Consider the following 122,082-nt stretch of genomic DNA (forward strand, 5'->3'; position numbering starts at 1 on the left):
TTTTATATATGTTCGACATAAGGCTTATGGGTCTATAATTATTCATATTACTTTTGTCCCCTTTCTTGTGCAACAATATAATGGTGGATATAGTCCATTGTGTTGGTATTGACTCACTTCTTAATATGTCGTTAAACATATGTGTAAATATTGGTGTAAGAGTATCTTTATTGTTAATAAGAAATTCATTACTGATATTATCAGGACCTGGAGCTTTATCCTTCTTTAGAGATTTCATAACTCTTTCGACTTCTATGAGCAAGATCTCTGGAACATCCTTTTGCTTTGTCAAGTCTGTTTGCATAATAGAGCTCTTAGTAGAATATAAGTTTTGAAGTTTTGCTGATATACCTTTCTATAATTTCCACTTTGTTTTGTTCCCTATCTTTTCTCATGCTATCTTTGATTTCTTAATTTATCATGTTTCCAATTTTCCTTTAATTCTTGCAGTAATTGAAACTTGGCCTAGAAGAAAAAGAAACATCAACGTTTCTTTTTCTTCTAGGCCAAATACTATAATATTGTTCTTCTTCTCCCCTCTTTTCAGGAATTCTATTTCTTTTTCTAATTTTTACATTTTTATTTTTTTATTTTCTTCAACTAAAGGGATTAATTTCTCTTCCATTTTATTCATAATACTTTTTGTAATAGAATCCTTCAATTCAGCTGTTTGATTTTGCATCTCTATTTTCATGTTTTCGAATAATAATTGGAACTGACTTTCCATTGTATGGCTATGTCTGCGTATATTGAAACGTAATAGTAGAAAAGATAGAATTGATTTTCGTAGTTGGCAACACCGATTGACTGTTCTGTTAATGATAGCTTTGTTGACGTTTTAAAAAGTCGTTAAATCAAATAATGTGGGTATGCGTTCTTATCTCGAATTAATGATGATATTTTCTTTTAATTTACCGGCGATCTTCAACAATCTTGTGAAACTAATTATTTTAAACACTTCACAGATGTTTTACCAGTGTTTTTTTGTAACGAAATTATAACTAAAGAACACAATTAACTATTTTTGTTTGTTTGTTTTCTCTTGGAGCTTATCACTATAGTGTTGACAATTCGACTATCGGAAACGGAAAAAAAATACGAAACAAAATATATCACAAGTAGTACCTTTGTTATCCTTATTTAAAACAAAAGTAATTTTTTTTAAGTTTAACTATAAGACGTTTCAAGGTTATCCATTCATTACCGGACACCCTGTATATTACAAAAAAACCTTTATAAAATTTTCTTTAATATCCTCAAAATATTAACATCAATCAATACAAGCATACTGCTAAGCATGCTTTTTTATGGTTACCAAACAGTTTGCATATATATTTATTATGAGCTTCATAGACGGTCAAGCAACAGCACCATAAAGTTGAGTTCCTTCCTACTGCGGCTTGTAAGACAAAAAGTATGCAACAGAAAAGACATAAACAGTGACTCAGCCATTGTTCCTGTCCGACAAGCGGCAATGTGTGTTTGGTTCAAGTCAGTTTGCATTGCTCACCGTTATAATAGCCCCACCTTTATTAATTCAGATCAATTTTTAACTAACCTTTAAAAATCAAATATTTGAAGGATCTTGATGGTTCACTCTTTGCAATGTATTCGCACATTAGAAAACATATAGGTTAATTTACATGGCAATTATACACACCTGCACACACTGGTCTGGACATAGATAATTGATTCACAACACCATCATAAGTAACGGTTGAAATGCGTTTCACATTTTGCTGGGGCGACGCACACCTTACAACTAACGTGCGACGGTCCCGGGACCATTAGATTAACCAAAACTATCACATTTTTTTCAAAATACTATAAATGGCGGATATTCGACGCAGTCCCATATCGAATACACACGACTTACGGCTCTACTGAGATCTAAAGGATGAAGTTTATGGCATCGACACACGTGCTTCGTGTTACAGTTCTGTATTTACAGCGACATGTGCATGTACACGTCGTACCGCGGCTGAGGGCGCGGGGGCAGCGCGGGCCCCGGCGGCGGTGGCAGGGCCGGCGCTAGGGGCAAACTCGGGGGCGATGGCGCGGGTGCGTAGTCCGCGCTCGCCCACTCGGGTCACAACGAGTAAGACTCATCGCCCGCCGCCCCGCACGCCGCGTTCTATTGATGCGTATTATTGAAATTCATGCCCAAAATATTAAGAGATGAATTGTGGACGCTCTGCATCGGGAAGTCTAGCGGCCGTGAATCGATGAAGCCAACTGGCATGTGGTGCGGTATTAGAGTCATATGAGGTTGCTGGTCGGGTTGTTGCATGATGCCGCTTTCCACCTTCTGCTCGAGCGGCGGCGAGGCGCGTTCCCTTTTTATTCTATTTCTTATGCTGGGCCTATTGTTCGGGTAACCTCTCTTTTTGTATTCGAGCCAGAGCGTCCTGTTGTTAACACCGAACATCCGCGCCGCTTTGCAGAATCCGATGCCTCCGAAACGGACTGCTTCTAGTGCACGTTGGAAATTCTCCTCAGCTTGTGGATTGACGGTGCGCCGTCGCCTGATCACTGGTGTGTTTTGCGACATCTGTACGGGAGGTTGGTCGGGGGCAGAACTAGGGCCGGGCGTGGGGCCGCCCACCGGTAGCCCCTGGGTGTACGCATCCAGATTCACGTCCTGATTGGTTGGGATGACGTTATTTAGATACATATTCCCTCCCGACTCCTGCTGCAGCCCACCGACTCCGACGCACGCGTTATAGCGCGGGTATGCGTTTTCCAACATACTCCACTGCGATCCTGGGAAGAGAGATAAATGATTTTGTAAGAAATTTGTATTAGAAAAAACATACGGTTCTTGTCAGAATATACTAAAATGTTTCATTGATCTCCCTTCCCTGTAAATTAAAGTTAACCAAATATTTGGACCTACTTATTATCAATGCTTATCAGTCAACAGTAGATTAAGTTAGTATCGTTAATGCAAGTGAATACAGGCTTCAAGGGAAATCACTAGTTATAAAATAGTGGTACAATCAGTGGCACTGTACAATATCACACTTGTACTAAAACTGTACAGGCAAGCCATCTGCCCGTGGGTCTTGGCACAAGTGTAAATGTACAGAATGCACTTAGTACAAACAACAAATGACGTGAATTGCTTATAATTATATCTATATTATGATTCATTTTCAAAATGACTGGTTTTCTAACCTCGTTTACACACATACACACGCACACATACACACATAGACACACAAATTAATAAATTAGAATAAAATAGAGTTAATAATATTTAGACACTGCACTGCTACAACTGAAACCCGATTTTGGCTGGAAATTTACCATTTACAGAGATTAGTTTTAATAAACGGGACGTATGTCAACATTTAGTTGAGTTTAGTAGGCGTGGTACTGAAGGGCAAAATTGAAAGTACCAGCAATGGTAATCGACAATCAATAACTATTTAACCACGTCAAATGTCAAATAAATCCATACTAATAAGTATCTAACCGCGGTGTGGTCCCGGCATAGAATAGGCCACCCCTTCCTTACCCGTGGGTGTCTTAAGAGGCGACTAAGGGAACTAAATAGTCGACGGTTAGGCAGCAGCATCCCTCTTAAAATATGCTAAAAGTTTAACTGCTGTTACCAACCAGCCTGTCAAACGTGGCAACTATTGGCAAAACTCCTCTTATGAGGAAGACTTATGTTCAGCAATGGACAGTTAATGCCTGATATGATGAAAACAGTGACGTCCTTGGTAACCGTTTTGCGAACTGTTTTAACAAACAATGCATGAATTAAATTCACTTCTACTAACGCTATACGTTGAGGGGAAAGGGATTGTTAGTAATGGAGACTGAGACTCTGACTCCCATTGCTAGCAATATACCCAACCAGGTCCTCCTCGCGGTTCTCCGGAAACTATTATGGTTAATTCCTGATAAATTCATCATGATGGGCTAATTTCATTCTCATCTATCACCCTTCACTGGTGCTCCGTCAGCGTATCCCGTTAGCGCAAGTGGGGTTACCACACCATTTTCACCCAGCAAAAAAAAAAAAACGCTATACGTTACTAACTCGTACAGTATATTTAGTACTATTCAAATTCATAAACTTATACATTTACAATTTGACGTGGCACGACATGACACGATTATCGTAACGAATAATTGTAAATCTATCACTTGACTTGGTTCACTGCGACGCACATGGCGAAAAAATATTTTTATATTTTATCCTTTGTTTTATATTTAAAATAATGTAATTAATTTGATTGTGTAAACTCATTGTAAATTTATGTCATAAATACAATAATGTTTTCAAGTTGTTGTTACGGTTTCCACGTTTTTGTAGTGCATCTACAATAAATAAATTTACCAGAACAAAAAATAAATTTACCAGAGGGAGACTTTGTACAAAAGTCGATTGCTTGGGTACCTCTGTCCCATTCGTGTTTCAACCGTAAAGCAGTTGTGTTTGCATGGCTGTGTTTCGGTTTGAAGGGTGGGATATTGCGTGAATTTACTGGGTACAGAGGAATAACACTTGAGTCCTCAGGAATGGAAACGCATGGGGGGTATCATGGGCGAAACAGTATACTCTGTTATGTCCATGGTACTGCTCATATCTATAGGCGACGGTTACCACTTTCCATCAGGTGGGCCGTCAGCTTATTTGCCATTCTAAGTAGTATAAAAAAAACTAAGAGAATGAATACTCAACGGGTATTTATTGGCCAGTATTAATTCAGCATAACCCATCCTATCCCCGAGCACCGTTGCCAACCGCTATTTTTGTTCTACTTAAATTTTTTTTTTCATAATATTTTTTTACTTTTAACAAAACGCAAACATATCTGTATGACTTAACTGTATCCGCTACGATTTATCGTGATACCGAAGGATAAAAGTTCAATGTTAGTACACGAATGTAGGTGATACCGTAAATATGTAACTACACATCTAGACGCCATATTATTGTGAAATTACTAATATTTTCATAAGATTTCATGAGAAATAAACGAGTGCATAATTTAATTGAATCCTATTATCAGTGCCTAGTTTCTGATCGTCCATCTTGGGTTTTTTGTACAACAATGAAATAAATACACAATTTTGATGTAACGAATTGTTTAGAATGAGTTCGAGTTCGCATGCGCAACTTAAAAAAAAAAACTGATGGTATACTAGAACTTACCTTGCTGAGATAAGACACCTGTGTTATCCATTGCTATAGGGTCCATGTTCATATTTTGAGGTTCGTTTTGCTAGAAAAGAAAAAAAAAATATAAATTAATACGCATTAACACCAACAATAATATTCAATACAATTGGTACAATTTTATGTTTAATACTAACTTTTAACCGCGACTTCGTCCGCATGACCGAGATAATGATACCGGGATAAATAGCCTATATTCTTCTCTATCCATATTGTATGTGTAGATATACTAAATTTCATACTAATTGGTTCGATCATTCAGACACTAAGACGTAACAAACAAACAAACGAACAAACTCACTTTCACATTCATAACATTAGTAAGGTTTGAATAGAATAAATACGACGCAAAATCGCAGGCTAAAATTATCCACTGTGCTACAAGGATCCATTCCCATAACAGCCTCTACAATCATAAGAGATCACCATTTGAAATTTTTTTATGCAACTCAGAATGGCAAACAAGCTGACGGTCGGCATGGTACTGCTCATGTCTATAGGCGACGGTTACCACTTTACATCAGGTGGGCCGTCAGCTTGTTTGCCATTTTAAGTTGTATAAAAAAAAAAAAAAAAAAAATTCTGGCCATGAGAACGAAGTTAAAGCGGGTAAAACTCGCACCGTAATTAGTAAAAAATCTAGTAAGTAAATTAAAGAAAAAAAAAAAAAAGTAATTGTAAAGGAATCAAACCTGCACTGGTGCTAATCCGTCTAACCGTTCGTCCTGCTCATTAAATTCCATGCTGCGCCTCTGCTGCTGTGGTAACGTGCTTAACGTGAGCGACGGTTCGCCCTGAACCATTTCCATAGGCACACTCTCGTCCACCTTGTTCTCTTCTGGCAGCACGCTGACAGATGTGGAACCATTGGAGCTGCTTCGCCTAAAATAACATCGCTTATTTATTGGTAGCAGAGCATGGTCATAACCAGAGATACAAATTTAAATAGATGTCGCAATCGCAATGAATTTAAGCTTGACACATTCAACAAAATAAATAAAAAAGCAATTTCAAACGTGATCGTACACACACACACTCACACACACACACACACACAACAATAAACAACGAGATGTTTTATAAATATCCTATATACTTTATAAAATACATAGATTAGCGATGTATAATAGAAAAACATAATAAAATACGTGCTCATATCATGCGCAATATAAGCTCGAAGCTGATTTGCTGAAAATATAAATCATAAGCAGGGGGCATAATATTGCAAAGTTTTTACATAATTACGCTGTAAATATAATCTCTTAATATTCAATATTATAGAACAATTGGAAATACATATTTTGTATAAGAATCGATCCTAATTACATCGAAATTTAATTCTGATCGTCCACGAATTAATTAAATTAAAACGCACACAAATACGTGATTTCTGGCTATTTCTTCTATTCTATATAAACTCAGACCTGTCAACATGCACACATTTACAAAACACGCACACTAGTGTAACTAATTTGTTGTCAATCGTTTTTATTATTGCATTGCCAGTCTGTCAGTATGTAAGTTATACTACATCTATACCTACTACATACAAATTTAGTAGATACTTTGCGCTGTAAATATTTGATTACAAAATATGGATCTCGTGTATGTTAATAAAATGATATAGGCCGCAAATAAAACTGTCTGATTCGATACTCATAAATTGTATATGGTCTCATCATAGTAGGGGATAACCCACGATTATAAATTGTTCAAATAGTGCATAGAATTAGCGACGTATTTACGTAACGGAGACAAAATCCAGACGAATAGGGTGGCTTCTTTTGTTAATCGTTTTAAAAAATAAAACTTACTCGGAGATGGTCAGGTAGAAGAAGCCAGTGATCAAACTCTGATAGTCGTCTTCATTAACCTGAGGTGGATGGAACAGTTGATCAAGCACTGATTGCTTTAACCTGGTGTAAAACAAGAAAAATCTTCGTCGCCGCTTTTACAAGCAGCGTGTTTAACCACCATCAATGCTGCTACGCCCGTGACTGTCCCGCCGTGATGTTAACACTAACCACGTCTGATGAACATGAACCTACTAATACATGCAGAATGAAATGGAGAACTAGAGGCTGCTAGAAGACACGCGAATTGCGTGTCGACATATCTAACATCAATTTTTTTTTGTCACCAATAAAACAATCTAATGTTACACTAGGATAAACACTTTAGAAGGTGCACCAGTGTTACAGTGAGACGAGAACAAAATGTAGTAACCCTTTAATCTAATCAAGAAACGACATATTGATGTTATGCTAGTTTAAAATATACACTTGTATCACAGAACACACAGAAGGAAACTTACCAGGAAACATGCAGGGACAGGAGCACTACAACAAGCAAGAGTGAGGGTACTACCCATCTACTACGTCATGTATAAGCCATAATTGGCACAACCCAATTGATGCTGGTCCGTACCATCTTTTAACGCAAGACTGACACGACGCACGTTAAATTTGTTTGTGTAATAATATACTGTCCTGTCCAGTGTGTAAAAATAATAATAATAAAAATAAAATATAGGTAGTATTACTATAATATATAATTTTAATCGAACGTAATATTACAACATATTTATTACAACATATTTATTACAAATAGGTAGGTAACGCTTATACGCTTACGTGTATATAGTTCATATCTAGCTTCTTTACTAAAGTATTTATTAGTTTTATTAATTACATAAATATATGTAGTCAAATATATTCTAAACTGGGTAACTCGTTCTAAACTGTGTAGGCAATTTTTTACTTATATATTAATTAAATATATAATATATATCCACCTATTTAATAATAAACGGTAAAAGAACTTAAAATATTTTCATTGCTTTAGAAAATATTGGAAATTTTTTGAAAAAAAAAAAAACGATACAGGGATCTGTTGCCTATGCCAAGGGACTGTATATATAAATAAAAAATACCATTGAATTGAAAAATAAATAGTTTTTATTTTAATAAAAATAAATAAGTAATTAACAATGTTTTTATAATATATAATAAAATATAACCTTTATATGTAATTATTATCAATTAAAATCACATTCATTGAAAAAAGTTTTTTTTTTTTTATTTAAAATATTAGGTATTACTGAAATGTGGCACAGAGATAAAAAAAAAAATAGCACCAGTTTTGGATTTATTGTTATCCAAAATAACTAATGGCGGGACATCTCTGTTCAAATACTTCTACAAACGTGTTCAGATTTTCTGTAGCTTTTTCTTTAGGCTCTGTATTTGCTTTCTTATTTAATTGCAATAGGCGGTTCTTGTACTTAAATAATCTCTTTTTCAGGACTCTAATTTCTTAAAATTTTTTTTCTTTATTATCTTAACATTTTCTATAATTTTGTTTTTTAAGTATGTCTTATTAATTTTTTTCACTTTTTTCCCAATGTATTTAAGGTGTTCTAAGTAATTTTCTCTGCGGACTGTTATGTTCATATTTCTTTCACTGGCGCCTCTTTTTCTTCTTAAAATCTATTCCTTGGAATTTTTTCTACCTTGTCGCCATTCTCAAAACACACGTATACCTAAAACAAAGGCAAACATGATATAAACATAGTCCTCTGGTAGTGGAAACATTCCCTTGTTGAGGGACAGGGGACTGTTGCCAGGGGACTAATTGATTTCATTGATAAATAACACAAAATTTAATTAAATCAAATTATTTTGTTGTATACAGGGATAATTTATCTATTCTAGCAATATAAAGTCTCTAAGGTATCAATATAGTATATAAAAAATAAAATAATCCTTACCAGTGGACTGTCGGCTATTAGGTTTCAACGTGACTTTCACGTAGAGATTCTTGTTCAGCGCTAAATTTAAAACGGTGTCCTGAAGCTAATGGAAATAACATTGTATAATTTAATATAGAGTGAAATTGCTCTCAAAATGCGGAAACAATCTTTAATTCACTTTTTTAGTATTATAAAGATTTTTTTTTTTTTAAATTACCATGTATCATTAACAATAATACAATATTGTTTGAGTCATCAAACATTTCGATTTATAACTATAGTTTCATCATGATTTTATTTGTAGAGACCATACCGCTTTGTTAACACATCAGGGGACTGTTTTTTTTTTAGAACTACATTTTTACAATATTCATATGTTCCTCTGTTCAGTGTACTGTACACTTACAGGTAAATATTGTTCAGGTAAATTACATTATTATATTTTAGATTTATCTATGAAATACCAGTACTTTTTTCTATGAGTTGTCCAGTTTACAGAGAAACGTCCATATATATAAATATATAATCCCTTATTTATATAATTATTCTTTATTGACCACATTACAAAAAAAAAACGTGTTGTTTGAAAGGCGAACTTAATGCTTTATAACACTCAACCTTTGGAAAAACAAAAAGGTAATTATGCGGTGAAAAATATTGAAAATTGTTGTGAGTTATAGATGTATATGTATATTAACTTACAAACTATATAACATATACAATGGAGAACTACTACACATTATGATCACATAGATATACTTACATGAATACATTATATTTGTATATTTATTACATATTACATATATTACTTATACATCATAAAAACATATATACATACACGATAATACATTGTGTCAATAAAGTCAATAAAGTGGTTATAACGATGATGAATCTAATCTCACAGCTTCTTCGTAAGAGATTCGAGTTTCTTTTTAGTTAAAACAAACTTGTTAGACACTTATAACAATAGGTAGCGCATTCCAGGCGTAAGCCCTCATGAGTGAATTAGATAGAAACAAAAGAAAAGCGATGAATAGATGAATAGGGATAACAAGACACACACACACACACACACACACACACACACACACACAGAGAGAGAGAGAGAGAGAGAGAGAGAGAGAAAGAGAGCGAAGTTTGCGTGTGTGAGAATCACACGGGATAGTTAAATCTACTATTACTACTATTTCAAATATTCTACTAATGCGGGGTTAGTGAGGACAAAGCAGTTATTGCAAAGCAACCTTGACTGTCTACATTCAAATATAGGGAGCCATTTAATTTAATTTTCATATTTGGAATTAAAAAATATAATTTATTAAGAAGATCAGCCGATAAGATCAAATTTATAAAAACTAAAAATCTCTTATAAATCCATAATAAATAGGTATTAAATCGTTCTAACACTTTCTTACGAATCGAAATGAAAATAGAAGTAAGAGACGTTTGACGTTATTAAAATTTTTTTTTTTTATTAAATATAAACGAGATTTAAAAAATGGAATAATTAAAATCAGTACAGAACTGTGAAATGTACCGTGTAATATTACAAAAGGCAGTTATTGAAACTCTCTGCTTTTTGATATGAATATGATTTTTGACCAACACTTCCGAATCAAAAAGTAGCCTACTTATTTTATTTATTTAACTCTACCGTGGCAACCCTTCTGCATATGTTCTAAAATAGCTTTTTTTTCTGTGTATTATGTGCTCGTATGTCAAAACATAACCTTACATTTGCCATGTGGTCTTCGACAATGAATGGGCCACCCCTATCTATGCCGTGGCTGTAGTAGGAAGCGACTAAGGGAATTATTAAGGGATTGGTAGCTGCGTCCTTGACTAAAACATCACCAAAACGCTTGCCTGCCAAGCGCGGCAACTGGCAAGCCCCCTCCCCAGGTAGGGGGAGGCCTGTATTCAACAGTAGGCAGTTAACAACTGATATGATGATGATGATGATGATGATGATGATTATGATTATGATGATGGTAACCATAATGATGATGTTATAACATGTAACAATACATTCCTATAAATTCCAATAAACAGATCCCTGATACAAATTTGACCACAACTACAACAACAAAGACAACAATCAATTGACAACACAATCGAGACAAACAAACCAACACAGTACAACACAGTACCACACAGCCCAACAAAATTAAACACAACAAATATACAAATAATACAATCTACATATATTAGATATATCATGCCTTTAGTTAAATTTTTACACCACCCCATCGACAACTTACCTGCATCCCACATATAAATACAGATAAATCATAAGAATAGTGAATATTCACTATAATTATGATAAAACTACGAAAATATGACCCATTATAATTTTTTTTTTATAATTAAAAATAATAATATTACACACACCACAAGTGTCTAGGATCAAGTACATTTTTTAACTACTGTATAAACAATTATCCAATTAATATTTATCAAATCAAGTCTTCCAAACTGGCTTCTCATTTTAATCCCTATGTTTTGAGTAAATTAAGAAAAACTGCAATTCTCTTTTAAACTGTGGAAAGTTAATATCGTCAATAAATGGGCAAAAAAGGCAAGAATTGGGATTTTTTAAATGTTTATTGTAAAATAAAAAAAAAACTTTGTTTCCACCATTGACACAAATCACAAAATCACAGTTATTTGGCGCGCTTAAAATCACTTCATTAAAATCACTTTGAAGAATGGCCGTCCGTCCACGTTTTTGCTCACAAGTCAAAAATTGTCGTATACTATGCATGGCATCCATACTCGACAGAGCTCTTCTTTGGAGCATATCCCATGCGTGCTCAATTGGGTTGCTGGCGATAGAGCAGGCCACGGCAGAACGTTGATGCGAGCGTCGACAAAAATGCGTGTAAGGACATGAATCGTCGTGCATTAGTCGAAACGAATCACCCAACCGGCTTCGCAAAAGGATGACCACGTCTGAAACAATCTTCTCTGCATAATTCTGAGCATTAAGGTTGCTCCTAATCCGAATGAGATTGGTTCTTCTTTTCTTTCTTATTCTTTATTTTACGTAAACAATTTCATATAGTTTGGTCGCTTATCAGTAAACCTGTTTAGCGGTGGAGCCTCGTAGCCAACGTCATGGCGGTTATGGTACGATTCCGTCGACCAATATTTTGGATGTATCGATCCTGTCTACGAGCGGTGATGCTGGATCGCCTTTTTGATTTGAGCTTTTTTTTCAGTTCCGATGTAAAAATTGTTTTGATATTGTGAAAACACTATTACACTTTTACAGGACTGACAGTTGATTTTTTATTTTTAGTCAAAATTTTAAGCAAAATCTTTATTCAAATTAAATGAAATTCACCATAGAGAATCGATAACGATCCATTAAACATACTCGATCCATTGACACTTTTAATGCGTGTAATTTATTGGAACTGTAAAGACATGTAACAATTACACATTTTGTTTCCAAGAATTCACTCTCATAGAGAAATTCAAGAAATCAATTTCATGGGCTCTCTTTTGCTTACAAATTGTATTTTTATCATATAACTTATAATAAAATAAATTATATAACTTTGGTATCCATTTAGCTGATTATCTGATATATAATTTCTTCACGTCCGTTTAAAATAAAATACAAGTAAAAAAATAATATAGAAATTAAAACTTTTCTCAAGATCAATTTAGCAGAACGCAATGGAATTTATAAAAAATTGGACAATCTGCATTAGGTCTTAGTAGGAACTCTACGGAACGGAAAAATAATGTAAAACAACAACTAACTGTATAACTAACTATCGTTAAAATATTTGTTAAATGGGAATAAAGACTCTAGCCGTGTTTCCTTATGAAATCTGCACTGGCGTCTTTATGGCGAGCTTCCATATCGCTTTAGTTTTATTCAAATATCAATCATAATTTTGTAGAAAAATAATTTAAAAAATCGAGGTTGCAACTCTCATTATCCAAAAACGCTAGAGGTTTGATAATTGGTCAAAAATTATTTCTAACAACTAGCAATATATTAAAGGTAACAGTGTCAACAAAAACGCCAGTGCGGACTCCATAAGGAACCACACGAAGCCCTTTGTGACAACCCTCGCAACCCACGCGGGGTCTGAAGGGAAGTCTACATTGCAATAGAGTTAACGCATTAATATCAAGGTAAGTATGTGAATGTCGCTTCTGTCTAATCAAAGTTAATTTTATTAATGTAATAATAAAAATACAATAGAATAATAAAATAAACCTGATACGCTTCGGAGACGGCGAGGCGGGCGGTGATTCGTTGGAACCGCTCGGCGACTGCAAATCCGCGGGCGCCCCCTGTGACCTCGTGAGCGACGTGGCTTGAGACGTGTCCGTTTCAGTTAGACCTTTTATTTTCAGAGTCTTGGCTGTGTCTAATACCTGCAAATGTACAAAAACAATCATTAAGAACGCTCATGCCATGTTCATAGCGAGACGCAGCAATATACTCTGTCTAAAGTCGACCCCCACGCGGTCCCCTTGGATATCTATCATCGTGATTAATTCCTAGACAATTCCACAGGATTAATTAACATAGCTGCCTTAAACCTCACCTATCATCTCACGTTGGTAATTTGCCAGCCTGTGTCAAAACAACATGCGAGATTATGAATTAAAAAAAAAATTAAGACGGGCAAAAAGGAATTATTTACAAATCAACTTTATCAAATAAAAAAAAACCAAAACTAACTACTTTCAATATTTCCAATTAAATACAATAAAAAAAAATGCTGTGCGGTCTCGAAATACAATGAATCACCCCTTCCTTTTATCATGGATGTCGTAAGAGGCAGCAGCATCCCTTTTAAAACATCTCCAAAAGCCTAACTGCAGTTGCCAATTCGCCTGCCAAGCGTGGTAACTACTGGCCAAACCCTCCTTATGGGGGAGGTTTATATTCAGCAGTGGATAAATGTAAAAAAAAATTAATATATACTTGGAAAATATTTTACAACTATTACTGACTTAAATCCACTGCTATTTATTTTCTATATACCCCGTCTGTGTGTATTATTGGCATGGGCAATAAAGTGCTTAAATAAATAAATAATAAATTGCCGTGTAGGTCCCTGCATAGAATAGGCCACCCCTTCCTTTCCCATAGGTGTCGCAAAATGCGACTAAAGGAGGGCGAGGGATGGGCAACAGCGTCCCTCTTAAAACATCTTCAAAGCCTAACTGCGGTTGCCAACCCGCCTGCCAAGTGTGGCAACTACTGGCAAAATCCTCCAAAGAGGGTTATGATCAACAGTGGGCAATTAAAAGCTGATCTGATGATAATGAATATAAATAACATTACCTTTGGCAGTTGTTCCTGTGTGACGTTTACTTCACCAAAATACATGAAGTCGACCATTTTCAATAGATCGGCAAACGTAACATCCTTCAATATGACTATAGGGTGTTGATTTGGAGATTCGACAAATAGTGTCTGGAAATATATATTTTTTATTATATTAAACATATATAACCATACATAGTACTTCGTCCGATAAATAGTCATAAAAAAAGGTAAGAATTAAATTATTTAAATACAGTAGATAACTCTGTTTAACCACAACTCGTAACTCACGCGGTGTCTTCGACTATATTATTTTTTGAACAGATTTCCGAAACAAGGATACTCAATTACATAGTTTTTTTATTTTTTTATTTTGCTACTTCAACTATGCCACTTATAAACCGATTTGAATTTTTTTTTTTTATCTGAAAGGATATACTTACAAGATTAGTTATCAAAATCAATAAAGTAGTTTTAATTTTTAAATCAAAATAGCTGGTTTTTAAGTTAAATTTTTTTTTGGTGGAACACTTATTTGGAAACTTTATAAAATATAAAATTTATCATCAACCCTCTAGCAAAAACTTCTTCTATCTGAGTAATAAAACTATAGAAGTTTTTGGTAGAAGATTGAAATGAGAATAAAATTAAAATCTTGTATTAAAATTTATTAACGATGACATAATTTTATTATTTCGCGTCTGTGGTCTTTCAAAAATTATTTTCAATTATTTATTTTTATTTATACAATAAATTTATACATAATTATTATAGCTGCATATACAACGACCCGTTGCTTTTGTCGTTCGGGATCCCGGGATTGTATTCCCACTGACGGCCCACGTGATGGCAAGCGGTAACGGTCGCCTATAAACATGAACAGTACCTCAGGCATCGTAAAAAAACAATTTGATATCTATAGTACCTCATGCGTTGCTATTTCTGAGATATAAAATACAATTTCTTCTTCGCCATGTCCCACCTTTCAAACTGACAGCTAGCATAGCTAATTTACAGCAAACATGGGTGGAACACAGACATTCATATAGATTATTTTATAGTCTTTAAATATTGTGTGTTCATAAATAAACTGCTTAATAACAAAAAAAAAAAAAAACAGTTTTTAGGATGGCAAAAAATTGTTAACATTGTGTTTCACATTTCGATTCGATAGTGTCAAAATCGATTATTTCAATTTTAAAACTAAACTACTTTCCAAATCGGTTTACAACTGACGAAGTTATAAGGAAACAAATTTTAAAAAATACGCAACGAATTAACAACCACCTTCTTTTTGAAGTCGATTGAAAAGAAAAAAAGAAATCTTCAATATTCATAAAACTGAGATGCTATACTACACATGCGTTCAAAAGGGCGAGAAAAACGCATTATACAGCCACAAAAACGAATTAGGCAAATTGATAATCTGTCTCTTTCGTATTAACTGTGATACTCACGTGAAAATACGTGCTGCAAGCAGACAGCACAATCTTGTGTGCACGGAGGTGCCTCCCTTCAGCGGACAGAGTCACATCGACCAATGTCTGCGTGCGAAGGAGATTGCCGAAAACGGCAATGAAATTTGGTAAGTGGTTGTTCCACTTCAGACTGTACTGCTGTGACATTTTGCAAATGTTTCGCCGCCAAAATCTGTAACAATTTTCAAAATGGAATATCAAAATGTGTATTTTTTTTTTTATCAAATTTCATCCCCTGTTCCATAATATTTATGCTATGCTTTGTGCCCTCTACTTAGTTGGCGTGGATTTCAAAAATGTAATAGACCACTTATAAATTGTCGTCAAAATGAAACATACCAGATTAGGTTTCAGTCAAACTTTCAGATATACAGAAGTGAAAACCGTATACAATTTGATATAGCAGTTTATATGTGATATCAGATATAATTTCCAAGTATTATTGTTGTTTTGGCATCTATCGATCTTATTAAGACTTCTCATGTTAATTTTTCTTAAATATCTCCATGTAAAGACATTGTCTAGTTACAATATTATTAGATAAAAAAAATTTGGTTTCTAAATGTTTCGATTGTTATTTTTATTTTCTTTTTTATGTCACTTAGCAAACAAGCTGACGACCCACCTGATGGAAAGTGGTAACCGTTGCCTATAGATATGAGCAGTATCATGGACATAACAGAGTATACTATTTCGCCCATGACACTCCCTATGCGTTGTCATTCCTGAGGACTCAGGTGTCATTCTTCTGTACTCTATAAATTCACTACCATATCACACCCTTCAAACCGAAACACAACCATGCGAACACAACTACTTCGCGGTTGAAACATGAATGGGACAGAGGTGTCCAAGCAAACGACTTTTGTACAAAGTCTCCCTCTGGTGAAATGATTGTATTATATATGTGGTATAACGTTCATATTTGTAACAAACAATACACTTTTTTCTTAGCAGATGGCTACTGGCCAAAAACTAATTTAAAAAAAAGTTTCTGTTGCCTGGCAGAATTTGTAAACAACATTAGGATGTTTTTTTATCGTATTTAAATACAAAACACGTAAAGAAGTAATAATATAGAGTACAAAAATCTTTTTAATTAATCATTTGTTTATTTTGTCCATTGTTTCTTTAAGATTGTTTATACAGTGTCCCAAATATAGAAAAACAGAAACAAATAGCAAATTAAATCGACTAGAATTTGAGTTTTGTTTGATGTTCTTAATTTTATGCAATACTTGAATTAAAAACACCACTGTTGTTGAACGCAATTAGCATTAATAACTAGGACACCCGGCGAACTTCGTATCGACATACTTTTATTTTTCGTGAATATTTTTGAAAATATTTATGGTGAATTTTTCTTATAACAAACTTTGTTCTTACAACAATAAATACAAAAATAATAATTATTATTATTATTATCCAATTTAGTGTAATCGTTCGGAAGTTATACGAATCCATACATTTTGGGGATTGCCAGTAGTTATCATGCTTAACGGGCCGATTGGTAACCGCAGCTAAATTTTAAAGATATTTTAAGAGGGACGCTGCTGCATATCCCTAGCCCTCCCTTAGTCCCCTCTTACGATATCCACGGGAAAGGAAAGGGTGGCCTATTCTATGACGGGATGATACGACCATTTTATTAATATAGGCAAAGATAAATTAGTTAAACGGTCGAAACAATATAAACTGACATTAAAGCCGGCTACACGCTGTTATACCAATCTCGATTCGGAATATATGTAAATACATGTATGTAAGAAACAATGGGGCCAATTCTGAGATGCTATTTCTTTAAATTTATCTCTTAACGTAATTACCGTATTATGTGGCACCCGGCATACAATAAGCGACTAAGGGAGGGCGAAGGATGGGCAGCAGCGTCCCTCTTAAAACATCTCCTAAGCCTAACTGCGGTTGCCAATCCGCCTGACAAGCTTGGCAACTACTAGCAAAACTCTCCAAGGGGAGGCTTATGTTCAGCAGTGGACAGTTAAAGGCTGATATGATGATGACGACCACATAATTTAAATTACTTGCTAACAATGTAACTTTTTGTAGGTGAAAGAATTATTAAAATCGATTGAGTATTTTTTAAATTTATCCATTACAAACAAACAATAATCTATTCCATTTTTTTTTTATTTTAGTATAGAATTATAGATAATGGAATAGTAATCCGGCCTACACTATCGGTTTACACTGGCGGGGTACTAATGGCAGATAATAGGCGAACATGAAGCCAGAGGGCCTACCATGAAATGTTTTCCGAAATTTCGGGATCAAACGAACAAAAAGTTAATGTTAAAAGTAAATAATACAAACCGTTTAATAATATTAAAAATGTTAAAATATCGTTTCTTTGGACTTTTATAGTAAGATTTATGATAAACGAAATGGTTAGCTCCATTTACAGGATCATTTTCGGTATGAACAAAAACACGAAATTGAATTTAAAAATTCGGAATTTCATTTCATACTACAACCCAAGGTCAGTCGATCCATCGTGACGAATTTATCAGGCACTAACCACGATAGTTTCCAGGGAAAACCACGCGGAGGTCGACTTGATATATTACTAGCTATGATAGACTCTTAGACCCCATTATCTACTAAAAATACCTTTCCCCCGAACACAATATTCAAAGTCTATTGCAATTTCTCAAATTAATTAATATGAATTAATTAATTTCTAATAATATTTACTAATACTGTATACATGGGAGTAAAGCGATTGCCAGTAATGGGGTCCAACAGCCCTACTACTTAGAATATACCCTATCATGTTGACCTCCACGTGATTCCCCCTGGAAACCATCATGATTAATTCTTGTGATAAGCTGACTGACCTATTTTCATCCCCACCTATCATCTCTCACTTGTACCCCACTAGCATAAAGCGTATCAAAGGCAGGGTTACCATTCCATTATCATTCATTTAGGACAAATAACACTCGTAAATTTAAACAAAGGAATATATTTAGTGCGAGCAAACGATCGCCTCTTTAAGTGACGCCAGCAATCCAGTGTGCAAAAATTGATTTAAATATGTACATAAAAATGTCCTTATTTACAATTCCCTTGGTTAACTGGTAACAAAAACAGAAAGAAATACTTATAAAAGAGTCGCCTATCAAAATATATTGGTGACATTCATGGCCTCATATTAATGAAGACATGGGTTAGATAAAAAAAAAACATACCGAGGCAAAATAATTCTAAAGCTAGGGATGACCACCGTCAAAAATCATGGGTGTTAGTAATGGAGATTACGGGCCCTATTGCTAGCAATATACCCAACTACCCTCTGGAAACCATCGTGATGAATACACTTGGAATTCAGCTAATTGACCTGCTTTTTTCGTTCTCATCTATCATCCCTCACTGGTGCCCCACCAGCGTATACCGTTAGCGCGAACGGGGTTATTATTCCATTATCATCCATTAAAAAAACCGTCAATATTCGTCCTAAAATACAGTAAACAAAAATTTTATGTTAAATTGCTAAGAAAATGCTGTCAAAATCGTTAAAAAATCCCTTAGATGGATATCGTGGTAGTTTTTAAGACAAATAGATCATTCTTACATTATATAGATAGAGCCTCGAGTCTCAAAAACAGGTCAACTTTTTGTCAACTAATTGTCAAATTAGTTAACTAATTTTTTATGAGTGTTCACACTTATGCACATAATCTTATACACATAATATCTTAACGTATCTATATTTAATTATTTAATAAACAAAAACCAGTTTTTACTCCTTAAAAAAATGCAAAATGTATAAAACAAAATAAATATAGAAGTTATAAAAAAAAGATTCATAACTATTTATCACGCAAAATTGTATAAGAAAGTTGCCCCGTTTTTCTCGAAGCATTTGTATGGAGACGCTCTATCTATATAATCTATTTATTTATTTATAAATAAATAAATCTAAGAGATCATCATAGCACATTTACAGAATCCATTACACGTAGATAGATAGATAGATACTCTTTATTGTTTCCTCCAAAAGATTACAATAGTAAACTTATTATATTGTTTATATTAAACAATTACAAGAAATAATCACGAGAAAACAATGGGCGACTAATAGACTTATCGCTAAAAGCGATCTCTTCCAGGCAACCTTTGGATGGAGAGGAGTCATTATAGTTTGATCGAAGGCACAATGAAATTCTATTATTTCTTAATATAGAGATATGATACATGTAATAATGTAAAATATATATCCCTACTCATTACATACATATTTATTACTAATAATAAAAGAAATCAAAATTATATAAACTACATCTAGGTATTAAACGGCGACAGCGTTGCAAGGAGGTGAGGGGAAGGCGTCACAAAAACAACAACTCTTATTTCCTACAAATACGTCTGCCTGCTGGCATCAGCTAGTTTCGATAAGCTATGCAGGTCACATACGTCACAGCTGTTATTACAAAGAGGAAACATTTTACTTTTTATACATTGCAATTGATCAACTCAAAAACTATTCAACTGATTTCCAAAATCCTGTTCATCTGTTGAATACTATATTTTTAGTGAATAACATGGGCTATATTTTATTAAAAAAAAAAAAAAATAATAACGATAGCTACGGAAATTACAATAGTATTTTTTTCTTTGTTTTCAAATCTACTGCAAGTTTCGAAAATTTGTTATTTGTTGAGAAGAGTCCGCAAGAAACTCAACAGTTACTCTTTTAAATATCTGTTAACATTATGTGTATTTATTTAAATGTACTATGTCTATATCTATAATCCATGCTCTCAAAATTTTGCCTTTATAAGTCTCTTATTGTTAAATCACAATAATCGTTTTTGTTGTAACAATATATCTTTGTATAATACTTTTTTTCCTCCCATTGCAGCAGTGTTTCACATGTCAAAAGACGCTAATCGATGTCTGTTAGTTTCAATTCATATGGGACCCAATGTCCCTCCTGGATTATACCTAATATTTTGGGACGTTTTCCTACCGTTGATAAGTGAACTTACAATGATGTAGATTGTTCTTGAAGTGTTTCAGATGAGTCTTCATTGAGCAATAACTTCATCTCTTTATCTACAACGTTTATTGACTGGGCAGCTCGTCTTCCAACTCGAACCCATCAGTTTTAAAACGTGCAAACCACTTCCGACATGGTTGCTTAACTAGAACATGGTCACTATACACTTCCACTAAAATACGATGAACTTCAGCAGCTCACTTTTTTTTTCATAATAAAATAAACAAGTAAAACTCCCCGCAAAAACACTTTATTCCGCACAAATGTTGGCATGTTTAATAAATTATAAAGTATTGTTAATGACGATTCAAAGAAATATTATGTACAGCAAATGACGTTCAATGATAGCTGTTTGAAGATAAATACATTACGTTCGGTAACTCTTGTAAAACGCTACGAATTAATTCATTCGCCTAATATAATATAAATGTGGAAGTGAGTTTGCTTGTTACTTTTAACAGCTTATAACTAATCGAAATCAAAAAGTGATAGAGAAGAATATAGGCTACTTTTTATCGCGGTCAGTAAACATATTCCTGTTACGCAAACGAAGTTGCGGCTATAGGCTAGTATTACATAACAAGTAGTTAGTAACCAACAAAATTACCACTAATTATTATGACACACAGAGCAGACGATGCCTAAAGTGCGATATGCAGTAGTAAAAAAAGTACTAAAATGCAAATATATACTGTCACAGTGAAGTGTTCACACTACAATGCACATTGCAATCGAGTTACACTAAATATATCAATATTGGAATATAATCGATTGCAGTCGATACAAACATGAAATACAATTGAGATATTTTGTCGTAGTAGGAGTATATTTTGTCTTCAAAAAAAAAAGGTACAGTAAATAATGCAAATTTATTACGCAAGTTTAATCTGAGACACTGACACTATAACACTTGAGGTGGCTCCATCTGGTAGCCAACAGGCGGCCTGTTCTCATTTCAGCTTCTTAATTCTTCAGGCTATATCCCTTGGGTCTTTTGTAGACCTCCTCCTTACATATTATTTTTTAAGAGATGATAATGTAATAATAACCCTGCCTGCGCTATTGGTATATGCTGGCAGAGCACCAGTGAAGGATGATAAGTAAAGATGAAGCAGGTCAGTTAGACCATCGAAATAAAACAATCATGATGGTTTCCAGAGGGAACCGCGAAGAGGTCGACCTGACAGGGTTTATTACTAGCAATGGAGATACTAATGCTCTCGCCTCCATTAAATATTAATTAATTATAAAAACTATTTTTATGAAAAAAATAACCAACGAACTGATATGACAAACGTCGTGTTGCCCCTATCGCCACCTACCGGGCTCGTTATTTCTTATGGAGATTAAAACATATCTTATCTCCAAGTTGCAGCAAACAATACACATTTATAGAATTTCATTGAAATTAGTTGAGCGCTTTTGAAGATTAGCGTAATCAAATATCATGGTACGAGACATATATCTATTAAGACAATAACATAAATTACTTACCTTAAATTTTATGCCTTCTGGAGTGCCACACTTCTGTGTTGCCGATGAATGGGCTCCTTACTGTAATAGATTTTTTAATGTTAATATTATAATGATATTTAAAAGCAAAGCAACATTTATAAATATACACGGGAAAATGCGAGTCGACGTTGAAGGCCACGTGGGTAAGAGCAAAAGACCAATCCACATATGCAAGTGGCAAATGTGTGGCATAACAGAAACGATAGACTCATTTCTGTTAGCTCTCGCATGAAGAACAGGACACCGGTCGCCGTGGTCTCATTCTTTCTCAAGCAACCGCTAGCGGTAACGAGTAGATAGATTCTTTTGCAGTGGCAAGTCGTCTACCATGTAGTCCCGGCATAGAAAGGCACCCCTTCCTTTCCGTAGGCATCGTAAGTGGCAACTAAGGCTCAATTGTCGACGGATGGTCAGCAGCGTACCTCTTTAAACATCACCAAAGCCTAACTGTGGTAACCCGCCTGTTAAGCGTAGAAACTACTGGCAAACCTCGCCAATAGGGGAGAGACCTATTTTTAGCAATGCACAATTAACGGCTAACACGAATCTTACGAAAGGCAATCGAAGTTTACAGTGGTTGGCCCAAACAACGCATGTTTCGATACATACATTTTTGTACACACATGAGACAGAACAAGATGCCAGACATAGCTGTATCGTTCCATTTTTAAGCGTATGCGATAACGTATCCACCGTTAGATTAGTTTATCACTTGTCCAGAGGAACAGCGTACAGAAAGCAAGTTTTTTTTTCAGTGATTAATCCGAAAATGCAGTAAATGACCGTCACCTATGCATAGGAATAATAGAAAAAATAAATCCGAATATCCGCATTCCAAAATACGCACTCACGAATATTTGAAAATATGTTTTCAAGACTACCCATTTAACCCAATACTGCAATTTAGGGAGTCTTAAAATATACTAAGTTAAAAAATACGTTCCGACAGTATCCGGTAGGTACGAGCGATCGGGAGAGATTTTTAAACACAGTTTAAGATTACAAATGTTTGTACTTTGCAAGCATCGAACCCACACGATACAAATCAAGGCCGTCAAAACATTCGAGGTGGTCGAAAGGGTCCGTTCGACGAAGCCCTTCCTCTCGCTCTTTCAATAGCAACTTGCTAAAAATAAGTTGATTTTATAACATCATAATATGTACTAAGAATATGTATGCGTTTACTTTTCAAGTGAGTAAACTTTTCTGATTTTTTACGGGTACACTGTACAATTACGTCGATATTTCTGAGCCGATTTTAATAATTTATTTTGCTACAGTTTGCTCCCTTATCATCTTTACGGAGTACACATACTATATAACCAAATCTACATGTAATCACGCGAATCAGGTTTCTAAATTGATGTATTTATAATGTAACTTATCTACGATATAATGTAGTTCATTTTAGTAGAGCAATAAGTTAGTATATGTTACCATCATCAATTCAGATCACAAATAATCTCGATCCGCACAAAAGATCCCGATGGGTCGACGTGCAACGGCTTAGCTGACCCCATATGCGAATATAAGATCAGTAAAGCAGTTGTGTTTGCATGGCTGTGTTTTGGTTGGAAAGGTGGGATATGACAGTGAATTTACAGGGTACAAAGTAATAACACCCGAGTCCTCAGGAATGGCAACACATGTGGGGTATCATGGGTGAAACAGTGTACTCTGTTATGTACATGGTTCTGCTCATGTCTATAGGCGACGGTTACCACTTTCCATCAGGTGGGCCGTCAGCTTGTTTGCCATTCTAAGTTGTGTAAAAAAAAAATTTGCCATTTCTCTGTCCACTACTGAATATAGGCTTCCTAGATGCTGTCTAGATAAGAACATAATTATTTATTTAATCCGGTAATATATAAAACAAAGAATGTTTCCGTCAGTTGCCACTGACAATATTCACGAGATGGATACATATTGCATCATACATCATCATCACCAGCTCAGCCATTATCTGTCCAATGCTGAACATAAGCCTTGCCCATAGACTGCTATAAGGAATGGTCCTGAGCCACCTGCATCCGACATATTGCATACTAAACTTCAATAGAACGTATTAAAAAATAATAATAACTGAATTTTTTTGAAATTATCACAGAAAAACTGTAGTTTAAACCGATCCTTGATTCATGCAACTACTGGACATCAGCAGTCTGCCTTATGGTCAAGTAAATTATTTGTTTACATTTTCATTAAATTGTATTTCATTATTGTTACAAACTAATTCCGCTTTAAAAAAATTAGTGTGAGATAATAATTACAATAATCTCATAATAGATATAATCATCATTACAATAATAAAACGTCGGGGGAGGGGGGGGGTTGTTAGTAATGGAGACTAAAAATCCCATTGCTAGCAATATACCCAACCAGGTCAACCTCCTCATGGTTCTCCCTGGAAACTATCATGGTTAATTCCTGATGAATTCATCATGATGGGCTAACTGGCCTGTTTTCATTCTCATCTATCACCCTTCACTGGTGCTCCGTCATTGTATCCTGTTAGTGCAGACGGGGTTACCATTTCATTTCCATCCATAAAAAAAAACCATAAAACGTCCACTGTTGAACATAGCCTTTATCTATTGGGCAGTTTTGTCAATAGTTGCCATGTTTGGCAGACGGGTTGCCAACCACAGTTAAAATTTGATTATATTTCAAGAGGAACACTGCTGCCCATCCCTTGACAATAAAATTCCCTTAGTAGCCTTTTATGACACCCATAAGAAAGAAGGGGACATAATAAATATAATTTACATTCAATAATAGATTAAGTTGATTATTATCTTGGGCAATCAGATGACAGGTACAAGGAGACAATGCAGAAATATTTTAAAAACAACATTGTAAAATATAAAATTCGCTTTTGAGAATATTTGCATAGGAATTAGATTGATGCATAGCAATATAAATATACAAAATAAAACAAATAATCATCATATTCATCATCATCACCTCAGCCATTACCTGTTCACTGTTGAACATAGGCCTTCCCTATAGACTACCATAATATGTGCATCCAACAACGAATGCAATAATAATGATTAAATTTTAACATAACAGCAATTTCTAGCTAAATCATCATCATCACCATGATTTTAGGTAAGTGGACCACTTTGGGAATATTCACCTTTATAAATTAAAAAAAGGATGAAAAATTTATGATACTGTTAAAAAAAATATCATCATTGTTCTTTTTCAGTAATCAATTAATTAATTAATCTTGTTTAATTAATCAAATAAATTAATCCATTAATTTTGTTAATATTCCTAGATTTTTTTTTAATAAACCACCACATTTGTGTAATAATTGATACAGTCATCCTGAGTCATCCACTATGGTATCCCATGTGATCATTAGTTAAACTACCAAAAGGTAACAAACACACTTTCATATTTGTCATATTAGTGTAGGCCAAAACAAATCGAATAGCATATACATAAATATATAATATAAAAACATTCGCAACAATGCACATAGCTAATATATTTATGTTTTTATTTCTAAGTTAGTGTAGATTAAGAAATATATGACATATTTTTTTTTCTGTATTGGCAACATACACTTTTACTTCAGGTAGACTATAGATATTTCCATAAAAATATTATGTTTGTTTGACACCTCAGAGATATTGAAATATTATATCTTATCAATAAATCAATTACAAGTCAATGTAATAAATGTAAACAAAATATTTGTATTGAATAAATAAAACCTAGTTACATCCTTAGATTAGTATTTGACAAAAATAACCATTAAATTAATTCTATTACTACCACACTGAGCAAAAACTTAATTACATACTAAAAAGTGTTAAATAAAGCAGACAGCTTTAATTAACAAGCCACATAATTGATGAATTATACTTAAAATATTAAATATGTATATATCAATATACAATATTGATATTTTTTTAATCACATACCTGCTATTGCAATATAAATGTTCGCAGGAACAGATTGTTTTCGTAGTATACTCTCCACAAATATTTGTATCACAATCGCACTTTTGCACATAAATATTACCAAGTTAATTTTAACAACTATCGAATAATTTTTTTTTTTATGAATCTACCGCTTAAACCGGTAAACAGTTCCGAACCAGCAGTACAAACAAGGGAGTCGACCGTCTCTGAGAATGTACATAGCAGGTCTGACTTATCCCGCACTTTGTCTACGCGGTAATGCCGCGGGGGTCTACCAATATCAAACAACACATAAAATGAGATACCACATTATGCGAACGCATTCGCTGTGCCTCCAATACTTCGCTTACACTATTGAATGCAATATTTTTATTACCATTTAGTGGTGCAAATAACAAAAATATTGCTAACACTCCGAGGCCACCCCGGAGCAATGACATCAATCAATAAAAATGCAAACTCCGCGACGGGTTATTATGCAACTAATGAACTTTAACCTTACCCATACTGTGCTGATAAATCACGTTTCACGTATTTTCGTTTTGTACACTATATTGTATAAAATTTATGATATAAATTTTACAATCAACCCACGCCAGGATACATCCACAAAACCCACGCCGTCTGTGTTGCCATAAATTCCCGGCTCAAGAAATAAATAAATATGTTGACAAGATGCAATATTTTGTGTCATTTAATTTTTCACTATAAAAGGTTAATATTTCATAAACTAAATTTATTATTAATGCTCTAAAGATACTATATATAGTGCACTAACTTACTTTTAGTGCAACATATATTAGTTCATTAAGTCATTATAATAAAGGATATCTTTGTCTAACAAGCATTTGCGTGATACCTCACATGAATTACTATAGCATCACACCAAAGATATTCCTTCATACTTAAGCTTCATACATATAAAAAATATGTTAATTCTTTTTTGACATCGCAAATCAATTATGATATAGATTACCTACCTTTGTAGATAGATTATCAAATGTCAAAATAACTTCAAACTTGGCGTCAAATAAAACGCGCCATTTTTTCAGTGTTGTAAGTAATTGGTTTAAAAATTCCCAAATCAAATATTTTAATCAAATATCTACAAAAATTAATTTTAAATATATATATTTATATCTACGTGCTATAAATAATAAGAAAGAGTAATTAAAAATTTTAAAAATTATTTAACGATAAAAAATTTCCGTGAGATCCTTGCCAGCTGGTAGGGTGCCTAGGATACTTGCTGCATCAAATAGATATTTTAATTTTAATTGGTAACTATTTCTACTGACATTATTTATTATATATCTCTACCTATAATATATAAAGTTGCAATTCATTTCACTGATTGACAAAATTGTATATCCGAAGGGAGTTGAGATAAATCGAAAAGATGTAAGGACTTAAAGTGGACTTTTCAAGGTGCTTGACTACAGACTATGATATGTAATAGTAATTTTAGTTCCTAAATTGCTCTTCAAAGACATCACGAGCGGTTATTCACTTATCACTTAAATATTTAATGTCAATATAGAAAAGTTAAAGTGGGTTAATAATTAATTATTTATATCTGGCAACATTGAATATAATTATCAAATTCATCCATGACGTTCTGTGTTGCCAGATTACACGATTTTACCTTTTAGGTTATCTTGAAAAATATGAAGGCGATCAAAAGTTTATATATATATATATATATATATATATATATATATATATATATATATATATATATATATATATATATATATATATATATATATATATATATATATATATATATATGCAAGAACAATGTTAGCACATTATAACGAATTCATTGCCAATATTGGTTTCTAGGAAAATCGTTACTGTTAGCTGTGGCGCCATTCATCCTATTTAAAATAATAAATACGAAAGTATGCATTATAGCAATAGATATATAAATAAAAATTTATATATAAGAGATAAATTTAATAGAGATTATAATCCTAACTTAGCACGTAGAAATTTATGTATTGATTCACGTAGTCGCGAATACAATTAATTGCTAATAATAATTACTTATAATCCTTCCTCCCCTTCCAATCTTTGTTAATAAAAATATCAATATCTGTTGTTACGCGCTATCGGTATACGCTGGCGTAGCACCAGATCTTTCTCTGGTGCCCCGCTAGCTACCAGTGATGATAGGTGAGGATGAAAGTAAGTCAGTTAGCCTATTGTGACGAATTCCACTAGAATTAATAATCGTATCTCGTCCAGACAAACCTATTCAATTTTTATTTTTATATAAAATAATAAATTAATATGATGGTCGAAGATAAGGTTAAGCTGGCATCCAAAATACTCGATATGCTTAATAAAGTGAAGCGTTACTTCACGCTAGATTAACGACTAATGCTCTACAAATCGCAAATCCGGCCCCACATGGAGTATTGCTGTCACTTATGGACGGGAGCACCTAGATACCAGCTTGAACCTTAGACTTACCCTTCGACTTAGTGCAACGCCGAGCTGTGAGAATTGTTAATGATTCCAGGCTTACTTACTTACTTAAGCGGTATTAAACCCTTAAGTTTTAGGAGAAATTTTAACTCACTCTATGTGTTCTACCACTTGAACAACAGATTGTGCTCAGAGAAATTGTTCAATATGATGCCTACGGCCACTTTCTACCATCGTACGGTTCTCCATCGACGGAGAGTTCGCCCTCGTAGCGTACAGCCTGGATGGTCGCATACAACGAGGTTTCAGAGATGGTTACTCTCACGAACACTCAGGTTATGGAATGAGCTCCCTGCCGAGGTTTTTCCACGAAATTACAGCTTGGAGTTCTTCAAGAGAGGGGTAAAGAGAGATTTCTTCAGAGTCGGCCCCGCACGCGTAATACCTTTGATATTGCAAGCGTTCATAGCTACGGTAACCGTTTACTATCAGGTGGGCTGTATGTTTATTTGTCACTTTAGTGTTATATAAAAAAATGGTCTCATAAATAATTTATAAAAATCTGTTCAGTATTTAATTTTTAAACCAAATAACTAGTTTTGTTACAATTAAAATTGTTTTTTTGTAGAACATAATCTCAAGTTATTTACATGCGGCATGTTACAAGCGACGGTGGGGTAGAATTGGGCAATTTTAGTTTTTTTGTAGGTCAGTAAGCCCATCGAGACGAATTCAACAAGAATTGTTCACGATGGCTTCCAGGGGGAACCACGTGGAGCTCAACCTAATATTGCTAGCAATGGGGCTGTCAAACTCTATTGCTAACAATCCCTTTCCTCCCCGGCGATTTTAGGTTATATTGCAATAAAAATGTATGAAACTTTATGCCACTTGGACTTGGCACTTTTCGGTTAATTTAATATAGCAATACTGATGTCGTCTTGAAACATTGTGTTTTGTTCCTGCGAATGTAGTGGAATCAGACGCGCAAAATGCAATTTTTTTATTTTTTGCATTTTTTGTTTAAACATACATACTAAATTATTTTGGACATCTCAGGTGAGTAATTGTTACTTATATTTTTCTAGATTATTATTAATGTTTTGCTTTTTCTTATATAATTTTTTTATTTATTTATATAGATTACTAGCATACAGATTCATTTCTTTCATTGGTGTTAAATAATTATATAGAGTATTTACTTTTTTCGGGATTGTCGTACAATATCAATTGTGTGCCATGTGCTTGATTTGACCTTGGCAAAAAGGGAAGGTCAAAATTTGTGTTTATGTAACTTGGCGCTGCATCAGAGCATTGGATCAGTCGGTATTAGTGTGATCGGGTCGGTTGTCCTTTTCCCTTTTTTTCTGTAGTGGGAGAGCACGGCTACGATCTTATCATGTCTTGTTTACCACGCATGTTTACTATTGTAGGTACCTACCTACATTTAAAATACGAGTAACCATTAGTAAAGTTATTATTATTATAATTCTCGCGTCCGTGTGTCCGATACGTTTATTGCTCGCACAGTTCTCTTCAGTTATTTTGATTAAGTGCATTCAACATTTGTGCAGGTAAGTTTTTAATAAATTTTTCATTACACTTTCTTTCATACAATGATAAATATTAATGTGGGTACTTTTATATTTTGTTAATTAATTAAGTGAACCCGATGTTAACTTAATATTAACATGTTGTGAATTTATTAGATTTACATATCATGTTACATTTTGTAATATCATATTTTTAGGACATTACATATATATCTCAGCTTGACATTCACAAATATAACAAAAGAATTAGTCACATAGGTGCTGCCATTTTGAAGTGATTTGCTTACTTACATACCTTTAGCAATTAATTTTTACTTGTATAGAATTTTTTTTTTTTAATAATCTAAGAAACTTTACTGTTTTAATAAACATTTTAGTTTACACATTTAATGTACCCATAATGCTATAATATTTATAAAATAAATGTAAGTAAGCTTATTACTATAGAACTTATAATTTGCATAAATAAATATATAATAGGTATTATATTTTGTATTTATTATGCAAATGTTTTGATTTTGAATCGCAATGCAGTCCCAGTATAGAATAGGCCATCCTTTTCTTAACTGTGGATGTCATAAGAGATAGTTAATGGTTGAGGGATGGACAGCATCATCCCTCTTAAAACATCACCGAAAGCTTAAATGCAGTTGCCAGTTTACCTGCTTAACATAGTAACTACTGTCAACTCCCCCCCCCACTCCCCCCTATGTTCTGCAGTGGACAGTTAATAGTTATTATGATGTATGATAAACTATTTTGAGTATACCTCTTAAGTACTTTTATCTAGAGGTATTTCGAAATAATGTTATTAGAATAATTTAAAAGTAGGAGCCACTCGGTGGCCTCCTTGCTTATCTTAAAAGTACACTAATTTGAAGTGCTGAATTGACACATAATTTATTTATTAGTTTATATTTGGAAGTTTGATGCTATACTGAATGTGCATTTTTTAATATGGATAGCTGTAAGGACAGAGGAAGACATGAAAGGACATGGATGTAGTGTGAAAGATGAATTGCCAAGGGGAGAGTGAATACTGAATTTGAATAGAGAAGGATGGAAGAAAAACAAAAAAATGTTATGCCAACCACAGATAAATAATTGGGATGTGTGTAGGAATATTATGACTGAGTAATTATTTTTTCTGGTACAATATTACATACTTTTTCATAAAAATATTTGATTGATCTTTTCTTTAATTTGATAAACATCATTGGTATGTTTTTATTACAAAAATAATAGTTAAAAATGTGCAAATTGCTAGGAAAAAAGGTTTTGTTTTATTTTTTCTTGTAGGCTGTTTATTTTTAGTACTTTTTATTCTAAAATGAAAAGACATTTGATATTATCTTTTTATTTATGTTTTATGTAGTATGTTTTTCTATGTGTGAAGAATAACACAGAAAAACATGTCTTTTGCTCATCATTATAGTTATTAAAGTTACAGGTATTTACTGTTATGGTAAATACCACCATGACAGCATCAAAAGTTCCATTGTTTATTACCTACCCCCTATAAGTCTGCTAGTCTGTTTCAATATAAATTAATGAAAAGCAAGTAATAAATTGACTCAACCATAACACAGTCTTCTAATGTCCAATAGTTAGTACAAATAAAAATAATTGATTAATTTTTTAATGTTTCGATTAATTTGTGTTAATTTAAACAGAAGTCACCTTTTCATTAAGTTATACTGAAATGAACTAATAGGTAAGGGTCGAATGTGCATCACCTCAGCACAATGCGTTAGACAGTAGGTAATAATTACTACAATTACTTGGAAACTAATGGATTTATTATCTATAAAGTAAACAGTAGTATTATCAGTTATTTGGTTGTTCTATTGTAATATAAATTATTTCTATTCATTAACTAATATTACCTATTAATACACATTGAGTCACGTTGATCAATTTGTAAACATATACATTACGGAACTGATTAGAATTGATTTAAACATAATATATGCAATAAAGATAAAAAAGATACTTATTATACTTTTCTGTCTCTCATTCTCTCTTACACTCACATTCCCACACACCCACATTCTCTCAAACGCATACTTGCTCTCCCACACTCGAATTCTCTTTCTCACTCATAATATCTCTCACACTCATACTCTCTCTCTCTCATTCATACTCTCTCCCACACTCACACTCACATACTCACATTATCACGCTCACAGTTTTTACTCACAGTCTCTTACACTCACACACACACTTGCACTCTCACTCTCCCTCACACTTACACACTCTCACACACCCATTTTCTCTCACGCTCACATACTCTCACACACTTCCTCACACTTGCACATTTACACTCCCTTACACCTACTCACACTCTCTCCCTCACTCACACGTACACTCTCACACTCAACTTACATACTTACACGCTCACACTCTCATACTCACATTTTCTTTCACACTCCCTCACATTTCCACATTCACACTCTTACACTCACATTCATACTTTCTCTCACACTCACACTAATACAGTCACACTCTCACACACTCACACTCTCATACTCACACTTTCTCACATACACACTCTTTCATACTCTCTTATATTCACACCCTCACACTCACACTCCCTCACACTTAGGTACATGCTCACACTCTCACACTTCACACTCCCTCACACTTACATTTTCTCTCACGCTCACACACTTCTTCACACTTACACATTCACACTCCCTTACACCCACTCACACTCTCTCCCACACTCGCACTCTTACACGTACACTCTCACACATTTATACACTCTCACACAATCGCATACTCTCTCTCTCTCTCTCTCTCTATATGCGTGTGCACTTTTTTATGTCTGTTGCAAATCTACACCACCATACTAATCTTGTAGTTAACTTACGATTACCGTTTTTTGTTAATATTAGTCGATCAAAATACGGGTAGAATCGAAGTCGATGACAATCTTATTATAATATTATTTCTTTTATAATCAGGTTTGACTATGTACATGTAAATTTCTCTTTATATTATTCCAATCGGGCCTTTCGTAAGAAAAATGGTGCGGTGTGAGTGACCTAATACTTAGTATTATTGTTATCTTCTATTGGTCAAATACGATTCCAGTTTATAATACAAATTTATCTACACGTGAGAAGCCGGGTCGCTAGTGTTAAATATACTCTATGTCGAAATTCATTTCGACACTTCATATATCGAAATTGCTTATGTATATATACTTTTGGTACTTCGTTACAAATACATATATGTATATCATTCAGTGCGGTGATATAGTCCAGGTAATTTATTTTTTTGAAGCACACAACATGTATATAGCCTTTAACTGTATACTATTGAACATAAGCCTACACTTTAGGGGGTTTTGCCAGTAGTTTACCACGCTTGGCAGGCGGGTTGGCGGGCGCAGTTAGGCTTTGGAGATGTTTTAACAGGGACGCTGCTGCCCATCCCTCGCCCTCCCTTAGTGGCCTTTTAGGATACCTACGAAAAAGGAAGCGGTGGCCTATTCTATGCCGGGAACACACAGTATGCTGTTTGCAAACGCTGATTGAAGGAGTGTATTGTCGATGAGCTCCCTAAGTTATGGATCCTTGTATAATACACCCATAATAAAAAAAATCAGTGGACAGGTAACGGATGATGGGAAACGATGATTAATGCTGATCGATTTTGTATTTCGCTTTTTATCTGACATTAGGTTTGTTTTGTTGCAGTCAAAAATCAGACATGAGTAAGCTGTGCAGACAAGTATCTATCGAGTCTCCGGGTCCCACACTCAACGAATGCGTATTTAGTTTCGATGTTCCTGTTCCCGACGTGCCATTGTATGGCGCCAGGATCAGAGTAGCGTACGCTGGGGCCTGTTACCGCTCGAACAAGGCTCGCTCGGCCTCAATATGTAGCACGTCTTCGATTTCATCTATCGGCAGCTTATCGGCTGAGTTGGAAAGCGTCAGTTTCCAGGTATCGACGCCAGCGCACATCGGACTGCGGGATGGCGCTTTGTTCCCAGGGTACGAGGTCGCCGGCGTGGTAGACGCAATTGGTGCCGCCGCGGAACATGTCGACAACATCACCGTAGGTTCCAGAATAGTGATATATCCCTATGAGGGGGTGCCTCACGGGTATGCGGACTATATAGTCGTGCCGGATATTAAATACCTGGTACCCGTTCCGGAGCAATTGTTGTTGAGCGTGGCTGCCATGTTGCCGACTGGGGCCCTATTGGCTATGAATATAGCGCAGACGGCCAACGATTGCTTGGAGAGAATTTTGGAGGGCCCAAATCCTAAGCAGAAGGCGACGGTGTTGATTGTCGGCACTGGTGGACTTGCACTATGGGCGCTCCGCATCGCTACCCATTATTTCAAGGGCACTACGTACGAGCATCGCATAAACGTTTCCGTAGCAACATTGAAGGACGAGGGCTTCGTCCTGGCAAAGGAGTGGGACAAGTAAGTTTTAAAAATAATATTATTGTATTGATTTTTTTAAAGGTTCATTGGAAACAAGCTGAGAGTTTACCTGATGGAAAATGGTGGCCGCCTCTTATAGTCATCAACAGCGCTATAAATACTGAGATGCTTATGGTACTCCACATGCGTTGTCTTCCCTGAATATTAACATTATCATCTTGAATCGTCGGATTTAAATTAAATGTACCCGAATGATTTTCGACCCTGGAAAATGGAATGTTACTCCATTTTCAAACTTTGCTACTACACCAACTTTAATATTCACTTCACACACGTTATCATACAAAGTAATTGTAGTTCGAGCTATAAATACAGTTGATATTTGTAATGGATAGCCAATTTTCTAACATCAGCGAAATTTGGCATCTGTTTGGCAAATGAAATAGCGCATCGGCGAAATGAGATTTATGTCGAGTGCACATTCACAACGGAAACAATTGAATCATTCTCTTGTTACGTTATTAAACCTTGTGCTAATGACATAAAGTTTACTTTGATCTGACACTGTTTTGACATGTGTCTCCGCCACTTAGCGGCTGAGTTTGCATGGCTGTGTTCGATTTATAGAATGACAAATATTTAAATGACTGTGTTCGGGTACGTAGATATAATACAATGGTTTTTAAGAACTAAGTGTGCTTTTTTTTTTAAACGTATGTCAATGGAATGGTAATCCCGCCTGCGCTAACAGTGTAGGCAGGTGAGACACCAGTGAGGGATGATAGGTGAACAGTTAGCTCATCGTGACGAATTGGCCTGGAATTCAGCACGTTGGTTTCCAGGGGAGACGACATGGAGGTTGACCTGGTTGGGTATATTGCTATAGTAATGAAGCGTTATTCTCCATTACTAACAATCCCTTCCCCCCATCTCTCAATTAAGGGTGCTGTGAATGTCTATGTTCATTCGATTTTCATAGCACTGTTCAAGTTTATAGGCGTCATTCATCAAGTCGACCATCACTAGTTGCTTTTTTTTTAATGGATAATGGAATGGCAACTCCGCCTACGCTATGATGATGAAATGCATGATGAAAGCAGGTCAGTTAGCCGTGACGACTGCTACAAGTATGCGAGCTGACAGAGCTTGTTAGATATGGGGGCTTTAATCCCCATTACTACCAAACCCTTTTCCCCCCTACTAGTTGCTAGTTTCCATATAAAAAAAAACCAGTATCGTATGTCTTTATATACTAACACTACTGGATGGGCAGCGTGGCAACTCCTGGCAAGAGCTCCCTATTGTTCAACAATGGACAGTTCATGGCTTATGTAATACTAAAAATACAAATGTTTGCTTGCAATAAGTGCATCAATTTGCAAGCTTTTTTGAACTTTATGTCCTAACGTTTAAGTTCACTTTCGATAGCGTCAACGTGGTACAGTGGAGCGAGGATTTGTACGAGAAACAGCTGATTGAACGGACCATGGACGCGTGCGGCGGGCCCGTGGACATCGTGATGAACTTCGGGACCACCTCGCGTTCGCTGCACCGCTCTATGCAGTGCCTCGCACCGGTAAGTATTCTTTGATCATGTTTAGAATAATAATATTATTTATTTCTTATAAGCCATTCTTAGTTTAATGTAGTTATATATACTCTTTATTGTTTCTTCCAAAAGATTACAATAGTAGACTTATTATAAATACAAACAATTACAAGGACAATGGACGGCCATATCGCTAAGGGTGATTTCTTTCAGACGACCTTTGGATGGAGAGATGTAATTAAAAACAGTTTGACCTGAGGCACGAAACTCTGTTCGTGTTTTAAAATACTTACATAGATATGTAAACGTACAATAATGTGAATATATAAATGTATAATTTTAATTTACTGATACTGAAATAAATTCATATAAATATTTATACACACATGTATAAATATTGATTTATTTATAGATAGTTGGTCTTATATAACACAAATGTGGCAATAAAGTTACAGGGTGTGGAAGCATAACACCATAGTTCTCAAGAATGGCAACACGTGAGACCCCATGGTGTTTATGTATCACAGTGTATTTATGATATATAGCGCTCTTCATATCTATAGCTTACAGTTATAACTTGCTATTAGGTAGGCTGTCAGCTTGTTTGCCATTCTAAGTGTTAAAAAAATAATTGTCAAACAGGGTGGCATGGTGCTGGTCACTGAGAATATTGGTGATAAGCTGCTGCCGAAGTTTGCCAGGAAAGCCGAAGATCTTAAAGTGAGCATCGTCGTGGTACCAATCGGTTCCATTGAGCAACTCAGGAACCTCCTCGATTTGGTGGCGAATGTGCAAGTAAGTGCTTCATCTTTATTCATCTTTCGCCGTCGACAGGGAATTCATCCTCGCATGCTTGGACCTAAATGCTCGTGTGCAGTGCGGTTGCAAAATAGTTTCCATCCCCGAACGCTAAGGTTATGCGATGAGTTCCCTGCCGAGGGTTTCCTTAGACATTAGAATATGAGATATCAAAAAGAGGATAGATTTTTCAGGGTCAGCAAAGCGCACGTGATATCCTTAGTGTTGTAAGCGTCCATAGACTACCGTGATCGTTTACAAACAAACGGCCTGTATGTATGCTTGTCACCTTCGTAGTACAAGAAAAAGTTAATTAACAGGATCCATTCCTTAAAACTAGTGTTAGTTTTCATTAATAGGGTTACAGATTTTTTTCCTAGAATTTTTTTTTCTAGACAATTTTACTAGATTTATTTTTAAATTACCAAAAAATTAAAAAAAAAAGTAATTAAAATTCTTAAAAAAAAAAAAGAATAACCTGTGTCTGTTTCAATGGTACTATATTATAGTAGATGTATACATCTTGTATTATGTAGGCCCTTATAGGCCAAATAATGTATTTTCTTGGCTCCTATTTCATTAATTAATATAAAGAGAATCTGGGGTACAAGTTTGTATGGATGTGAGACGTGGACACTAAATCAGAAAGAAACATATATAATTAAAACCTTGGAAATATAGTGCTGGAAAAGGAAAGAATAGCTGGAAAGACCGAATTAGTAAAGAGGAGCTCCTACTTAGGGTTAAAGAAAAGAGACAAATTATAAAAACTGTTGAGATCAGAAGAGAGAAAATATTAAGACACTTGCTACGACACGACGAACTTATGAACATTATAATAGAAGGTAACATAGAAGGAAGGAGGGGAAGAGGGATACCCATCTAATATTAATTTTATTATGGAAGCACTTCCAGTATGTGGAATGTCTAGTGATCTTAAATCAGTGTAGTTATATATCTGTGTTTAGGTCGCTATGGTAACTACATGTTCGTATATAGTTGTTGATTGTTACATAAAATATATAATTCTTGGCTGATTCTCTTTATTCTCTTTAATATGGTAGCAGAGCGATCCCAACCTCGGTAAATAGATAGTTTGTAAAGAACAAAGGTTCGGAGAGAATGTAAACATGTCTACAAATGTAAAACTCGACATTCTACCGTTCGACGGAACTAACTGGACCACTTGGAAATTTCAAGTGTTGATGCTGTTGAGAACACACGCCGGAGCCTTGGAAACGGTTCAAGGGACACTCACAAAAGCAACACATCCAAGTACCACTGCCACACCGGGAGCTATATCGACTTATAAAGCAGAGTACGATACTTTTGAGCGAATCAATAGCACTGCATTTTTACTACTCACCACCAATATGACAGAGAAAATGCTCGCCAAAGTTACGTGTTTTACTACCGCTAAAGAAGCTTGGGATGAACTGAACCGGCTTTATGAAAGAGTATCACAAGATCGCTTTTATTATGTCTGCATACAATTCTTTGGATACAAGCTTGATCCTACTTACGATATGGGGACACACTTGACTACAGCAAAGAATTTATGGCATGAAGTAAATCTGATCTTAATGAAACAAGGCAAGACCGAACTACCAGAGATGTTATTGATATGTAAAATTATGGATTCACTTCCTGAGGAGTACTTCAATTTCAAATCTAGTTGGGCCTTGATGTCAGTGAATGATCATACGATAGAGAACTTGACTACTCAGCTGGGCGCATATGAAAGGTCTTTAAAGAAAAATATAGACGAAGGTGAAAGTAGCAATGAACTTCTTATGGTACGAGGTGAGAAACGTAATGAAAAGCAAAGTAAGAAGAAAAAGTTCAAATGCAACTATTGTGGAGAAGGGTTTCACAAAGTCAGGTCATGTCAAAAGTGGATTGCGGATGGTAGACCTCCAAAACCTCAAAAGCAATCTACGAATGCAGTAATGTCGACAGGTCTAGCTCTAGCTTGCAATGATAAAAATCTTCATAAAGAATCATGGTGCGTAGATAACGGCGCGACAAATCACGTAACTAATAGGAGAGATGTATTCCAGTCTTTCGAGTACTTTCATTATCCTCATACAATTACGACTACTAACGGGAACGGAATTGAAGCCATTGGCGAAGGTTCTATCCAACTTCAAGCTGATATAAATGGACAAAAACAGTTGATAACATTGACTAATGTATGGTATGTACCAAGTATACAACGAAACTTGTTCTCTGTACTAACTGCGCAAGATGTGCCTGAAAATAGTCTTTTGCAATCAACTGCTCGATCATGTCGTATGAAGAATAATGGTAAAGTTATTTTAGTTGTAAATCGTGAGGAGCATGGTAGTTTATATAAATTAAATGTAAAACTATTAATGCCTAAAAATGAAGCAAACCAGTTATCGACGCTACAGAATCTTCAGCTGTATCATGAACGCTTAGGGCACCAAAATTGTCGTCATGTAGCTAAATATATACAAAAAAAGCTTGGAATAAGGCTAGATTCCAGTTCTGCTGACATTTGTGAAGGCTGTATCTTCGGTAAGAGTCACAGAAAGAAGTTCGGAAAAAGACCTAAAGCTACCAAACCTGGAGAGCTAATTGTCACAGACGTATGTGGACCATTTTCTTATTCAATTTCACAATTTAAATATTATGTTCTGTTTAAAGATCATTACTCGAAATATAGTTGGATCTACTTTTTGAGACACAAGTCAAAAGTACACGCTCGCTTGAAGGAATTTCTAGCTGAGGTTAATACTTCTGGACACGTCACGTACGTAATACTTTGAAAGAATTTGGAATAAAGCAAATGTTGACAATGCCATATACTCCTGAACAAAATGATTCTGCTGAAAGAGAGAATCGTACAGTTGTGGAGATGACAAGAGCACTCATGCATGCTCATAATGGGATATCAAAAGGTTTATGGGCTGAAATATCTAAAGCTGCAGTTTATATACTCAATAGAATGGGACCAACTCCAGTAGATGGAAAGTCACCGCATAAACTATGGTATAATAAAAAGCCAAAAATAAATCATCTCAGAATTATAGGATGCAATTGCTATGTACATATTCCAAAACAGAAAAGATCGAAAAAGTTAGAGAGTAAAGTCGAGAAAGGAATACTTATTGGGTATGATGGAGATGAAGGATATCGAGTTTATGATGTAAAAAATCTGAAATTGATAAGATCACGTGATGTAGTATTGGATGAGAAATCTTTACTAGAAAAACGCAAGATTGACAAACCTCCAGAAAAACCTAATGTAGACCCTGTAGGAAATAAAACATATTTACTACCAATACCTTCTGCAAATTGTGGAACTGATGATGATTCTCATTTAAATTCACATATAGAGACAAATGGTAGGGATGAAAATATTGAATCGTTTAGAAAAGATAATGAAAAGGACGTAAATGAAATAGAAGCAACGATGGGGCGACAGCTTCGTGATCGTAGCCAGATTAAACCTCCTGAGAGATTCAATTTTGAGGAATTTATTAACGAAGCTATATCTGTTGATCTTGCTGAACCATCTTCATACCAAGAAGTCTTAAATAGTCCTGAAAAGGATAAGTGGATTGAGGCAATAAATAAAGAAATAAATTCATTGCATGAAAATCAGACATGGGAACTGACAAATTTGCCAAAGAATAGAAAAGCACTACAATGCAAATGGATATTTAAAATTAAAAGAAATCCTGGCGGTACTGTGGATAAGTACAAAGCACGTTTAGTTGTTGTTGGCTATACACAAAGGAAAGGAATAGACTACAATAACACATTTAGTTCTGTTGATAAAATGAGCACTATAAATATAATAGGACTCTACTATTAAGTATTGCCACAAACGAAGGATTAACGCTAAAACAGTTCGATGTCACTACAGCGTTTTTATATGGCACTGTAAAAGAGCAGCTGTTTATATATCAATCTGATGGCTACGATGATGGTACCGGTCGTAAATGCAAACTTAAAAGAAGCTTATATGGACTAAAACAGGCACCTAAATGCTGGAACGAGTGTATTCATGACTTTCTTATGGAGTCCGGTTTTATTCAGAGTGATGCAGATCCTTGTCTTTATGTAAGAGAACTTTTCCTTCAGGAAAGAAGATACTGCTCGGACTATATGTGGACGATGGATTAATAGCTGCATCAGATGAGATAGTAACAGAAAATTTCATTGAAAATGAATTAAAAAGACGTTTCAAAATAACAACTAAGGTGCCGTCCTATTTTCTTGGGTTAGAAATTGAGAGATACGGTGACAGTACTATAAAAATACACCAAGCTGCATTCACTAAAAAGCTATTAGAAAAATGTGGAATGAGTGATAGCAAGGTTGTTGGAACTCCCATAATTAAAGATTCTGAAAAAAGAATAGACGAAGAAGAAGACAATCAAATCAGTTTTCCTTACCGACAAATTTTTGAATCTCTGGCCTATTTGATGGTTGGCACTAAGCCGGATATTGCATATGCAGTTGGAGTAGTGTCGAGAAATTTAGATGGACATAAGAATAAGAGAAATATTCAACAAGTAAAAAGAATACTAAGGTATCTTAAGGGAACTATTGATGTTGGCTTACAATACAAGAAAAATGAAAAACGACTCATATGCTATAGCGATGCTGATCATGGTGGCGATAATACTAGTGGCTGCTCTACAAGCGGAATGCTGTGCTTGTTCGGCGGTATCCTGGCGAAGTACAAAGCAGACAATGATAGCTCTCTCATCCACTGAGGCAGAGGTAGTAGCTGCTAGTGAAGTATGCCGTGAGGTAGTTTGGCTCAAAAGATTATTAAAAATTAAAAATGAATCTTAATATGCCTACTCTACGCATTGAGTCTACAATCAAATTAGTACATAATCCATCATATGAACTACACCATAAAGCAAAACATATATTGAAAGAGAAGTCACTAGAACAAGTACCAACTGAAGAACATTTTGCCGATATTCTTACGAAGCCTGTTTACAAGCCAATGCTAATAAAGCTAGGTAATGAGTTTGGCTTGAAAAAGGAGAGGGAATGTTATGGAAGCACTTCCAGTATGTGGAATGTCTAGTGATCTTAAATCAGTGTAGTTATATATCTGTGTTTAGATTGCTATGGTAACTAGATGTTCATATATGGTTGTTGATTATTACATAAAATATATTATTCTTGGCTGATTCTCTTTATTCTCTTTAATAAATTTACACTTTCACCGCTGCACATACCGCAGTGTAAGGACTATCAGTGACGCAACCTCTTTGGAATGTCACAAACGATTACTTGACAATTCGGGGTGCATGGCTATTAAATAATTTCGTTGGACAACAAAAGAGCAAGTTTTTAATCTGTGATTATGTGTTCTACAACAAAATGGATATGAAAAAGTAATAGAAAGATTATGTAGTTGGGCAAAACTACCGACTAAATAAATCGCCGTGCTCGGCATCTATTTTTAGAGCTGGCAGTCTTCACTGGAACAGGAAATGCACTTTGGCATTCAAACATAGCGCACCTAGACCGTCATCATGTCTTGGGTTTAAAGGAAAATTATCTATTTTTAAGAGACTTAATAAGCGTGGTTCCTAAATTTAAATTTATTAATCCATCCTTCGCCTCTTACGACACCCACGGGAAAGCAAAGGATGGCCTATTCTATGCAGGGACCACACGGCCAGATATCAGATATGCTATTAGTTTGTTAGCTGTGTCCCACGGTTTCACACGTATAAATTAGCATATAAGTAATGCTATTATAGACGGATGAATGGATTTGAAATGAATTATTTTGTTAGCAAGTGTACCATTGTTCCACCCATAATTATATCAGCCCTTAACCGGCCACTGTTGAACATAAGCCTCCCCCGGTTGGGGTTGCCAGCAGTTGCCGAAAAAGTGTAGCCGTGTGTTACCGGTATAGATTAAACAACGAGAGGGAGGCGGCGAGGGATGATCAGCAGCGTTCTTTTTAAAATATCACCAAATCCTAACGACGGTTGCCAACCTGTCAAGCGTGGCAATTGCTGTTAAAGCTCACCCTTATGGGGAAGGTCTCTGTTCAGCAGTGGACAGTTAACATCTGATTTAATAGAATTTATATATGCTTGTACCCAGAAGAGTGTCAGTGAAAGGTCCGTACCTATCGAAAAGTACTTTCTATCTCTTCACCAGATTAAGCCGCCGCCATACTCTGTGTACTCTGCTGACGATGCCCAGGAAGTAATCAGGAAGCTGTGCAACTCTGAAATCAAGGGACGTGCCATATTAAAATTCTACAATGTCCTTTAAACGGATGCTAATTGATTTTCGATTTGACAAGAAATAAAGGTAATTTGGAAAGCCGTTGTAATCTTGTGATAACGTCTTGTCTATAAGTATTCATACTATCTGTCTATTTAGTTAAGTGGAAAACCAATCTTTTATATATACGTTTTCGTTACTGCACTGCAAAATATATCAAAATATATCATTAAAAAAATATTAGATATTTTAAGACAAATATAATTAGTTGTATAAGATAGTTAAGCATCTTTCAAGAGATCTCTAAATAAACATGTTTTTTGTGTAACCATTTTTTTGCTTTTTTTTTTAATATACTTAGTGTTTAAGAATAAAGTGTCGACTACAGGAAATGAACGTGAATTGCGTTCATATTGAAATTAAGACTTAATTTTGACGACTTCAGTATTTGAATAACTATGATGTTATTTGCATGCTCTGTCACTAAAAATTCTGTGACGAACCTTACTTCAAAATAATTGCCTAACGCTCACCTTAAAACATATGTTTAACAAGCAAGATACACACCACGGTCACAGATAATTTTTAGTTCGACAATTTTATAATTATAAATGTAATAAGTGATATTTAGTTTTTTTATAGTTAGTTTTTTTTTTTTTGTTTTTTCTTTTCTCTTAATATTTTTTAAAGACGTGATTAAAACATGTAAGATAGATTCGAATACATCAATCATTATTCAACATGTCATAATTACGTATTTTTTATTAATAAGTGTTATTAAACCGATGTTTGCTACTAAGATATTGTTTATTATTAAATTTTATGTTTTTTTTCTTTTCTCTTAATATTTTTTGAAGACGTAATTAAAACATGTAAGATAGATTCGAATACATCAATCATTATTCAACATTTCATAATTGCGTATTTTTTATTAATAAGTGATATTAAACCGATGTTTGCTACTAAGATATTGTTTATTATTAGTTTTTGTTTTTTTTTTTTCTTTTCTCTTAATATTTTTTAATACTTGATTAAAACATGTAAGATAGATTCGAATACATCAATCATTATTCAACATGTCATAATTACGTATTTTTTATTAATAAGTCTTATTAAACCGATGTTTGCTACTAAGATATTGTTTATTATTATTTTTTTTTTTTTTTTTTTTTTCTTTTCTCTTAATATTTTTTGAAGACGTAATTAAAACATGTAAGATAGATTCGAATACATCAATCATTATTCAACATTTCATAATTGCGTATTTTTTATTAATAAGTGATATTAAACCGATGTTTGCTACTAAGATATTGTTTATTATTAGTTTTTATGTTTTTTTTTTCTTTTCTCTTAATATTTTTTAATACTTGATTAAAACATGTAAGATAGATTCGAATACATCAATCATTATTCAACATGTCATAATCACGTATTTTTTATTAATAAGTGTTATTAAACCGATGTTTGCTACTAAGATATTGTTTATTATTAGTTTTTATGTTTTTTTTCTTTTCTTTTAATATTTTTAAGACGTGATTAAAACATGTAAGATAGATTCGAATACATCAATCATTATTCAACATGTCATAATCACGTATTTTTTATTAATAAGTGATATTAAACCGATGTTTGCTACTAAGATATTGTTTATTATTAGTTTTTATTTTTGTTTTTTCTTTTAATATTTTTAAGACGTGATTAAAACATGTAAGATAGATTGCTTGTTTGCTGCTAAGATATTGTTTATTATTAGTTTTATGTTCTTTTTTCTTAATATTTTTTAATACTTGATTAAAACATGTAAGATAGATTCGAATACATCAATCATTATTCAACATGTCATAATTACGTATTTTTTTATTAATAAGTGTTATTTAACTGATGTTTGCTGCTAAGTTACTCTCTTAAATGTGATTTTTTTTTTATATAATCTTTATGTTAAGTATACTTTAGTTATATGTTATTGCATGCGGGCAATGCCAAAATAAAATGTTGTATTTTATATTATAAGGTATAATGCGCAGATACAAAAGAGTCCTAGATTCAAATCGTAAAAATGTAATAAAATTTTTAAAAGCGTTTGATTTAAAAACATTAGATTTATTTTTTCGCGCTTTATTTTCAATGTCATTTTTAGTCTCCGATTGGGCATCTTGGACTTTTTTGTATATGAAAATTGTGTGAGTGGTGATGGACAAGCTAAAATTTTTCTATGCTCTATTTGGCTGTTTGATTAATAAAAGTGTAAGAGTTTATGCAATGTGATAAGGGTAAATTATTTAGTAATATTTACGTCTGTAGTATTTCGATGTTAAATAATTAACTTATGTAAGTTAATAAGGTAATCGGAAAATTGTACTTTCTTATATGATGTGTAATGCTAGAGGATGAATATTATATATATATAAAACTAAAAGTAATACAGGAGACTACGAATAGGGGTAAACTTATCAACACACCACATTCAATGGATAAAATATTCCATTAAAACTCAATCAGTAATCTGTCGTGTGCAATACGTGCGAAGTAAATAACTTGTAATAATATAGTATGTTTTTTTTTTTTTGCAAAAATATCCGACTTCTAAAATGAAGAAGAGTGCAATTTGATTTTCAGGTGATATTCTTTTTAACTCTGAACGGTTTACTTCTTTGTACGACAAGGTCAGTAATAGAAGGCGAACCTTATAACTTTTTGTGAAAAATTAAAAACTTTAAATCAATCTACGATATTGAATTGAACATATCTCCTTCAATTTTTGAAGTCGGTGAAAATTAATGAAAGGAGCCGCGAATGGAGACAAAATCTTTCATCTGTAAGAATCTATGAATGCCATCAATATCCAATGTTATTATAGGGTTTCGATTCATCTTTTACCTCTAACATTTAGTGACATGAATGTAGTATTTTCTCGTTTTAACGGTTTAGGCAATTGTCATTAAATCTATTATGCTCATACTATATTGGGGTCTGTATGAGTGTAATAAATTTGGTAAAAATTATCTAAATCGCCTACTGTATTAAAATTAATATTGGATAGCTTGTGACAATATCAAATATTTTGTTTTGCAAAAATTCAGTTTTGATACTGAATTTTTACTAGCTACATTTTATCAAAAATTATTACAAATTGGTTTGATACATTTTGATAAAATATAGCGGGGGCTCAATCTGAATGTATATATACTTTCAGATTAAAAAAAAAAACATCTGAAACGGTTTAGGCGTCTACGAGTAATCGGGGAACATACATAACAAAAATTAAAACTCTTGACGAATCGGAACCTCCTCCTACTTTAATTTGAAGTTGGATAAAAATGGCAATTTTAGAGAGGTTTAGAGAATGGTCCCTCAAAATCGACCGTATTAATTTTGATTTTAGAGGTTGTAGTTACTGCAGAATTAATCCCAATGTAAGCCATATTGAGGCTAGTCGTGAATCTTTATCTATAAGACCTGAAGATATGTCGCTCGACACAACAGTTTTGTATAGAGTCTAAGGTAACATATATTTGTATAGTTTTTAAGGAATCTCATATTTTTGTTAGCATATGGTTGTTATTATAGAATATAGTCACATTATTTTAATTTCTTGTGTTTTTTTTAATACCTTAAATTTTATGGTTTTACACTGCATCTCTATAACGCATTTTTATATTACATTATCCGTTAACTCCCCCATAAGGGGTGTTTTGCCAGTAGTTATCACGCTTGGTCAGGCGGATTGACAAACACTTAGGCTTTAGTAGGGTTGTCAACTTTTTTTTACAAGAAATAAAATATTTTTAGTTCTGAGGCGAATATTAAACTGTAATTTAAAAAAATGAACAGTAATTTATGTATTTAATGTTTTCAATACATATTTTTTAAAAACTTCATATGCCTCAACACAATTATAACAAAAAAAAATAAATGCGGAGCTCTGACTGATTGAAAAATCGTGTGAGCCTCTAACACTTATAGTGTAAAGCATTTTGAATCCTGAAACAGTATTTTGTAGACTTCATTTTTGTTCAACAGTAAAAAGTATAATGTGAAAATCAGTATAATACTGTTTTTAATAGTACAGTTGGCAACCCTAGGGTTTTTTTTTGATGGGTGAAAATGGAATGATAACCCCGCCTGTGCTAACGGGATACGCTGGCGGAGCACCAGTGAAGGGTGATAGATGAGAATGAAAACAGGCCAGTTAGCCCATCATGATGAATTTATCAGGAATTAACCATGATAGTTTCCAGTGGGAACCACGAGGAGGTAGACCTGTTTGGGTATATTGCTAGCAATGGGATTCTCAGTCTCCGTTACTAACAATCCCTTTCCCCCCGGCGACCCTAGGGTTTGGTGATGTTTTAAGAGAGCCGCTGCTGCTCCTCCCTTGATCATTAAGCTTTCTCAGTTGGACACTCACGGGTAAGGAAAGGCTGGCTCATTCTAATATTCAATAAGTAATTTTAGATTTGACATTAGGTACTGTTCATGTCTCATGGAAATGATTAACTGAATCGCTCTTGAGTAAGTGTAATAGGTGTATTATATTAGAAATAAACACAAAAAGACTCAAGTGGACAGCAATTCAAACAGATTGGTATGCTAGAATAGGCCAAAGTAGACAGCTAAGGCCATTGACACGATAGGTTAGATTAGCCTTTCCCAAAGTGGGCGATAACGCCCCCCTGTGGGCGCTGCAGGCCTAAAGGGGGGCGGTAAGAGAACCAGAAAAAAATGGCGTTGTGTAGAGGCTTGGGGGGTGATTTATAGATCTTAAGTATTAGTGGTTTTAAAGTAGGTGAAAAAATGGGGGCGCTAAAAATAATTTATTCTCAAAGTGGGCAGTAGACACCAGTTTGGGTTAGATATATAAGCAATAGCAGGTGTACCTTGGACAAGGATAGCCAAAGACAAAATAGAATGGAAGATTGGAGGAGGTCCTTGTCATCGGACAAGGGAGGTTACTGATTGAAAATTAATTTTATTAAATTGTTTATCATATTATTTAAAGAAATATAAAGACTTACACTGTATGAATGAATGAGTATACTTAATTTGAATTATACAATAAAGGAAATAAGCAAGACAATTAAAAAATAAATACAATTGTTAAGGCGGTCTAATTGGTGAGAGCAATCTTTTCAAGACAACTGGGTAATTGACTAATTGTTGTTCAAGTATGTATGACAGTATTCTATAATTAAGAATGTTACAGAGGCATAATAATAATATTTTCTTTATTATAAATTACAAAGATCCATTTTTGTTAGTAACAATTGACCTAAACTATGTTAGTAGAAAAAAAAATACAAAATTCATTTTATGGCCCCTATAATAATTTTGACCCAGTAAGGGCATAGCCTATCAGGAATGGCAACGCATGAGGGGGCACCATTTATTTATACTTTATACACAAAAAATTACGAACATACAATTTATATTAAATAAGTGCAACAGGTGTGTTCAACTGTGTAAGAGTTCTCTTCCAGCAAACCCTGAGTGGAAAGAAGCATTAATTGCCAACGGGCAGTATGCTTACAATAGGAGGTGGAAACAGTATAGTTGTTACAATTAAAAAACAATAAATATGTTAACATATATACAAAGTAACAGTATATATATATACAAGTATACAGATGTTTGTCTGTGTTCGTTATTTGTTCTGTTTTTTTTTTATACAACTTAGAATGGCAAACAAGCTGACGGCCCACCTGATGGAAAGTGGTAACCGTCGCCTATAGACATGAGCAGTACCATGGAGATAACAGAGTATACTGTTTCGTCCATGATACTCCTCATGCAAATTATAACCCCTCTGTTATAAATATCAGAAAAAATATGCTTTTTTTTTAATGGATGATAATGGAATGGTAACTCCACCCGCACTATTGGTATACACCGGCGGGACACCAGTGAAGGATGATAGGTGAGGATGAAGCAGGTCAGTTAGCCCATCGTGACGAATTCAACAAGAATTGTTTACGATGGTTTCCAGGGGGAACCACGTGGAGGTCGACCTAATAAGGTATATTGCTAGCAATGGGACTGTCAAACTCCATTGCTAACAATCCCTTTCCCCCCCGAAAAACATGGTTTAAATTTAAATATTGTTTTTTTTTTTATAATTCAGAATGAAACGTCTTTAAAATGATCTGTATTTTTCTAATGACAAAATTCGAGGAAAGCATACAATATATAATCCGGGGAGACTCAACAAAAGAAAAGGTAGGAAATCTTGTTCTATAAGGTCTAACTTGAAATCTGGTATATGTTTTATATTGACATGTCATAGAGAAGTAAGTATCTACTTTCAAAATCCACGCGTGCCAAGTTGCGGCCAAAAGCTGGTTAGTAATAAATATAATGTCTAAGATAATGGGACTGATACTGAGGCGCCATTGCTCTGAATTTATCTCTAAAAACAAAATTTCAAGGATCAATATAAACTAATGTTTCAATAGATTTAAGACAAGAATTATTAATCTACCCCCGTATATATAGAAACGTCAAACCTCTCAAACATTGAACTGTTTTGTTTCTTTATTTTGTACTAAATTCTTAATTTGAGAGAAAGTGAGAAAACTATAATAGTTAGAATAGGTTTGTGGGGGGAAAGGGATTGTTGGTAATGGAGACTGAGAATCCTATTGCTAGCAATATATCCAACCAGGTAGACCTCCATGCGGTTCTTCCTGGGAACTATCATGGTTAATTCCTGATGAATTCATCATGATGGGCTAACTGGCCTGTTTTCATTCTTATCTATCACCCTTTACTGGTGCTTCGCCAGCGTATCCCGTTAGCGCAGGCGGGTTTATCGTACCATTTTCATCCATCAAAAAAAAAAAAATTAGATTTGTTCGAGGTTTTACTTCTTAGGCATGAGGGGGTTAGTTTATGAAAGTTCACAGAACACTAATTTCGCGAAGGTATCTAATTAAGGCCCGTTTGGTCCCAGCATAGAATAGGTAACCTTCCTTTCCTTTCCAGTGGGTGTCATAAGAGGCGACTAAGGGATGGGCAGCGTCGTCCATCTTAAAATATCTGAAAAGCCTAACTGCCGTTACCAATCCGCCTGCGTGGCAACTACTGGTAACCCCCCCCCCCCCCTCCCCAGGGGGAGGCTTATGCCCAGCAGTAGACAGTTAAAGGCTGATATGATGATGATAATCAAATTAAAACAAGGTCAAGAGATAAATTTAGAAAACTGACGCCCCAATACCGACACCAATGTCGAAATTAATATAATAGGGGGGAAAGGGATTGTTAGCAATGGAGTTTGACAGCCCCATTGTCAGCAATATGCCCTATTAGGTCGACCTCCACGTGGTTCCCCCTAGAAACCATCGTGAACAATTCTTGTTGAATTTGTCACGATGGACCAACTGACCTGCTTATTCTCACCTATCATTCTTCACTGGTGCTCCGCCAGCGTATCGCGATAGCGCAGGCAGGGTTACCATTCCATTATCACCCATTAAAAAAATATTAATATAACAAAAAAAAAATACATTAATATCCTTTATTATGATGGACAACTCTTAAACCCTTAAATAGATATAGAGACTTCATATTTTTTATATTTGGGTCTACATCCACTTTGTGCTTCGGTTCATAATTCTTTATGCCCCAAATATCGATAACGGAACGGATCTCTTGATTGCTTTCTGCGTGTAAAACTATGAACACAGACGAGGATCCCACGCCGCCATTTTTTATTGTAGCACTAGCACCGCATGACTTCATGGCTAAATTATCTACATTCACATATCTAATCGTGTATCCTGGGAAATAGTTTTCGTACACGTAAATTTGTCCCTCGTTGATCGAAACAGGTCGGTTGTCAACTATAGCCGCGTCCATATGTTGCAGATCGTAACGCCACACGCCCTGTTCGAGAGGGATTTTCGACTTCTCGCAGAACATCCTAGCTTCAGTGTAAATTATTAACAACAGGAGTACAGTATGGTGCATTCTTGAAAGTTAAATGCCTCACCTGCGCCTATCTGCACCTGTAGCTATTGTGTTCGAACAATACGTGGAATAGTGATAAGTTTTTGTGGTTTTTACCGATAAGGCTGTTTGTATTTTATTTTTTCTTATTGGGCATACGTATTTAATGAATATTGCCATTAGCATCTTTCCCTTAAAATTGATCATTTAAAAATATTACTGCTATTGTTTCATGTAGTGTTATTTTGTAGAAAAGTACATATAGGTTTACTAAATATGGCAGGAAATCAATAATTAAATCATTTATCCCATAAAAAACCGACTTTGATTGTGAAAAAAGTCATTTATTTTCACCTAAAAACTAAACTATTGAACTGATAAAATTTGTATTCAGATAAAAAAAAGTATTTTCCAAATTAATTTAAAACTGACGGTGCGTAATGAGGTAACAAACATAAAAGAAAGAAATATATAACTAAATTCAAAACTCCTTTTTGAAGTCGTTTGAAAATTTGCTCAATAAATAAAAGGCCTATAAAAATAATAGACAATAGGTACATATTGGGGGGAAAGGGATTGTTAGTAATGGAGACTAAAAATCCCAATGCTAGTAATATACCCAACCAGGTCGACCTCCTCGTGGTTCCCCCTGGAAACCATCATGGTTAATTCCTGATGAATTCATCATGATGGGCTAACTGGCCTGTTTTCATTCTCATCTATCACCCTTCACTGGTGCTCCGCCAGCGTATCCTGTTAGCGCAGGCGGGGTTACCATACCATTTTCATCCACCAAAAAAAATAGGTACATACTTACTAGTATAAAAGTTTCTAAGAAAAATGAAGCTGTGTATTTTATGTAACATTCATTAAATATGATTGCTGTGCCCTTCCAGGGCTCATGTTGATACTGTACCTCTAATACTTAAGATTACAGAGAGCGACTGTACAAAAGTCGTTGGCTTGGGTACCTCTGTCCCATTCGTATTTCTACCGTGAAGCAGTTGTGTTTGCATGGCTGTTTCGGTTTGAAGGGTGAGATATGGCAGTGAATTTATAGAGTATAGAGGAATAACAGTTGAGTCCTCAGGAATAGCAACGTATTGGAGGTATCATGGGCGAAACAGTATACTTTGTTATGTCCATAGTACTGTTCATATCAATAGGCGACGATTACCACTTTCTATCAGGTGGGCCATCAGCTTGTTTGCCATTCTAAGTTGTATATAAAAAAAGATTATGAAAATGTAATAAATAATTTAATTGAATTAAATAAGTACATATTTAAAAATTTGGGAATTGTGTAAATAAAACAATACTTATATTTCAACGGCACAATTTATTGTAAATTCCATGCAAACTGGTCCCCTAAAGATAACATTTACACTTCCTTAAAACTTAACTACGAGTCCCGTGATCGATTGACGTTGGCAGGTAAAAAGAGTAGATACCATTATGATGTGACACAAACAATGTTCAGTGCGGAAGGAGGACAGTTAAAAAAAAATGATTTACTAAATTAATTCATAGATTTTCAAATCTTTGGTGTACACTTTACGTTTACAAAATTCATGAGACCGAAACAATAAGTACTAGACAGAAAAAAGGTTCCATACATTAGAACATTCCAAAAATGACAGATAAAATTAAAACGACGATAAAAAAAAAAAACACTTTTTATACATAATATCACTATAATATTCATATAAAATACATCTAAACTAGTCCAACCGTCGTCCGTACAGTAGAAACAAAGAATTTGGTCAATCGTACACTTGGTACGTTAAAATTCGAATGGTAAAGAGTTCCGTAAGACATTAAAATACATTTCAATTTATGAAAATACGTCGCGTGCAATACGCGAGTGCGTGCACACAGAGGACGTAAGAGCTATTATGTTAGACGAGCGTAAAGCACAGTTAGTATCAAGTATATATTAACCCTTCTTTGGAAAAATGGTTAAAAAAATAAATTACAGACTGCTATGTTTTTTTTCTGCAATGGACATTAAAAAGGTATCCATACACGATCAACTTAAAGTGAACTTGTTGTTTTGTATAATTTTGGGCATTCAATGTTATGATGGAAATTTCCACCATTACGCAAAGAAGGGTTAAGGCGACTGACTATACACACGCGTTGTAATATGGTGCGATTGACAGCTGACGATTTTATTACACTACTATTGACGTATTAAATAATCATTCAATTCTCAGATCTAATATAATAATATAATAAAAATATTAATACATACATAAACTGTGTGTTCTTAAATAAATAGTTTGTTCATACAGTATTATGGAGAATGAATAATTATATTAAATTAATGCCTATTATTTAAAATAATTATAATTTTATATAGGTCCATATTTTACTTTTAATTTATTATACATATCTGTTAACTATAAGCGCTTGCAACATCATAGTTGTTACAAGCACGTTGCCAACCTTTATTTTATAAATCACTATAAATAAAAAAAAAAAGTCGACAAGAAGCCTGAGCGGTTTAACGGCAAGAAACTCTGAATATAGAAAGCAAAGTCTCTTCTCAAATTAAGAGTCTCGATTCTAATTCTCATCACTGTTAAACATTTTGTCAGTTTTTATAAAAAAAAAACCACTTTTTCTATAATAAACAATCCTAAAATTCTCGTCATAAATTCAATAAAAAAAAATACTACTGTATTTTAATTAAAATTTTTAATTGTCATTGTATATTTTTATGTATTAGTTGTGTATAAAATTATTAAATGAATAAATTAACTTCAGTTTATAATTTTTTTTTATTGATAATTAACTGTATTATGGTGAGAATTTTAGCACTGTATTTATACATCAAATAATAGACAGTCTAACACAATAAAATGTTTGTTCGAAACAGTGAGTTGTTTTGGTAATGTTTTTCTAAATATGTACTTTTAGTAATATATCACTTGCACCATACCGCAACGCATCGTTTACAAATACCATCGAAAATTGAACATTGAGCGCCTCTAGTGGACAAATATTTCTGTATAGTAAAAGTACTTATCCGACAAATCTGTGTAACACTAATACTCGCATTACACATACAGCCTTACAAATGAAAAAAAATTGATCATAATTTTCTTGCAGAAACTGCAGTAGATTTAACAAAAATGCCAACAGTAAGGTTAAAATATACGATATTACTGTTTAAGGATGCTAATAAACTTAACAATTATCATCTAATTTAAGTAGATTACATTTCTGTTCGCGCCAATGTACCGTAGACGTAGACAATGAATTTTTGGCGGGAACAGAACTTTTGTCTATGGCCGCTGTTTACACTTCACTCAGTATTCAGAAGCTTGTTAAGATAAAACTAATAAGTGAATTTATTTTATTAACAGCCACCGTTACGACAGGTAAAAGAAATGCATCCATCTAATCAAGGCCACTTTATGATTTGAGGTTATACTACGAAAATATATTTAAACGAATAGATAACTTTAATCGAGTACAATTGATATCATTTTATCGAGCATGCAAAATCAGATGTTTATAATATATTTGTATAGTTAAATCAAATATCTTATTTAATTAATTATTGTTAAGTAACGTACCAGTAACCCATCATAATACCGAAGCTTATGAACAATTATTCGAGTTATAAAAAAATATCTTATGCTTACAATATAGGGACGGATATGTGCCCTACGGAACTCAAAAAGGCACTTAATGTAATTTACATAAAGTATATATTTAAACATCATAAAAGCAATTAAAAAATAATGCAGGCCATGTGCAGTCTGCCATATTTCGCATATTCTGTTATTGTTATTATGTGTAACAGTTATTTTGTATATATATATATTTTTTTAGGTTGAAAAACATCGAATAATTTGTACAGTTGGCATCACAACACTAGTGTAGTGTATGGGCGGTATTATAATCTATCGTAGGTATGGCAACACGATATTGTAGAAATTTACCGTTACGATATAATATCTCCTATTTTTTTTAAGGATTTTAATGGTATGGTAACACCGTCTGCGCTATCAGTATACACTGGCGGAGCACCAGTGATAGATTACTGATAAGGATGAAAGCAGGTCAGTTAGTTCATTCTGACGTATTCGATTAGAATTAGCCACGATGGTTGCCAGGGTAATATCTCCTATTATATCGCGACGATAAAAATAAATGATATGCAACTGTTGACGTTTTTGAATTTAAGTGAAATTGTCAAATGTAAATACTGACTCTGTGTGTGTGTGTGTATGGCTCTGTATGAGTTTTAGCTGTAAAAAATTATTCGATGTGCTTAACTATACTCGAGATTATTTTGCTTTCATCTATAATTATTTCACTAACATCTTGAGCGTATACAAGGAATGTTAATGTCGTACAAAATTTTATTTTTATGTTAAAATTGTAAAAGTATAAAATAGTTTACATACTTCGTACCAATAGGTCGATTATATGTTAATTCTCTCATTTCATTTTAAATTGATTATTAAATTTATAATAAGATATGAGTGAGTAATCATTACCATTTTGTATATTCTTTACGTATGTTTTTACATAAATGTTCCAAAATATAAATGTGTATAATATCATAAAATATTTATAGCTATTTAGCGAATTATTTACCTATTTATTGTATGGAAAATAAAAAGTAATAAACAATAATACATTTATAATAATCCAAATCATATTTGATTCACCAACAAAATATTAAATATTAAAAATCCATTGCATACGATAACTGAGAAACGGAACAGTACATCTCCCCTCGCAAAAAAAAAAACCTCCACTCTTCGATCGTAGAATTAGTAAAATCGGGTTTGACGTTTGACACTAAACGTCAATTTAGTTGAGTACAGAGTAATTAGATTTTTATCTCTATGGTGACCGAGTTAGTATACAATGTGTCACCTCTCCCTTTCATTCCCGAGTAGTCATAAGAGATGGCAACAGGAACAAAGTACAATAGACGTGTGCAACAGAAAAAAAAAACACTCGAAACCCTGTATCATTTCACGTAGTCAGCGTGGTAACTGTATATATATATATATATATATATATATATATATATATATATATATATATATATATAGAAGAAGACTCCCGTTGCCTAAATATAACGTGAACGGATAGTGAAGAGATTATTTTTAAGAGAGGGGGTATGTATAAGCCAGTAATAAGGGAAAATTCAGGATATTACCAACAATATGAAAACTTTAAGCACGACGGTAAAGTAGAAGGCGATCGGTGGCGAAGTGCGGTGATGGTGACGGCAGACTGCGTGGTAACGGCAGACGCCTGTTACATGTGGATGGTGGCTGCTGTGTAGCGCGCTTCGCCACGTCGCCAACTCCATTGCGACGGTCGGTACTGTTAAGAAGTTAAATAATTTCATAATTTAGTTATGCATTTACCACCATTTTTGGCTTAAATCCATCTTTGTAAGATGGAACGATGTTATGTGTCTTGACCCTGTAATTTCTTTCACCTGCCTTTCATCTATAAATATATATGTAGCATAAAAGCACGATTGTTTAATGGCAGAAACATGTATTTGATAAAAGTAACTCTGCAGTTACAGTGTGTGCTCCGGCGTAGAATGGGCCACTCCTTCCCTTTCTTTGAGTGTCGTAAGAGCAGACTAAAGGAGGGCGAGGAATGGGCAGCAGTGTCTCTCTTGAAACATCTTTAAAGTCTGATTGCGGTTGCCAACCCTATCACGCGGGCATAGTTGGCGTTAAAAGCTAGCACTATGTTTCGGTTTGATATCCCTGGTTTTTTTTTATGGGTTAAAATGGTACGGTAACCCCGCCTGCGCTAACGGTATACGCTTGCGAAGCACCAGTGAAGGGTGATAGATAAGAATGAAAACAGACCAGTTAGCCCATCATGATGAATTCATCGGGAATTAACCATGATAGTTTCCAGGGAGAACCGCGAGGAGGTCGACCTGGTTGGATATATTGCTAGCAATGGGATTCTCAGTCTCCATTACTAAAAATCCCTTTCCACCCTGATATCCTTGGTATTGCAGGCATTCATAGGCTACGGTAACCGCTTACCATCAGGCGGGCCGTTAACTTGTTTGCCATTCTGAGTTGCATTTGTATAAAAAAAAACTAAATAAACAATCACCTTAATGAGAAGTTGTCCGCTGCGCGTGTGCGGATTCTTGAACGCATAGATGGTCCATGCGGCGAGGGCGCACAGTAACGCTACTGTCAACAAAGCCGCCACCACGCCGCCGACCGGCGACCCGGTCTCTTGCAGCGGCTCATTCTTGCTTCTCCACAGCGTTCTACTTGGATACATATTGATCGATGTGGGCTGGTAGTCGACTGTGAACAGTGAGATTTCATAAGTAGCTTGGACAACTATGAAGCAGTGAGTTTACCTATATTTATAAACGACATACGGACATATATGGTAGTAGATACCGGTGTTGTCATATCGTGCGTAAGTGAAGCTACCTATCTAAAATATTTTTGGGAGAAAGGGATTCTTAGTAATGGGGTTTGATTGTTCCATTGCTAGCAATATACTCTAACAGGTCTACCTCCACGTGGTCTCGCCTGGAAACCATCGTGGTTAATTCTAGTGGAATTGTCACGATGGGCTAACTGACCTGCCTTTCATTCTCACCAGTCATCCCTCGCTGGTGTCTTGCTATTGTATACCGTTAGCGCGGGCAAGATTACCATTTCATTATCGTTTATTAAAAAAACGAAAACCTAAGATATTTTAAAGACAGGTGAAACTGTTCAATTTAACTATAATATTTTAAGAAAGTTCAACAATTAAACTGCTTGGATATACAAAAGATAATATTAAATATGGTGATAAAATAATATTATTATGGTATTTTACTAGGCAGACATTCGATCGTAGGATTAGGGATTGAATTTTGGAGTAGGGAGAATATACTATAACCAGAGGGAGACTTTGTACAAAAGTCGATTGCTTGGCTACCTCTGTCCCATTCGTATTTCTACCGTGAAGCAGTTGTGTTTGCATGGTTGTGTTTCGGTTTGAAGGGTGGGATATGGCGTGAATTTACTGGGTACAGAGGAATAACACCTGAGTCCTCAAGAATGGCAACGCATGGGCGAAACAGTATACTCTGTTATGTCCATAGTGCTGCTCGTGTCTATGGGCGACGGTTACCGCTTTCCATCAGGTGGGCCGTCAGCTTGTTTGCCATTCTAAGTTGTATAAAAAAAAAGCAATAATTAAAAAATCCTACAGACTAAAGCATTAACAATGTCTACATATATACATAAATCATACGAGAACAGACAACAAAACAAACAAGTAATTTTATACTTAACTAGTTGAAATTATAGTAGTTTAGTAAACGGGCATTATTTCATAGCACACTGATAGGTTAAACACCTTGGGTTTTGTAAATATAAACCAGAATATAAAAGGGATGAACTAATACTTAATAGGGATAGACCTCCGTTCCAGTAATACTCTCCAACTATCTATCCTCTCCCCCGTACTGATTTCGCTTTAAACTCTTTTCTCCTACATTCTTCACGACTCTGGAACGCGCTTTCTGATACTATAAAGAGACTATCGACTAAACCGTCTTTAAAAAAAAAAAGTTTATTGATCACTTTTTTACTTTATCCGAGCAGTAAGTACTTTATATTATTCTCAATTTCGTGTATAATATAGCATATGTTATATATGTGTAATTATATTTGTTATTTATATATATTTATTTGTTTATATATGTAATTTTAGTATGTATGTATATCAATAATTACTAGTACCACATGCAAGTATTCTGACACTTCCCTATGGTTGACTGGGAGAGAACGTTTTAAGCATTAAGTCCGCCATGTACACATATATGTACTAATAAATAAATAAATATATGTATGTATATAATATATACATATATAATAGTATATAAGTGTATATAATGAGTAGGGATATATATTTTACATTATTACATGTATCACATCTCTATATTAAGAAATAATAGAATTTCATCATGCCTGCGATCAAACTGTTTATAATTACTCCTCTCCATCCAAAGGTTGCCTGGAAGAGATCGCTTTTAGCGATAAGGTCGCCCATTGTTTTCTCATCGTGATTATTTTTTGTAATTGTTTATATTTATAATAGGTTTACTATTGTAATCTTTTGGAGGAAACAATAAAGAGTATCTATCTATCTATCTAACTATATAGTAGGGATTTTATGAAATGTATAGTATATGTAGTAGGGTTGGAACTGGATTTAGTAAGGATGAACCAGGGGGTGAAGAACCGAGGTGTGGTGGAGATGTACTTACTATGGATGACCGCATCTGTTGAGCCCGTGACGTACGCTGTACTGTCGCCGGAGGCGCCCGGTGCGGGTGGCGCCGGGCACGATGCTATATTTGTTACGGCCAACTTGTCACAATCTGTAAAAAAAAAATCAGGGACTTCATTAACCCTTCGTTGCATGATTTTTTTTTATCGGTGAAATAAATCAATGTGACATAATTAATTTTCAAAATTAAAACAAAAATTGTTAAAAAAAAAATTTGACAGCTATGTTTTTTTTTTCTGCAATGGACATTAAAAAGTTTCCAGACACGATCAACTTAAAGTGAACTTGTTCTTTTATATAATTTTTGGGCATTCAATGTTGTGATGGAAATTTTCACCATTATGCAAAGAAGGGTAAGGGGTAATACTCTCTTATATTATTTTAGTTTATTGTTTATTTAATGATGTAAAGGCAAGAATCGGAAAAGGAATATTGCTTTGGTTGGTCTATTAAGAGGATGAAAGAATGGATTAGACTAGACGTAAGAGATTTATCAAGCACGCACGAATGAATAGAGATGTCGGTAGGGGGCGCCCTAGGCGCACGTATGTATGTCGACCAAATAGGCGACGTGCTGAAGAAGGGCCAAATTAAAAGTACCCGTTACCGGCGAGCGTGTATGAAAAGATTGATGAATGTGGAAGAAGCGGAAAAGGTTTGTTTGAATCGATGCATTTGGCGTTCCATTGTTTCTGCCTACCCTAATGGGAGACAGGCGTGACAGATATATATGTATGTATGTATGTAAACATACATAAATATAAGCTGAAAATTAAATCACAAGCGTCTTCTTAAATATTAAAAGGGTCTCCTTTATTATGTGTAAAAATACATAGAACAATTGACGTCACTGTATATACAAGAACGCCCACAATGTCCTTCGTTTTAACGAACAAGCAGACGGTTCAATGGAGAATGATAAATCACAGCTTCGTGGATATGACTTCGTACATCACAGTATATACTGTGACGACCATGACCCATGAAAAATACTTAGTTATATACTTACGTCTTATGGTCCAATCCTGTTTGTTTTTATCAGTGCCACTGGAACATTTCTGCACTTGTGAACACCACGAACACTGAAACAATTTTATATATATTGCTTTATATTTCTTTTTAATACAACGTAATATGTCAAACAGGCTGACGGCCCACTTGATGGAAAATGGTAACAATCGCCTATAGACATGAGCAGTACCATGGATATAACAGAGTATGCTGTTTCGCCTATGATACCCCACATGCGTTAACATACACTGTAAATTCACTGCCATATCTCACCCTTCAAACCGAAACACAGTCATTCAAACACAACTGCTTCACGGTTGAAACACGAATGGGAAAGAGGTACCCAAGCAAACAACTTTTGTACAAAGTCTCCCTCTGGTAAAGTATAGGCTGCACGCCGTGTGGTCCCGGCATATATTTTTATGTATGAATATGGTTTGGTAACCCCGCCTGCGCTATCGGTATACGCTGGCGGGGCACCAGTGAAAGATGATAGGTGAGGATGAAAGCAGGTCAGTTAGCCTATTGTGACGAACTCCACTAGATTAAACACGATGGTTTTCAGGGGGAACCGCGTGGGGATCGACCTGATAAGGTGTATTGCTAGCAATGGGTCAGTTAAACTCCATTACTGACAATCCCTTCCCCCCCCCCTGGAATAGAGTGGGCCACCCCTTTCTTTACCGTGGGTGTCGTAAGAAATGAGTAAGGGAAGGCGAGGCGACTAAGGGAACTTGGTAAAGGGATGGGCAGCAGTGTACCTCCTTAAAACCACTCTAAAAGCCTAACAGCTGTTGTCAAGCGTGGCAACTACTGGCAAAACCCTCCAAAGAGGAGCCCTATGTTCAGCAGTGGACAGTTAACAACTAAAATGATGATGATGATGAGATTGTATAAAGCATGGAGTAAGGAACTTACATTGAACGCAGTGTCGTGGTTGATGCAATCTTGACAGTTGTTGTACTGCATGCAGGTGGGCAGGGCCGTCAGCCTCAGGATCGTGTTGTTTGTGATCAGGTAGTTCTTGAAATTGGCTCGGTGATACTCATAAATGGTCTTGCGGCGGACGTCTGGACATAATGTTATAATTCATTATTTTTATTATATTATTATTCATATTTATTTATTTATTTTAAACTAACGGTCGTAAAACTAAAAACCAAATCTTTTTGTAATATGGATAAAATTATATTACGCCGACCCCAAATGATTGGGATAAGGGTAGGAAGATGATGATGATGATGATTTATTTATTTTATTTATAATAATTTAATATAATTTCAATGTTTATCAAACACAAATCATGCTGTGGTTGCTTATATAAATGTAAAAACAGTGTATTTTTTTTTCTGATAGGTGAAAATGGTATGATAACTCTGCCTGCACTAACGGAATACGCTGGAGGAGCACCAGTGAAGGGTGATAGATGAGAATGAAAACAGGCCAGTTAGCCCATCATGATGAATTCATCAGGAATTAACCATGATAGTTTACAGGGGGAACCGCGAGGAGATCGACCTGGTTGGGTATATTGCTAGCAATGGGATTCTCAGTCTCCATTACTAACAATCCCTTTCCCCCCTCTACCAGTGTATTGTATTTAAATGTTTTGTTGTACCTTATATTGGTGATCTTATAAATAAATAAATTCATTAATAAAAAAAAATATATATTTCTTAACCTCACAATTGGGAATTTTAAATCTTATTAATCATTTAATTATGTATTTTATTATTTATTTAATTATATTATTATATTATAAATGATTATCAGTTACTAGAGGGAGATTTTGTACAAAAGTCGTTTGTTTGGTCACCTCTGTCCCATTCGTGTTTCAACCGGGAAGCAGTTGTTTGCATGGCTGTATTTCAAATTGAAGGGTGGGATATGGCGTGAATTTACAGGGTACAGAGGACTAACACCTGAGTCCTCAGGAATGGCAACGCATGAGGGGTATCATGGGCGAAACAGTATACTTGCTCTATCCACGGTACTGCTCATGTCTATAGGCGACGGTTACCACTTTCCATCAGGTGGGCCGTCGGCTGGTTAGCCCTTCTAAGTTGCATAGAAAAAAATGAGAAAAATTGTAAAGATATTTGTATGTTTATTACTAAATCACGTTTAAATGACTGAACCAATTTGAATGTAATTTGGTACATGTAACAGATATGTATGTATGAACTTACAGAATACAATTTTGTCAGTGATGTACGCGTCGCTAATGCCCACTTTGACTGGGTGCATGGTCTCGTTGATCTGCTGCACCGTAAGCGGTATGTTCTTGTAAGCGAACACTATGTCGCCGTTCTTATACAGTGTCGCCGCGAACGTGAATTTCAACGATGCGTTCTCTTGTAGCGACACGTTTTCCCAAAATGCCGTGAACTTCTCGCCTGGAAATAGAAAACATTAAGAGGAGAATAAAAAAAAAATAAAGAAAAAAAGTGAAATAAAAAATGTTTATTGCCAACCAATTGCATTTACAAAAGAAAATAGAGAAAAGACAATAATATTAATAAATATTACAAAAACTTAACAAAATGTATTAAAACATTAAAAACTCGACTTCAGGTTTTTCTTTTTTTATGCAATTCAAAATGGCGAACAAGTTGACGGGCCACCTGATGGAAAGTGGTAACCGTCACCTATAGACATGAACAGCACCATGGATATGACAGAGTATACTGTAAGTATTAAGTGGAGCAAACTACAACGCATTAGTGAAAAAAACCGCATTCAAATCGGTTAAGCTATTTCTGAGGTTAGCATGCAAAAACGTACAGACAGACAAAAATTCTAAAAAATATTTTTTGGTTTCTATTACGTTCATAAAGCCCCCCCCCATCCCCCATTGATTTGTAAGTCAATACAGATACGTCAGTTGTCCGTCAGTTACTTGACTACAATGACCGTGCCATATGAGGTTTTCTAGTCTACAATGGTTTTAAATCACTCGCCATCATCGCTCATCTTGATGACGCTGTCATTTGTGAGTGTGGTGTCGAAGTTGGCCATGAGTGGCGCTATATACTGTGTCGCCGCGAGCCAGCTGTGCACGTGTTCGCCAGTGTACATGAAGCCGCCAGTTGCCACTGTGATGTTGTTGATAATTTGTCCGTAGAACGGAAACGGAAACTTGAGAAGAACCGTCTGGTGGAGAAAACGAAGAAAGAGAGATTTATAATAGTTACTATATTATGTATTTATTCAGTCATATACAGGCATGAAAATTTATAACATTTTAACCGTCAAAGTTAATACAGTTATTAATAAAATAAAATTAAAAATAAATAATAATATAAATTATTATCTACGAATATATAATAAATTAGCAATAATTAATAAAAAAAAAATGAGAAAAAAATAAGTCTTTTAAAGATATCATTCTACCATTCCATTATAATTTTTTTTATGCAAATTAGAATGGAACGACAACGCCTAAAGACATGAGTAGTGGGCATAACATAGTACACTATGATTCCTATGGTTTCCCCACATGTTGCTATTCCTATGGACTATGGTGCTATACCTATGTACACTACAATTTCATAGCTATGTATGTATACTGTTACGCCCATGACACCTCCATTACCATCTATTAAAAAAAACAAACAAGTCCACACTGGATGTTACTCACGGTCGCTCTACGGTGCGAATTGCTAAGTACGGCGTGCGCGTCGGCTGGCGGCTTTGTGATGTTCGCCCAGTGCTCATTGAAGTAAGTCACGTTGCCGATGAACGAGCTGTTGTAGAACGCATGGTTGTCCTGTCACAGGCGAAACACTTCTTAATACGGGGTCTTCGATATGAGATGCCCGGGGTAAGAAGTTTAAGGGAAATAGGACCATAAAAACTACTAAAAAATGGTTAAATTTAATTGATTCAATTTAAAATTTCCTACAACAAAAGAGTATCTACTGTAATCGTGATAAAATCAGTTATTTTAAATTAAATTACCGAATCGATTTTGATAAAATATCTTTCGAGGTCAAACTGAAAGCATACAGTTTTATGTAGAAAAAAAAAAATATTTTGCAAATCGGTTTATAAATGACAAAGTTATGAGATTATATAAATAAAAAAAATACAATCGAATTTCGAAAACAGTTCTCACCTTTTTTGAAGTGGATTGACATTTATTTATTTTACAATTTAAATAAATAAAATAATATAATAATAAATCAAATAATTAATAAAATAATACAGTTAATTTTAACGAGAAGTGATATAAAAGGAGGCCTTATCGTATAATTTAATTCTTTTTTTCATTATTAGTATACCTACATATCTAGACAAGTGGTCAAGATGCCTATTAACAGAATCATGGTTGTTGACGCATCGCAGGATACCTCTTTAGTCATTATTTAAAAGACCCATGTTTTAGTCCCATAAGTATTGCCTAAATTACTTACATAAGTCAAGCTCGTTAGGTTGTGTTCAGACTTTATCATCTCCGGCGTCTCCTCGAGTATCTCCGTAACGTTTAGACCTGTAACAGTTGGAAATATTTTTTCCTTATTGTGTACTTAATTGTAAAAAGGAATTAGAATGGTTACTTTTTTTTTATAATTTAGCCGCCATCTCTAAAGGAAAAAAACGGAATGCTTAAAGGATCATCTCGTTGTCCGTCCGTCTGTTAAGACCCTTTTTCTTAGGAACGCGTGGAGGTATCAAGTTGAAATTAATATCATATACTTAAATCTGCGATTTCTTAAAGCAGTGAAAAAATCAAGCTTTTAAATCGACGCAATTAAAACATACGGCCGTATTTATGTTCCATTTATATTGCATATTTTGACATTCGCAAAGAGAATAAAACCTAAAGGGTACTTCCCGTTGACCTAGATACAAGAAATTTGGCAAGAAACAATGACATGTAGCACAAGTAGAGGAAAAAAAAATCCAAAAACCGTAAATTTGTAATTATTTCACAAAAAAAAAATTAAATTGATGATTTTGTAAGGAACCCTTGTTGCCTCACAAAAAAACTTTGATTTACACATATGGTATTTAGGATAAAATAAGATTATATTAATACGAAATTTCTGCTGTGAGAAGCTGGTGTCTGGAATAGGTTAAAACCTGTAGTACATTATTATTTCCAGAGGGAGACTTTGTACAAAAGTCGATTGCTTGGGTACCTCTGTCCGATTCGTGTTTCTACCGTGAAGCAGTTGTGTTTGCATGGCTGTGTTTCGGTTTCAAGGGTGGAATATGGCGTGAACTTACAGGGTACAGAGGAATAACACCTGAGTCCTCAGGAATGGTAACGCATGGGGGGTATCATGGGCGAAACAGAATACTCTGTTCTGTCCACGGTACTGCTCATGTCTATAGGCGACGGTTACCACTCTCCATCAAGTGGGCCGTCAGCTTGTTTGCCATTCTAAGTTGTATAAAAAAAAAGTACAGATTACTAGGCCCCCAACTGATATGTGTTTATATAACAATTAAACAAAATACTTTGCTTTCAGAGCAATTTTACTTGAATTTTACAAGTTAAAAAGGAAATCCTTAGATAACATGATTATTGTAAATTGCTATTAATACTCTTGTTATAGATTGCTATTTAACGAGCTTATTAATTAAGATAAGGCCAAATTAAGGCATAATTTCTAATGCTATTAAAGAATAATAAAAAATATAATATAATTAGAAAAACACTAGTACTCTTCCACAAAAGGGTTTTGTAATAAATACTTGACCCGATTTGCGGTTTAAGGATTTTATAGAGGTTCATTTTAAACAAGTTTTATTATGTGCAAATAATTGAAGGACGGCTGGAACTTAAATAAAAATGTGAGTGATTCTACACATTTTCCATTAATTAGTAAAAAAAAAAACAAAAACAAAAATACAAAAAAATCAAATAATTATCATGAGATAATTAAAAAAAAATTTTATGTTACCAACATAGATTAATTTTCTTTTACAATATATTCCCAATTTAAATGAAAGTAACCTAAAGTAATTTAAATTTAAGTGTAATAGTTAAAAAAAGGTTAGCAAAAAAAGTTTTAGTTTTTATGAATACCATTTTAGCTATTTAACTGTTTAATTTTTTCTTATTTTACACTAAATTCCAAATTTGAAAGAAAGTGACAAATCAGTGTAAAAATAGATTCGTCGAGGGTTTTAGTTTTTATGAATAAGAGCGTTAGTCTTTGATGGTCCATAAAAAAGTAATTTTGCGAATCTATAAAATTAAAAAATTAAATTAAGAGATACAGGTTTAAAGAAATGACGCTATAGTATTTTTTTTTGATGGGTGAAAATGGTATAGTAACCCCGCCTGCGCTAACGGGATACGCTGGCGGAGCACCATTGAAGGGTGACAGATGAGAATGAAAACAGGCCAGTTAGCCCATCATGATGAATTCATCAGGAATTAACCATGATAGTTTCCAGGGAGAACCGCGAGGAGGTCGACCTGGTTGGGTATATTGCTAGCAATAGGATTCTCAGTCTCCATTACTAACAATCCCTTTCCCCGATGCTATAGTATTGGCCCCGATATTTAGGTTGGAGATAGGCATAGGGAACTTTTTCTCTCGGTAAATCAGTATTCCTGGCACGCGGATGTTACGGGTTAGTGGTTATACATAATTAATTGCTTATTATTCATAATGGCCGCATAACTCGAATTATATACGGAGGATAATATTAGTGTTCAAGTATATATTACATAATATTCACAACGGTTAAGGCGTGGAAGGACTGAATATTAGAGATGAAACAGTTCACTTCTTAATTGCATATTAAGAACACACCAGTTTTTAAGTTAGACCTTCAGAATTGTAAAAATTGTATCCAATTTGGTGCAGTTATTATTGCATAACAGACATTGCTGGAACAGACATATTAATGGGCAGAGAAACAAATCTCTTAAATCCTCCTAATAGTAATAAAGACTTCTCATATAAATTTATCCTAAATATCTTCCATGCACTGAACCAAAGCAACCGACATAGCCCGAAGGTTCTTTATGTGTCTATCTATGGGGTCAGTCTATGGGGTAGACTTATATCCAGCAGTGGACGGACAATGGCTGAAATGAATTGATAACGATCTTCTATGCACAGACATCGTCTAGAATCCTTATCAATATTATAAATTAGAATTGTTTGTTACCTTATACCGCTTTAACTGTTTAAGCAATCACTATGAAATTAGATATATATTGGAATGAATTTAAATAGTATGTGAAACATAACAGGCAACTTTTATTTCGGTCTCACCGAGCAAATACCCCGACCGGACATTTCCCGGTCAAGCTTAAGTCAAGCAAGTCACGGATAATTTGTTTTTTTTTTTTTAATTTGTCAGATTCTGTTGGGGTTATAATACTGGCTGTTAACACTGAGGTTTTTTAGAACAATGTATTATTTTCAAATTTGTTCTGTGTCAGAATATCATAAAACGTGTCTTGTGTTTTTTTTTTTCACTAAATGTATTATTTTATATCGCAAATACGTATATGTTTTTTTTTTTATTGCATCCTGCTATTTACAACAGATTCAGTACAAACTTATTGTTGTCGGTGACAATAAATGTTTGTTTTTATACAACTTGAATGGCAAACAAAATGTGACGAAACTTTTCTTAACGCGGCCGAGGAAGTGGAAACGGCTAGTTTAAATAAAGAAAATTGGGTATCCACTGTTTAATAAGTTGCTGCAGCGTGAAATAAACTCTGTTACGATGATATAACAATAAATTTAGCTCGCACCATTTAAAATTTAAGTGTAACTAATTAAAGCCGAATCAAATTTCTAACCGCAGTGAAAGTGGAAACTTCGTTCTATAGATGTCAAGTATTGGGCTACCAAAAACTTGTCTGTCTCCCATCCGTTCACCATTAAGTTTCCTTAGTGGCCTCTTACGACACATTCAAGAAAGGGGTGATCCATTCTATCTGAACTGTCAAATCTTAAAATCATTAAACTAAATTTGTAATGTAAGTAGTATATTTATTTATTTTAACATTTATTATATAAGTAAGTATGTATTATATGTATTTATAGTGTATGTATTTATGTAATATTTTATTATATATTTTAATATTTTATTTAACTGTATATTTGTTTATGTATTAATAGTTGTAGCACTTCAGCTGCCCGCTAACGAAATGCATTCTCACTGTATTGAGGTGGGTTGACTGGAAGAGATCTCTGTCAGAGGTAAGTCCACCCTTGCTTACAACATTTATAAATACATTGTTTTATATGTAACTTACAAGTGCAATAAAGAATATATATGTAATTGGGTGGCACATTTATTCCGATATCGTCCATACCGGTTTGATATTGATATTAACTTCGATTTGATTCTCTATTTCGACGTTGTATATTGTATAACAGGTATTGGGCCAATACATAATTAAAATATATAGATTTTGCTATATATTTTGAACCCCTATTTTGAAGTTTATATAGGTCGTTAGAATTTTTAAGAGTGTTCTATTAATTAAATTGAACATTTTTACCATAGAAGCAAGGCATCCACACACGAGAACGACAAATAATTTTGCACTTTCCTACTAATTTAAAAGATGGACGGAGACGTGTGAAAACAATGCTAGTAGAGATATTTCCCACGCTGAGGGAAGGGGTAGTTAATAATGATTCATTATCATCCATTAAGGACGATGATGGTAATATAAAAAACTTGCGTGCGCTGTCCATTTATCCATACCATGGCAAAAAGTTACTTCTCAACTTAGAGCAGCTGGAGGGAAAGGGATTGTCAGTAATGGGGTCTAACAAGCCCATTGCTAGCAATACACCCTACTAGGTCGACCTCCACGTGGTTCCCACTTGAAACCATCATGGCTAATTATTGTTGAATTCGTCACGATGGGCTAACTAACCTGCTTCATCCTAATCTGTCATCGCTCACTGGTACCCCGCCAATGTAAACTGATAGCGCAAGCGGGGTTACCATTCCATTATCACCCATAAAAAAAAACTTAGAGCAGCTAAGAAGTATTTTGAATGTTCAAATCGTTATAAACAATTGATTTACTATTGAATATCAACAGACTTCTATTCTCTATCTGTAATAGAGAATAGAAGAGACAAAATGCTGGGCCACCTTATACGACATGACGATTTTTTTAATAGTAGAAGGAAAAATAGAGGGCAAAAGAGGAAGAGGAAAACCGAGGAATAACTACATGGGACAGATAAAGGAAACACTAGCTGTCATGTCGTATAGGGAGATCAAGGATATGGCCTGGAATAGAGCTGGCTGGAAGAAGATGCATGAATTAGTTGCACCGCCAAGAGGAAACTCTTAAATGAATAGAGATCAACAGACTGCCTTGTAATCGAGTCATTATTTATTTGCTTTTATTTTCATTAAGTTCTATTCAAACTAATTTAAAACTATAAAATACTCACCATCATCCGGCACGATGGGTTCGCTGACAGTAGTCGTCTTCTCCATGACGTCGTGACGGATGCCGGAGCCATTGACCCCCAGGAGTGGAGTCTGGGTCACCACAGCACCAGCGGTCGTCAGTTCTAAAAATAAGCGTTATGCGGTCAACAAAAACGTTTCTGTTGTTAATGACGATTTTAATGCTAATCAGAACAACCTTTGTAGGATTTTGCATTTTAAAATTGATTATTTTCAATCTAATATATCTACGAATATATTACCCTGTGGTCTCGGTACAGAATAGGTACAGAATACTTGGGTTGTCTGGGAGGGATCGCTGTCTGGCGATGGGCATGCCTGCTGTTGCCTCTTTAATATGCTTTTATGTAACTAGTTCTATTTGTATAATTTGGGTATTCATTTTGTTTTGAGTGCTTGAAACTGATAGAAATTAACTTCTGACTACCCTTCTTCTAAATAGCGAGTATAACGAACGCACACTATGTATTTGATCTATATTTCTTTCTTTTTTTATTTTTTTTTTTTTTAGTGGTATTTCGCGGCTCACTTTTGGCCACAACAGAATATCAGTGTTTTGCTCTTTTTAGGGCAAAGCAAAAAGCTGAGTTGTGGCCATTTTGCATTACTGTGGCACACGCATGAAGAAAAAAAAAATTATTATGCATTCTGATTTTGTTTTTGGTTTTTTTTTTTTTTTTTTTTTAATCTTTTGTACATGTATCTTTTTTATCTTTTTTCACATTGCTTTTGTGTCTTTTGTTTGTGTGCTGTAAGTTATGCAAATAAATAAATAAAAAAAAAAAAAAAAAAAAATAGCCCACCCCTTGCTATCCCGTGGGTGTTGTAAGAGCCGACTAAGGAAAAGCTAGGGATGGGCAGCAGCGTCCCCCTTAAAACATCTCTAAAGCCTGACTGTGGTTGCTAATCCGCCTGGCAAGCATGGCAACTACTAGCAAAACCCCTACATGGGGGGGCTTATGTTCAGTAGAGGACAGTTAAAGGCAGTTTAAGTTAATGATGACGATGACATTTACGAAACATATCGTCGTTCACAGAAGTATATTGAAATAGTTGCTTCTTCACTTATACCGAAGTATATTTTAATTTCATATTATTAAGATCTCTGCCCTAAAATTAGCAGAACCAAATGGATACAATTTTTTGCCCGACCCGGAGATAGAACTTAGACCACAAGGCCTCGAACCGGTTCCAATTCACTGAGCTAATGAAGTCGCGAATATTATAAGGTTTAATGTTCCGTATAGACACGAGGGCATTAACCTCGCTAACGCTTACTGTGTACGATAAGGCCCGATAGTGATTTAAAAACCAAGCGTATATTTAGATACGCGTCAATGGGGTTCCGTGACGATATTAGAATTATAGAGCCATGTATTCTCATGTTTTTTTTTAAAGGATGATAATGGAATGGTAACCCCGCCTGCGTTAACAGTATACGCTGGTGGGATACCAGAGAGGGATGATAGATGAGGACATGACAGGAGGAAAAGACAGGTTAGTTAGCCCGTCGTGATGAATACACCTGGAATTCAGTATGGTGGTTTCCAGGGGAGACTACGTAGAACTCGACCTGACAGGGTATATTACTAGCAATAGGACTGGGTAGTTTGCATTACTAACAATCCCTTCCCCTCTGTATTATCATGTTAGTGTTACGCAATAATAATCGTATATTTATTTTCTTATCAATAATTCGATTGGGCCACAAATAATCTATCAATATATAGTGCAATCAACAATACGATATTATCGATTATAAATAAGATCATATTTTAATACAATCTTATTTATAATTTTATAATAAGACTATAAATAAGATTGTAAATGACTATGAAAATCTCAATTGAGAATGAGAATATTTTATTCAAAGTAAACTTAATTACAAATATTTTTTAATAGTAATTTTTTTATAATTTTACCGCCTCTTTTAATTTTAATATATTATAGCAATGCAATTTCAGCTGAAAAGTACGGACAAGGAACATAGCTGTTCCTTTTTTCGTAGTGGTGGATAAAATCGTAAATGACATAAGTTTGTATAATTATTATTTTGAATTAAGAATAATTTATTATGGAATTATTCTGAATGATCACTATCGATTAATTGATCATCGAATATTAGGCAATATTATATATCGGCCTAACATATAAGCAAGGTTACTTTGTGAATATAGTGTAGGTGGATAAAGAGAGAGAACTGTTTGAATCGAAGCATTTGGTGTTCCATTGTTTCTGCTTATCCTAATGGGAGACAGGCGTGACAGATATGTATATAGTCTGTATTTCTTTTACTTGGCATATTCAATAAAAAAAAATTTGTAAAATAAAATATAAAAATAAAATATCAAATGAATTCGAAAAACCTTTTTTTAACTATTTGTTTATATCATAAACTATTACAACGATAAGATAAGCCAATATTGTTTACTAATTGAACTATATATAGAAAAAAAAAAGACAAACATAACACGGTTCAATTAACTATAATTTTAGATTATAAAGTTACAAAAAAAAAATAGTAAATTTTACGATGTGCATAATTTCAGTTAATACAATTTCATTTACCACAACTAGACTTTATACTAAACTACTCTGAATGTGTACTTCTGTACTACCCGTATTTTTGCCGTGAAGCAGTGTAACATGGCTGTGTTTTGGTGGGTGAGATACGGCTGTGAAATTGCGGTCTACGAACACAAAACCATAGTCCTCAAGCATAGCAACGTTTGCGGATAGATATGATGAGTTCACACAGTATTCTGCGACGTAGATGGTTCTATTCCTATCAATAAAGCGACGGTTACCGCTTTCCATCAGGTTGGTCTCTAGCTTGTTTGCCATTCAAAGTTTCATAAAAAAAATCAATATTTATAACACACGTAAGCAGATAACGATACACGTATTTTATAATAGTAACGATTAAAAATAAATACAGGTGCAACAGCGATGTTTAAGGTCGTACAAGGGTAATAAAAACAGAAAAAGAAAAACGACTTGTAGTAACATGATATTATTTCGCTTTGCAAAAATTATTACGCATTTACTTCATATTATTCGCAGTTTATATTTTATAAAATGCTATTTCTTACTAATATTATAAATGAGAAAGTTAATTTGTTAGCATACATTATTGCTCATTAACATTTTAACCCATTATTATGAAATATGGTATATATGCACTATATGGGGTGGAGGACATAGGCTTTTTTTATGCAACTCAGAATGGCAAACAAGCTGACGGCCCACCTGATGGAAAGTGGTAACCGTCGCCTATAAACATGAGCAGTACCATGGACATAATAGGGTATACTGTTTCGCCCATGATATCCCCATGCGTTGCCATTCCTGAGGACTCAGGTGTTATTCCTCTGTACCCTGTAAATTCCCTGCCATATCCCACCCTTGAAACCGAAACACAGGCATGTAAACACAACTGTTTTATGGTTGAAACACGAATGAGACAGAGGTGCCCAAGCAAACGACTTTTGTACAAAGTCTCCCTCTTGTAACATTTTTTTATTCCTGGTTACTCGAACGTAGTCTAGAGTAAAAGCTAGTGAAAATAGTATATCCAATTAGTATTGTACCAAACGATATAATTTCGCCATGATGCAATTAAGTTAAATGTTGCACGAGATATGCTGAGACACGTTTTTTTTTTACTACAAAGGTGGTGAAGAAGTATACGGATGGCTTGATGGTAAACGGTTGCTATAGATTATAAACGCTAGCAGTAGCAGAGAAATAGCGCGCGCAACGCCGACCTTGAATAAATCTCGTCTACAGGCGAAGGTCGCCATTTTTGATAATTGTTTGTTTGCCATTCTAAGTGTAACAAAAAAAAAACTCCTTTCCATTTTCTGCAGAACCTCATACAGTATTCATACATACAATTAAAAAAAAAATCATCCTCTTCTATCCTATCGACAATTCTACCGAAGGTAAATTCTGTAATAAGAGTCATAACTCCTTATTGGTGTAGAATTGCAATGTATGAATGCAAGCAGTGGGCATAATACGTTTCCATACAATATTTTGTAATTGGCATAATTTTTAACCGACTATGAAAATGAGATGTTTCTCAATTCGTCTTTTGTAATGTTACACTATGTATTTGTAAATTATGAACTATATAACTGTCTCAGTGGGATGAATTTATAATTATATATATATATATATATATATATATATATATATATATACACACACACACACATACATGTCTTTAAAGCTTGTCGCCATCATATCGTGATGACTAGATGACTAGACAATTTTATAAAAAACAAAATAACGAAACAAATATAAATCAACAATGTATAAAAAATTAATTCCTAGTAATTCTTAGTAAATCTAGAGATTAGCTTTACTATTGTCATGAATGTGAAATAAATTATTTTTCTTACATCGTGGTACCAATGGTTCACTCAGAAAATTTGGTATATGATTTAAAATCAGAAAGTACATACAATATTATTTATTCCGGTCATAAGAACAAGGTAAATAAAAAAATAAACACCAGTATTCATTAATAAAAATACTTAAAAGAATAACCGCAAGAATATTAATAATAATTCGCTTCACAGATAACATAATGGACTCGCATGCTTTGTCAGAAAGAAATGATAAGTACATAAATACATAATTAAGTTCGCATTAGTCAGAGGCCACAGTACAATTAAAAACAGTGCACAATAACTCGGTTAGCCACAGATTAAAATATTATATACTAAAAATATATCCGATAAACATTTAAGCGCTGTAGTGTAATAATGTTCTTTGTTCAAATTAAAAAAAAAGGAGGTTATCAATTCGGTTGAATTTTATATTTGATTATATTTGGCAAATTCATTTTTATCTTAAAAAATATTCCTTCAGAATGGTCCTTTATAAATGTTATCAAAATCGGTTCGGTAATTTAGTTTTTAAATTAAAATAACTGGTTTTGTCACAGCTGATGTCGGTTTCTTTTTTTATGGAACACGATATAATTATTTCAACCGACTTCGAAAAGTGGAGGTTCCCAATTCGTTTTTCTTTTCATGTTTTTTACCTCAACTCCGTCAGCTGTAAGCCGATTTGGAAAATTATTTTTTTACTCAAAAGAATATACTTTCAAATTAGTCCTATAGAAATAAAAAAAAAAAAATCAGTTCAGTGGATTGCTTTAAAAATCAAAATAGTTGGTTTTGCCACCTGTTGTTTTTGTGGAACAATTGAATTATTGTGGAACAAGATTTTGTTCTATAACAATGAAATTTTACTACTAAGACATACTATTGCAAATTAATCCTATATTTATAAGCAATGCTATTTACAGAGCAAAGATGTTGTCGAATAAACTTATTTATAAATTTATTCTAATTACAAAAATAATAAAAGTAGCGTGATAAAGAGGGAACGATACAAAAAAATATGGTCTAACGTTGGCTTTCATCATTAAAATACGTCCAACGTGGAATGATTTAGCACGCGTACTGTACAAGGTCAACGTGTAATGATTTATCGGGGGAGAGGTGGGGAAGGGGGATGTATATGCTAGTAATGAGGATTGACAGCCACATTACTACCAATATATACTGTCAGGTCGACCTGCTCGGGGTTAAGCCGATGCTGCTCCTCCATAAGAAAAAACTCGAGTGGAACTGCAGACGATTTTAGTATAATGTCTGTCTCTAGTGAATATATATGAGTGTAATACAAATATACTATAATAAACTATATTCGCATAAGCAATAAGTTGGTATTGTAGTGCAAAAAAAAACAAAAAAATAATGCATTTGCATGGAAAAAATAATTAGGACATGGATATATATATATATATATATATATATATATATATATATATATATATATATATATATATATATACAGTTATAACAGTTTTCCTTATATATCTTCCATGTACAGACAGTGACCAGTTACGATTTTATTATATGTATTGATATATTGATTTAAGTAATAAAAACTACTTTAAGTAATAAAAAAGATTATTTTATTCATAATATTAATAGCACAGCCAGGATAAAGGTTGTCTGGAAGAGATTGCTTAGCAATAAAGCCGCCTTTTGTACTACACTATACTTATTAGAAATTGTTCAACAAATCCTGTTATATTAGTACAATAAAGAGTTAAATAAATAAATAAATATTATGGTATACATGTATTGCCGTATTGAGAAAGCAATTGTCACAGGTTCCCCTTGTAATGGATTCTATTCAAATGGAATTTGTCACGATGGGCTAACTGATGTGCCTTTTCATGCTCGCCTATCATCTCTCACTGGTGCCTCGCCAGCGTATACCGATAGAGCAGGCAGGGTCTGATCTGTCAGGTCGACCCTCACCTGGTTCCTCTTGGAAACCATCGTGCTGAATTCCTGATGTGAATTTATCACGATGGCCTAACTGACCTGCTTTTTCATCTCACCTATCATCCCACACAGGAGCCCTGCCAGCGTATACAGTTAGCGCAGGCGCGGTTACCATTTCATTGTCATCCGATAAAAAAACAGTTTATGAGTAATACGCGAAACTGCAATGAGAGACAACGTAATAAGCCGATATGATACGCGCTATCGGCTTTTGATACGTTTTTCCTTTCTGCTTATCAAATTGTAATAACGTATAATCATGGGAAAACGCATGGTTTTACCATACGACTATTCAATGCTACAACTCCTTTAGATAATAGAATATTACATTTATCAAGCTTTATCGATTTAAATCACAGCTTTGTAGCTCAAATAATACAGCTAAAGTAAAACATGGTAACACGAGGAAAGGATTGTTAGTTAGAAGACTGTCACTCATTGAAATGGTTGGAATGGAACTTCAGTTTGTGGCGGGTCGTATGATCATGACTTTAGCAGCAAGGTTTCGGGGATTCCCTTTACTAACTGACAATTACAAATTTATTGCAAAGTAACCATTTTAAATCACTAGAACGTTTATAAATATTTACCCTTTTTTTTTCTTTTTTATTATTGAAAAGTCCCGCGATTGATCACAGTCTCACCTGATAGAAAGCGATGATGTGATCTAAGATAGAGCTCGCAGGCCCACGAATGGCCTATTCACATCTATCTTAAAGATTTGCGCGAAAGTTCTGAACATCTAGCATAGCATACTAGCTAGCTCCTTACCGCCACCCACCGTATACAATTGGGGGAAAAAGGAAGTGTTAGTGATGGAGACTGAGAATACCATTGCTAGCAATATACCCAACCAGGTCGACCTCCTCGTGGTTCTTCCTGGAAACTATCATGGTTAATTCCTGATGAATTCATCATGATGGGCTAACTGGCCTGTTTTCATTCTCATTTATCACTCTTCACTGGTGCTCCGCCAGCGTATCCCGTTAGCGCAGGCGGGGTTACCATTCCATTTTCACCCATAAATATATATAGTAATATGTAAATACAAACCTAACATAATGCTGAAAACACAAGTATTATATATTTTGTATATTATTAGGTTCAGTAATATATTGTAAAACCCCGGAGAGTGCCTGGAAATCTGTAGTACCTACTTTCTCGTCTTTTATAAAATAAAACTTAGTCCTCAAGAATGAGAACCCATTAGGTTCTTTTTAATGATTAGTGTCCCCGACCGTGTTAACTCGACCTCCACGTAGTGCTCCCTGGGAATTATCCTGCTAAATTCCAAATGGTATTCACACGATGGACTAACTGATCTGCCTAGAAAGTAGAGAGTAGGTTTCGACCTAGTTCAGACTCCAGACTCTCACAAGGATAATAATTTTAAAATTCTAAATAGTCGTACAATGTAAAATAGTCCTTGTGAGTAGTAAATAAAGATTATTTATTTATTTTTGTTTTTCTTTCTCTTATTATTATTTTTAAATTTTTGGAAAATTCATATCTCCCCTCTTAAGGAGAGAAGATGGCAACTAACCCCCGGCAGAAGCACAGTCGGCCGGGGTTCAGGGCCCCAGGGAGAGAAACCGGCGTACAATGCGGGCAGAATCTAAGAGCATCGCTTTCTGCATCTTTCTCGGGAGTGAGCCGCCTCGGAATCCCAACCGTCTGAGATGTTGTTCCAGACTGGTTGGGATAAGACCGTTCACCGACAAATTGACAATTATTATTATTATTTCTCATACCGTCATAGTAGTGTTTTAAGCCGCGAGTGTATAACAACACTTGCCAACGTGCTAATTGTTAATTGTGTTAAATTTCCAAGGTGCAAATTGTGTCACCAATTTCATGGTTTATAATGTCAACAACGCACGACAAATATATTTGTACAAAAGTCCATTGCTTGTGTACTTCTGTCCTATTCGTGTTTCTACCGTGAAGCAGTCATGTTTGCATGGCTGTGTTTCGGTTTGAAGGGTGGGATATGGCGTGAATTTACAGGGTACAGAGGAATAACACCTGAGTGCTCAGGAATGGCAACGCATGGGGGGTATCATGGGCGAAACAGTATAGGGGAGCACGGGGGAATCAGAGCCACAGGGTAATGGGAGTTACTCTAGTTTACATGCTTCTTGACAATTTAGACCCTGTTTTGTTTTAACGTATTACAAAAGGACGCGGGAGGGGTGCATATGCCTAGTTGTGTCACCGTTTAGTCGACTTTTAGTACACAAATAAATAGCACGTCAGTTTTTTAAGCTATTCATCTAATTTTTGACAACATTCAAGGACAAATTGTGAGTTTTTAATTTATTTTATTATTAGTATTGCTTCTTTTATCTTATAGATTTATCATTAGAGTATCGTATAAAAAGGTTAATTTATGTAAATAAGCAATTGTATTTTGACAATTATATGAAAACCTAAAAATGAGTATTTGGGGAAATGGGAGTCGAATGGCTCTCATTACCCACTTCATTTCTTGTAGTTTTTTTTCAGATGCCTTGAAAACAAGATAGGATTACGGATAAATATCAGTGGAATCTGGTTACTACACCGTGCTATCAAGAGAGTCAATGAAGATAGAATATCTCTGCATAAGGCTGCCCAAGGGTTTAATATTCCATATAGTACTTTGCAAAAAAGGTATCGCAGAGCAGTACAAACCAATCCTCGTCTCGGAAGGAAACCAATATTTTCTACAACTCAAAAACAAATTTTGGCTGATCATCTCATTCACATGTCGAATCTTTTTTACGGCTTAGACTCCATGAAATTTAGAAAATTAGCATACGAGTGTGCTGAACAGTTGAAGATATCTCATAATTTTAATAAGGAACTTAAATGTGCGGGACCAGACTGGCTTAAAGGATTTTTGAAAAGAAATACTAATATCAGTGTTCGCAAACCTGAGTCAACTAGTATTAACAGAATTGAGGGATGTAATAGAGTAGAAGTAGAATTATTTTCCAAAAATCTTGAGGAACTAATGATAAAAAATAATGATGCAGCGCACCAAATATTTAATGTAGATGAGACGGGAGTGTCTACAGTGCAGAAACCAGGAACAATTTTAGCAAAAACAGGTCAAAAACGAGTTGGTACTGTCACTTCTTGGGAGAGAGGAAAGACAGTCACTGTTGTTTGTGCAATGAGTGCTTCTGGCGTTTATGTGCCTCCTATGTTTATATATCCGAGACAACGTCATTCTCCTCTTTTAGAGAAAGATGGTCCTCCGGGTGTAATTTACGATTGTTCAAAAAATGGATGGACAAATGAAAATCTATTTTTTAAATGGTTGCAACATTTCAAAATGTTTGTAAAACCGAGTAAGGAAAACAAAATATTGCTTATTCTAGATAATAATAACAGCCACTCCACTTTAGAAGCATATGAATTTTGCAAAGCTAACTACATCAACATGTTGTCTACACCACCACACTCCTCGCATCGTTTGCAGCCTCTAGATATAACATTTTTTGGTCCTCTAAAAAAAGCATACAATCGCGAATGTGACCTATATTTCAAATCAAAAAATATGATTAAAATCACAATGTATGATATGCACATGCCCAATATTCAGGTAGTAATTCTGCCAAAAATTATGTTTGTGATTTTTGTATGAGGCGATAATTGTTTTTAATTACATATAATTATCTATAATTTCGCATGTTCCTAAAGATAATATAATTGTATTTTGAATGAGAATAAGTTTAGTTTATAAACACATGAGGAAAATGTATAATTATACAATATTTTGTTACATATTGTTATTGTGGTTACCATTACCCCGATGGATCTTATTGCCCCTATTTCTGGTTCTAATTACCCCGTACTCTTGGCAATGGGAGCCAATGTTACTTTTTTTTTAAGTAAGAATTATTTTCATTTTAAGTAGGTTTTTTTTAATTTCTATATTAACAGGATAAGCCTGATTAGTTACATTATAATTAAAAAAAAAAATTAAAATAAAAAGTGATTTATACAAAAAGTTAGTTAAGTTTTAGCTTAAGTGGCGCCAATTCCCCCGTGCTCCCCTACTCTGTTATATCCATGGTACTGCTCATGTCTATAGGCGACGATTACCACTTTCCATCAGGTGGGCCGTCAACTTGTTTGCCATTCTAAGTTATATATATATATATATATATATATATATATATATATATATATATATATATATATATATTTGTAGTAATATTTGAACAACAATAAATTTGCCGTGTAGTCCTAGTATAGATAGATCACCCTGTTCCGTGGGTGTCGTAAAAGGGTAAGAGTTCAAAAGATGGGCAGTAGCGTCCCTCTTAATCTATCCCCCAGGCTTACGGCTGCCAATCCGACTGCCAGGGGGGAAAGGGATTGATAGCAATGGAGTTTGACAACCCCATTGCTAGCAATATGCCCTATTAGGTCATCCTCCACGTGGCTCCCCCTGAAAACCATCGTGAACAATTCTTGTTGAATTCGTCACGATGGGCTAACTGACCTGCTTCATCCTTCACTGGTGCCCCGCCGGTGTATACCGATAGCGCGGGTGGAGTTACCATTCCATTATCACCTATTAAAAAAACCCGCCTGCCAAGCATGGCAACTACTGACAAACCTCTCAATAGAGGGAGGCCTATGTTCAGCAATGGACAATTAACAGCTGATGTGGTATAGTATGGTATATCGAATAATAAAGGCTATATATTTATAACCTTGAGATAGTATCAATATGCATAAACAAAACTGAGATAATATGAAACCAAGTTTATTTCAATAAAAACGAATTCTTTATTTTTTCTTCTAAATTATCATAATTTTGAAAGTTCAAGTATTTTTTATAAATCAGAAATTAAACGTCAATTACCTACAACATATACGAACAGTCAATACTTTACTATTATTTTAAAATACAATGAGTTTTTAAATGACGTTTATGTTTATTACGTTAATTGTATTCGCTCAGGAAACAACTGGTAAAATATGGTCTCGGGTCATATTCAGAATGCCTACTCTACATGCTTTATCCGATTTTCGAGTCCGCAGCCTTAACCACAGGAATGAGTAATTATGTATAAAAATATAATAATAGCTCCGCGACACTTTAATCATGAATGTAGTAATAAATGTTATAAAACGCAAATCATCATCATATCAGACGTTATTTGTCCACTGCTGGACATAGGCCTCCCGCATACCTTGGCATAAGGAACGGGCCTCAGCCACCTACATTACTAACTTCCTACAATGTACTTGAGGTCGTCATTCTATCTAGTGGGACTCGTTCTACACTATGTTTGCTGGTATTGGGTCACCACTGAAGAACCTTTCTGGCCCATAGGCTGTCGGTTCTTCGAGCTATGTGACCAGTCTATTGCCACTCCAGCTTGCTTATTCTTCGGGCTATATCGATTACTTTGGTTCTTTTGGGAACCACATTTCAGATGCTATCATGCAATGATACTCTGAGCATAGAGGGCTATGCTCGGAGTTCCTTGTGTTTCCATAGCTTATAAAACTTAAATATTACATCTTTAATCAATAATAATAACTCTAAGAATATTAAGCAATATATAAAGCATAAAAAACAATGGATAATGACTAAATGCTATGACTTTCAGGCAACTTTTGACAACCAGTATTTGTTAGAAACATCTAGTAATCTCTTTCAATTAGCATTACGTATTTATAGATAAAAAAAAAAACTAGTTCTGTGACTAATTATGTGTACCGTCCGTCAATTACAGTCCGTTTTAAAAGAGCATAATGAAAGTTTTGTTCAAATTATAACAGAAACACTCTCTAATTCTGAAATTTGTGACAAATCGAAAAATTCAATCAATTAATTATTTTTTTTTATTTGCAATCCTATTGGAAATTGGCAGACTGTCTTGCGATCGAGCCAAATTACTCGTTTATTTACATTATTATAAGTTTTATTGAAATATACTGCTGTATGGTCCCGGCATAAATGGGCTACCCTTTCATATCCTGTTGATATCGTAAAGGCGACTAAAATAACTTAATAATCTCTATAAAATGGATGGTCTTAAAAATACGGAAGCTAAACATAGGATACAACGATATTTACAAAATCTTGATTACGATGCCACAGAATTGATATTATATACCATTTATTGATGTTCGTATATAGTAGAGTAAGTCTTTTGTATATTTAATTGTATGTATTTATTTATGTAATATTTAAAACACTGACATAATTTTCTGTTTTAGGCGCATGTCTTCACGAAGCACTTCATTCTAACTTGTTGTTTTCGTAAAAATGGCTTAGTATTTTTTATTTAATTTATATTTGTTAATCACTGTGTCTTGGTAATCTATTATGGACTCCCACAATACAGGTTCGCCTAGTGCGGGGTCCAATGTACTCGCTGTTGTAAATTTCTTGTATTTAATAACTAAATAAATAAATAAATAAAATAAATAAATAAAATAAATAATTAAAATAAATAAATAAAATAAATAAAAGGAATTTGATAATCGAGGGATGTACAGCAAGGTTCCTTTTGAAAACATCACCAAAGCCTAACTGCGGATGTCAACTCGCCTGTAAAGCATGGTAACTACTGACAAAACCTCCCTTATAGGGAGGTCTTATGTCCAGCAGTGGACAGCTAACGACTGATATAATAATAATTGAAACAGACTATATATCTACCGTTGTTCCTTCTTATTTTGCTACAAACATTGTTAGGCTATCACTGCAAACAATTATTGGCCTTCGCTCGAAGGAAGGTCGCGTGACGCCATACCACCTTTGTTAGCAATGCGACTGATACGTTTTTCACGTTCTGTTTACAGTTCCTTAGACGACAATTGTTGACTGCGCCATTTTTTTTACCTTCAATGAGTACTTCTAAGAATTAGATATCGCCCTTTCTTTTGATAACGAAGACGTTGCATGTCTTTTTTGGACAGTCATAAAAAAACAATATTTTACCAAGAATTTGAAATTTGAAGTGCACTGATTTCTTTTTTTTATACAACAAGGGTCTGAGACAAGCAAAGGTCAACCTGATTATCATCAGGTTTATTGGAATAGACTGCTGTCTAGTCCCGGCATAAAATGGGCTACTCTTTCATATATTTAATCAATCATTAAGCGACCATCGCATTCTAGGAACCAAACTTAGGCATCAGACGCACTGTGGTGATCACATTTATTATAGACTCGAATTCTTAACATAAAGGGTTAACCTTGTAATAACTGAGTTTAAAATTCTATAAATCAGATACATATATTTAACTCCTGTGGTGCCGGCATAGAATAGAACACCTCTTTCTTTCTTACGAAAGGAACTTAATTGTAGAGGGATTGGCAGCAGCGTCCCTCTTAAAACATCTCTATAAGCCTAACTGCGGTTGCCAATCGGCCTGCCAGCCGTGGGAACTACTAGCAAAACTCCAATTATGGGGAAGACATATTCACCAATGGGAAATTAATGGCTGAAGAGACGAACAAGGATTTCTAGAATAATAAATTCAAATAGGTACTTTCGATGTGGTATTATTAAGTATACGGCCCTCGTAATAGATTTTTTTTAATTAATGTTACAAAAATACGCTATTCAAATAAAACAAAAAAGAACATAAGTTGAAAACGATGGTATTTTGACCCATATCCCTTTAGGTGTCAAACTTCGGAAGTAATTTTCATGGTAGACTAAATTTCTTGTTATTTCCTATAATCTAAACTAATTTTATAAAGAAAAAAAAAACTTTTGATTGCAATAAATAAATTAGAAAAACAACTGTTTTAAACAACTCTTCCTACCTATAGAAACCTACATTTTAAGCAAGAAACCCGGGCTATTTTTTAATTTCAAAAACACCGTGCAAAGTTGTGTCGCGTTTTTAGTATTAGTACTGATGATAAGTATTTGGAACTGGACGTTTGGACGGTGATTCATAAAAAGGACATGCGTTGAAAGCAAGTCCAAATCATCATACAGTAACTGCACAAAGGTACTAATGAGAACATTAGCATAAACATATCGACACGGTGTTTTTGTCTATGTGTCTGTTTGAAAGTATGTCAAGAACTCTGCATTATACGCTTTCATATAAATTCGATAGATTTAAGCAACACAAACATAATTGGACGATTACATGCAAACAAATATTATAAGAGCTCGAGGATTTTGATACGGAAACGTTTAAATTGAACTTTGGTAAAATCCATACAATAATCAATATATTAAACGTGAAAGATTTAACCATTTAACCGATCATCAAGGAATTACAATATCCGTGGATAGACTTACTTGAATTTGGGATGGAGAAGAACATTTCATTCGGGAGAAATCGCGCGAAGACAGTATCTTTTTATGAGATTTAGAATGGCAAACTTTAAGAGAATTGCATTAGAATTGCATTAGAACTGCATTATGTTCTAGATGGTCCAAACAGTAACAGTTTTGTTAAAATATCAAACTGTAATTGTAGAGAGAAATTTAGGTAATGGAACTTCAGAATCGACCATTGAGGCCGATTCTGATTCGTAGATGACGCGTAAAAAAATGACGCAAAAGAGAAATATCAATAAATAATATAAGATTTTAGGAGACTAGCGATGTAAGAAATAAGAAAGTTTATAAGGATTGTTAGATGGGTGGATGTTTGTAACTCTTTCACGCCAAAACTACTGAACGAATTTGCATGAAATTTGACACACGGATAGGATATATATAATTTATTATGTATAATGTAGGTAATATAAGTATTAAATGTATATTATTTTTTAATTATTGTTTTAATTTAATATCGTTTATTACTTTGCACTATCAATAAATTTTTCTATTATTCCTGTATACGGTTGACTGCGACAACTGCATATGGTGTTAAGTTCGCCATTTACACTTTCTTACTATTATGTGTATAGCGTAAGTTGAAGTTTAACAAATAAATAACTATATATATTAAAAACTGATGCAACTAAACACGACGGTATCGAGACGAGTTATTGCAACATTGCGTGAATCATTCATATCGTGCTGCGAACGGGTTCAAGTACGTGTTTACTTCATCAACAGTTTTGTACGCGAAAATCTTTGTATTATTACATACATATATAGTGCAATTATTGTATGAATCGTTTATCGATTTGTAGGTGTTCTTGAGATTCCGCACGATGCATTTTTATATATTCCGTGAACGTAGAATTTCACTTCTTACGACTCTTTTCTGAAAACCCCTTAATCAGAGCTTTTAGAAGAATCCTCAGGTCAGTGTCGGTACTCTCTCATAGCGTGGGTTCTTAAGACATGGGTACTTTGTTACGCCTAGTGTGATCACTCCATCACCCCATTTCTCTATAAAGGCCCATTCTCCATTGCTATTTAGAGGAATATTTTTCAAACCATTTGACTGCTCAGTTAACGAGATATTTACCAGAACACGTACAAATTTCCTAGCTTATTTTCTAAAATATCCATTGACTTCTTCCACATAAGAAAATATTCTATTTCTAAAGTAATATATGTACTTCTTTGTAACTTTTTTTGGATTATTCGAATATTATTCCGAAAGAAAAGCCGAATAATCAAATATCAAAATCATCTAATATTTACAAGCTCTAGACATGACGAACAAACAAAAACTATATACCACTAAACTGAAGCTACGTATAATAAATAAATTACAAAAATCTTTGCTCTACCTTGATAATAAAATCACCAGTGCATTAAAACTAGCGTTCAACAGTCGTGCTAAATATAAAACGCGTTTAGAAATTTTCAATCTAAATGACCAAATAATAAAGACTATTATTAGTCATTCAGATTGTAATTTTGACGAATTCGGCGGGACAATGAGACGGAGAAATCTAGGCTAGTTGATGATCACAATGGGCCTACTATGGAGAAATGGTAACGGATGCATGAAGACCGGAATGGCCAGGTTTTGATGTCATTGAGCGAACATTTATATACGACAACGGAGTACGTCGTTGAGGGAAGAAGGAATTGTTAGTAATGGAGATTAGAAATCCCATTACTAGCAATATACCCTATTTGGTCGACCTCCACGCGGTTCTCCCTGGAAACCATCGCGATTGGTTTATTGTTGAATTCGTTATAATGGGCTAAGCTATAACCTGCTTCATCCTCACCTATCATCAACTTCACTGGTGCCCCGCCAGTGTATGCCAATAGCGCGGGCGAATTGACCATTTTTTTCACCATCAGGATACTGTGAATTTCTTTAACGATAAACCCGTCTGCGTTATCGGTATGCCAGCGTATAGGGAAACAGTAAGTAATAATAGACGAGGATGAAGTCAGATCTCTAGACAAAGTCCAAATAAATCTATTGGTGCAATCGTTATTGCTAAAATCCGAGATAGAATGAAATAATAATGTACGCCATCTTGCTATATTCATTTGTACCTTGTCTAGGGACGCTGGTCAGTTGGCTTACCGTGGTTGTAACTAGTATTTAGCCATCTACGTAATCAAAAGAAGAGAGAGATAGACAATAAAAAGGAGAAGAGATAATAAACAAAAACATTCATCTACACATTTATAATATTATATTAAGACGTTAAGAAATATATAGAAAAATAAATTTATAATATTGTTTTGACTAAGAGTTAATTTATTTGATTTTTTGTTTAATTTGGTTTGATATACATATTAATTAATTAATTTAATTTATATTGTATTTTTTGTGTTATATATAAAATAATTATAAATATAATTATGACCATGGCTGAATAAATAAATAAAAGTTTTTAAAATAATTTATAAATTATTTTTTTTAAATTTCAAATAATTCACTGTTAATTGTATATAGATGAGATTTGAGGTCATCAGAAAATGATTCATATTTTAGGTCTTAAGATAACTGACCCCAGTTTATTATACATATACAAAGGTAAGTAATATTAATAACCTATTGTTAGGTTGCGAACATATGATGTTTCCTTAAGTGAATTCATTTTAATTACTGGACTGACAGTCAGCCCATCACATCTCATAAATTACCAAATTACTTTTCATTAGGTAACAATCATACTTATTGTGTTTTATACATCATTGAAATTTCCGTTTTGATAACAGAATTATATCAATCATCTACTGATAACAAAAATCTTGAAATTTTATAATAGAATGAATTTGGAAACAAAATTTGAAATAGATACCAAGCCATGTATGTAATGTTTATGTCAAATTGGTAACTATAACGTCTCATGGTCATACTGATTATAGGACATTAGAAAAATACAGACAATAAACGTGAGTAGAAAAAATAAATGATCGTTTATAAATAATAAACATTGAATTATGTCTTTTTAAAAGCTTTTGTTGTAAATATCTGTAGATACTAATATTATAAACGCAAGAGTTCCTTTGTTTTACTTATTTCTGATAAGTCTTTATGTTGTAATCAATTGCAATGAAATTTGGTATACATGTAGAATTTGAGATGAAAATTAACTTATAGTACTTTTTTTCTCGATTAATATTATATAATATGCAAATTCCAGATCTTAGTTTCGCTAAAAAACGTATTAAATAAGTCCAAAAGATGGTACCACAATATTGTCACCGAACTTACATAAGTATGTCAAATTTCAGCACAATCGAACGCCAGCAAGTGGTTAAAAAATTGATTGTAAATTTTAAACAGGAAGGCATACACACTTAAGCAAAATAAATAAAGGTTTATAAATATCATACTAAATATATGAACTAAAAATGTCGATGGGAAATTAATCCAAGACTATTTAGAGGAGTCCGCAGATACCTGACTCGTCGATAAACGTAAACCTGTTTAACAACTGGTTTTAAACGCCATTATTAAATTTTATGCAACCTTTTTTTTATGTGCATATCTCTAATTTTTTTTCATTTGAGGATAACAGACGGTCTCGGCAAAACCCGAAGCGTTTTTGTACTAGACATAAAAAAATAGGTCCCCAATACGGTAAATAGTCGAGGTTTGTTACATGACGCGGAGTCTATAACTCATGTTTTGTCATGCCAACATTTGAACAGTATACAACAGGGGTGGCTGACTTGACTAGACCCAAGATCTATTGTTTACTGGCGAAACCCTGTACGATTTACCAATTACATACTTCTTCAAATCTCAAATGAAACAACATAGTTTATGTAGTATTATAGTATTTTATTAAGAGGGAAAATATAAAACTGAAAATTATTCTTAGTAACTACTTATTTATATTACTTTGAGCATTGCGTCTGATCTCCTTCCGTTAGATTAGCAAAATATTACATTTTATGCCTTACTGCGATCGACTGGACTAATAGTCGCGATCGACCGGTTGGCCACCGCTGGTATAGAACAAAGTCGTTTGAACTGTCCGGATCTCTGCTTACTTCTTCTTAAACCATACAAAGAATTTTACTACGAGTTTCACCATCATTTCGATGTTTTCTAAGGAAACTTTGTACGTACAAATCCGTCTTAAAATTTTGTACAAGTCAATAACTGCAACTGTGTAAAGCCAGAGCAGGATGTTAGTAACGGATAAATCATATAAACTTCTTGGTAGTCAAACTAGGACAATTAAAATTCCGCGAACTGTGATGAAATCACTCTCTATAGACTTATTACATATAAATTAACAATTACTACGCGATCGATTGTTAATTGTCAAATTAACGGTATAACGCATTACGATTGCTTTTTGATCGCTAGATGCAGACTAGATGCACGTTTTTCTAATGATGTTAGTAAAGACCAAATAGCAATAGATAGAGAACTAAGTCATAATATTAATTTTAATTGTTAACTCAATCTGTAGTGGCAGCACCAACTTCGCTGTTTGTAGCGATTGAGTTAATGATTGTTTAGCTAAATCAAAATACTCTTACAATTTCCGTTATGGTTGAAATCTTTGGAATTAAGCTAAAATTGTGATAAAAACCTAGAAAATACAAAGAAAGGTAATTTTTTGGTCATGAACACTTTGTGATCCAAACGGTCTCGCCCGTCGTGGTAGGAGGACGTATCTACATGCTAGTGTAACGTTTGGATATATCAGCAAAGTGTTAAAACATCACCAAAAGCCTAACTGCGTTTGCTAATCCGCATGCCAAGCGTGGCAAAACCGCTCTTATGGCGGAGGCCTATGTTCAGCAGCGGAAGTGGAGCATGATGATGAAATGAAAATATGTTAAATACGAAAAATGACAGCAATCACTGGACAACGTAGGTAAACAGAGGGCCTACCATGAAATATTTTCCGAAATTTCGGGGACGGACGAAACAGAAATTTGATGTTAAAATTACATAATACATGGCGTTTAAAATTATTAAAAATATTAAAATATCGTTCCTCTGGACTATTAGGATAGGATTTATGATGAATGAAACGTTAAGTTCCATTTACTGGGTCGATTTCGGTACGAACAAAAACACGAAATTGAACCCGAAATTTCGGAATTTCATTTCATGGTAGGCCCCCTGTTTGCAAGATAGGTACGTAAACAGGCAGCGGGGCTATTCATATTTGAATAGACAACGAGCGACCAACAATAGCGTGAAATCAAATTTGTTAGTGGTACATAAAAAAAATTCAGAAACAACAAAGACTATATGGGAAGCTCAGCGTCGCCAGTTTGGGTACATTTTTGTACTTTTGGGTAAATTTCTTTATTGTTCGCAAAATTATAGAGAAATTAAATTCTCGGACAAGTTTTGGAGAATAGAATATTTGGGTAATTTTGTTTGGAAATTTTGGTATTTAATTATTTTAGTATTTGTAAACTCTTTATAGCTATATAAATTACATATATCGGACGTTAATTGTCTACTGCTGGACATAGGGCACCCTCTATAGGTGTCGTAAGAAGCGACTTAATGTACTTAATGGTAGAGGGATGGACAGTAGTGTCTCTCTTAAAACATCCCAATACTGGCAAAACACCCAGGTTTTGCCAGTTAAGTTGCCTTAATCGCTTCTTATACCTACGAGAAAGGAAGGAGTGGCCTATTATTCTATGTCGGTACCACATGGCAAAACACGATACGATTGCGTTAAGGTAAAAATCCTGGAAATAATATTGATTTAGAGCACGGGTTGCCAAACTTATTTTATCTACTGCCCACTTTGAGAATAAATTATTTTTAGCGCCGCCATTTTTTTATCTACTTAAAAACCACTATTACTTTAAATTACAAATCACCCCCCCCCCCAAGCCTCAACACAACGCCCCCATTTTTTCTGGGTCTCTTACCTTTAGACCTGCAGCGCCCACAAGGGGGCGTTATCGCCCACTTTGGAAAAGGCTGATTTAGAGAAAACATATGTGGTGTTTATTTGAAAATCGAACTTTGAATCTGGCTACCCTGGGGAGGCCCAACTAACATCTATGTGTTATTTTTCGACTCATGGTTCTCTAATGAATACTTTCAATCTCACCGATAGAACACTACAAAGGCTCAACTTTAATTCATTATACACGCTCGTACTATATTTGACGGCCGATGCCCGGTCGACCGTCGAATGGGCTACGCGAAAGATGATTGGGGTTGCCCAATCGATTGGTCAACCACTCTCTCATTTTAGTAGCAGTCTTAGGCTATCTTACTTACTTTATGCTTGCTAATTTGCACTCTACCCTCAAATATATATACTCAAATTGTCCAATATAACAGGCATCCCGCCATCCGTACAAAATAGCGAGGACAGGATGCATTAACAAATGTACCAAAAAAAAAGGTGCAAACAATTTCTATTTCACCCTACATACATCTAGAAGTTAAAATTCCATAATATTTCGTTAGAAATTCATAATTAAAATAGCAACACGACTAAGCGTTCAAAGAATTCCGTAATCCATACGCGCCTCGAGGCTGTACGTGTTCGGTATGTAAACAAACAATCTGACACCGACAATCAATGAGGTAGTATATTAATTATATCTAATAATGGTGCTGAACCTATGTATACTCCTCGAGTGCAACACAGGAGAAATATGTCGCAATAACAAACTTTATTTGAAATCACCACAATACTAGTCCTCATATGGACCATGTACGAATAGGTTTGTTTTAGTCACTTACAGCTGTTTGCAATATTAATTTGTTCTTATTGTATGCTAATATTTTAAATAAATTTTTTCAAATAAATTGTAGAATCTATATTCTAATATATATTACTATAATAATGTATGAACTAGTATTGTGGTGATTTCAAATAAAGTTTATTTTTGCAACATATTTCTCCCCTGTTGCAACGTGAAACAAAAACTTTGTATCCCTTTTTATGAAAATTGCGCGGTCGGAGGAGTATGAAATTTCGCACATTTATAGTTTATATAGAGAAGGAGTGTAGAATGTTAATATTTTTTTTAACTATGTATAAAAATAAATAAAATCAATTAAAAAAAAATAACACACACTTCCATGTATTTGACACACACACGCATATTTGTATGGTCTTTTGTTTATTGTTAAAGTTTGTGGTCAAATTGAGAATAGATTAATATTGTTTGTTTTTAATATTATTTGTTTATAATCGTGCTGAATGTCAAACATTACTATAATAAATTCATTTATCACAAAATATGTTATGGTCGAATTTCGACCACTGGCTGACCACAAGCCATAATAAAACAACTAAGATATACATTTATGATTTTTAATTTAAATTTAAGATATTATAAATGTAAAATTAAATAAAACATATTTCTTTCGTTCTTTCATGACCATTATTAACTGGCTAAGCTTTTTAGTCATCAAGAGGTAAAAGAAACAATCTTCACGTTTTTAATATTAGTAAATTAGTCCATCAATAAGTAAAACAAAAAAGAATAAAAAAAAAAAAACAAAAAAAAACGAGAACAATAAATCTGAGAGATCACAGTGTTACTAGTTTTTTTTAACATAATACTTATTATTGTTAAATATAATTAACGTTAAGGTTTTTGTCAAATAACGTTTTGTATTTATCAAATGTCGACGGTATAATTCTTTAAATCTTTGTACATTTTTTACTGTTCTCATGTATTTGCAAAGCTGACATTGTACAAGTTATTAACAAAGTGTATTCAAGTATAGAGATAAAAATATTTGTGTAACGCTTTTTATATAACTAGGAATGGCAAACAAGCTGATGATTTATTTAGTGAAAAGTGATGACAGTTTTCTTTAGATAATGATTATAACAAATCATGACTACTACAGACGGTGAATTTTGTAATATCGCGTCTTGTTTTTTTTATGCAACTTAGAATGGCAAACAAGCTGACGGCCCACCTGATGGAAAGTGGTAACGGTCGCCTATAGACATGAGCAGTACCATGGACATAACAGAGTATACTGTTTCGCCCATGATATCCCCCATTTTTATTTATGCCACTGAGGTGGCAAACAAGCATACGGCCCACCTGATGGTAAGTGGTTACCGTAGTCCCATGCGTTGCCATTTCTGAGGACTCAGGTATTATTCATCTGTACCCCGTAAATTCACTGCCATATGCCTGCTTCTGCTTCATAATAAAAGCACGAATGGGACCGAGGTGTCACATTTGTGTTTTTTGTAACCACTATCCATTAGGTGGACCGTTAGCTTATTTGTCATCATTAGCGAATAAAAAAATAACAGAACCATAGACTTAAATTGTAATTACGTTACGCTTTAATGTTACCCTTTCTTAGGATAGAATGTCATGCTTCCGAACCCTGCAAGTAATTTGGCATATTCAGTTCTAATTAAAAAAAAAAACTTTTACGACAAACATGTCAACAGTAAACACTGACTCATACCGTCCTCCCGCACTTCCCCTTAAAAGCATCCGAATTCGTCACTATGGACCAACCGATCCGATTTCAATATTACCTATATTTATAACTCTGGCATCGCAAACTGATCGCAGACCGTGTAAAGATTCTATTTTCTTTAATTAAAAAATAAATAAATAAAACAACACTAAATTCTAGATGGTTGCCTTTTTAAAAGTCTGCACAGACGAGAGACAAATTATCGAATGTATTTTGTGGTCCACTGAAATAGCAATGGGTGACGCATCCGAGGTGCTAAAATTATCGCGTTCTCTCTGCAGATCTGCGCAGATGAGGGACATTTTGTCGTGTGTGCATGCATTTCATGTGTTTTATTATAACGGGCAAAGTACGATAATTGTACTGTGTGTGCGCAGGGCTTAAAGGTTAAAGAAATAAATATTATGTACCTATCGGTATGATTCAATTCGGGATTCCCGTAGTGAAGTCTTATTTGGTTTCTCGTCAGAGGCGCTGATATTATTTCTTGTGGATTATTTAAAAATAATACATTTATTTCGAAGTACAAACAACATTAAATAATAGAACATCTAAATTTATAGCTTAGGTACTTTTAAATCACGGTTTTCTCCCCGTCACGCTCCTGCGTCACTGTCTAACAAAGAAACGTAAAAAGATTTTTACTTTAGTTTTATACCGTCAAAGTTGTATGAGTTTTAAACTTAAAAATTATGAAACATTAATTTTGAAGAACAAAAGGTCAGGACTTTTGATAAAAGACATGGTACATTAAAGCACAAAATTCTGTATTCAGATCGAGAAAAAATATAGATATCCTCAAGGTCTGCACAGACGAAAAACATTTTGTTTACGCAGGACAAAACTTTTTTTAATTCAAATTAATTTAATAAAACACATTGGAATGGTAGGTGAGAATGAAAGGGCAAAAAATACACCAGGAATTCAGCACGATGGTTTCCACGTGGAGGTCGACCTAATAGGGTATATTGCTAGTAGCAATGGGACTGCTAGTCCACATTACTGACAACCCGGGGGGGGTTGTCAGTAATGTGCCTCCCCCCCACCTCCAAGGACAAAACCTTTCTTTGCGTACACGTGCGTGTGCGTATGTCTTTCATTCTATACAAATATTTCTTTGTATTTATTATTCAGACGTGGGAAGCCATATTAGTAAATAAATAATGTTTATTAACCCAGATATGTTTGAATCTATTATATATCTCACATATTTTGATACTAGTTTTCATGAAAAGTACTAAAAAATATCTAAAGAGTCGAGAAAAGCTAGAAAATTAGATATATCTGAGTTAACAAAGAAACAGTTTTAATGAATGAAAATTAAAGGTTTACGTTGACGGGGTGCTAAGTAGGGGATGATAGTTGAAGATGAAGTCAGGCTAGATGGGCCATTGTAGCGCAAGGTAACGGAATTAGCCAAGAATTTTCACATTGAGGCTGGAGGTCGACCTAACTAACTATTGCTAACAATTGTTCTACTTTATGATGGCTTAATAGTTTTTTTTTTTTGATGGGTGAAAATGGTATGGTAACCCAGCCTGCGATAACGGGATACTCTGGCAGAGCACCAGTGAAGGGTGATAGATGAGAATGAAAATAGGCCAGTTAGCCCATCATGATAAATTGATCAGGAATTAACCATGATAGTTTCCAGGGGGAACCGCGAGGTGGTCGACCTGGTTGGGTATAATGCTAGCAATGGGATTCTCAGTCTCCATTACTAACAATCCCTTCCCCCCGGCTTAATAGTTTTGTATTTACACAAATTCATTATTTATATAATACCTAACAATAAAAAAAAAAGCAACAGCCAAATTTCTTGGCCGTTCTTGGCTGAAATTGCGTTTCGAATGGGCGGTGATGAAAAAAAATTACTATTCAATAATGCTTGAACCTAATTATAAATATTTATACTTGAATAAAACTAATTCTTCCTTTCTAATCTTGTTACTAAAATCCTATCTGCTTATCACACCAAAACTAAAACGTTTAATTTTATGTTGGCGTCGTAGTATACTTTTATTATTAATATATTGTATATAACGTATATGTTACAATATGAAATTACAATGTAACTGTATGACGTATCCAGGTAAACAAGATACACTTGTGCAATCGGATAGCTGCCGTGCTCAACAAAAGATGTTATGTGTTTTGTACTCGGCTATTTCATTGCGTGATATCATGGCAAGGTGATATCGAAATCGTTGAGAATAAAAAATAATATTAGTTCACATCAAAACAATTAGATGGCACCGTCGTCGTTGATGCGGCGTACGTATTTTTAGTACGTAAGTACTTACTGATCACACAAACATGTAACTGAGATACGAAACATGTGTTTCACAAGCTAAGTAACATTTTTTTCTACACTACCAAGAATAATTATATTTAGGTACTAAATCATGGTTATAATTCTTGGTATATTATTCAACTAGCCGTTTCCCGAGGCGTTGCTCCCTTCTAACTATATAGGTTCCCGTATACTATTCTTATTGGAACTCTTCATGAATCCGGTCTTATATTGTATTATACACTTAAATGATAATTACATACGTAATACCATTATAAAGTTTCAGCCAATTCAACTGATGGGTTATTTTATAGCATTTTATATGTGGTTCTTTACACCGATATAATTTTTTTATTTATGAACCGATGGAAATAAAACAAATACAAAATATTAAGTGGAGTAAAGCGCAACGCATTAGTGAAAACCGCGTGCAAATGGGTTAAGCCGTTTCTGAGATTATCGCGCACAAACGTACAGACAATGAGAGAAGAATTCTCTAAATAATTGTTTTGGGTTCTATTGCGTTCATAAAGCCCCTCTATAATAGTTTTTCATATATATCTTCCATTTACAGACAGCGACCAGTTACGATTTTATTATATGTATTGATATATACATGATTGATAATTGTATTATACTTTTAACACTTTCATCAAACTGCTTACTAATTCGAAGTATTTTTTTCATTATTCCACGCTATGTGCGTATGGTGCGACGGTTTGCGTCAACGTATCCCGTATTCGATCTTTGATGGAGCCAATTTAGGAATCAAGCTTTTCTAAATCTGCCCGGGTCTAGACCCTAGGTATTATTCTGGGTATTATTCTCTGTTTTTTTTACACGTTTTACTTTATTATTGTAATACTAGTGATCTGGTCAAGATAGAATTTTCGAAAATAATATGCAATCTATGCTACTACATGTTGATAAAGTAGGAGAAACAATTTTTCAAATCGGTTAAGTAGTATTTGGTTGATCACAGACAATCAAATCTTTTCTCTTTATAATATGTATTATTACAGACTAAATTCGAAGGCCATTTCAAATATGACTGATGCCCTTTCATGATGCATTTTTTTTAATCAAAGTGAAATATCAAAATTGCTGCGCAAAAAAGTGATTTCAATTGTGAACACACACATACAAACATGTGTCGGTGTGTGTGTGTTCACAAAGATGTTATGTAGACACCATATAAATTTAAATTTAGAACATGGAATCGTGTGTTTACATATAGACTGAGGTTCAAAACAAACTTTCTTTTGTTCCAAAAAAAAAAAAAACTGCATTTCAATTGTAAACACGCATACATACATCGATACATACATAGATATTATACGTCTGTCTATAGGCGACGACTACCACTTTCCATCAGGTGGGCCGTCAGCCCGTTTATTATTACGAGTTGCATAAAAAAAAAACAAAGACTACTGTGTGAATGATAATAATTTATTTGCAGTCGTGTTGACACGGACACAATAGGCATTTTACAATTTCATAGTAGATAATAGGTATGTAACAATAATTAATAATTAAAAAACGTGATTGCACGTTTTTTCTGCCCTCAGCATGGTCGTGAGAGAAGAAAAAGACATGATTTTTCCTATTGATCAATGCCCACAATCTGTTCACAAAGTGTAGAATATTTTTTATACAATTTGAAATGGCGAACAAGCTGACGGCCTCAGACGGCATCAGGTGATAGGAAATGGTGACCGCCGCCTACAGGCAACACTATAGTATAAACATTACACCATAGAATATGCCGTAACGTCCATGGTATTACTCATGCGTTGATATTCTCCTTGCCTCTATTACTTCAGCATCAATTTGATTTATATAATTTTACTTATATTACACAACTGTAACTAAACGATTGCTGTACATGAGACATATTTAAGATAAATTGATATGAGAGATCTTAATAAGGCCAATAGATACGTATAATATATCTGACACGCCCGTCGCCCATTAGGGCGAGGACCAATATATGTCAAAACAATCTTTAGACTGTCATGGAAATTGCAATGCGTTATTCACAGTTTTGCACTTGAAGGTCTAAATTAAATTCTGGTGTCTGTTTTATTTTGAGACACCATCTAGAAGTGAGTCACCATCTACTTCTAGATATTATATTTCAGAAGTAAGACAGTGCATTTCAAAAGTACGAAATCGAATGGTATTTTTTTTTTTTATTTCTGAAATATACACTAACGAAGTAACGATCAAAAAGTTAGTAAGATATAAGAATCCCATGTTACGATATTCGTTCACGCTTTTTCGAAACAGCACAATCGATTTTTATGACATTTAGGATATCTTGATAAGAAAAAAATGGTACCGATAGGTGGCGGGTAGGGGCCAAAACGGCCGGGTTAGCCAGTTGATAACCATTGCTGCAATTTACACAAAAACTATTGAAATAAAATAGTAACTTTGAAACATTAACTCGCCATAAATTAAAATTTCATCCCAATCATCTGGACGAGTGGCGGTCCTCCACCGTGTGTTTTCAAGGCACTTTCTTTTACGCACAACCACTCTGCAATCAACTTCCAGCAGCAGTATTTCCGAACGAATACGACAACATAACCTTCAAGAAAAGAGTGTATTCCTTTTTAAAAGGCCGGCAGCACACCTGCAATGCCGTTGGTGTTGTGAGTAAGCATGGGCGGCGGTAGTCACTTACCGTCAGGTGAGTCGCACGCTCGTTTGCCCTGTGTTGTAAAAAAAAAATAAAAATCTAGACTTACTTGTAGTGTTATTGATCGTTCTGTTGCTGTCATCGTTCACGATGATCGCTGGCGGCGCTCCTGACAGCTCCGTTGGTGGGAGATGATCTTGTACAGTAGTGCTGCCGGGCACTGGTGTCCCCGTGGGCTGAGCAGCGGCCGGCGCGGCGTAAGAGACCGCGGGTTGCGTGGACACGTCGCGCCGATATCGGCTGTGATCCAACGTCATAATATGCGGTTTGAGATGGCTGGAGTAGCCATTGCCACCGTCTACGACGTATTCTGTATTCCATGCTGAAAGGAAAAGAGCTAATAAATAAATATGCTCACGACTACAATCTCTAATGGGACTCCATTACTTTAATAGTCAACAAATATCTCTCTACTCTAACTACTGTCAGAAATGCTAATAGATTTGTCGACTGTTGCTTCGGAGGTAAACATAACACTCAGGAAGAGGATAGTGAGTAATGGGGTTTAATAGCCCGATTACTAGCAATATAACCTATATCATATCGACCTATCACCTTTGATGACTTTGTACAAAAGTCGATTGCTTGGGTACCTCTGTCCCATTCGTGTTTCAAACGTGAAGCAGTTATGTTTGCATGGCTGTGTTTCAGTTTGAAGGGTGGGATATAGCGTGAATTTACTGGGTACAGAGGAATAACACCTGAGTCCTCAAGAATGGCAACCCATCAAATTTTTTGATTCATCGTAGTGCCAAAAACCATGTAGAGGTCTTTTTTTTTATACAACTTAAAAAGGCAATCAAGCTGACGGCCCACCTGATGGAAAGTGGTAACCGTAGCCATAGACATGAGCAGTACAATGGACATAACAGAGTATACTGTTTCGCCCATGATACTCCCCATGCGTTGCCATTCCTAAGGACTAAGGCTAAGGTACCCTAGCAAATGACTTTTGCACAGTCTCCCCCTTGTAGAGTACTGTAACATTCTATGATGCCTTCCTAACTGGAAGAGAAAATGGTATATTTTCCAATGAAAATTACTCTGGAATTTGTAAAAGTTTTACTAAACTAAGTATTATTTTGCGAAATTTCATATCATTGATTATTGGAATACAATGATTTTGTGTAATTCCGTTACCATTAGTATGTGTGCGACTACCAAGGCACGAACATTGATTACCATTATTAATAGCAGAAGTTCTACAACATTCCATATTAGCCATCAATTTCCGACCGAAATTTTGTCTACGCACGTTTTGTGATACGAGTAACACCTCTAAACGAAACATCTTCAGACATATATATATATATATATATATATATATATATTTTAGTTTTTTTTTATGAGTGAAAATAGTATGGTAACTCCGCCTGCGCTAACGGGAAACGCTGGCAGAGCACCAGTGAAGGGTGATAGATGAGAATGTTCGCTCATCATGATGAATTCATCAGGAATTAACCATGATAGTTTCCAGGGGGAACCACGAGGAGGTCGACCGGGTTGGGTATATTGCTAGCAATGGGATTCTCAGTCTCCATTACTAACAATCCTTTTCTCCTCCTATATTTTATAGCTACTAGAGTTAGTAAATTTAATACAAAGATATTTGTCATAGGCACCATTAACACACTTGTGATTCGTTACCAAGCAATTGACTTTGCGTGACTGTTGTAAGAAATTCCTTTTGAAGAGCCATACACCAGAGAAAGTACAGGCTTTATTAAGCTTTCATGTATTTCAAGTTAATGTTACATGTAATTCTTTTGAAGTTTTATTCCACAATTAATAATCCCTTGACATATAATAGTAACATAATTGCCTTAATTGCTTTTGCGTCGATTATTTCAATTACTACACATGGTCAACACCCTCATCATATGGTGCGGTCGCACCATAATAGTCTTTGTTCCAATGATAATAAGTACAGATTGACGTGCACTTAACAAATGCTGTTAACGCGATTGTCAGCTGTAGAATCAGTCGTATTGTGGGTAACTTCCTTATGGCGTTACTCATGTTGCCTTTATTTCTTTTATACAAGTGTATAGAAATTCGAAACATAGCTACTTTGTCATTAAAAATGAAGGATTTTCCAAGGCGCATCATCACTACGTAGTATAAAACCAAGTCGCTTCCCGTCTGTCTGTCTCTATATATGCTTAGATCTTTAAAGCTATTCAACGGATTTTGATGTATTTCTTTTTAATAGACAGAGTGATTCAAGAGGAAGGTTTATATGTATAATACATGCTTAATATAGTAGAGAAACATTGATAATTTTAAAAGTTTCTAATGTTCCAGCCGGTGGCGCTATTAGTATCAGCTCTGCACCCGTGTGAAGCCGGGGCGGGTCGCTAGTGGCTAAATAAAATATATATTTAATATACAATTCCGCGGTTACTGAATCTCTTCTCCCATTAACTAGTGAAAACCATGCGATATACAGTTTCAAATACAAAAACATAGATATGATCCGTCCAGAGTCTGATCTAGTTATTTTGCTGCTCCAAGGTGTCTTTTGTTTTTATACAACTTAGAACGGCAAACAAGCTGATGGCCCACCTGATGGTAAGTGGTAACCGTAACCGTTTAATTTATGTTAATATTTCTAAACTTTGTTACTATATATGAGTAAATCCTATAGTTAAGCATTTAAAAAAATTGAAAATATAAAATTGAAAATATAAATTAATTTTTAAGTCGTTGAGACAATACTATATCCAATGTGTTTTTTTATACAACTTAGAATGGCAAACAAGCTGACGGCCCACCTGATGGAAAGCGGTAATCGTCGCTTATAGACATGAGCAGTACCATGGACATAAAAGAGTATACTGTTTCGCCCATGATACCCCCCATGCGTTGTCATTCCTGAGGACTCGGGTGTTATTCCTCTGTACCCAGTAAATTCACGCCATATCCCACCCTTCAAACCGAAACACGCAACCATGCAAACACAACTGTTTTACGGTTGAAACACGAATGGGACAGAGGTACCCAAGCAATCGACTTTTGTACAAAGTCTCCCTCTGGTAAAACTTACACTTATATATTATTATTATACTTATAGTTAAATAGTTATGAACACATTTCATTTTTCAAATCAACCAATATCGATAGCTTCAATATATCTAATACATTTGACGGTTGGCAAACCTATAATTAACATACAATTAGTAAGTGCGCAAGAACTCACATTACATGTAATATTTTTGGAACTAGCTGCGTGTGTTGAATTTATGATTAATACTATTGAAACTAATATAACACGGCCTCCAGTGTCAGCCATATTGTATTTCCTGTAACGTCATATAAGTGACCTAATTTAGACCCGAAACAAATATAATTACACCCAATATCTCTATTACAAATCGATCGGTACAAATGAACTTTACGAAATAGGTTCACGTCCTGTTATTGTGATTGTGCTTTCAGATATCTAAATGTTTATATTTCAATGACAGATGATAGATAGACAGATACTTCGAATAATGACAGAGTAAGTCGTCGCTTTGTTTTCCTCTTAAAGATACAAAATGAGCCGATGAAGGGAACAGTGCAATTATGCTTTGTTATTTGTTGTGGTAGATACATAAATACCTATCACTGTAAGAGAAGGCAAACATATGAATTGGCTAATATCTTCCTTTTATAAGGAAACGCATGCCCAGTAGTGGACTATAACAGGACGTTGTCGATATAGATGGTACAAATTAAAAACCGAATAATTGACGTGACCAGAGGAGTAGTGTGCTGATGTCTAATAGTACAAATAAATAATCGATTAACTGAGATGCACACACACACTTACGCACGCACACATGCACGCGCACATAAACACACACACACACACACACACATTCTATGCTGAGACTGTTGTAATAATTTCTTGATTTTTATCCAATACGTATTTCTTTACTTTAGTAGTAATTTATTATTATTATTACTATTGTTTTTTGTTTTAATTATTTTTACTCCTATACGACTGCTGTCGCAATTTTACAACAAAATGAAGTGTTTAATTGATCAATTATATCGATATATTACTAATTTCATTAAGAAAGTGTTTCTATGATAATTTTAATAAAACTTTTATTAAGTTCTATTGCAACAGATCATACCTTAGTCTATTGCTTCCACATTCATCCATCTTTTCATACACGCTCGCCGGGTACTTTTAATTTGGCCCTTCGCCTATTTGGTAGACAAACGCGTCCCCGAATAGTTGAGAAAAATGCCTTAGGTATTATATTTTTTTTTTATACATTAATACAGTTTTTTTTTTAAAGAAATTACTGCTAATGTTATAACGAGGTGCTCGGGTTTATTTGTTCGAGGGATAACATCAGATAACGGTGTAGGCGTCACGCCAGCGTGCCAATTGTTGAATTGAACTGTACATACTTGTGTCGGGATATGACTATTTTAATTGAACCGCAGGAAACAGTTATTTAGCAGAAATTCACTTCTATACCGGTTAAAGAACTGTTTGTATTTATAGTGGGCGATAAATATTGTTTTCTTGTTTTTATAATACCGGTACAAACAAGACGCATGCCCACCTGATGGAAAGTGGCAACCGTAGCTTATAAACCTGATGTCAAATGAACACTGATCACAAATCGCTCACTAGGTGTTTACGCTAAATATCTCCATGAGATTGACGTAAATAATAATAATTAAAAAAAAAAGATTTAATTCATATTGACTTAGAGATAAAAAAAAAAGACTAGTAACTCTTCCACAAAAAAGGTTTTATAATAAATACCTGACCGGTTTCGCCATTTAGGGCATTTCAGAAGGTTATTTTTATACTAGTCTTTTTTCCAGTGCGATTGAATTGACGAAGAGAAATAAAAGTGTTAGCTACCTATAAAAAAGTTGAACTTAACGAATAAAACTGATGCGTTTATCTGTATTAGACGCATTGACCTACGCACAACTTTACTACCGAATTACTTTACTACACAACCACTCTTCGGAATCAACTTCCAGCAGCAGTATTTCCGAACCGATACGACATCATAACCTTCAAGAAAAGAGCATATTCCTTTTTAAAAGGCCGCCAGCACATATGGCATGCGATGGCTCTGGATTTGCGGGGAATCATGTGCGGCAGCGGCTAAAAAAATTGCAGTGATAGCCAAAATAACTATCAGGGGCTGATTAGTGATCGATACTGATGCTAAAAATGCAATCAGTAAAATTTTTGTCTGTCTGTCTGTATGTTCGTTATAGAAGCAAAAACTTCTCGACGGATTTTAACGAAACTTATTACAATTATACAATTATTACAATTATTCTTACAATTATTCTTCATATTCCTGGGCAGGTTATAGTATACTTTTCATCACGCTACGATTAATAGGAGCAGAGCAGTGAAGGGAAATGTTGGGAAAATGGGAGAAGTTACTCCATTTTTAAGCTTCCGTCGCGTGTGCAGCCTTAATAGCCACTTTTTAAAATGTAAAAATGTCCACCCGTGCGACGCCGGACGGGCCGCTAGTAATGGAATAAAAGTGATAAACTTGTCTACATTTGGAGGCAGGAGATTATCATTGTAACGTATACATATATTTGATACTTGTAAACTAAATCGAAAGGGCCACCCATTCCTTTCCTGTGGGTGTCGTAAGAGGTGACTAAGGGAACTTAATAATCGAGGGATGGTAGTAATATCCCTTTTAAAACATTACTAAAGTCTCTTGGCGGTTGCCAACCCATTTTGCATGGGGGGAAAAGGATTGTTAGCAATGGAGTTTGACAGCCCCATTATTATACAAGCTATATACCTTATTAGGTCGACCTCCACGTGGTTCCCCCTGGAAACCATCGTGAACAATTCTTGTAGAATTCGTCACGATGGGGTAACTGACCTACTTCATCCTCACCTATCATCCTTCACTGGTGCCCCGCCTGTGTATACCGATAGCGCGGGTGGGGTTACTATTCCATTATCATCCATTAAAAATAAAAAAAAAAACCCTATTTGCATCACATCACGAACTTACTATTGTTAAAAAAAATACTACAATTAATCACAGTATTCCTAAACAGACCAGTTCCAACTAGAAGCGAGTATGGTGGATGAACTAGCCATCGCTGTGTTCAACTATTTTATGAAGCCTAATGACCCGGCCCACCATTTCACCTCCAATCTGGACATTATAGTGAGTATATTTTGTTTCAAGACACGCGATTACGTCAATAGTAATACCGGATTGAAATAAAAAAATGTCCCCTATTCAGACTCTGTCTCAAGGTTCTTTAACAGTTTTCTAGCCTCATTAATGTACCAGCTAAATGGTAACATGCATCATATTAATTGAAGCAAATTGAAATCATCTTTATTTAAACAAATCTTGTTTAAATTTTAATTAAACCGTAATTTTTTTTAAATCTACAGCAAAGTTTGAAATGTTGTTAACTGTTGAGAAGAGCCCGCAAGAAACTCAACAGTTACTCTTTTTAACTCTGTTCATATATATTTATATATGAACAGAGATTAAAAAGAATATATATATATATATATATATATATATATACATATATATATATATATATATATATACATATATAATATATATACATATATATATATACATATATAAAATAAAAGTAAGCACTTAGAAAATAGATTACCAATTTTGAAATCAGGAAAAATGGTTGGAAAGTAACAAATGCAACTTGTAAAAAGCTTTTAATAACAAGAGTTATCACGTGCATAAGCAATTGCATTATAATGAGCAGCTGTTAATCATGTGATGATGATATCCAATATCATTACTCATTACATTCAAGTGAATATTTAATTATTGAGTAACAAGACTACTAACTAATGGACAATGATGTCCATACCAATAAAAGCGCTTGCAAATTCGTTCCATAATTTTTGTTATATTCAATACAAAATAAAATCAGTTAGGTGGAATTTGAACTCCCACGTCGAGGATTCCATACACAAATATCAAATATATATTAAAATAAATCAGTTCAGGTTACGATAGGGCTGAAATACCTGAAGAAGGTAAAATTCCTTAATATATATATATATATATATATATATATATATATATATATATATATATATATATATATATATATATATATATGAGATAAAAATATCTTTGCTGCATTTCTCATACAAAATAGATTCCTAATTTAGTTATGATTATTGATACAATAACGATAATATAAGGGTTCGTTTGTACCATTTTAGTACGGAATCCTAAAATGTACTATAATAATTGGATTCTTTTTTTATTCGATTAAACTTATATTATGCATTTTTGAATAGTATTTTTGTATTTATAAGAATAATAGAAAAAAAAACAGCTGTTGCTTCATGATTTATATTGAAAATATATGCACTATAACCATAGTTTACAGATAGTACCAGTACGACCACAACTAACACTCGAATGTAATTTGGATTATAAATATATAACCTAACCTACATGCAAAATATTGCCATTTATTGATATTTGTTATTAATAATTTACAGAATGAAACCAGCACAATATGTCCAGTTCGTTTTTAAATTCTATTTTTATTCATACCAGGTAGTCGTTTATTATGTAGATTAAAATAACCATATGCTAAATGCCTCTATCCTTGTAGATATTTTATACTTCATTTAGTTACAAGTTATTCAGTTATTTTTACATAAACATTCAATTCATAAATACAGTTAGTGCATCATGCTACGCTAGATAATCTTATTACCAGGTAAATCTAAGTAAAATTTACCGTTTAGGCAGATTTCCAAAGTATGAAGTTGACTTAAACAGTAAGGTACATGTTTTTTTCTATATTTAGTTTTAAATTGTTAACAGAAAACCATTCATATAGGAGAACTATATATTTATTGATTTTTATTTCTAGGTCATTTATGACCATAGGAAAGATTATAACATTGGTATCGTCGATATAGGTTACTAATTGAATATCATTTACAATATTTTGTATATAATCAATAAAACCATTGACAAATAAAATGAAAAATATTGGGCCCAACACAGAGCCTTGTGGTACGCCCCTCTTTATAATAATCAGTTTTGATGTATATAATATCTCCAGGACATTTTCTATATTTCTTATTTCAACATGTTGTGTTAAATAGTTTTAGTTTTTGTCATCGTATACCGCAATAGTGTAGTTTGCTTAAGAGTATTTCATGACCAACTGTATCAAATGTAGAGCCTAAATCCAAATAATGCCCTGCTAACCTTTTTTTGCTATTAATCTTATCCAAAACATCATCTATGAGTGTATCTATAGCTTCTGCGGTGCTTGTCATTTTGGTACTCAAACTACCTCTCGTTCAGTATATGATTTGATGCTATATGCTGAAGGAGTCTAATTTTTATCAGCTTTTAAAATATTTTGGAAAGAGTTGGTAAAAACGAAATGGATCTATAATTTTTGGGATAAAATTTGGAGTCTTTTTTATGAATTAGTATTACACGCCCTATCTTTAGTTGAGCGAGAAAAATGCCTTCTGACAAGTGTTATTAAAATGAGCTAGTGGTTCCGCTAAAAGCTCAATATTTTCTTTATTAATAGATATTAAATTGTCATCATACCAAAAAGATTTTTTTCTACTTCATATCTTTATTACCCAACTGATTACTGTTTTTTAAACATTTCTTTAAAATAGGTTATAAGCGACAGTCCATTATACAAAGGATGTATGGCTGAAGAAACAATTGGTCATGTGCTGATGAATAATGCAACCGACTAAATTGTGAGGGACCCGAGATCACCGGAATCTTTTCCTGATTTCAGTAGAAATATAAGTCAACTTCTGACCTTTTGGCACATTTTATGTTGATTGGACTGAACACACTCACACGTACAATGCTCCAGTTACAAAAATAACTTCAGAAATGTCCATATATACTAACTGAAGATTACAAAGTTAATTAAGTGCATTATCATATGTTACAAAAATATACTGTCACAATAAAACATTGTATACAATACTCTGATGGGTTTAATGAACTTATTAATTCCTTTATTATATCAACGGACCATTGATCATAGTTGGTGTGTAATGGACTCATTTAACATGGCAAAGATAACATTATCGACCGTTACAAGTCGTTAGTGAATAAGTAGTGTTCTCTTCAGATGTGTGATACAATTACTTGTGCATTTATTATAAACTATAATGGGATAAGTAGGAGTCTTTCATGTATTACTTATTGGGGTCAACAGTTCAGCTGATATCTAACTTATTACCAATATAATAAAATTGTTACTAGTGTATGTCTGTAAAAAAATTGTCGTGAGGAGCTGTAGAATCCAAAACAATAAATTATAGAATCGTGTCTGTATGTTTGTATGCTTGTTCTGGCATCACGCATAAACTTCTGTACGATATTGGATGCGGTTTTTAAGGTTGTATTACTTGAGTTATTTTGTTATCTTATACTTGTATCACGGTTGTAAGAGCTAACATAAAAATTTATTTTGATACGCCATTTAAAATTGATGAGCGAGGTGAATAGCTAGTGTCTAATAAAAATATACTTACTAATCGCTTTAAAGAGTTGGAGATTACTGGCATTAGTTTACCATTACCATATCCAAAATGGCTATTAAATGTCATAAGACACCAAAAGATATTTTGGATCTATCTTTTAAGAAATATTAAAATGTCATTAAGGAATACTCATTGAGTAAAGCTTATTACACATTAAATTATTACTTGGATAACAAATGTGCATGGTATTAGTTGATTATGCACAGGCTTTCGAATCACCATGTTATTTAAGACATAGGCATTTAAATAAATGCACAAAATGTTAAAAGAGATTTAAAAGATTAATTGTTTTTTGAGAGTTCTCCTCAACAGATAACAACGTTCCAAGCCCAGTATAAAAACATAAAAGATGACAATGAAAAAAACCTTATAAACAAGTCTATAATTGCATAAAGATTTCAATTCTGTTCAAATGATTTTTTTTTGAATGGATGATAATGGAATGGTAACCCCACCCGAACTATCGGTATACACCGGCGGGGCACCTGTGAAGGATGATAGATGAGGATGAAGTAGGTCAGTTAGCCCATCGTGACGAATTCAACAAGAGTTGTTCACGATGGTTTCCAGGGGGGACCACATAGAGGTCGACCTAATAAGGCATATTGCTAGCAATGGGGCTGTCAAACTCCATTGCTAACAATCCCTTTCCCCCCTGTTCAAATGATTAAAATATTGTAACAACATCATGTGGGCAGTTCATTGCTATATCTTATTCTTCAAACTAAAACGGCCATGTAGGCATGGTTGAAAAAGAGGTAAGGTGGAAAAAATTTTTGGGCAAAGTCTCTTTAGAAATGATGTATGGAGAAAAAATATATAAACACCGCATAAATGACTGAAAATGTCCTATAAAAAATAAATTATTATGACAAACTTTGTGGCAAATTGGTGAGCACATCTGCTTTGCATAAATGAGGTTCTGGTTCAATTCCTCGTCTGACCTAATTAGGAAAATAGCTCAAGTCTCGGTACCCAGTGCCTCATAACAAGCTAGGCTTGAGAACCGTGGAATTAGTTTGATTTTGTACTATTATTTTTATTTATTTTTTTAATTTCAACTGACTGACTACAGATCAGCCTCATACAGCCATATTTTTTTACATATAAAATTATGACAGAACTAAATGACAACATATACATTTTACCAACTTAGTAGAAAAATAAAGTTGCATGGTAAACAATCTGTTTAATGGCTCACAATAGCATCTTTCTGCAACCAAGTAATGCAAACTAGAGGATTGTATATCTACATCACATGCTCAGCAATTATTTATAAATACCTAGATTAAGACAATAAAATCATCGCAATTCTATACTAATATTATGAAGAGGAAAAAATTTGAATTTTTGCATGTTTTTTTGTTTGTAATGGATAAATTCAAAAACTACTTAACCAATTATAAAAATTCATTCACCTATAGAAAGCTAGATTACAAACAAATAACCAAGATTATATATTATTTTTTAAAAATTAGAGATACATAATAAAATTACAATAATATGACCCAAGGTATCAATAATTTGTGTATTAAAGCTAATATAAAATACAAAACGATCTTTCTATTCATCTACCTGTGTGAAACCAGAGTGGTTCGCTACTACCAATAGTTTGTAAAAATTGCCACTACACTAAAGAACAATTTTTTTTAGATTTGAAACATTAAATTTACTGTTTCTAAGTGACCGTCAGAGAAATTAAATGATGTTAGTAATATAGACTATCAGTCCCATAGCTAGCAGTATACCCTGTCAGGTAGACATCCACATGGTTCTGCCTAAAACCATTATACAAAATTACGGATGTATTCATTATGTTGGGCTATTGTTATTATTGAAATACGGCCTTTTCTCAGGCAGAAAATTCTGTGACACTGCAACTTTTCCAGGATCTTTTGTGCTCATTCTTTTTTAAAGTTCATTGCTAATTCCTATCATAGATGTTATTGTAGCAACAGTGTTTTTATCTCCTCAAAATATAATATGTATTCCAAAGGAGATATATCTTTATGTAGGAGTGGGCTATAGCCACACATTAAGTGCCAAGGCATTTCTTCCTCATTGTGATAATATCACTTTATAGACACAAGCCTAGTTGAGCAATATACTTGTTTAGTTTGCAGTGTCCAGTGAGAATCCTTATTAATACACACATATTATTTTTACTCAAAAGATTTAATTTCTTTGAGTAATTTTTTAAAAACCCCTTATTTTTATTTAATTATTCACTGCTTCTAAGCTTTCAAGTTGAAGGTGCCTGAGCTTTAGGCTTTGAGGTATGTCACAATAAGGTTCTGATCTTATTTGGGCATTCTTTGCCCCTTCTTTTGCTAATTGGTCAGTTATTTCATTTACATGAATATTTGAGTGATCCATATCAAGATAAGGTTATTTCTGCCGCCTAAGTCATTTAATAACATTATGCAGTTGTTTATAAGTTTTGATTTCATTTCGCATGAGTCAAGGGCAAGTAATACTGCTTGATTATGCGAGTAAATAAATATTATGTACGTAGTTAGAACTTAGATTTAGTTCTACAAATTTTATTACGCCACTGTCTGCCTAAGATGCAAGATCACACAATAAATACGCATACATAAATCTATTTATAGTTCCAAAAAACCCAATAGGTATTCCAAAAGCAAATGTTTATTTTTTTTCCGAAGAAAATTTGGAATAGTACTAAAGTAAAATTATAAAAATGGTAGCTATGAATAAGCAAAGGGAAAAAAGAAGGCATGCATGGTTTTGTTTCTATTGAGTACATATCTACATACATTATTATTATTGAAATATAATTCTTACATCTCAAATAAAAAACAAACTTACAGAGACAATATAAGAGTTACAAATTTTTTTTTGGATTCTAAAACAATTGCATTGTATATACAGGTATCTAATAGTGGTGTAGATTTTGAAGATTTCATATTTTATTATATAGGTGGTCATGTATTTTACTTATTTTAGAGATATATTTAAACTATATAAACTTTACAATATTTTTTGACAGATGCGAGATCACACAATAAATACGCATACATAAATCTATTCATAGTTCCAAAGAACCCAATAGGTATTCTAAAAGCAAGAGAACAATGACCTACAAATGTTTTTTTTCCGAAGTTGACCGCTGTTTTCCCGTGAAACAACAAGTTTCATCCTCGGCTTTAGGTACCGTTACTAGAAATAAATGTTGCGAAATACGTCAACGCAATGTAAATTTTTAGATGTAATTTGCATTTAGCATTTAAGAAATATCTTTAAAGTAGACGATTTTGTTTTTAATACGTGGGACAGTACTTACCATTACTCCGGTACATCAAACAGGTCACAAATATAAAAGCAATTAAGAAAGATCTCGAAACGAAGTTCACTTGTAAGAAATCCATTTTTGCACTGAACAATGAATTATAAATAAATTTTCCTCCGTTAGCTAATATTGAATAACGTCATTTATTCAACTGTATGGGCCGCGGATGGAACGCACACACGACGAAGAGAAACGAATGAGAACAATATAGTAGTCGTGTCAGAGAGTTACAGAGTAATAAACAATAAAGCCAACCGTATCCTTTCCACGCTGGCGCCCTTTGACTTTGTTATTATTCATTCAGCGTATCGCTCGCTGCTTCTTACATACGTCATACCTAATTAAATTCAGTCACATTATATTATAGTCCCGAATCTTTATAGTCACAGCGCCATACAGTTTATTTAAATGATGATGATGAGAATGAGATAAATTAGTTGCACATTTTGGATATTTTCATATGGATATTTTCATCATTTGGATATTTTTGTTAGACCATTGTCAACGCAATACCGCTTGGCCATCTTGCAGGTACTAAGAACTCCAAGTACTGCCCTTAATCTATGTGCTTGGCCAAACAAATCTTTTAAAAATTGCTAATGAGATTTAAAAGGTTTTATGTTTTATAAACACGTGAAATTTTTCATGGTGAAAAGATGTTTGGATAGTTATAAATATAATTTAGTCTTACAAATAGCCGTAGATAAATGTTTTACTTAAAGCCTTTTAACATTTCCAATGTTCTTTGACACATATATAAATAATTTCATAAAGGCAATCCAGTGTAGATATGATGATAATGATAATGATAGAAAACAGCATTTTTTTCCTATGCAAATAATTTACTTAGGTTCAAGATCATCGACTTTACGATAAGTTTATATGGTTAACTAAAAGGGTTTTTAATTTGTAACAGTTGTTTAAACAGGGAATATAATATGTTCACCGCTGTAATGGAAAATTTAATTAAGAAATTAAACATTTTAAATGAGTGACTGAGCAATGGCGAAATCATTCTATTCTCATCTTTTCAACAAGTGAATTTATGAGAGCAGAGGAGACAGAAAGTAAAGGACTTATATTCCATTTGCAATAATTCTTTGGCATCTGCGGTTGAACTTTTATTGACAGAAAATATTAGCAGTTAGCAGCTATCAGCTGTGTTTAGTTTTGATAATATAATTCTTGTAGATATAATAAAATATTTAAATCACTTAACAATAAAAAACAGGGGATCTATTGGGTATATCTATTAAAAGAATTGGTAGTATAATGGAATTATTGCACCGTCTCTTGCTTTTATTTTTAATAAGTGCACAGATGCCGCAAAATTTAAATTATACCTTTTTTTAAGGATATGATTAAAAGTGACCTAGTAAATTATAGGCCCATTCCCATTCTTTACACATTTATTAAAATTTTGTATTTCGATTTGGTAATTATTTTAATTTAACCGAATTAATTCATAATGGCAATCTAGTTGATTGCCATTATGAATTAATTCGGATGCAGGTGTGGAATTATAAAGATACATTTTTGTTGCTTGGAAAAATAAAATGGATACGATTGACGTTTTTTGTGACCTATCTAAACCCTTTGGTTGTGTACATCATTATCTATTGCTGAAAAAATTAGCTTTTTATGGTGTCAATGATAATGCTTAAAATTTAATTAAATCATATTTATCAAACAAAAATCAAAAAGTTGAAGTAAATAACATTACATCTAATGGTTCGCTTGTGCGAATGTGTGTACTTCAAAGGTCTATCCTGGGGCCATTCCTATTTTTAGTCTATATCAGTGATTTCGCTTTTGCCATGCAGGATAGAAGTGGCATAGTATTATTCGCAGACGATACTTCTTTGATTAGTAAATTTGACCTTTACCCTAATTGTTTCAAAATTATGAGCGATCAACTACGGGTGCATATGCAGAGTTACTAAGACACATTTTTACTACCTTAAAAAAACAAAATGGATGCGATTGGCTTTTTTTGTGATCTATCTAATGCTTTCGATTGTGTAGATCATACATACATTGCTGAAAATACTAGCTTTTTGTAATCTTAAAGACAATGCTTTAAATTTAATTAAATCATGTTTGTCAAACAGGATTTAAAAAGCAGAATTAAATAACGTTATATCTAACGGGTCACTTGTGCTAATGGGTGTACTTCAAGGTTCTATCCTGGGGCCATTCCTATTTTTAGTTTATATTAATGATCTCGCTTTTCCCATCAGGATAGATGTGGCATAGTAATGCACGCAGATGACACTTCCTTGGTTTTTAAAGTTGACAAATTAACTAAAAATTATAACGATGTGAATACTGCTTGGCTGCGTCTCTTGCATTGGTCTACAACTAATAAAATAATATTAAAGCTAAAAAGATAAAATGTTTAAATTTTTCTCTATCTAAAAACCATAATTCCAAAAAAAGAAATCAAATAACAGATCCTTTGATTTTATAGATTCCACTCTTTCTTGGAATCACTCCTGATAATAAAAATTAGGGGGGTTTTAATATTTAAAACCATGCAACTAAATCAAGTTTTGCGGCGTATACTGTACGCAGAGTTAAAGAGTATAATAATATTCAAACTGTCAGATTAGTTTATTTAAGTTACTTTCATAGTATACTGTACTATGGAATATTATTATGGGATAAAGCAGCCGACATCCAAAGCATATTTGTATTAAAAAAATGTGCTATTGGCGTAATTTATTGTATGAGAAATCGTCAATCAGTAAGAGAGAAAATTGAGGAAGCAAATATTTTCACTATATATTCATAATACATATACGCAAACATTTTGTATATAAGCATAAATTTTCAATTGTTTCTTAAAAATAACGATCTCATTTTAAATAAGAGAACATTTTAAATAACCGATCAGGAATATTGAAAACAGTAAAATTGATTTTGAAAATTAACAGATAATTGCGACGTCGTCGCCATATTTTCTTACGAAATGAAAAATTCATGAAAATTTAACGTAGTTCTTATCACAGTACTCTGTAGTTACAATGACGTTTAAAATAACGTCTTCCGACAGACGTCATTCTGATATTCATTTCATTCATAAATCATTCATTCATCATTTAAAAGAATGAGTAAATATATTAAATCACTCACGCACTTGGAGACAAAAAGGAAATAAACTAATAATTTGAAATTTATTAATTATGATGAAATAAAATATAATAAAATGTAAGAAAATTAATATGTATATGAGATGTGAAATTGTGACTTAACATTAACTTTGGAATTGTTTCTGATAAGCCCACGTTTTAGGTATTTAAAAAAAAAAATTCCTATTAACACAAATAAACAGAATTATCTTTTTCGAAAATGTCTGAGGAAGAAATTGAAAAATGGTCCAGAGAAGGTCGTAGTAAAGGTATGGTTAAAAAATCTTATTTTTAAAGTCAATTTAAATAAAACTAATCGAAGATTTCATCTTATCAGCATTCACTGATAAGATGACACGTTACCGTCAATGATCATCAGTTCATGATCCTCAAGGCGATCTTGGTGGTATGGCACATCGCCTCACCTTCTGATAGTCGTGGGTTCGGTTCCCATACAATACAAACATTTGTGTTTATGAGTATCTTGTCTCATACAATATCCGTTTGTATTGGTCACAAAATGAATTAATTGTTTTCTATTTGTAATAATATAATATGTATGTATGTGTATATGTAATATATGTGTATTAACAAAAAAGTTCTATCTGTTATCTAGTGTCCAAAGTACAAGCTCTGTTTGTGATTAGAGGCCACTGACTAATATTCCTAATATTATTTTTTCCTTTTATACTTGGCTATGAATTGGTGACAAACACAGATATGAAATTAAACACATGTCTCTTATAGAAGAGACATGTGTTGTAATTTCATATCCTAATGACCCTAATGAATTTCATGACCCTAAGGCTCTGATGAGAAGTAAAAGGAAGACATTATCATCATCAAAGAGTTTTTTTTAGCAAGAAAATGAATGTAAATGTGAAAAAGACTCTATTTTCCGCGCTTAGCTTCTCATTTGGGCCATTGTGCGTATGAGTCATGGCTAGTACAGCCAACCTAGCTCCGCCCAGAAGCGCAGAAGCTTCCTGGGTTCTTCACAGGCCTCACAGAGCGGCCTCACCGTTCCAAGGATTTCTAAATGTTGTTGGGCCACAGTCTCACATTCTAGGATTACGTGAGCAGCCGTTTCTTCTGCGTCGAAACTGCCTCGACATAGAGGGCTGTCTGTGGCTCCTATTGTGTATAAATGTTTGTTTAATGGACAATGGCCCATTTTTTTAGCGAATATATATGACTTATCCCTGTATATCCTTCCACATCCAAATTCAAATCCATTCAAAAGTTTTTGTTAAAAAGAACAAACACCCGTCCAAACAAATTCAAATCCCATCTCGCAAACTTCCATATTTATGTACAGTAGAAACAGGAAGTAGAAATTATATTTGTACTACAAATACATATTACACAATGTGATAAAATTATATTTACAGATTTACATATGTCTCCGAGCTGCTCCAGTTTTGAAGTGCTGGATCCACATGATCCAGTGATCAGTCGGCTGGCGACCCAGCTGTTCAGGAAAACCAATGATTACCTGCAATCTGAAATGGCCTCTGGACAGGTAACAATTGAATTGTTTGGTATTTAGAGCTTTTCTGTTTGGATAATGAAGCTTATCAGATTATCTAATTTAACTTTCGAAAATAATTCAATAGTTTTTATTATTTTGTATTTATTATTTATTTAACTCATGGAGCGATCGGCTCTAGGCTAGCACACTACACCCACTGCGTCACCGATTTTTTAAATATCAAATTTCGAATAGAGGTTATGGATAAATGGGGTTATTAGCTACATAACTTAATGACCTTCATAAATTTAATGAAAACGAAGCTGCAAATTCGAGTTGTGCAACAGACGCTGTTGCATTAGTGAGCGATACCACATTTTAGTTCGGTATAGTGTATGATGCATAAACGCTCGAGGGTTAATTAGTGAATTATAATATTAATGACCTACATAAATTTAATGAAGAGAAGAGAGAAATTTTATGAGACAAGGTTCTTATAAAATTGTCATTGAAAATTTAGATTTTCATTACCAAAAACATATTTGAAGACATTCGAAGCAAAATGTAAAGTAGTGTAGTTTATTTTGAGCACTTTATTTTATCAATTAGAAATATTGAAATTTATTATTATTGTAAATTATGTAAACATGTGACATAATTATTTTGTGATTTCTAAATACTATGAAACAACATTGCTATGCACATGGAACTGTTTCTCCATTTATTTCTTCTAAACCATGGCATAGATTTTTAATATATATTCTTTATTGCACAAAAACATACAGTAATAATAAAAAATTTGTAATAAAGTAAACAAAGGTGCACTTATCTCTAAAAGAGATTTCTTTCAGACCACCTAACACAGTGGTATAGTATTTTAATATGAGTTTAGATATTTTTGATGGAATATTTGTAGACATAATTTGTTCCTATGCGAATGTGTTGCTAGTATTAAATAAAATAAACTGAAATGTTTTTTTGTAACTACTATATATTTCTTTTATTGTTATTGTGATGGATAAATTGAAAAACTACTCGGCTGATTTTAAAAATACTTTCATTGGTAAGAAGCTATATTACTGATAATATAGCTTCTTACAGGTGAAAGAATTAAGCATAACATTGGCTATATATTATTTTTGAAAATTCTATCTATTAATGTGAAGAGAAGTTGTATCACTAGTATGTCATAACTTTGGGATAGAAATATCCTATGATAGGATTTTTTTTTATACCACTAAGATGGCAAACAAGCATACAGCCCACCTGATGGTAAGTGGTTACTGTAGCCTATGAACACCTGCAATACCAGAGGTATTACGCGTGCGTTGCCGACCCTGAAGAAACCTCTTTACCCCCCTTTTGAAGAACCCCATGCTGTAGTCCTCGGCAGGGAGTTTATTCCACTACTTAAGTGTTCGTGGGAGGAACCGTCTCTGATATTTTTCTGATATTCTCTATATTTGTAAAATGTTTTTAACTTCGAAATTTATTCACCTATTTATGTATGTTTGGGTTACTTTTATTTTTAGGATCTCTACCACTTGCTAGAAGAAATGAATAGGCTCACTATTACCAAATATGCTGATCTCAGAAACTTTGCAGTTACATTGAACAAAACGCTGAATGAATACAACGATATGTGTAAGTATATACATATATTATATATATATATATATATATATATATATATATATATATATATATATATATATATATATATATTTTTTTTTTTTAAAATACATGTTGCTTACTTTAAAGTATTTTTTCTACATGTATTTAATATGTGGTCTTAGAAAAAGGATTAATTGATAAAAGTAATCAATATAAGTGTTAAATAAATTTTCTTGGAGAGAAATTGTCATTTTTTTTAGATTAAAATGGAATGTCCTCTTGGAATACCAGAAATCACAGGTGAGGATGTAGTCAAATCAGTTGGCCTATTGTGTGATGAAGTCTGGAAATTAACCACTATAGTTTTCAGGGTAGATAATGCGGGGATCAACCTCACTGGGTATATTACTATTAATGGGGTTTTTAGACTCCATCACTAACAATCCATTTCCCCCAAAATTCTTGAATATTGTTATTTCCTTCTCTCTTTTATTTAATATATGTTTATCGATAGACTCATTTGCCATATCAAGGTGTGAAAATTTATACATAATAATCGTATCCCGTGGCTTTGTTTGTTTGAATCGGTACATAATGTGTCCTATGTGTATGTAACCTACTCGTGTCTGTCATATCAGCCTTTAACAGTACCCTGCTGAACATCTCCCTTGGGGGATTTTGTCAGTACTTGCCACGTTTGGCAGGCGGATTGGCAACGCTGCTACCCATTCCTGGTCTTTCTTTATTCGCCTCATACGATACCCACGAGAAAGAAAGGGGTGGCCTAATCTATGCCAGGATACTCGTGTATATAATTTCGTTCAAATCCATTTAGTAGTTTTTGCGTGAAACAGTAACAAATATTCATCCATACTTACACGTATTTCTAATATTAATAGGATATCAAACTCTTTTCTCCTACATTCTTCACGACTCTGGAACGCGCTTCCTGATGCCATTAACAGACTACCGATTAAACTGTCTTTCAAAAAAAGCGTTCACGCTCACTTTCTATCTTTATCCGAGCAGTAAGTGCTTTATATTATTCCCAAATTCGTGTATAATATAGTATATATCATATATGTGTAAGTATATTTGTTATTCATATATATATTTATTCGTTTATATATGTAATTTTAGTATGTATGTATATCAATAATTAGTAGTACCGCATTCGAGTATTCTGACACTTCCCTATGGTTGACTGGGAGGGAATGCTTTTAGCATTAAGTCCGTCATGTACACATATTTGTACTAATGAATAAATGAATAAATAAATAAATAAATTAAAAATATTTATAATTAAAAATTATAAATTTTATTTTTTTCAGATAACCAAATGATAAAACCATTATTGTTACAAATAGATCAGATAGATGCACAAGTCTCCCGTTTCGAAGTGAACGCTTACAGATTGGACGCGTACACGAAACAGCTGAAGGCTGCGTTCAAAGAGCTCGAAGAGAAGTGAAACGTCACGTGTTGAGACGCACCGCGTGTCCAATGAGACTCGCCTTTGACAGAATCTGACGAATGTGTAAGAAAAGTTCATTGTAGATTTATCACTTAGCAAATGATAGCTAGTCGTTGACTCAGCAAACGTTGTTTTTGCCCTTACCGAGTCCTTGCATCTACCGGGTAAATTTTTTTGGAATCGGAATAAAAAACAATTACATCTCTCATGTTGAATCAAATGATACACATTTGCAAAGATCCGTCCAAATCTTAATATATAAATCACGTATCACGATATTAGTTTGTGTTAGTTTCCGCAATGTTTCGAGCAATTTTATTGATATTTTGTAAATGTGCATTGCTCGCTCCAACTTAATAGATAAGATAGTTTATTATATCGATTAGAAAACACGCGTTTAAAAGGACAGTAGGGGCAAAATAAATTTTGCTCTATCGGTTTTTTTATGGGTGAAAATGGTATGGTAACCCCGCCTGCGCTAACGGTATACGCTTGCGGAGCACCAGTGAAGGGTGATAGGTGAGAATGAAAACAGGCCAGTTAGCCCATCATGATGAATTCATCAGGAATTAACCATGATAGTTTCCAGGGGGAACCGCGAGGAGGTCGACCTGGTTGGGTATATTGCTAGCAATGGGATTCTCAGTTTCCTTTACTAACAATCCCTTTCCCCCTGCTCTGTCGGTTAGTTGATTATAAAAATACTGGCACGAAATTTAGATGGTAGTCAAGCGTTTTTAAACTGAGTTGCTACCATTACTCCTATATTAGCATACCATCTTCAGTTAGTATGGTAAATGAAAAAAGAAACAGTAGATAGATAGATAGATAGATAGACAATTTATTTACATTACTTACAGCACACAAATTACAATAAAAAAAACATACACGTAATACACAGCAAAAGAGACAAGAATAAAAATAAAAAAAGCACAAATAAAAAAAAAAATACAAAAACTAAATACATAATCTAACAATCTCCTTTGTTAACATTCCTTCATGCGTGTGCCATAGTAACACAAAATGGTCACAGCTCAGTTTATTGCTTTGCCCTTAAAAGAGCAAAACACTGATATTCTGCTATTCTATTCTTTATTTATTAGATACATGCATTTTTGGTTTGGTAACATTCGTCATGTTTTGTCAAATATGTAGTCTCAGATATATTACTACTGTTATATAGAATGCACTATTAATTAACAGGCTCCTAATTAGAAATCTGTAAAGTATATTATGTATATATATATTCTATTTTTTTCCCCCACTTGGCATATTTGGTAAATAGTCTTAACATGTTTTATTTTTTTTATATTAGTCATTTAAAAATAATATTAGACAAAACTATATGAAATAATATAAACACCTTTTTATTTTACCTATTTATTTATTTGAATTAATGATAATTTAATTAAAATATATAATAAGATTATTTGCTAAGTATATGAAGTATAAAAACAGTAATAAAATTTATTAATAATTAATGTAATTTATTAAATAAGTTTTGAATGTACGATTGATTATACAAAATTTTTTAAGTATTATAAAATATTGTAATTAAGAATATTTTACGATTAGATATTATTATATATCTTCACGCTATATCACTGGTAGGTAAATTAGGTATATTCCTAATTGTTATATAAGTATTTTTGTTTAAATCTGTTATTGGCTGCTGCTGAAGGCTAATGTTTATATTAATGCATGAATGAAAATGGTTTTTATTAAAGACATATACGATTATGTAGAATAAGTATAAAAATGCAACATCACAAGAATCCATGTAATGTAATATCATAAGAACCTAGGTAATAAATATAAAGAAATATACAATTATATAGTATAAGTAGAAAAATCCGACATCACAAGAATGCATGTAAAGAGGTATCACAAGAACCCTGGTAAAGGAAGCAATACCGCTAGTATCGAGGTAAAGAGGCATCACATTTATTTAAGTAATGTAACATCACAAGAACCCTGGTCAAGCAACATCATAAGAACCTAGGTAATAAATATAAAGAATACATACAATTATATAGAATAAATATAAAAACATCACAAGAATCCATGTAAAGAGGTGTCATAAGATCTCGAGTAAAGCAACATTATAAAAACCCAAGTAATACAATATTTTAAGAATCCAGGTAAAGGTTCATTACAAGATTCTAGGTAAAACAATGTCACTAGAACCCGGATAAAGGAACAATACAAGATCCCATTTAAAACATAATCACAAGAATTCAGATAAAGAAGCATCACAAGAACCCAGGTAAAACAATATCATTAGAACCCGGATAAAGGAACAGTACAAGATCCCATTTAAAACATAATCACAAGAATTCAGATAAAGAAGCATCACAAGAACCCAGGTAAAACAATATCATTAGAACCCGGATAAAGGAACAATACAAGATCCCATTTAAAACATAATCACAAGAATTCAGATAAAGAAGCATCACAAGAACCCAGTTAAAACAATATCACTAAAACCTGGATAAAGGAACAGTACAAGATTTCATTTAAAACATAATCACAAGAATTCAGGTAAAGAGGCATTACATGAATTAAAATAAAGTAGTATTATAAGGATCCAGATAAAAAGAAATTACAAGAACCCAGGTAAATAAGTATCACAGTAATCCAGGTAAAGTAAGTCACATCACAAGGATCCAGTTAAAGTAATGTCCCAAGAATTTAGGTAAAGCAACATCACCAGAACACAAGTAAAGAGGCCTTATAAGAACCCAGGTAAAGGAAGCAACATCACATGGACTTAGATAAAGAGGCATCACAAGAAACCAGATGAAGGAAGCAAAGTCATTTTTAAGCCATTATCCGTATACTGCTGGACATAAGCCTCTCCCATAGACTGCCATAAAGAACGGTCCTGAGCCACCCGCATCCACTGATTCCCTGCAACGCATATAATATGTGCATGCAGTAGGTTATATATGCAGTTCGTCAGGAACACAATTTCATATATATAAGTCGCTCATGTTTTTATCACTGCGTATGTTTATATTTTATATACTGTATTTAAGTTTTATATATTTTCAATAAAATCAGGTAATCATGTATATATATATATATATATATATATATATATATATATATATATATATATATATATATATATATATATATATATATATATATATATATATATATATATATATATATATATATATATATATAGATAGGGATTTGTTTATTGATTGAAATAAAAAATAATCTATATTCTTCCCCATTCCATACAGTAACGTCTTAGATTATATAGGTGTGTATATTAAAGTGTGTCCATACAAATGCTTCGAGAAAAGCAGGTCAACTTTTTCATACAATTTTGCGTGGTACATAAATAGTTATAAGTGATTCTTTTATCATTTCTATATTTATTTTGTATTATAATTTTTGCATCTTTTTAATGCGTAAAAAATAATTTTATTTATTAAATAATTAAATATAGATACGTCAAAATATATGGTCTGCGTAAGTATATAAAAAAACTGATAAAAAAAATTTTGTTAGCTCA

At 33.9% G+C, this 122,082-nt stretch overlaps 4 protein-coding genes across 5 annotated transcripts; 2 read left to right on the forward strand and 2 right to left on the reverse strand.

Annotated features, from left to right (window-relative positions):
* Positions 1-29,561: 29,561 nt before the first annotated feature.
* LOC113513349 (uncharacterized) lies at positions 29,562-46,762 on the forward strand. 2 transcript variants are annotated; one of them, XM_052895386.1, is made up of 5 exons: positions 29,562-29,684; positions 33,883-34,623; positions 36,013-36,160; positions 36,776-36,928; positions 43,106-46,762. In XM_052895386.1, exons 2-5 carry the CDS (start codon positions 33,896-33,898, stop codon positions 43,220-43,222), a joined length of 1,146 nt encoding a protein of 381 aa, XP_052751346.1. In that variant the 5' UTR covers positions 29,562-29,684; positions 33,883-33,895; the 3' UTR covers positions 43,223-46,762. The 2 variants fall into 2 exon arrangements, with proteins under 2 accessions (XP_052751346.1, XP_052751347.1); XM_052895387.1 differs by lacking the exon at positions 29,562-29,684 and adding an exon at positions 29,796-30,199.
* A 2,495-nt stretch (positions 46,763-49,257) lies between these two features.
* Positions 49,258-51,367, reverse strand: LOC113518619 (uncharacterized). Its single transcript, XM_052895388.1, has one exon. The coding sequence runs from the start codon at positions 51,134-51,136 to the stop codon at positions 50,675-50,677; it is 462 nt and encodes a 153-aa protein (XP_052751348.1). The 5' UTR covers positions 51,137-51,367; the 3' UTR covers positions 49,258-50,674.
* A 4,165-nt stretch (positions 51,368-55,532) lies between these two features.
* Positions 55,533-111,141, reverse strand: LOC113514906 (plexin domain-containing protein 2). The gene is made up of 12 exons (XM_052895385.1): positions 110,858-111,141; positions 98,053-98,325; positions 69,847-69,969; positions 64,858-64,934; positions 64,083-64,211; positions 63,403-63,595; positions 62,632-62,838; positions 61,361-61,512; positions 60,441-60,513; positions 59,409-59,522; positions 57,239-57,441; positions 55,533-56,473 (listed from the first exon to the last, which is right to left on the reverse strand). The coding sequence occupies exons 1-12, from the start codon at positions 110,940-110,942 to the stop codon at positions 56,405-56,407; spliced, it is 1,698 nt and encodes a 565-aa protein (XP_052751345.1). The 5' UTR covers positions 110,943-111,141; the 3' UTR covers positions 55,533-56,404.
* Positions 111,142-113,976: 2,835 nt separating this feature from the next.
* LOC113516789 (biogenesis of lysosome-related organelles complex 1 subunit 2) lies at positions 113,977-121,621 on the forward strand. The gene is made up of 4 exons (XM_052895389.1): positions 113,977-114,263; positions 115,386-115,516; positions 116,998-117,109; positions 118,411-121,621. Exons 1-4 carry the CDS (start codon positions 114,215-114,217, stop codon positions 118,548-118,550), a joined length of 432 nt encoding a protein of 143 aa, XP_052751349.1. The 5' UTR covers positions 113,977-114,214; the 3' UTR covers positions 118,551-121,621.
* The last annotated feature ends 461 nt before the right edge of the window (positions 121,622-122,082 follow it).

The sequence above is a fragment of the Galleria mellonella genome, unplaced genomic scaffold (genome assembly GCF_026898425.1).
Source record: "Galleria mellonella isolate WM207_F2 unplaced genomic scaffold, CSIRO_AGI_GalMel_v1 utg28, whole genome shotgun sequence".
Classification (NCBI taxonomy): domain Eukaryota; kingdom Metazoa; phylum Arthropoda; class Insecta; order Lepidoptera; family Pyralidae; genus Galleria; species Galleria mellonella.

Excerpts from the sequence above, each read along its gene's own strand:
- LOC113518619 (XM_052895388.1), bottom strand. The coding sequence starts at position 51,136 with ATGCACCATACTGTACTCCTGTTGTTAATAATTTACACTGAAGCTAGG.
- LOC113513349 (XM_052895386.1), top strand. The coding sequence starts at position 33,896 with ATGAGTAAGCTGTGCAGACAAGTATCTATCGAGTCTCCGGGTCCCACA. Across the intron at positions 34,624-36,012 it reads CTGGCAAAGGAGTGGGACAA|CGTCAACGTGGTACAGTGGA; the intron begins GTAAGTTTTAAA and ends CACTTTCGATAG. Across the intron at positions 36,161-36,775 it reads CTATGCAGTGCCTCGCACCG|GGTGGCATGGTGCTGGTCAC; the intron begins GTAAGTATTCTT and ends ATTGTCAAACAG.
- LOC113516789 (XM_052895389.1), top strand. The coding sequence starts at position 114,215 with ATGTCTGAGGAAGAAATTGAAAAATGGTCCAGAGAAGGTCGTAGTAAA. Across the intron at positions 115,517-116,997 it reads CTGAAATGGCCTCTGGACAG|GATCTCTACCACTTGCTAGA; the intron begins GTAACAATTGAA and ends TTTTATTTTTAG. Across the intron at positions 117,110-118,410 it reads GAATGAATACAACGATATGT|ATAACCAAATGATAAAACCA; the intron begins GTAAGTATATAC and ends TATTTTTTTCAG.
- LOC113514906 (XM_052895385.1), bottom strand. The coding sequence starts at position 110,942 with ATGGATTTCTTACAAGTGAACTTCGTTTCGAGATCTTTCTTAATTGCT. Across the intron at positions 69,970-98,052 it reads AACGATCAATAACACTACAA|AACTGACGACCGCTGGTGCT; the intron begins GTAAGTCTAGAT and ends GCTTATTTTTAG. Across the intron at positions 56,474-57,238 it reads GCGGACAACTTCTCATTAAG|TACCGACCGTCGCAATGGAG; the intron begins GTGATTGTTTAT and ends ACTTCTTAACAG.